Source organism: Macaca fascicularis, chromosome 1 (genome assembly GCF_037993035.2).
Source record: "Macaca fascicularis isolate 582-1 chromosome 1, T2T-MFA8v1.1".
NCBI classification, from domain to species: Eukaryota; Metazoa; Chordata; class Mammalia; order Primates; family Cercopithecidae; genus Macaca; species Macaca fascicularis.
Genome location: NC_088375.1, coordinates 101,163,616 through 101,304,873, shown reverse-complemented (window position 1 = coordinate 101,304,873; position 141,258 = coordinate 101,163,616). Strand labels below are relative to the sequence as shown.

General features: G+C 47.2%; 5 protein-coding genes, 1 long non-coding RNA gene, 1 other non-coding gene and 1 pseudogene across 19 annotated transcripts; 5 read left to right on the top strand and 3 right to left on the bottom strand.

Annotated features, from left to right (window-relative positions):
* The first annotated feature begins 902 nt into the window (after positions 1-902).
* LOC102134271 (large ribosomal subunit protein eL27-like) lies at positions 903-1,308 on the top strand (annotated as a pseudogene).
* A 16,907-nt stretch (positions 1,309-18,215) lies between these two features.
* On the top strand, positions 18,216-19,838 carry DUSP23 (dual specificity phosphatase 23). The gene is made up of 3 exons (XM_005541310.5): positions 18,216-18,263; positions 18,369-18,637; positions 19,450-19,838. Exons 2-3 carry the CDS (start codon positions 18,371-18,373, stop codon positions 19,633-19,635), a joined length of 453 nt encoding a protein of 150 aa, XP_005541367.1. The 5' UTR covers positions 18,216-18,263; positions 18,369-18,370; the 3' UTR covers positions 19,636-19,838.
* Positions 19,839-38,293: 18,455 nt separating this feature from the next.
* Positions 38,294-54,293, top strand: LOC102123835 (Fc receptor-like protein 6). Of its 6 annotated transcripts, none has more exons than XM_045399420.3 (11): positions 38,294-38,395; positions 40,350-40,385; positions 44,913-44,933; positions 46,506-46,772; positions 47,289-47,573; positions 47,729-48,010; positions 48,419-48,544; positions 51,564-51,629; positions 52,309-52,380; positions 53,516-53,547; positions 53,629-54,293. In XM_045399420.3, exons 1-11 carry the CDS (start codon positions 38,380-38,382, stop codon positions 53,668-53,670), a joined length of 1,245 nt encoding a protein of 414 aa, XP_045255355.2. In that variant the 5' UTR covers positions 38,294-38,379; the 3' UTR covers positions 53,671-54,293. The 6 variants fall into 6 exon arrangements, with proteins under 6 accessions (XP_045255355.2, XP_045255354.2, XP_065399946.1 ...); XM_045399419.3 differs by having other exon boundaries at positions 53,624-54,293; XM_065543874.2 differs by having other exon boundaries at positions 40,345-40,385.
* A 9,700-nt stretch (positions 54,294-63,993) lies between these two features.
* SLAMF8 (SLAM family member 8) lies at positions 63,994-74,896 on the top strand. 5 transcript variants are annotated; one of them, XM_005541300.5, is made up of 5 exons: positions 63,994-64,066; positions 67,445-67,642; positions 70,298-70,603; positions 70,684-70,791; positions 72,592-74,896. In XM_005541300.5, exons 1-5 carry the CDS (start codon positions 64,027-64,029, stop codon positions 72,666-72,668), a joined length of 729 nt encoding a protein of 242 aa, XP_005541357.3. In that variant the 5' UTR covers positions 63,994-64,026; the 3' UTR covers positions 72,669-74,896. The 5 variants fall into 5 exon arrangements, with proteins under 5 accessions (XP_005541357.3, XP_045255362.2, XP_005541356.3 ...); XM_045399427.3 differs by having other exon boundaries at positions 67,334-67,642; XM_005541299.5 differs by having other exon boundaries at positions 67,316-67,642.
* On the bottom strand, positions 71,882-100,231 carry VSIG8 (V-set and immunoglobulin domain containing 8). Of its 3 annotated transcripts, none has more exons than XR_006700734.2 (8): positions 100,048-100,231; positions 96,305-96,483; positions 95,657-95,858; positions 95,312-95,533; positions 94,115-94,234; positions 93,475-93,673; positions 92,178-92,580; positions 71,882-73,563 (listed from the first exon to the last, which is right to left on the bottom strand). XR_006700734.2 is itself a non-coding variant. In XM_045399423.2 (8 exons), exons 1-8 carry the CDS (start codon positions 100,094-100,096, stop codon positions 73,539-73,541), a joined length of 1,266 nt encoding a protein of 421 aa, XP_045255358.1. In that variant the 5' UTR covers positions 100,097-100,231; the 3' UTR covers positions 71,882-73,538. The 3 variants fall into 3 exon arrangements, 2 of the variants coding, with proteins under 2 accessions (XP_045255358.1, XP_045255359.1); XM_045399423.2 differs by having other exon boundaries at positions 92,311-92,580; XM_045399424.3 differs by lacking the exon at positions 71,882-73,563 and having other exon boundaries at positions 91,873-92,580.
* On the bottom strand, positions 89,475-89,541 carry LOC123571165 (small nucleolar RNA SNORD64). The gene has a single exon (XR_006695336.2). It is a non-coding gene; the product is annotated as a small nucleolar RNA SNORD64 (small nucleolar RNA).
* LOC123575475 (uncharacterized) lies at positions 98,186-100,089 on the top strand. Its single transcript, XR_006700736.3, has 2 exons — positions 98,186-98,436; positions 98,669-100,089. It is a non-coding gene; the product is annotated as an uncharacterized lncRNA (long non-coding RNA).
* A 9,709-nt stretch (positions 100,232-109,940) lies between the features above and the next one.
* CFAP45 (cilia and flagella associated protein 45) lies at positions 109,941-139,023 on the bottom strand. 2 transcript variants are annotated; one of them, XM_045399418.2, is made up of 12 exons: positions 138,865-139,023; positions 131,404-131,529; positions 128,671-128,813; positions 126,571-126,715; positions 126,064-126,234; positions 124,733-124,911; positions 122,634-122,763; positions 118,433-118,579; positions 115,264-115,377; positions 114,470-114,663; positions 110,523-110,747; positions 109,941-110,143 (listed from the first exon to the last, which is right to left on the bottom strand). In XM_045399418.2, the coding sequence occupies exons 3-12, from the start codon at positions 128,685-128,687 to the stop codon at positions 110,065-110,067; spliced, it is 1,401 nt and encodes a 466-aa protein (XP_045255353.1). In that variant the 5' UTR covers positions 128,688-128,813; positions 131,404-131,529; positions 138,865-139,023; the 3' UTR covers positions 109,941-110,064. The 2 variants fall into 2 exon arrangements, with proteins under 2 accessions (XP_045255353.1, XP_005541355.3); XM_005541298.4 differs by lacking the exon at positions 138,865-139,023 and adding an exon at positions 138,074-138,146.
* Positions 139,024-141,258: the final 2,235 nt, after the last annotated feature.

Sequence of the window (141,258 nt, the reverse complement as noted above, 5' to 3'; positions counted from 1 at the left end):
GCTCAAGTGCTGAGAGGAAGACAGCCAAGCCAACTTTCGCACTTTTTATGGGTTAGCCTCAAAAATCACATAGTATCACTTCTAACACACCCATTTGCTAGAATCAAATCACTAAGACCAACCTGTATTCAAGGGAAGGGTATTTTAGTCTCCATCTTTTGATGGGGGAGTGTCCAAGAATGTGAGAATATGTCTTAAAACCATGATTAAGGAAAACATAGAAATTTGCTATTCAATAAATACTATTCTTTGGAAAGCCAAAGAAGAAATACTTCAGCTTGATTCAGGGATAAAATTTAGAATTACGGAGTTGTGCTGTTCAATATGGAAGCCACTGGCATGAGTGGCTATTTAAACTTCACTAAAATTAAATTAAACATTTTCAGTACCATTATTTTGTTTTAATAGCCACATTCCAAATGCTCAATAGCTACACATGGCTAGTGACTATTAATGATGGATACACAGTTACAGAACATTTCCATCACTGCAGAAAGTTCTATCGAGAAACACTTATCTAGGATGATGAAAGAACAATATATCCTTAATGGAGGCTGAGGTGTAGGGAGCATTACTTGAGCCCACAAATTCAGGGTTCCAGTGAGCTACAATCATGTCACTGCACTCCAGCCTGGTGACGGAGCAAGACCTTGTCTCTAAAAGGAAAAAAAACAAACTATATATCCAGCTGTCAATTAGAGCTGCTAAGTCTTCTAATTAAGCTTTTGGTAGGAATTGGGCAAAAGAGATGTCCAAATTGTAACATTTGACAAGACTATGAACCGCATGAAATCTGTGTTGCTAAAATAAGACAGTCCATATGCCTTTAAAATCAACCAAGTAGAAGGTAGATTCACTTCCTTTAAAGAAAATGAAGGTAGGCCTGGGTGATTGCTGTCAAAATGGGCAAGTTCATAAAACCTGGGAAAGTAGTGTTGGTCTGGGCCAGACACTACACCGGATGCTACTCTGGATGCAAAAACCATCATCGTGAAGAACATTGATGATGGCACCTTAGAATGCCCCTACAGCTGTTCTCTGTTGGCTGGAATTGACTGTTATCCTTGAAACGTGACAGCTGCCATGGGCAAGAAGAGCACCCAGAGGTCAAAGATCAAGTCTTTTGTGAAAGTTTATAACTACGGTCACCTCATGCCCACAAGGCACTCTGTGGATACGCCCTTGGACAAAACTGTCATCAACAAGGATGTCTTCAGAGACCCTCCTCTTAAACACAAGGCCCAAAGGGAAGCCAAAGTCAAATTCAAAGAGAGGTAAAAGAACAAGTGGCTCTTCCAAAAGCTGTGATTTTAGATTTTTTGGGGGGGTCATTAAAAATTTTAAAAATAAAAATAAAAAAAGGAAGAAAAAAAAATGAAGGCTCCTAACCAAGACCCAAATCGCTGGCCACCTTGCCTCCATGTGGAGGTTTTCAGTGAAGGACCTGTCAGTAAGGGCAAGATTTTCCTCCAGACTTTCACACGCTGTTTTCTCAAAACATTTGGAGGAAAGAAAAATAAAATCAAAGCTACAAAGTTCATTCCCTCACTCTTTAATTCAACATTTACTGAGTAGGCAAGGATGCTATGATTTGCATCTGAAAAAAAAGATTGAAATAGATTTTACTAATCTCCCAAGTCTCAGAAATAAACAAACAAATGTCAATAACATGCCCAAGCAATATCCACTTTTAAGTAGCATCATTTTCTACTGAAACCACCAGAGAAAAATGGTTGCAAAACGTACCCCTAAATAGCTGAAAGAGTCGGCCAGCTATATATAATCATTAGATATAAGCCAATTAAATTGCAAATACTATCTGCCAAAAACGATGATTTTGAATATAGAAAAGTTGAATTCAAGCCACTCTATTTTCCAGTAAGATAAAGAGGCCATTTCTTGTTAGTGACAATAAAATTACATCACTAGCATAGACAGTAGTTATTTTTGTACTTTTTATAATAAGGGTACATGCAGTTAGATCACACACAAATTGTTTCAAATCATTAAGATACAAATTAAAAAGAAGAGTTGGAGGAAGCAGAGGCAGAACACAGTTTCATTTTTTAAAGACCAGAATTATCTGATCTGTTAGGAAACCATTCTCAGGAACACTTATTGTGGTATAAAGCTCAGACTGCATATAAGCATCAGTTATCAGATCTTACAGCCCAGCTGCATTACATATCTTCTCCTTCACCCTCCCCACCCTCTCTCCACCCTTTACCCTGCTCTGTGTCTCAGGAGGCTGACTTGTATGGGCTGCATCAATGGGCTCCCTCTCCATACCCCTTCTAAAGGAGTTCGGTCAATGGGAGGTACCCACAAGAGATTAGAGACTGGGAGAATAGGAAGTTAGAGAATTTAATCCCCCAGCTTCCTCCCTACTGGGCCACCATAGGTTGGCTGCATTCCTCACCCAAATGCTGATGTCAAGCAGTCCTCTTCATATGGCTCCACTCTCCAAACCCCCGTAACCCCTCACTTCCTTTGATTTTTCACCTATGAGTTGCAGTGGCTCCCTGCTATTATTGTTGGCCTAAGGAACTATACCCACCTCTCGTAGGTTTTCCTCAACTCTGCCTGCACCTTTGTATCTAGTTCCTTTTTCTTTTCTTTCCTTTTTTTTTTTTTTTTTTTTGAGAAGGAGTCTTGCTCTGTCACCCAGGCTGGAGTGCAGTGGCACAATATTGACTCACTGCAACCTCCGCCTCCCAGGTTCAACTGATTCTCATGCCTCAGCCTCCCGAGGAGCTGGGATTACAGGCATGCACCACCATACGTGGCTAATTTTTGTGTTAATATTTTTAGTGGGGATGGAATTTCACCGTGTTGACCAGGTGGGTCTCGAACCCCTGACCTCAAGTGATCCGCCTGTCTCAGCATCCCAAAGTGCTGGGATTATAAGCATGAGCCACTGCACCTGGCCTGTATACAGTTCCTTTCATTAAAGTCTCCTTAGTTACTCGAATCGTGTGCACTGTTTCCTTACAAGCCCTGATGATACACGAATTCATTACTAGTTTTTAATGCCCAGAGATCAAAGAAAGATCAATTAAATATATAAGCAATCTTAAAGTTATTCCTGAAAGGTTTTTCCAGCACATCAAAAAGAGTATAACATGATTAATAATGGAATATTGTACCTAAATCCAACCTGTTCCTCAGGAAATATCAACGGAAAAAAAAAATGAGAACTATAATTTATGAAAAACATTTAAATGAAAAGTCTGCCAAAATAATGACTCTATGATTTCACACAGCAATATTGTCCTTTTAAAAAAAACAGGGGGCAGGAAAGTTTAACCAGACAAAATTAATAAGAGTAAGCAAATTAGCCCTCAATTAGAGCAGAACTTGAGCAGTTCGGGTGGTAAGAAGTCTTTGTAATCAACAGCACTGTATGAGGAAGTAATATCAGGACGCAATCAACAAATAGACTTGTTATCCCAAAGATAGGTGAAGTTGTCCTGGAGTTAAGTCCCTGAAGCTACCCTGCCCGCTACCTCTACGGTGCAGTGAATGAACAAAATTCTTCAACTCAGGCAAATCTGCTTTCAAAGTAATCCCAGCACTTTGGGAGGCCGAGACGGGCGGATCACGAGGTCAGGAGATCAAGACCATCCTGGCTAACATGGTGAAACCCCGTCTCTACTAAAAAATACAAAACACTAGCCAGGCGAGGTGGCGGGCGCCTGTAGTCGCAGCTACTCGGGAAGCTGAGGCAGGAGGATGGTGTAAACCCAGCAGGCGGAGCTTGCAGTGAGCTGAGATCCGGCCACTGCACTCCAGCCTGGGCGACAGAGCGAGATTCTGTCTAAAAAAAAAAAAAAAAAAAAAAAAAAAAACCACTTATAAAGTGAAAGTGAAGGAAATAATATTTCCAATGTAGAATAGTTGTAAGGATTAAATAGAAAAATACATATGAAATACCTAGCACAGGGCCTGATTTGTTCAAGTCATTAAGAAATGGAAATTCAAAAGGAAATCCAACAGAAGGAAACCAAAGACTTACATTGTGAGACCAGCCTGAAGATCAGCAAGTAGATTAGAAACATATATGAAGGAATAGTTGACAAAGTGTCTCAGCCAGGCTTCTGTGGGTCATGTACATTTCGAGGACCTCTATAGTGGATGAAATCCTTTCTCAAATTCCCTTCTGTAAGAAATAATCACCTAAGAGAATTTTCTCATTCTCTGTCCTGGAAGATCTCCAGCTTTCCTTCTTTTTCTTGCACTTTATGTTTCAGGTTAATTAACACTTTCCCCAACGTACATACTGATCATTTCTTGCTATCACAAATTATCCTAGAGGCCGGCACGGTTCAAATGGGTACTGGACTGAAGTAGGCACACCGTTGGCAAATGGTTGCCCTTCCAGCTGACTGGAAAGTTTTCCGGCACTTTGTTCCAGAAGTGCCCTGAGTGCAGTGCCCAGCCGGGTCCTCCGCTCAGTCCTTTGAGATCATCCCATCTGAGTGACTAAACATTGCCTTTGGGTGGGTGGGCCACATCCAGGACCCAGAAGTAAGATCGTCATTTCCTCACAAAAGGGAATGCTTTTTCCTTCCATTCTATTCTTTGTGTTATGCCAGAGACTCATGACTGACCCTAAAATTCATATTTTAACAGCAATCTCTAAGATATAAAGATTCTTCAGCAGGACCTTAAGGAAGTGGGAGTGAGAACAAAGTATTTAGACATAGGAGAGAGGAAGAGTGTTCCAAAAACTAAGACACTTCACAGTGTGTTGGAAAGTCCCATGAAAGCACATGTGAGAGAACCTTGAAGACAAATCAATTCAGAAATTCCATCCCCTCCCTGGAGTTGGTTTACAGACCTTGCAAACGTAGGCCCAGTTCCCCAAGTTTTCCTGATTCTGGGATTGGTGTTCCGTGGATCCTCACGACGAACTTCCTAGTAGACTCCTCAATAAAATATGCCATGGTGAACAGAAGGAACTCAAATAAAAGGGATCAACATGTAGCAAACTCCTACTATGTGCCAGGCATTGCACAGCACTTTTTACATGTTATCTCAGTCAATCCTGACAGTAACCCCATCAAATAGACAGTGTAATCCCCATTTCACAGGTAAAAATGAAAAGACTCTGAGAAGTTAGGTAACTTACTTAAAATTAACTTGTAGAACAATAATTTGCACCAGATCTTCCTGTTTCGTAGCCCATTCTCATTTCATTCTGCCACACATTCATCAAGGATGTCATCCATTGCTCAGCATCTTTACATGTAGCTATGAAACCCTGTAACGCATTCTGTTTATTCTGGCATAGGCTCTTCATCTTTTACACAAAGTTGCCAAAAGTGTCAATGACTTCTAGAAATCCAGATAACCCAAATGTACAGTATCCCCCACTCTACTATTTTCTACATGTAACTGGGTGCTTGACAATGAACACCTGTATCAGTTGTCTGTCATTGCATAATAAACCAATACAAAGCTAGTTGCTTACAACAACAATTTATTATATATCATGATTCTGTCAGTCATTTGGGCCATTCTTCCACTGGTCTTACATAAGCCTACTCACAAAGCTGCATTTAGCTGGTAGGTCACCTGGGGATAGGTAGAGCTTGAGGCAACAGGGTCTCTACACATGGTCTTTCATAACAAGTTTTTTTACAACATGGTGATCTCAGGGCAGCTTCCAAGATAACAAGCCTCAAAGTGCACGCATTTTACAAGCTTATGTCCCAAGCCTTTGGCCAAACCCCAAATCATTATGGGAGGGAGCTAGGGGCATGAATACCATGAGGCACAATTCACTGAGGATCATTATTGTAACAATGTACCACAGCTGGCCCTCTGATCCCAATGACTGACATCCCTCCCATCTGCAAAATGCATCACTCATCCCAAAACCACCAAAGATCTCATCCAATCATGGCATCGAACTACAAGTCTAGACTCCTTATCTGTCTCAGGTCCAGGTGCAGCTGAGGCTACTTGGGTGCAGTTCCTCATGCAGCTCCACAGGTGTGGCTTCTCATCATTCAGGAACCCATGAATTTAAAAAAAAAAAAAAAAAAAAAAAGTTATTGCCTCCATGCATACTCATCACACAATTGTGAGACTGGTACACTCAATAGATACTCCCATTTAAAAGAGGGAGGAACAGAAAGCCACAAAGCCATCTGGTCCATAGCAATTCTGAGATCCAGTCATGAGTATATTGCAGGACTTTCTATTCTAGGTATAGAAAATGCTACTTGAATACAGCCTGGTTTACCTACTTCTATTCTCTGGAAGTGGTTGCCTCTGCTTTCTCCAAGATGACCTATGTTTTCAATAAAAATAGCCTGTGTGTGCAGCTGAGTAATTTTCTCAGCTTACCTCCTGTTTCTATTTATTTTGAACTCCCTATACATCAGTTAGTCTAAACTAATCCAATACCTTTCTATGTGGGCTTTCTATATGCCAGGTGATAGTCCACTTGATTAGACAAAAGCGGTACCCACAACTATTTTTGAGATAGGACTCTACTTTGGTTCAGTATGTCAAGGTGCTGTGGAAAAAATGCCCTTAAAATTCTTAAAAGCCATTTTGCCTAGCTGAGAGAATCTAGTAGTCACTATTTTAAATCATTCTGTGGTCTTAAGAAAGTCTTGTAGCCACACCCTTGATTTGATTTGTACCCTGAGACCATTTCTAACTTTGAGAATCTTTTGTCAGTAGGAGAGACTGGAAATGTCAGACAGTTTTATTTCCCACCTAGCATATCCTGGGCACTCCATATTTGCTTTAAAGTCTGATTGCAAATGGAGCAAATCTTTTTTTTTTTTTTTTTTTTTTTTTTTTTTTTGGTTCATCTCTCTCTTCCTATATCCTAGTATGTATCACTTTTAAAAAGCTAATTGGCCCCTTCAGCATTCTAAATGGAAACTTCCTTAAGCCAAATCTACAAGTTCATTAAGTACATTTTTTTATCTTCCAAGTTTCTGGAGATGACAGTGTTGCCAGTTATCCTACTACTATATAACGTGATTTGCCCTTTATCAGCCTCCAGTAGTGGTTTCCTCTCAGGTCCTCAGGCTCCACTAATAATCTACTTGCTGTACCTATTGCCTCTGCTAACCACTCAACCCCAAAGCCAATGCCGCATAGTTTAGCTTTTTGTTACAGCAACATACCATTTCTGGGTATAAATTTTTATATTGGGCCAGGCGTGGTGGCTCAAGACCATAATCCCAGAACTTTGGGAGGCCGAGGCAGGCGGATCACCTAAGATCAGGAGTTCGAGACCAGCCTGGCCAACATAGCAAAACCCCGTCTCTAATAAAAATACAAAAATTAGCCAGTCATGGTGGCAGACGCCTGTAATCCCAGCTACTTGGGAGGCTGAGGCAGGATAATCACATGAACCTGGAGGGTGGAGGTTGCAGTGATCTGAGATCATGCCACTGTATTCCAGCCTGGGCCGCAGAGCAAGACTCCATCTCAAAAAATAAAAATAAAAATAAAAATAAAAATAAAAAAAAAAATATATATATATATATATATATATATATATATATATATATCAGTTTTCCATTCCTAGGAAGTAAATGACCCCAAAATTTAGTGGCTTAACAGCAATTTCTATTTCTCATGATTCTGTGAATTAGCTGGGTCACACTTCTGCTGGTCATACCTAGGATCATTCATGCAGCTGCATCTAGCTTGGGGACTGGGCTCAACTGGTCTCTCCTACTATATGGTATATAATCCAGGGCTTCTTTATAGCATAAAGGTCTTAGGGTTCCAAGATGACAAGACCCAACATGCAAATGCTTATCAAACCTCTGCTTCTATCAGATTTGTTTTGTTTTGTTTTATTTTATTTTATTTTATTTTTTGAGACAGAGTTTCACTCTTGTTACCCAGGCTGGAGTGCAGTGGTACCATCTTGGCTCACTGCAACCTCTGCCTCCCGGGTTCAAGCAATTCTCCTGCCTCAGCCTCCCAAGTAGCTGGGATTACAGGCATGTGCCACCACGCCCGGCTAATTTTGTATTTTTAGTAGAGACGGGGTTTCACCATGTTGGTCAGGCTGGTCTCAAACTCCTGATCTCAAGTGATCCACCTGCCTTGGCCTCCCAAAGTGCTGAGATTACAGGCGTGAGCCACCGCACCCAGCCCACATTTGTTTATATCACATTAGCCAAGGCAAGTGCAATGCTGAGTCCAGTACAAATGTAGGAGAGGCATATATAAGGGTGTGGATACTAGGAGGTGTAATCCATTCAGGTCATTGCTATAACAATCTGCTCCAAAACCAAAATGTAAGTTTCATGCTTTTATCTGGATCTTTATTCAAGTATATAGCCCAATATCTTGTTCACTTGGACTTATTTGGCATGTTTGTTTAATTGAATTAAAGAGGTAGAAAGTTTTAGAAACACAAGGACCAGAAAGGCTGAAACTATTATAGTTTTGGAAATCCAAAAAACTATAGAGCAAAGCTAACCATTAGAAAGCATGGTTTTCACCATTTTTCCATATTCTTGTGAATCAAATACGTTTTCTGACCAAAGGGATTTAGGGTATCATAATTTTCAAATAAATGACTGACTCATCAACCTTGTCTCTGTCATGGTCATAGCTATTCTAGAAATAAATTCTATATGAATTTGCAAATTTTCTCATTCTAAATAACTGTTTGAACATCTGAATAATCACGCAATGTAGATTCCTCTGTATTTGCACAAGAGAAAAAGAATTAAATAGAATTACTGGCATTTCAAACCCAGTATTTGAATTTTGCTAAGATTAGTCGCTAGACTTGATTTGTCTTTCCCATCTGAGGATATAGGTATATTTAGTTTTTCACTAAAATAAAGAGAATCATGGCTGTGTTTTAATGGCCTCAAAGGTTCTTTTCCTAACAGTCATTTTCTCCAGAAGAGGTTGAGGTTTTTCATCAACACTAGTGGATAATGATGAGCACATTTTGAAACTGACTCATGATTAATGATATCTTCCTTTCAAGGATTGATAGACCATAAAACTCTGCGCTAAAAGACACATTCTTCCCTTGCTACCAATTGTGAGTCTAAGAATCCAGGTATGTTTGCACTATTTTTTTCCCATGAAGCAGAATATCCCATCAAAGTGTAACAAGGGGATTCACTGAGAACTCAATTTGCATGTGCTGCTTTTTTTTATTTTGTTCTGTTCTATTTTGTCTATTTGCTTGCTTGTAATACAATAACTCCTCTGCCTAAGTTTCCAGTTCTAGCAAATGATGTTCCTACCCCAACGTAGGGAACAACAGGAGGGGTTCCTGAACCTATTTTTGGGGACCAGATGGGGCCAGTAATGCATACTCTATTCGAAACTCCTGCTACCAATTGGTCCTGATAAGTATGTGCAGCCTATTGTGATGCTGATGATAACAATAGCCAGTGTTTATTGATTCCTCACTGTGCCAAGCATTGTTCAAAGCACTTTACAGGATTAACTCATTTAATCCTCACAACTCTCTGAGGTGGGTATTATGATTTATCTCTACTTTATAGAGAAGGGCACTGAGGTGTAAAGCAATTTATTCGGGGTTAAATAGTTTTAAGTGGCGGAGCCAGGATTTGAACCCACCACCAACTCTATTGCTTCAAAGACACTGGTCTCAAGCAGAATTCAGAATTTTTTCCTACATCTGTGGCCTTGGGACTGTATCCTTAGCAGGATGTCACTGATACTCATAGGCTTTGATGTTATTTGACCTATCTGACTTTCTGATGCTTTGCACAAATTGTTAATAGAAAGGTAATTACAGTCACCTAAGGCCAATGACATCTTGGCCTAGATTGTCTCCTTGATTGTTTGGGAGACTATATTCTCCTAGAATCCAAATAGGATTGCTACCCAGGTCACTATCTGTGCTGATGTGTCATGGCCTCCAACCCCACAAAACTGGAACTCTCATGCGCCACGCGCCCTCCCTAGTCACCACCACCATGTCCCACCCTTACACACAGTCAATCCAAATGTGTTTCCTGAGGGTATACTCTATGTCAGGCTCATAGTATACACAGAAGATAGGCCCACATACTGGGGGCTTTCATTCCCAACAGCCCAGACTTCCAATTTGAGAAACATGATTACTTTGGGGAAATACCAACCTGGCAGTAATTCGTGGGGAGAAATGTTTTAGGAAAGATTCAGACTAAACCACCTTTGTGGTCCCTTCCAACCCCACCCCCATCCTCTTAATTTCTCTCTAAGGCAAGCATTTATTAGTTTGATTTCAACACACACACTTGTACCTGTAATTACTATATAATGTCTGTTTACTTTTTTAATGAAAATGAATTTAAATTAATCTTGTTTTGTGAATTTCAAGGCACCTCCTGAGATAAATGAAGACACTCCAGGGTGTCATCAAGCCAGTGCTGGGAATCCTACTCTACAAAGTAGAGAAGAGAGCTCATTAAACCTTGAAGGAGCCAGAGGGGAGAAATGTATATAGATATAGAGAGAGCACACTAAAAAGAGAGTTTTATATGTGCATTATACATGCACGCAAATATATGTGAAAGGTGGTGCACCAAAATGTGGTTATCTTTAGGTGACTTGTTTCTCATAAACTTAATATCAATGCCACTCATGACTAAGCTCTCTGTACCAGAGAGGAGATCCTGGGAGCAACATTTCCAAAATCCTTCCCATGGATCTTGAGTGCCAATGAGAGGCACCTATGTAAGATTTGGAAAGAAAAGAGAGACCATCATTTGCCAGAGACAGGTAAGTGCATAGGCAGACGAAAGGCTGAAAACAGCATTCAGGTGAATTTCTTGAGACCCCCCACATGAGTGCCAGAGACTGAGATAACTGGTGGGAATTTCCCAGAAGTTCCTGAGACTTACAGTGGAATTGCTTCCAGGAAGGATCTTAAAGAGAATCTCATTTAGATGTTACCAGCTCAGATCAGCCCACCTGCCAGGTATGTAAACCCTGAATTCCTTATATTGCTTCTTTTCCTACTAGGAGAGCATAGAATGGTTTCTCTTTTCCTAATTGAACACCACCTAATATAAATAGGTAATAGGTGATCATTTTTAAAATTTTGCATGTGTACGTATTTTAATGCTTTTACAATAAACATATTATTTTATAATATAGCAATAAAAGCTTTAATATGTGTTTAATATATAATGTCATAAATATTCTAATACACACACTGCAGAAGCTCAGAAGAGGGACACAAAACATGAATTGGAGCAGGGAAAGCTTCCTAGAGAAAGTGGTCTGTTTCCAAAGTGAAACTTAAGGAAGCTGAGGTGTTGCTGCAGGCCAAAGGTAAGAGCAGGGCAGGAAAAAAGCACAGCATGGCCACAGGCACATAGGAGAGCTCTGCTTCTCTGACTGACTGCACATTGTTCAGTGTAACGGGAAAAGCACTGCTGCAGACGAATGAGGTAAGGTGAGGCTGAAGGAAAAAGCAAGAGGCCTCATCCTGGAGGGCTTGATATGCCAGTCTGTAAATCTTGGGGGTTTGTTCTTGAAGACAATAAGGAGTTATTGAAGAACTGGAAAAGTAACTTCTGTGCTCTGTAAAAGTCTGCGGATGCACAGAGGGGAAATGTGTAGAGGCCGGAATAGAGTAGGCCAGTCCAGGGATCTACAGAGATGAAGGGTCCTAAGGAGGTTTTGCGGGGATGGGATTTGGGTGGGAAGAAGGCCTGTTACAGAGGGGAAAGGAGGGGCTTGTGTGAAAAAAGGTTGTCCGTGGTGCCTTCTTTCCCCTAAACTACAGGGAGGCTAGAGACATTTAAATTGGAGGATAATGACTGGGGCACTTTTTGCCTTGCCTGGAAAGGAAACTAGTGTAAAGATAGGTAGAGTAGGAAGCAACGTTTCAAGCATTCCTCTAGAAAGGAAATCTGGAAACCAAGCGCTTCCTTGGAACAAAAAACAGGAAAGGTACATGTACATTAAGCATGTTTTTCTTGGACATCTTTCTAACCTGTAGATAAAGCCAATGGGTTGTTCTAATCCAGGATTCTTAGGTGTTTCTAACTGACTTCAAGTTTTCACCCAGGCCAGTTAGGCCCCTTTGAGGCCTCTCTCTCTGCTGACCAGATCCTCCGCCCATAGCCCTGCTCAGCTAAAACTTCTCAGCTCCAGAGAAGAGACACCTGGAGATCTCCAACTCACCACCTCTGTGACCAGACCACTTTCTGGGTGCTACCGACGACCAAAGGAAAAACAGAGCTGCAGGACAGACAAGCCTTACACCAGGGCTTCTTAGTCATAGGTGTGCTTATGAGCCACCTGAGGATCTCATAGTTCAGACGGCCTGAGATTCTGCATTTATCACAGGCTCACAGGTGACATCAACTGTGGATCACACCTTGAGAAGCACTGGTCTAAAGGTGGTGGAGGGAGCAGCCAGGAGTTTCGAAGGTGCCAAAAGGAAACCAGATGCTGACAGTTTGTGAGCTCCACTGGTTCATCATATTTGTTGCATCTGCACTGGAAAATGAACCCATGCGGCCTATAGTTTCAGAGACTGCAAAACTTAAAACAAAGGGGAAAGAAAAAAAGCAATACAGCAGTTTAGAAACTTCAAAGGTTTAGTGCTGTGGTGAGCATATTGAAGACAAGAAAACAAAGTAAATAAAGGCAACTGTATTGGTTTTCTATTGCTGCATAACAAATTGCCACAAACTTAATGGCTAAAGAAACACCATTTATGATGTCAGTTCTGTAGGTTAGAAGTTGGCCACAGGTTAGCTGAACCTCTGCTCAGGGTCTCCTCAGGCTGATATCAAAGTGCCGGCCAGGCTACGGCTCAGCTGAGGCTCAAGGCAGCATGAACAGAAGTGAGAGAGTCCACCAAAATGGTTTTGATCACAGAAGTGCCTCTCCCCTAACTGAGTGCTCCCTCTTGATTCCACTCTCACCTGCCTTTGTTGAATGGCTTTTCAAAAACCAGTCTAGTCCCCACCTCCCACCCCATCTGCAGCTCCCATGATGATAGCATCTGATGCGAGGCAGCATTCCCAACACCCCAACTTAAACTTTCAATGCGCTCCTGGGATGATCTAAGAAAAAAAAAAAAAAATTTTAAGTGCCATAAAGGCAATTGCCTTGTCAAAAGTACAAGAAATCAACTGGTAAATTGGGAGATTTCAGTTATGGTATGTTCTGCAACAGTATACAAATCACAAATTTTTCAACAAGACAAAAAAAAAGAGAAACAAGGAAAAGCTATCAGTGCCATCTTGTGGAAAGACCTATATTAAAATGTCCAAGGTAATCTGGCCACACCCCAGACCATTTCAGAGCCTCTACTCCGAAGGCTGACACACATCCAACTGACATGAGGGTAGCTTCACTGTTTGTTTGCGGGTAATGGTTCTGGTAGAGGCTCCATTCTAATTGCTTGCTTCTTGTGCCGTGACCAATTGTTAAATAATTTGTATATCATCTCTAACCATACAAATACCACAGCAACTTATACCTCCAATACCATACACATACAAAACTCATGCCCAGACTACTCTGGTTGGTTCCCCCACAAAGCATGGTTCTCCAAATATGGAAAATTTGTATTAACCTATCACAACATCCCTGCATACACACAAGACCACAACTGCTTACAGCATAATTCTTCCTTTTTGAATTAACCTTAATTTTATTTTACTTCTTGAGTTTATTGTAAGTTATTTTTCTTCTTTCCTTCAAATTGAATATTTTATCTATATTAGCTACATATTACTGCATAATAAATTACCCAAAATTTGATGGCTTACAAGAATAAATATTTATTATCTCACAGTTTCTATAGGTAAGGAATTCAGGAGAGGCTTAGCTGGGTTGTTCTGGCTCAGGGAATCCATGAGGCTATAATCAAGATGTTGGGTAAGTCATCTAAACTCTTCATGGGCTGGAGAATTCACTGCAACAATAGTGAGCCATTGACTTGATGGTTGGTAGGAGGCTTCAGTTCTTCACCACATGGATCTCTCCACACAGCTGCTTGAGTGTTCTCATAACATGGCAGCTGGCTTCTTCCCAAAGCTTCCCAAAGCTTCCCACGGCAGGTCTTCTTTCCAAAAGAGAACAAGGCAAAAATTAAGTATTTTTGATGCGGCCTAGGAAGTCACACACCACCATTTCCACAATATCTTACTGGTTACAAAAATCAGCCCTATCAATGTGGAAAAGGACTACGCAGGCATGAAAAGGCTCATTGGGTGCCATCTTGGAAGCTAGTTGCCATATGATTTCTTCTTAGGTTCAATCTCCAGATCATTGAATCTTAGGTGTGAAGTGTGTTTAGACATTAAAAACTCAGAACACTGAGGGCACTGAGAATTCTGACTGTAGTCCAAGGGCCACAGGAACCTGGACCCAAGCAATCCTTTGCATTGGTGGAACACAGGGACCTACCTGGAGGAATAAAGTCTCTGATTCCAGTTGCACCCCTAATTGCCACTAGCATCAAGCCAATCAGGGAACTGGGGCTTCAACATGAACAAGAACTAAGTCAAAACATTTTTATCAGCTGGAAAAAGGGAAGCTGGGATACCCTAAAAATGATCTGTTGAGCCTTATTTTTTAAGTTCAGGGGTACATGTGAAGAATGTGCAGGTTTGTTACATATGTAAAAGTGTGCCATGGTGGTTTGCTGCACAGATCATCCCATCCCCTGGGTTTTAGTCCCAGCATCCATTAGCTATTCTTCATGATGTTCTCCCTCCCCCAGTCCCCACCCCAGACAGGCCCCAGTGTTTGTTGTTCCCCATCCCCATGTGTCCATGTGTTCTCATCATTCAGCTCCCACTTATAAGTAAGAACATGCAGTGTTTGGTTTTCTCTTCCTGTGTTAGTTTGTTGAGGATAATGGCTTCCATTTCCATCCATATCCCTGCAAAAGAATGATCTCATTGCTTTTTATGGCTGCATTGTATTCCACGGTGTATATCTACCACATTTTCTTTATCATTGATGGGCATTTAGGTTGATTCCATGTCTTTGCTATTGTGAATATGCTGCAATAAACATACAGTGCATGTATCTTTATAATAGATGATTTATATTCCTTTGGGTATATACCCAGTAATGGGATTGCTGGGTCTGCTGAATGTTTCATTGGACAGTAGACAAAATGGAAAGAAAAATCCCTCTCTTCGTAAGACATTTCTGGTAGTTCCATCTCAAGCTTATCTTCCCCCCACTGACTTCTTTTGCACTTGTTTTTACTGCACAATTGGCTTTTTAATATGTATTATCTGATTGTCTTTGATGAGCAATTTAATACTTTATTATATGTCCTAAGAATAATTACATCAGAGTCTAAATCCCCCCCAAGGATGTTGTAAATTCCTTGAAGTCAGGGAAATTTCTTAAGCTTATTACTCAGCCCACTATCAGTGTCAATAGATTGTTCTCCAGGAACATGGCCCCTCCAACACACTCACATATACATGCCATCACACACATGCACACCACAGGAGCAATGCTCTATAAAGAACAAGCTTTATTTATCCCATTTCACAAAAATACTAATTAGACATAGCCAAGATCATACTGACACAGCCATTCTTTATTTAAAAGCATAGTCAAGTAAAAAATACACTTCAAAGAGATACTATCCAATACTCAACACGGTCCTCAAACTTGTGCATTTAAAAAGAATTACAAACGCACGTTGCCACGTGGTCTGACAGACTCACATTCACTCCTAGAAATGTACCTTCCCAGTCTTGCCAATGCATTCTACTTATTAATTTCCCATTCATTTGTTTATTTAACATTCTGAGCCCTGTGGCTCAGGCTCCATATTAGATGTGTGGAATTCAAAGATGGAACAATGCATTCTTGCCTCCTGTGCAAACAAATATCCTCAATCCAATGAAATTACTATACTGAGAAGACATATTTATACAAGGTGAGATGGGAGTACAAAAAAACAAAAACAAACAAACAAACAAAAAAAGCCTAAATTTTCCTGAGGGTCAGGTAACTCTGTACAGAGGAGAAAATAAAAGAAGGTCAGTATCATGTATGTGGGCAGACAAGGAGGTGGTTAGTTGCAGAAGTCCCGTTAACTGCAGAAGTCCAAGCCACGAAACCATCAGAGAGGGTTTTTCCTTACAGTTTGAGGCCCCCTGGGCCCAAGACAAAACATCAAATGGCACCCGTGACAATGGGACACAGCTTAAGGCAGGGACCCTGGGCCCTTTCCATCTGGGTCTGCTGGAAGGGAAGGGCAGAGCTTCCTAAAAAGGGAGCCAATGGCCTGTCCACAGGGAGGCCCCAGTGGTTTGATGGGTGCACTGCTAGCCCTGCAGAAACCCACAAGAGGGAGAGAATCACTATTAGGGGACTCAGGAAAGAGGAAGATCTAGGTCTCCCAAAAAAATTTTCTCCTTCTGGAGAAGATGGGCTTTGAGCTGGATATCAAGAAGGCAAAGACCGGGCACATAGGAGGGCAGGGAGTGAGTGGAAAGCTCCCTGATGAGTAGGGGAAGCAAAGAAAGGAGAACAAGGCAAAGGGACTAAGAAGAGGTTAACTCACAAGAACAAGTGCGACCAGAAATCCTGAAGAGCAGTTGGATAGGGAAGAGAAGTGGGAGGTCAGGGGGTGGGGGGAAGAGGTGACTGGTGGCTGAGAGACCATGGCTAGGAAACAGAGAAAGGAATAAACTGGGGAGGGCCGGTAAGATTGATAGGAATTTATGTAGGAAATGAGAGTGCAAACAGGAAGGGCTTAATTAGGGCTGTGATTGTCTGGAAGGAACAAAAGGGGAGATTTGGCAGCTCCTGGAACCTGGGGAAAGTAGTTGTCTGGGTAAACGGTAAGTGTATTTCCCACAGGGTCAGAGCAGGCTTTGATCTTTAGGAGAAGACAAATTCCTTTCCATCTTGCTGAAGCCAAAGGCTTAAATGGTCAAACGTGTGTCATAGGTAGGTGCAAAGGGAAGGAAATATAATACACCCTCATGGCCAAGTGCCCTGGGCTTGGATCACTGTGTCCTTGGCCAAGTTAACCAACTTCTTTAAGCTTCCAATGATTCATGTACAAAAAAGATACAAAAATGCCTTTCACATGTGGTTCTTCCAGAAAGCGCTTGGCACAGGGCCTGGCACATAAACAAATTCAGTAAGGGTTAACTATTTTCATAATTACAGTTAGTCTGCATCACTACAAGCACATTACTCAAATGAGGATATGGACTGGTCAGATGACAGCGGAAACGGTGTTCAGATCTAGGACCCCCCACCTTGTAAGAACAACACTAATCAACTCTAGCCTGCTCAGGGGACAGTGACCCAGAGAACTAGCCTTGAAAAATGAAGAAATATGAAATACTAATAAAAATTAAGAAAACCCACAAGCGTTTAACCCAGATAATATTTGGGGACATGAGGGGGTTATGTGAAGAGAAAACAATGTTCCATTTAACTTTAGGAAATGGCGGTGTTATTAAAGATTTTGGAGGCATTAGTCATCATCCTTTGGTCAAGTTTATTAACCTCTCCAGTGCCTCTGTTTTTTCATCCATAAAATGGGATTCATTAGATCACCTACCTTATAACTGTGGCGATTAAATGAGTATGTGTTAAGTGCTTAGAAGACTATCTGGCGCATAATAAATGCTCAATAAGGCCTGAGGAGCAACCGGATTGACAGAAGTGGGGGTTGACTGTTGGTGCTGGTTATTATTACTATAATTATTACCCTAGGTAAGTTTTTAATAGTTCCAGCAATGAAAAAATGAGAATAGCCTCCTGCGCAGCAGTAATTCCCTCTCACTGGAACAGTTCAAAAAGTCGCTGATAACTACCAGTCAGTCATTAGAGAGCAGACTCCTCGTCCTGGGAGAAAGCCGATTTGTCATCTCTTAAACCCCAGGGCATCCAGCATGAAGGAGGTGGAACTAGGCCGGCCCGCGGGGAGCCAGGGGCAGGCGCTAGTGACGCAATGACTGCAACACGCCGCCAGGGCGCAGCAGAGCCCGACCCCGGGTTGCCCCTTCCGCAGCAAACAATTCCTAACTCGCTCCAGGTCTTCCTTCTTAGCTGAGTGGGTTGAACCACGCGGAAGTAACCCCGCCCATTATGATGAGCCAGCCAATCACCGCGTGACCTGCTCGGGCGGGGCGGTATCGCGGCGCTTCCCTCGGTCGCTCAGAGCCTGGGTTCCGCGTTCCAGCCCCGCCCCAGGGTCTGGGCCAATCCCCGCGGCAGGGTAGAGCGTCCCCGAGGAGGGCGCCCCGCAAACCACGTGGCCCGGGAGGCGCCGAGGCCAGGTAGGCGGTGGGTTACCCAGCTCGGAGCGGGCGAGGAGACGGGTGGGCGGAGCGGGGCTGGCCAGCCTCGCCCCCCATGACCCGCTGTTCTGTGCCCTCTCCCAGCGATGGGCGTGCAGCCCCCCAACTTCTCCTGGGTGCTCCCGGGCCGGCTGGCGGGGCTGGCGCTGCCGCGGCTCCCCGCCCACTACCAGTTCCTGTTGGACCTGGGCGTGCGGCACCTGGTGTCCCTGACAGAGCGCGGGCCCCCTCACAGCGACAGCTGCCCCGGCCTCACCCTGCACCGTCTGCGCATCCCCGACTTCTGCCCGCCGGCCCCTGACCAGATCGACCGCTTCGTGCAGATCGTGGACGAGGCCAACGCACGGGGAGAGGTCAGAGGGCGGAGTCAGCGCAGGGAGGGAGGGGCCTGGAAGGTCATCCGGGGACGCGAGCGGAGCTGGGGAGACCCGGCCTGGAATAACTTAACTGGGCTCGGGGAGGTACTAGGGGCAGACAGTAGGGCCGGGAGACTGGCCGGGAGACTGGGAAGCCAGTGCGGGAGAGGGAGGCGCTAAACGGAAGGAACTAAAGAGAGGGCGAAGCAGTGCGAACTGGGCTTGAGGAGAGGCGGTGAAAACCAGCTAATACTGTGAGTTGAGAAAGAGAAGGGTGTGGACAGACACCTGAGAGAGGTAGGGGGTTGAAGTCAGGTGGAGGCTGTTTACCATTTTTTTTTTAGAGTAAAGCTGCCCAAATATAACGGAACGTAAGTGGCTCCATGTAATGTTAATTTTTCTAGCAACCGCATTCTTAAAAAGCAAAGAAGCGATAAAATTAATTTTGGTGATCTTAATGAGATATTTTCATTCTTTTTTCCACTACCTCTTCATACCCTGTTGCGTTTTTCACACTACATCTCAATTTGGACTAGCCACATTTCAAGTACACAGTAGCCACAGTAGCCGTGGCGAGTGGTTTCTGTATTGAACACCACAGGTGGCGGGCTGTGCGGAGGCGGGCAACTCTTGAACCAGCCACTGCAGAGGCCTCCTAGCCACCCAGTGCAGGGACAGCCCTCCCTGACTTTGCTGCAGAGCCCTGGACCTGGCACAGGAGAAGGAGCTGTGGGGAGAACCAAGTGAGGGACAGGAGACAGTTGGGGCTGGGGGAGTTGGGCGGCACCCATCGAGCTCCCTCTTCATAGGCTGTGGGAGTGCACTGTGCCCTGGGCTTTGGCCGCACTGGCACCATGCTGGCCTGTTACCTGGTAAAGGAGCGGGGCTTGGCTGCAGGAGATGCCATTGCTGAAATCCGACGACTGCGACCCGGCTCCATCGAGACCTATGAGCAGGAGAAAGCAGTCTTCCAGTTCTACCAGCGAACGAAATAAGGGGCCTCAGTACCCTTCTACCGGGCCCTCACTCCCCTGCCCCATGTTGTCGATGGGGTCAGAGATGAAGGGAAGTGGACTAAAGTATTAAACCCTCTAGCTCCCAGTGGCTCAAGACACTGAAGTAGCCCGCCCCTGCAGGCAGGTCTTGATTGAAGGGGAGGCTTGTACTTTTTTGTTGAATAAATGAGTTGTACAAACCAGGGCACGTTGCATGGTACTTTATAAAGCATTCCCACACATCAACTAATTTCAGCCTCACTGTAGCCCTGTGATACAGGAAAGGCAGATGGGCCATGTCTCTTCTTTGGATGAGGTGGCCAAAGCTCAGAGAGGCCCATCATCACACTTCTAGAAAGTGGAAGGATGGGCCAAAACAGCAACACACGTCTTCAATCCCTTGAAGATGCTGAAATACTATGTATCTGTTCCCTGACAATATTCGATGTGTTTTCTGGGGGAGCTAGTCAATAAAAAGGATTCAGGTCCAGAGTAGCCTGGCCTCCTGGCATTGCCAGGTCTCTGATGCTCACAGGCCAGGAGGCCCCTCCGTGTAGGCCCACCTGCTGCACACGTGTCACCCTTGTTTCTCTGGGGGTAGAGACAGCCTGGATGTCACACTCACAGATAACCACCGTCTCTACCTCCTCAGGGCTGGGCATCTCTTACCAACCTCAGGTGCTGCTCAGCTCATCTGGGCTGTCTGGCCTATTCTGCTGCCCCACAATCTCAGGCCAAAGGACTCAAGAACAGAGCCAATCTAGGCAGTTACACAGAGCAGATATTTAACAATTAAATGAAGAGTTCTAGGGCTCTAAATCTTGCCCATGTTTCTCAGATGTTATCTCCAGTTATCCCCTATTGGACCCCATTCTGCCCTCCTGTTGGGCCCTATTTTGCCAGCACCACTACACTTTCGACTTACGAGAGATGGGAAGAATGGCATATATCCACCCCATGGACTCTTTGCTGTAGGTCTGCCTGAATCCCTGTGCTCTTTTCTGCAACAGCAGGCTGAATAAGATAGAAATACACCATAAAATGTGTGAATTCCTGTATGTACCTGTATGAGTCCTGTTAGATCTGGAGGCCACACAGTGGAATGAGACATGGTTCCTGCTCTCGGGAGCTCAGGCTGCTGGAGAAGGTGGGCACAGATAGAGTCCACCACAGACAATAGGTGCTATTGTAGACATGCATTCCAGTTCCAGTGGAGACACAGAAGAGGGGGGAGTCAAGGGCTCCCCTGTAGATCTCATCTTTTGTGTCATAGACCAGAGACAGGCCTAGCCACCTGGTCCTTTCTGCTGCTTTCCACCTTCCACTACTAACCACCCAGTTCATCCCTGTCCAACTCAACCTTAACCAAGGGATATCAGCTGAAGTCTTGCCAATCTAAGGCCATAAGATGCCCTCTCCCCAGTTTTCCTTTATTTGTCAAATCTGAGTGATAGTTCCTTCAAGCTTAGTCCCCACCTAGCTTACTCAGGTGAGGATGTCTCCCAAAGAGAAGAAACGCACACATTCCAGGCATTCCAGCTGCAACAGAGGAATGAGAACGCAAATAGAGGATGCACTGAAACCCTTACCCTCCTGTCACCAAAAGTTCTGTCTACCCTGCTCTCCCCCATCCACCCCTCCCCCAACAGTATGGCCCCATTCTGTTTAGAACATCTTCCAAAGGATTGTGTGTGTGTTTTCATGTGAAGGGAGTAGGGCATGAAGGGTGTGAATGGGCCACTTCCTGAACCCCTCCCCTCCAGTCAGGGATTACCAGGATGGATTGAGAGATTGGGGTGTGAGGCACAAAGCTTCCCTGAGTTCCTGTCTCTGCTCTGATCCTCACCTGTTAGGCCATACAACCAATCCTTGCCCTTTCTGCCTCTTTGTTCCTGTGTCACTCCATCCTCCCCACATCTCTGCATTGTGGAAGAGGAATATACCCTTCCCTTCCTCCCAAGGCTCCTTCAAAGGAAAAAAATTTTTCTAACCCCATTAAAGCCCTGTGTACTGCCTCCATCCCCATAATTTAAGCAAGTCTCCTCTGCCTCAAGAGTTCCTTAGGGAAATACACATATAATTAAGTGCTTATGGAAACTGCTTTTTAAGTAAGTAAGAGTTGCCTTGAAATGAAAAACTCTGCCCTTATCCTTCCATCTACCTGGGAGGTTAGCCTGAGGCTTCCTTTAGGCTCATTTCCACTCCCAATTGTTTATCGTCTCACCAAGGCCTCTTATGTCTATGGCTACCAATAAGGGGTAACAGGCTAGCTATATCCCCATTCTACGCCGAGATAGATGAGCTAGATGATCCGTGCCACCATCTAAAAAGAACATTTGCCTCAAACCAGGATTTCTCAACTACTGACGTTGGAAAGTGGGTGATTCTTTGTTGTCGGGGCTGTCTGTGCGTTGTTGGATCTTTAGCAGCTTGCCCAGCCTCTATTTACTAGATGCCAGTAGGATGCCCTTCCTCCCCCCAGATGTGACAACCAAAAATGTCTCTAGACATTGCCAGATGTCACCTGGGGGAGCAAAATCGACCTCAATTGAGAACTACTGCATCAGACCAACAAGCACTGGATGCGGTCATTGGCTTTCATTTCCTCTGGGAGTGGACGTGGGAACATACTTGGTAATGTCTCCTGTGGATGCACACATTTTAATAGGGCAGAAAGGACCAACTCAAACCTCCTACCTTTTCAAGCAATGCCTCGTAGCCATCCCTGGTCCCTCAGCCTTTTTCCTGGCTGGTTTCCCAAGACAGTGATAGACACCACTAACTTCCCATATTCAGGAGACTTTGATTCTCAATGAGCTGCTGATGGGCACAGCTGCAGTAACATCTACTCCCACCCCCATGGTTTTTTACGTTTCATTCATGTTTATTCTCTGGTACATGATCAGAGTTCTCTGCTGAACAGAGGCTTCTCTTATCTGGAAAACATCCCTTCATATCATATCTGCAGTAGTCACCTCTTGGGTTCCTCTTTCAGAAAATTGTCCAGATGCAGAAACAACTGGAAGCAGGTCAGAAGGAGCACCAGCCACACTCTTCTTTGAGAAGATTCCTCCTCATCCTTCCCTGACGGGGGCCCTTTTGCTCTCTGGGTTCTAGATTCCATGACTGCCTCACAAGTCGTGTATCCCAACATAGGCGTCCTACTGCAGAGAGGACTGGAGTGGGGAAATAGGCCACACACTGCATACACTGAGGCTGGCACACACCTCCCTTGGAGCTATACTTGGTCATCACCCTTACATCCTGACCATTCATAACACGTGGGGCTCCTGTCCACAGGAGGCTCATCACCACTCTTCCTCTGGCTGAGGAGGTCCCAACTGCCCCCCATTATCCCCAAGAGCCAGTCTTCCCGGGGCAATGGTGAGCACATTACCTGGGGCAGAGATTTGATCCAAACCACAAACCATTTCCCAGAATGAACTGCACCTGTGTGCCAAGCTTCAAATCAAATGTTCTGCTGTCGGTATCCTGCCATTCTTTCTGAGAATCTGGTCTCACAGGATTGCTTTGTCACAAAACAATGTCAATTACCACAAATGCATTTTGCATTTTGTCATGACCGTACTTGTCTTACTTATAGGATCATAATTGCCATCATTTACAAAGTGCTTACCATGTAGCAGGTGTTTTACACACATTGTGTTATATTATTTTATCCTTACAACTCTGCAATTCATGTATTTCCCCCTTTTTATAGATGAATGGACTGAGATTTAGAGAGATAAGTAACATGCCCAAAGCCACACACTGTTGATGGAGCTGGGATACAAACTCAAGTCATAACTTCAGAGCTCATGTTTCTTTGGCCAGGCATCCCACTTGCCAAGACTTTTCCTGGTTTCAGCCCACAAAGGAGTCTGCCTTCACGATTAGAGCTTGGCCTCATGGGCCGTCTCATCAACATGGCTTCCAATGACCACCCTTTTTATTTTTCTTAGGAAGCCAAAGAACAACGCTGTATCTGACACTGACATCAATAGCACCTGAATTACGTGCTTCTCCTTAAAATGTGACCCAGTGACATTTTGGGCTGGATGATAAAAAATAAATTTAAAATGTGGCCTGAGTATTTAAGAGCAAAATAGTGACACTGATTTATCAGGGTGGTTCTGTCACTTCCACTGTTATCTAATTCAAAGCAAACAGATATCCTTATCTGGCATAACAGTCTTAAGGCATATGTGTCTGGTATCAAGTCCTCAAAAATGTCTTTTTATGTCTGATGATTTACTGAAAACCCTAATACCCTTTCTGTTTTCTTGTTGCTTGAGCCCTTAATGCATGCCAGGCACTATGCCAAATGCTTTACAGACATTATCTCATTCCATCCTCAAAAAAAAAGAAAAAGAAAAAACAAAAACCCTATGAACAAAGTATTACAGTAACCAGTGCACAGATGGATAAACTGATCCAGAGAGTTTAGGTGATCTGCCCACAGTCACCAAGTTGAGCCGGATTCAAACTTAGGGCTATCTAACTGTAAACCGCCTTCCCTCTTGGGAGCAGTGAGAATAGACTTTGTTGTAATTAGAAAATATGTAACAGCATCTCGTGTTCCCCAGAATGGAGTCATCTGGACTCACAGGGCCATCAGTGGAGCTCTCCAATCACACGACTTTCCCAGCCCTGCTGCTCAATGTTCAGTGGCATAACTCTGACTTGGGAGCGTGCAGGCTGCCAGCACAGTCATCATCTCTAACAGGCTTCTGCCTCAAGCCTCCAACGCCATCTAAAATATAATCCCCTGTTGACTTAGAAATGAATTACATAAGCACTTCTTCCATTACTTTAAAATTTTTCTCAGGTTATTATGGATTCGAAGCATGCTCTTGAGAAGTCAGCATGCTTGTCCAAGCAAGCAGAAATTTAAGAAACACTTTGGTGCATGTCCATGCCTGAAGTTGATGACTTATTTGCAACCTTGATAACAGAGTTTCTTGTGCCAATAAATTGCTTAAATTGCTTTGACAACTCTTTCACCCTATTTTTCCACTGACTTACTCTGTCACCATGGATATATAATCATGAAACAAATTAGTGATGTTTTCAATGTGTGGCATTCAGTATGGCAAACAGTTCTGAGATTATTTCCCCACTAGCTTTTGTCAACGAAAAGAGTCAAACTCTAAAATATTTTAAGAGATTTACTCTGAGTCAAATATGAGTGAGCATGGCCCATGACACAGCCCTCAGGAGATCCTGAGAACATGTGCCCAAGGTGGTTGGGGTACAGCTTGGTTTTATACATTTTAGGGAGGCACAAGACATTAATCATCAATCAAATACATTTAAGAAATACATTGATTTGGTTCAGAAAAGTGGGACAACTCAAAGCAGGTGGGGAGGGGGCTTCCAGGCTATAGATAAATTTAAACATTTTCTGACTGACAATTGGTTGAGTTTGTCTAAAGATCTGGGATCAATAGAAGGCAAATGTTCAGGTTAAGATAAAAGATTGTAGACCGGGCACAGTGGCTCAAGCCTGTAATCCCAGCAGTTTGGGAGGCCAAGGTGGGCGGATCACGAGGTCAGGAATTGAAGACCAGCCTGGCCAATATGGCGAAACCCCATCTCTACTAAAAACATAAAAATTAGCTGGGCATGGTGGCATGCGCCTGTTATCGAAGCTACTCAAGAGGCTGAGGCAGGAGAATTGTTTGAACCAGGGAGGTGGAGGTTGCAGTGAGCGGAGATCACACCATTGCACTTCAGCCTGGGCGACAGGGCAAGACTCCATCTCAGAAAAAAAAAAAAGAAAGATAAAAGATTATGGATACTAAAGTTCTTTTGAAATCTTATAGTGGCTGCTGTTAGAAATAATAGATGACAAATATTTCCTATTCAGGCTTTTAAAAGGTGCTAAATTCTTGCTTAATCTCTTCAGGATTAAGGGGGCCTGGAAGAAAAAGACCTAGCTATGTTTCTAGAGATTCTTTACAGATGCACACGTTCCCCCACAAAGGACAGCTTTGCAAGACCATTTCAAAATATGGCAAAGAAACATGCTTTTGGGGTAAAATAATTTGACTTTCTTTTTGGTCAAGTAATGTTATGCCAGAGTCACATTGGAAAGTAAGTCACAATATATAGGGTTAAATATAACCCATCTGATGAGAATTTGTGATTTGGAGGTCATGACTCCCCAGGCCCCTTAGATAGGAATTTGGGCAAGATAAAAAAAAAATTAGAGCTTAGTCCTCACTTTTTAAATTATTATTATTGTTTTTATTTTTCTTTTTTGAGATGAAGTCTCACCCTGTCGCCCAGGCTGGAGTGCAGTGGCACGATCTCAGCTCACTGCAACCTCCGCCTCCTGGGTTCAAGTGATTCTCCTGCTTCAGCCTCCCAAGTAGCTGGGACTAAAGGCACCCGCCACCACGCCCAGCTAATTTTTTTGTATTTTTAGTAGAGATGGGATTTCACTGTGTTAGCCAGGATGGTCTTGATCTCCTGACCTTGTGATCCGCCTGCCTCGGCCTCCCAAAGTGCTGGGATTACAGGCATGAATCACCGTGCCTGGCCAGTCCTCACTTTTACAGTAAACACACCACTGTATCTTCTTTAATAATACACATTGAGCATTAGTGACTCTACTCCAAACTCAAGGGGACCCCATGGGAAATATTCATCCATGCACCATCCCACAGGTGACACCACTTACCTTCTTCACTAGATTTTGTGTGCCCCTGGGCTCCCCCACCCCAGTGAAATTCACTGGTTTGCATGTTTTCCGTAGGTACTCTTCATGAGATCTAACTGGGGCTGGGTGCAGCCTAGAGCCATGGAATAGAATTAAAGTAGCCACACTGGGATCAAGCCTACAGGCAGAACCATGCCATTCTTGACCACGACCTGTAAGGACCCAAAGGATCCAATCATTTTCTTCATCTCCTTCCTCACCTCGCATACTCCTCTCTCCCACAGGCTTTGTTCTCTTCTCTCTGTCTGTGTTGGGGGTCCCCAGAACCACTCTCAGATTGGATATTTTGCTAGAAGGACTCACAAAACTCAGAAAAGCTGTTATACTCTTTTTTTCCTCTCAAAATATTACCCTGCCTTGATATACTCTCGATTATAGTGTATTACAATGAAAGGGAGTGGGTTAAAATCCACAAAAAAGAAAGGTACGGTCCAGGCGCAGTGGCTCACACCTGTAATCCCAACATTTTGGGAGGCCGAGGCAAGTGGATCACGAGGTCAGGAGATTGAGACCATCCTGGCTAACACGGTGAAACCCCATCTCTACTAAAAATACAAAAAATTAGCCAGGGTGGTAGCACATGCCTATAGTCCCAGCTACTCAGGAGGCTGAGGCAGGAGAATCTCTTGAACCCCTGAGGTGGAGGTTGCAATGAGCCAAGATCACACCACTGCCCTCCTGCCCTCCTGCCTGGGTGACAGAGTGAGACTCCGTCTAAAAAAAAAAAGAGAGAGAGAGAGAGAGAAGAAAGAAGAAGGAAGGAAGGAAGGAAGGAAGGAAGGAAGGAAGGAAGGAAGGAAGGGAGGGAGGGAGGGAGGGAGGGAGGGAGGGAGGGAGGGAGGGAGGGAGGGAGGGAGGGAAGGAAGGGAAGGAAGGGCAGAGTTCAGAAGAAACTAGGCACAAGCTTCCAGTTGTCCTTTCCCAGTGAAGTCACATGGACAGTGCTTAATTCTTCCAGCAACAATGTATGACAACACATACAAAATATGGCCAACCAAGGATGTTCACCTGAGCCTTGGTGTTCAGAATTTTGTTTTTAGTTTAGTTTAGTTTTGTTGGGGTAGTGGGGGATCAGTCACATAGGCATGGAGCATTCACATAACTCAGTCTCCAGCCCCAACACAGGTCAGACTGAAACAACAGGGCCCAAAGCAACCTGGGCATATAGAAACAGGTGTTCACCATAAATCACATTGTTGGTAGAAATGATCTGGCCTGGCTCACGGTCTCAGATATACAAAAGACACTCTTACCATTGAGGATATTTCAAGGGTTCAGAGGTCTCAGAAGCTAATCAAGGGCGGTCTCAATGACCCTTGGAATGTGCAGGGTTTGGGCAATCCGGGCCTGCTGAGTTTATCTTTTACTGCACACTACTCCACGCTACTTTTCCTGCACACTCTTTTTGCCCTCTCCACATGACAGTCTGGGTGCGTGGGATGCTTCGCTCTCCAACTCTTTGCCTAGTTCTCAACTCCTACTGACCCCTATTGGTCATCACTTTTTTAAAAAGTTTAAACATCACTTTTTCAGGAAAATGTTTCCAACAGGCTCCCATGTATTCCCAAAGTATCTCTCCTACTTTGAGGCCTTTTGCTCACCAATAATAATTCATTTAGGCATTTAATATTTCTCTGTATGCTACTACAGTCTAAGGGCCATGTGTGTACGTGCAGCACAGTACAATGCCTGGCACATAAATACTCAATAAACAGATGATGACTAACTGACATGCTGTCACTCACCTGGGTATCTGCACATAGGTGAATAAATGGGAAGAAAGTAATAAACCTAGGGAATGGATAATCTAGTGGAGGAATACATGACATATGTACCCTCCTAAGTGTAAATGCAAAGTTGGATACAATTAGCCAATATGCAATGCATAAATACTTAAGCAATGGGATAGTGATTAAAGAGGTAAAAGGAGTGAAATTCGAAAAGTTGAACCTTCAAAGAGATGTGGAGAGTGAGGTTGGATAGCCTAAAGGGATATACAAATGCCGGATGTTATTAAAAATACCAATGTTGTGTTTTGGGTGCAGAGTCCATATGGGAAGACTTAGACAGAGGGACAAATAGGTATCAGTGAGGGGAGGGAAAAATATGGGGAGTCGATTGGCATAGATGAAGTACAAACCTCATCCAGTGGGTAGCAGGAAACGCATGGTTAGGTGAAGATAGTGAAAGGGCAGCAAAACTCATGCCAAAAGGTTTGGATCATATCTGATCAACAGTGTGGAGTCACCACAGTTTTCTGAGTAGAGGACATGTCACTAGGTCCAATTTTTCTTAAGTTACACTCTGGCAGAATGGCTCCGTTACTTAGCCACAATACGGTGCATTATGATTTAACGTTGCCAAAGACAGACAGGGTCTCTCAGCTGCTGATTTTTAAGGCTTTTCAGAAGATAAGAGTTAAGTAAGAACCTGCTTTTCCTGCTTGCTGGAAGTTAATGACTTTAATGCTTTGCAAAAGAAAGTAAAAGGGTTGTTAAGTCAGAGTGCTCACCCTCTGGGCCTGCAGGTTATGATTTTTTAATGCTTTTCAAATGGGAAAGGATCTCAAGTGAGTGTCATCCCTGCATGCTAGAAATATATGTCTTTCAGACGGCAGCTGGCACAGCCTCCTGCACACCCACTGCTCTGCCTGATTCACTGCATTCACATTTTAAATCTTGGAATGTTGCCACATCTCAGTTGACCCAATTCACAGGTCCACAGAGGCAGTGACCCCAGGGGCTGCAACTCAGCCCAGCCTTTCTTCTTATTGCCTCAGGTCTGTCCTGAGCCTTCAAAATTTTTGCCTCAGTTACATCCCTACTCCCTCCCCTTCTCTGTCACTACATCTGTCCACTTACCCTCAAACCTGTCTTCTCTTCTCCAAATAGTGATCAATTTGTCAAGTACTAAAAAGCCACACAAATCAGGTAGTATCTTTTTTCTGTAAGCAGAGGGCATGGTGTGTGCTGAGGAGAGAAGAGCTGGGGACTGCAAAGACAGCTCCCCACAGAGGAACATCCCCGGTCCTGGAAAAGTCAAGGCAGCTGAGTCTGGCAACTCAGGCATCTCCTGGTCAGCACTGTTCACCTGAAGACCTAGAAAATCACAGACCAGCACAGGCACCAGGGAGTCCTCTCCTGTCCCTCACAGGGAACTGCAGAGCCCAAGATGGGACTGGGCGGGGGGACAAGCCTGGGTCTCCACATGGTGTTCTGCAATCCTGTGGTCCCAGATCTGCCCTGGCACCGGTGCTCAAATCCCTCCAGGGATGAAGGACGGCTGGGAAGACATGGAGGGTTCCAGGTCCATGCAGGAGTCAGGCCACACTCTTGAGAGGGACCCTCAACCCACCCCAACCCACCTCTGCTCCTTTAATAACCTGGAGGCCACAAAGGAAGTCAATGGGATCCCCAGGTGAGGCAAATCAGAAAGAAACCAGGACATTACAAATTAAAATAAGAATAACAACAATAAGATATGATTTTATATACAGCAGGATTGGACACACATATACCCACCCCCCACACGCACACACACGCACATCCACACACACACACACACACACACATTCACACACACCAAATCTCAAAATACTAAAGTTGGCAAGGCTAAGGGGAAACGGGAGCTCCTAAACTGCTGAGGATATGTAAATCAGTATAGTAACCTTGGAGAGTGATATGTTGATTAGTTCACCCCAAAATCCAGCCACTTCACTTTATATGTGTGTGTGTATGTATATAATATATACTATATATATTTATATATAATAATATATAATATATATTATACATAATATTATATATATATATTTGCAGACAAATTCTGTATTTGAGTAAGTTAGCCACATGTATGAGGCTCCTCACTTATTCACTAACCCAATGCATATTGTATTGAGCACCTACTATATGCCAGGCACAATTCTAGGGTCTAAAAATTGAGTGTTAACAAAAGCCAAAATGTCTGCCTCCATGGAGTGTATATATAGTCTTGTTTAAATAGCCAAAAACTGAAAACAACCTGAAAATACATTGCTAGGAGAATAGACAAACACTGAACTACAGACACCAGTATCAACACAGATGTATTTTGGAAACAAAGTTGGGTGGGTAGGAAAGAAACTTGCAGATACAAAATACTATTTGTATGAATAAAAGCAAACAATACTGTAAATTGTGTGTTGATACATACATATATTACACAAATAAATGGTTTGGATACCTATCAAACTCAGAATCTTAGCTGCCTCCCGGAAAGGAGAGAAAAGACCAGGAAGGAGAACTTCAAGTTTAACTGAAATGTGCTTTGTTTCCTAAAAGGAAAACATCCTAAGCAAATGTATACATGAAAATGTTAGCCGTGTGTATTTAGGATGTTAAGCATACAGATGTTTGTTGTGGCACGTTGGGTCCTTTTTCATTTTAGTTCAAGGTAGGGAAGCTTTTGTTTTGTATTGCTTTAAAATTTTAGAAAAGAATTAGGGGAGAGGAGGATTAAGACCCCATCTCCCAGTGACTCAGGTGCCGGAGCCTGCTCTAAATGCGCCTCTGGGATCCTGACCTCCAACCACCTGACCATTGGACAGGACGACTGGGAGAGAGAAGAGCAGAGTACCCCTCCTGCTGCTGCTGCCCTAGATCTCAGCAAGCTGCTGGGTGCCTGCTATGTCCCCCTCCCCACCACCAGCTAAGTCAGTGAGAGTGTGGAGCTCCGTAAATTCACCCACACTGCCGTGGGAGTGGAAATTTGCCAACTACTTTGAAGAGCAATCTGGCGCTATCTAGTAAAGTGGAAGAGACACATACTCTATTATTCGGAAATTCTGTTTTTAAGGTTTTACCCTGGAGAAACTCTCAAACATGTGCCCAAGGAGACATGTGCAAATATTCTTTGCAGCATTGGTTATAATGGCCAAAAATTGAAAATGGCACCATTATCCATCATTAGAAGAACAGATAAAATCAGACATGTATATCCAATGAAATACTATGCCACCGTGGAGATGGTGAGAGCCACACGTGTCAGTGTGAATTCATCTCACAAACAAGGCTGAGGAAAAGGGTGAGTTGCAGAGTCCTCCACAGTGAAATACCATTTACATAAAATTGTAACTGTTCCAAACAGTACCATATACTGTTGATCAGTGCAGATGTATGTAGTGAAAGTGTGAAAACACACTTGGAAGGGATGAATACCAGGTTCAGGTGTTACTTATGGGAAGGGAGAAAGAATAGAATTGGGGAGGAGTATATATGGGACTTCAGCTGATACTGTGCTATTTTATTTCTTTAAGAAAAACAAAAACTTGAAGCAAATATGGCAACATTTTCGAATTAAAAAGTGCTGGGTGATGAGTACCCGAATGTTTCTTATGTTCTTTCATATGCTTTTCACTTTTGAATATTTAATAATATTTATTTATTTATTTAGAAAGGGCAGGAAGAGAGGTGGTGGGTAGCGGAAGAGCCCCTGAGACAAAGGGAAGAGCGGCCAGGTGCAGTGGCTCATACCTGTAATCCCAGCACTTTGGGGGGCCAAGGTGGGTGAATCACTTGAGGTCAGGAGTTCAAGACCAGCTTGGCCAACATGGTGAAACCCTGTCTCTACATAAAATACAAAAATTAGCTGGGCATGGTGGCAGGCGCCTGTATTCCCAGCTACTCAGGAGGCTAAGGAAGGAGCTTGAACCCGGGAGGAGGAAGTTGCAGTGAGCCCCAGATCATGCCACTGCACTCCAGCCTGGGCAACATAGTGAGACTCCATCTTAAAAAAAGAGAGAGAGAGAATGACAGAAGAGCACGTAAGAAAGCAAGGTGCTCCCTGTGTTGGCAGATCTGAAACATCAGCCAGAACATAGTAAGAGGGGGGCATAGCCTCAGGGCAGGCCAGAGAGACAGGGCTGGGCATGCAGGGTGCTATAAAAGAGGTGATGATTTATTCTTAGTGGAATGGAGAGATAGGGAGCTAGGGGCTTTAGCCAGAGGAGTATTTACCTTGATCTGTTTACACTGATTAGGTCACTTTTGTCTGCTCTGTGCAAGATGGAAAAAAGGAGGGTAGGAGCAGAGGCCAGGAAAAGAATTAAGAGGCCTTTACAGTAATGTAGGCAAAGGACATTGGGGAACTCCATTGTAATGGTGGCAGAAAAGATGGAGAGAATAAGGTGTATTTGAGATATATTTTGAAGAGGAATCAATAGAACTTGGGAATAGGTTAGATGTGAAGTGTGACTCTGAGGTTTGGATTTGAGTAACTGGTGGTGCTGTTTACCGGCTGAGAAGACTGGTGGGCATGAGAGCAGGAACCATGACAAGAATTGTTTGTGCATCTGTTTACTCGTTCCCAGCAAGGAGGAGAGGGACAGAGTTTTATTTTGGGCATGTCAAGTTCGAGATGATTGTGACCCACCCAAGTGCAGGAGTAGAGCTGGGCAATTGCATATTCAGGTCCAAGATCCTCGGGAGAGGTTGAGTCAGATCAGGAGATATAAAGTTGGGTGTCACCAGCATATTATTTCGAGCCGTGAGAATAGAGAGACAGTGTAAATAGCAAACACTGAACATCCCTACATTTAGTGTCAGGAGAAAGAGGATGATCCGGCAAACAGACTAAGGAGTGGCTGGTGAGGCAGGAGAATTAGGAGAGGGGACGTGATGCATGCCAAGACAGAAAAGCATTTCAGAGTGGAACATGAAATGTCAACGGTTCAAATGCAGAGTGGCCAAGTCAGCAGAGGGCCGAGAATCCCCTGTTGGAGCCAGCAACACAGGAGACTTTGTGTCTTTAGCAAAAGCAATTCAGTGGAGTGGTGGGAGCTAAGGCCAGATCACCCACTATCAGGGAGTGAGTAGGGTTTGCAGAAGAGGAAAGAGTGAGTGTGGGTGAGTCTTCTGGCCCAAATGGAAGGGAGGAGAAAGATGGGGAGGAAGCTGAAAAAGATGAGTGAGGCAAAGGAGAGGTTTAGTTTGCTTTGGATGTTACTGTGCGTGTCCATATACAGATGAAAAAAGTCCAGTGGAGAGACAAATTGATGGTGGGAAAGAGTGGAGGGAATGAATGCAGGAAGGAATACTTTGAGAAGAGGAATGAGTAGGGAATCCAAGCCATGCAGCCTCATTCAGCAAAGTCAGGATTCTAACTCAAGCCTGTCTGATTCACACACCATGCTCATTCCTAGGAGCCTCTTTCCCTCACCCGTGAGTGTCCAACTCCCAGAGTCCAGTGCACTAAATCCTTTTATAGTCTTCCCATTTCCATCTGGGTTCTGCATCTACCCAAGGAACTGGAGGAGAAAATAAGCAAACTGAAGAAAATTAAATATGACCTATTTTATGCATTCTATATAAATGCATGAAATAGATTATGTTTGACAGTGGTAAACAGAGAACCCAAAATAATCCAATTTATCACTTTAATTATATATGCTTTTCTTCCTCAATCTCCAGCCAAAAATGAGCTTCCAGTCATTTTCAGTTCCTTCTGTGGAGCCATTCCCTAATTTCTAAAGCTGTTTTTGATAACCACAGACTTCCAGTCAAGGATGTTTTATCTGAAGCATACTGAAAACATAACATGCTGCCTACGATGGCACATGCGAGGAGGAATGGGGTGGGTACGTAGGAAATTGAAAGTAAGGAAGTAGAGGGAGTGTGGAGTTCCGATTCAAAGGAACAGCATGGATTAAACTGATGTCCCTCCAAAGAAATTGATATTCTCCTACTGCCACGAAGGAAAGTAATAGGTGCTGAGTTATTTGGATACTAAGCTAATTCAGAGTCAACCAACCACCTTTAGTAAAGTAACCTTACCCTAAAATCTACTTATTCATGAATAAGAGAGGGTAAGAGGACCTGAAGGAGGGCAGGTGAGAAGGCAGTTAGCAGCCATCACACTGCAGGGAGAAGGGGACCTCTGCCTTATTGCAGTCTCCATCTCACACATATGTGTCGAACACCTGCTTCCAGGCACTGAGGGTACAGCAAAGAGCAAGACAGAAATGGCCCTTGCCCTCAGAAGCTTGCAGTCTCTTGGGGGAATGCACACAAGAGGCAATCACAGTGCCAGGGAAAAGTGCTAAGTCCTCAGACAGGGGATGTATGTGCACCTAACTCAGCCTGGGTGGGGAATGGTGGTCAGGAAAATGTTTCTGCAGGAACGGTTAAATAAACTGGTTTTTTTTATTTGTTTGTTTTTTGTTGTTTGTTTGTTTGTTTGTTTGTTTGTTTTTTGAGATGGAGTCTCGCTCTGTTGCCCAGGCTGTAGTGCAGTGGCACGATCTCAGCTCACTACAAGCTCTGCCTCCCGAATTCACGCCATTCTCCTGCCTCAGCCTCCTGAGTAGCTGGGACTACAGACACCCACCACCACACCTGGCTAATTTTCCTTCTTTTTTTTTTTTTTTTTTTTTTGTATTTTTAGTAGAGACAAGGTTTCAACATGTTAGCCAGGGTGGTCTCAATCTCCTGACCTCGTGATCCGCCCGCCTCAGCCTCCCAAAGTGCTGGGATTACAGGCGTGAGCCACTGTGCCTGGCATAAACTTTTAAATCAAAGACATGACCGAGCTTTTAGCCAGACTGGCCGTAAGGGCAGGCAGTCAGGAGATAATAAACAAGAAAAACATAAAGCACATGTGTGTGCCCACAAATACACAGTATCTATTATCTTAAAGGGTCATGTGAATGGGAACATTGTTGCTGCTTTATTTTGCACTTTGGGGAAAATCAGAGTCATGACAAGCTGTCTCAGACTCACAATCAGGGTTAGTGGTGCTGTTGGATAATGTAGGAAACAGAAAAGGACCAGGTTGGGAGGTCGAGGCTGGGTTCAGCCTTGACAGGTTGAGTAAAAGGAGCTTCTGAGACCTCCACATGGAGCTCTCAGGTAAGCAGTCAGATACTTATATCTGAAACTCAGGCTTATGGCTTGGGCTAGAAAGATACATTTGGGATTTATTGCATCAGGGGTAGCAAGTTAAACCATGGCACAGCTGAGCATCCTCAGTGAGAGAAATACTCTCACTAAAAGGGAAAGTGAAAAGAGAAAAGGGCATGGGGCCAGGGGATGAAGAACTTCTTCACAGCCACTAGAGGAGGGAGGCTGAGCCTGCGGAGGAACACGGGAAGGTGTTACTGGGAGAGATGGTAGGAAAACCAGGACACAGTTGCTTCACAGTGGTTTAAAATGGAGGGAGTAACCCACAGTAATGACATTAGCATGTACCCAAACAAAATGAGGACAAAACCCATCCATTGGATGGGCCAGACATGTGAAGGAATCACATCTGAAGCCAAATTGGAATGGGTTGAAGATGAGTGAGGAGTAAGCTAACACACACCAGTGCTTGCCAAAATCTACTGCTTTGTGAAACTTATAGAAAATTATATCTCAGTGGACATTGGCCAGTTGCACAAGGCTGCTCCCAGCTGGAAGTGCGGTCCCACACAGATGCTCTGAGGGCTAAGGAAAGCAATATTTTATAACACCTATAGCCATTTGAGATACACCAATGTGTCTCAGAATACCAACTGGTAAGGTCTGCTATAGACCACTTTCTCAACTAGAGTGCCTATGAATTGGGGCTCCCAGGGGGGTGTGGCATCAAGGTGAGCTTGCTGGCTTGGTTTGGTTTCGTTAAGAGTTTTTAAGACCTTAGCATCTTTCAGAAGCATCTATGGCAAAAATCCAGTTGAGATGGGGGGACTGGATTCATGAGAGAGAAAAGGGTAGTATAGCATTGGTGGTATAAGGCTCCTCAGAAGATACAAAAGAATCCAATTTCAGGTGAAGGGTCAAATGTACAAGATATAGTGTGTGCAAAAGTGTAATTCTCCCCACAATACTAGAAATTGAATGTCGTTATTACCATGTTACAAATTTAGAACCTGAAGCTTAGTGAGATTAAGTCACTGCCCCAGGTTCCTTGCCTAGTAAGCTGCATAGCCAGGACTATAACCTGTATTTCTCTGACTCCAAAATTCCTAACAATTATACTTAGGTGCTAGGCCTGGAGACACAAAGATGAGCTAGATTCAGTTCTTGGCTTTGAAGAAGTCATATACTAAAAGTATAGAGAGACACTAAAATAAATATAACACAGTGTGATAAATAGAATAATGGAAACATGGGGGAAAATAGGAGGACCACGAAAACTACACCCAAGTATATGCCCATCACTTCCTGAACTCATGGAGGCAGGGGTGGACTAGACATACAGCAAGGGCTAAAAAGAAATACAAATACCTGGATGGATGGATGGATGGATGGATGGATGGATGGATGGATGGATGGATGGTGATGGATGGATGGATGGATGGTGATGGATGGATGAATGGATAGATAGAGAATAATAGTACGAATAAAGATTCCCTCCTTAGGGCAAGTGTTGTTCATATGGCCACAAGAGGTCGCTGCAGACCTGACACAAAAGAAGGTTTTTTTCCACTGGCGCTGCCATGCTCTCTCCAGTAGCTTTCCAGAAGGAAGGGGTAAGGATGGAGAGAGGAAATGAGGGTGGTGACCAGATGCCCCATAGCATTTTCTGCCCTCTGTAGGACAGGCCCAGAGCTTCATGCCCAGTCTGGCTCCATCTTCACCCGACTCCTGGTCATTTCCACTCCTGTCTTAAGTTCTAGGTTTTGATGTTTCTCCAATGTGTTCTGTCTTTCAGACCTAACTCAGAAATGGTCTCAGGTTTCTCCATAGGCCTGTGGTTCCAGCTATGGATGAGACTCCAATCGCAGCAGACTTTCTGGCTGAGTGCCTTTGCACAAAGTACTTATCTTTCTGGGCTTCACTCAAAATACTAAGGTTGAGAGGAAGGCTCTAGTAGTTAAGGCTTCCTGGTCCACACTTCTTACAATAGCTCACCTTCACCGAGCACTTCCTACTCGCGGGCATTGGTCTAAGTCTGCAGTATCCAAGGAGGCGGACACTTGTCACATGGAGCTGTTTAAATTTTTTAAAATTTCAACTAAAGTAAAAACAATTAAAACTTCAGTTTCTCCATCTCATGAGTCTATTTCAAATGCTTTATAGCTCTACGTGGCCACCAAACTGGACAGCCCAGAAAACATTTCATCATCACTGAAAGTTCTATTAGATCTTGCTGTCCGAGTGCGTCTCATGTTTTTAATCTTGTTTAACCTTCATAACAACCCTATGAAGCAGGTATAATTATTTATCCACTTTAAAGATAAGGACCCTGAGGAACAGACTGGTTAAAAACTTACCCAGGGTCTCTCACCAGATTCGTATCCAGAATGAGGATTCAAGCGCAGATATTGGGCTCCAGGGCCTACCATGCAGAGCTGTCCCCTACCCCAAGCTCTCCTGCTCTCCCCTCTCGCCTCTGGGAGCTGCAATGACTTATCCTATTCCCCAACGGCCATTGTCCCTGACTAATGCCGCCCTGACAACTGACTCTGAGCGATGAGAGCACCTGGGCCTGGAGCCTCTTCTGGCTCCTCTTCTGGATCCTCATCCACACTCTATTTTCCTCCCACCTCCTTTTAGCCCCTGAATTCCCTTAGAGTATTAGTGTTAGTATCATGGGTTTTAATATCTCCGCTAACCCATCCCATTATCAGTTCAAGGTCAGCCTGAGTCCTGAAAGATTCCTAACCTGGCAGCAGCCCTGTTGCTGCTCCCCGAGGGTCACCTTCATCCCCAGGGGAATGACATGCAGCCAGCTCAGCTCAGAGAGCTGGTTTCACCAATACCTCTGAAGGCGCAACAGCATCTTGCTCTGCAAGGGAAGTGTGAAAGGTCAGATGCAGTTCACGCTCTCATGCCACTAGAACCCAGTGAAAGCAGAAGTTGCCAGGGCAGAGGCGTCAACCATTCTGTGTGCAAACCACCGTAGGTGTTTGCAAGCTAGACCACTTGCGGTTATCCCCTCTCTCTCTTGCCCCAGCTGCTGCCCTGCAGGGCCTCCACACAACCACAGGACCTGCAGCTGAACGAAGCTGGAGACAACTCAGGAGATCTGTTGGAAAGAGAACGATAGAGGAAAATGTATGAATGTTGCCATCTTTAGGTGAGTGGACAAGAGATTTACTTCCTACTTTACTTCCTCACTACTTTTACCTCTTTCCTAAACAACTGAGTCACCAAAAAAAAAAAAAAAAAAAAGGCCTGGCAGTGTCAAATTAGTTTCCCACTTCCACTGAATCAGATAATCTAGGGCAAGAAAACTTAGAAAATTCTCTCTCTCCATCCCTGGCCTCAGCAATAAGCACATCAAATTCCATCAAATTCCATGTGTAGAACTTCTCACTTAAAGATTTCCAGGAATAACTTTACCATAAGAAAATGCTTAGCCGGGCGTGGTGGCTCATGCCTGTAATCTCAGCTACTTGGGAGGCAGAGGCAGGAAAATCACTTGAACCCGGGAGGCGGAGGTTGCAGTGAGCCAAGATTACACTCCAGCCTGGGCAACAGAGCGAGACTCCTTCTAAATAATAAAGAGAAAGAAAGAGAGAGAGAGAGAAAGAAAGAGAAAGAAAGGAGAGAGAGAGAGAGAGAGAGAAAGAGAGAAAGAAAGAAAGAAAGAAAGAAAGAAAGAAAGAAAGAAAGAAAGAAAGAAAGAAAGAAAGAAAGAAAGAAAGAAAGAAAGAAAGAAAGAAAGAAAATGCTTCCTAGTATTTTGCCTGACTCCGTGTTTCACCACAAACTCTCATGTTCTGTCCACAGAGGAGATGGGAATGTGGGACCTCTTTCTCTGTTGAGGGAACATTGAATAATTTCCAGTTTGTATCTATTACAAATGATGCTGCTATGAGCACTCGTGTGCATGTTTTTTGATGCCTGTATGTATACATTTCTGTTCAACATCTACCCAAGAGTGAAAATGCTGAACCATCAGGGATCCTTGTGTTTAGTTTTGGTAGATTCTGCCAAGCCATTTTCTAGTGACTGTACCATTTATATTCCCACTGGTGGTGTACAAGAGTTCTAGTTTCTTCACATCCTCACCAATACTCAGGAGAGGATTGCATGGGGCAGGTCACTGGGCTCCCCCAGACCCAGCTCAGTCTCAGCCGGTATCACTCCCTTATTCTTACGGAAGGTGTAGTGGTATCTTACTGTGGTTTAAATTTGCGTTCCCCCAGTGATTTATGATATCAAGCTCCTTGTGCTATGTTGATTTGACACATGGATATCTGCTTCTGTGAAGTACCTATCCAATTATTTTTGCCCATTTTTCTAGTATTTGTCTGTCTTTTTCTTATTGATTTGCAGAAATTCTTATATTTCTTATGTGGGCCCTTTGTCAGCCGCATGTATTTAAACTATCTCATCACACCACAACTCGTTTATTCCCATTCTTAATGGTGTCTTTTAAGGAAGAGTTCTTCTCAAAATAATACCTGACAGTCTTAAAAGCCTCAGATTCCGAAGCTCCATCTGTGTTCTACTCCATACTCATCGATGCTTGATTCCTTCTTGAACTGAGGATCCTGTGAACTGTCCTCAGGGCTCCACTTCTCCATCTCACTGCAGCGTCCACAAACATTTACCGCTGGAGATAGGAGTGCCTCGGAAGCTGGGAGGTCGCTTGGGAGTCAAGGGGTGGGTGATCTTAGTTTTCCAGTGCTGCGCTGCCTCCCAGGCTGAATGATGCTGAGGACAAGCAAATTCGGGCCGTCTCTGGATCTTTCTAGTGGATATGTCCCGTAACCATGTTCCATCCTAGTTCCCTGGCATAGGCTTGTTGAAGCCACAGAAAATGTCAGGGATTTATTAGTGACTTACTGACTCCTTCATGTTTAGTGTTCAAGAAAATTTATTCATGTAATACTTCTTCAGCCAAAGAAGAAATACCAATTAGAGCTTTGTAAGTTTCTTTCCCACTTCCTATTTCAACTATCAAGCTATAGCACCACCCAGCTTAGGTCACTCACCCACCTTCGATCCTGAGGCCTGGCTGCTCTCTGTCAGCTTCGCCCAGCCTGTTTCTGACCTGTGTTCCCTCCTCTGTGCCAGGACAGGCCCCATGCTGCTCTGGATGGCTGTGCTGCTCTTTGGTAAGTCAACCAGCTTGGGCATCCCCTCCTAGAGCACTAAGGACCATAAGTCATCCCTGAGACACCTTTTCCAATTCCAGTGGGTTTGTGGCCGGAGCTCAAGACAGGTGCGTGTACCTGGGCATGCTTGGGAGAGATGGGCACTGGGGTAGGAGAAACTCCTCAGTGTTTCCTATCCCATTGTCCTGGGTCCTTGGCAGGGCAGCCCTTTGATACGTCAGAGATAAATTAGGGAGGCAGAAAATCACATTACAAGGTCACCTAACTTCCCAATGACATTTCTACCTTGTGATATCAGGTTAAAATACTAATAATAGTTGTCTCAAAAGGAAATTGAAGTTACAGAAGGGAAAGAGGCCGCTGGGGGCAACACGGCAGGAGTCAGGGAAATGAGGGATAACAGTCCCAGACGTTTTGCTCAGCAATGGGAGGTGGAATTTTACAGGGTGACATATTTTTATGGAGCCTCAGCATTTTCTTAGAACCACTTAACAATGATCAGACCTCTCACCTGGTTGAAAGGCCTGTGCCCTGAGTAACCAAAGCCCTTTTCAAATTGACCGTCTCTCTTCCACATACATCTTCTCTCTGTTGGAGGCTGTTTCAGACCCATGGGGCTGGTCTGAAGAATCAGCTTCATTATCTGATCCATGCCTCTCTCTCTTCTCTCCATTCCTCCTCATGCAGGTTACTTGTAACTGAGGGAGCTGGTCTAAGGGTGGAGGATTGCACGAGGAGGGTGACTGGGCTCCCCCAGACCCAGCTCAGTCTCAGCCAGTATCACCCCCCTTATACCTAAAAGAAATAATTTGTGCATATATTTTGTTTCACTTTACAGTTTCCAAGTGGACCTACTTTTTAATTCTTGGTCCCAATAGCTTGTTTGCTGTTTGTTTTCATTGAACTGGAAAAGCAAAACTGTTCCTAAATATAACCTCTTCCTGGACAGAGTTTGTGAGAATTTGACCCTGTGAGGAAAATGCCTGTTCCACTCAATGTTCCTTCTCCAGCGTAGCGTGTTACTCTGTGTGTTTTATGAATGGCCATTTGGACAAATGGAAAGGTCTAATGCTCACACTGAGGCAGTGCCTGGATATACTCCAGGCACAAGACTCACAGGAGCAAATGGCACTACCTTGTAAAAGGAACAGCCCTTGGAGTTGTCTAGATACAGTCTGAGAGTGTTCCAGCTTGGAACCCAGGACAAGGATGACAGACAGCAAAGGAGGAGAGGAAGGGAGTCAGTGACGGGCTGACTGGTGCACAGTGTAATGGAGAACCCAGCACCAGCACATCTGGTCCCATGTGATGCTCAGGGACCCCAGAAAAACAGCCTAAATCACAGGCCCTGCGGCTGGGTGTGTAGAAACATGTATCATGTAGAGCTGCTATTTCCTCTCTCAAGAGCAGGGTATGGTCATAATAAATTGGTGGCTATTACTATTATTGGCTGTCAGGACTCCAGCAGGAAAGGAACCCTGACATTGAGCATGCTGGGACCTGGCTGAACGTGAAATATGTACTTAAAGTTTGGGAAATTAAGCTTAATTTTCTTCTGAGCTGAACATTAGCCAACTTCCCTCCTACCACTGGAGCCTGCTCCCTGCATACTCCCACAGCGTCCATAGGAGGTGTCATGGGGTCCCACACAGCGCTCCCAGCAATGTGACTGCTGCGGCTTGGCACAGCACCCTGTTCCACAGTGGTAGAGCTCAGTGGTGACAGAGTTCTTCATGGTGAGCTGAAATCTGCCTCCCTGATCCCTCTAGTCTCCATTTCTGTCCTATAAAGTAACTCAGAATAAGTCGCTCCCTTCTTTTAAGCTTAGCCCACTAAGTATTTTGTGTCTCTCCTCTGTTGTATCTTTCCCAGATAAATATCTCCCGATCCCTCAGAAACTCTAAGAGGAAATTATCCTGCTCCTAGAGTTGGCAGGGGCTGCTGCCTTCATTTTTTGGAACTCTATTATGGAACTTGGTTTGACAGTAGCTCTCGGCCACCTCATTATACTGTCACCTCATCTTTGGCCTATATGGCTGATGGAGGTCCCTGGGCCCTCATTGCAGAAACTGCTGTGAGCAGGTGTCACCCACTGTGTATGTTCCCAGTTGGCTGCTGTTTTGATTGCAGAAAGCAAGTTTGTAATCCCACCTCCAAGATCTTGCAGTACCATGGGCAGCAAGTCATCGGGATTTGGGGGCATGAGCTCATTTTAAGTGCATCTATGCTTCCTGGGTGCCTTCTGTCTTGTTTTTGGCTTCAGTGGCCTCAACCCTGCTTGTTTAGCACTTTGTAGCTGCAAAATTGTTTTCCAGTGAGGAGGGAAAGGGAAGGAAGACATTATTACAGAGTAAGGTCTCTATCACTCTGAGGTCAGGCCGCCTTTCTGCTTTCAGTTAGTGTAGTAACCACTTTCCCAGGCAGTGGGTCAATATAACCTTCACAACTACACTGTAAGAAAAAAAAAATGACTATTATCATTTCTATTATGTGATATGACAGAACGAGATATTGAAGGCTCTTGGAATTTAGACAACTTGTTCAAGGTCATACAGAAAGAGTCACATTCATGACTCAAGTCCAGGTCATCTGATTCCAAATCCTGCATGCTTTCCACTGCACCAAGCTCATAGATGGGGGTTGGGGTGGAACTGGAGGGATGATGAGGAAGAGACTCATTGTTCTGCACACTCTTGAGAACTTATGACTGAGCTGATCCTGAGCTGAATAGAGAATAGAGCTGAAAGATTCCATCTGTGTCCAAAGTATTGTAGAAAACAAAGATGACACCATGTGACAGAGCCAAACATCTGCTCTTAGAGGGTTTTCACCCAGCCCTCCCAAGGCCATTCTTGCATTTTGTTGGTGTTATGCAAAATACCTAGGACATGTCAGCAATGAAGGACACAAATAAATGTATGAGGATTGGCTGGACTGACTGCACTCAGCCCTACATTTATTCATTGTTTCACACCTTGCCCCAAAGTCCGGAAGATTCTTCACTGCTTCATATCCAGCTGTGACCTTCAATTTCGAGTCTTCCATTACTTGGGTTATTCAAACCTACCTAACCATATCTGTCATCATTTTGTGAGTTGGCCTCTCTTCCCAGGTTACCTATTCTCACACCACTCATTTAAAAGGATGAATGCAGCACATCCAAGATGCAAGCATGATGTGGGATGCATCCAGTTTATTTGTAGTTCTCTTATTCATCTGTGCTGCCTGACAATGTCTCACATCCTTTGATGATTACTCTTTCAGGGGACTTGGCCTCCTCAGTCTGATCACTTCTGTACCCTTTTCACCAGAGTTCTGTGGACAGATGGGACCACAAGAATCAGACCCTGCCCTTGCTATATGGGTTCTCTGGCACATTTGTGCAAGAGTCTAGTCCTGTGTTTTCTACTTTTTGCTTCCCACCTCATACAACTGGATGCAAAGGAAAGCATTCGTGCATTTATTCAGCAGATGCTTACTGAACACAGACTGTGTTCCAGGCACAGGTCCTAGGCATAGAAAATATAGCAATGAGTAAGATAGTCAGAGTCCCTACTAATGTGGAGCTTACATTCTAGACAGACAGACAGGTGATAATATGTAAGCAATTTAATGAATAAGATAAATTCAAATAGTGATAAGTGCTTTGATGATAATACAATGGGGCATTGTTTTAGTGACTGGGGAAAATTCTTCTGATTGGAGTCTCAGGGAAGACGTGTTTGAGAAGGCAATATTTGAACTGAGATAGAGCAAAGAGTTCTAGGGAGTAGGTCCACCATAAACATTGAGTAGTCAAGTGGCTGACTGGTTGGGTGGTTGAATAATTGAATGGTTGGGTTGTTGGATGATGGGATGGCTGGGTGGCTGGGTGGTTGGGTGGCTGTGTAGTTGGATGGTTGGATGTCTGATGGCTGGGTTGCTTGAGGTTGAGTGGCTATGTGGCTGGATGGTTGGATGGTTGGGTGGATGGGTGGTTTGGTGGCTGGGTGGTTGGGTGGTTGAATAGTTGGATGGTTGGGTTGTTGGATGATGGGATGGCTGGGTGGCTGGATGGTTGGATGGTTGGGTGGATGGGTGGATGGGTGGTTTGGTGGCTGGGTGGTTGGGTGGTTGAATAGTTGGATGATTGGGTTGTTGGATGATAGGATGGCTGGGTGACTGGATGGTTGGATGGTTGGGTGGATGGGTGGATGGGCGGTTTGGTGGATGGGTGGTTGGATGGTTGAACAGTTGGATGGTTGGGTTGTTGGATGATGGGATGGCTGGGTGGCCGGGTGGTTGGGTGGCTGTGTAGTTGGATGGTTGGATGGCTGATGGCTGGGTTGCTTGGCGGTTGAGTGGCTATGTGGTTGGATGGTTGGATGGTTGGATGGTTGGATGGTTGGGTGGATGGGTGGATGGGCGGTTTGGTGGCTGGGTGGTTGGTTGAATGGGTGTAAGTCCCAATTGCTGAAGTGACAGACCTCCTTGTCAGAAAGCTCTTTTTGCTACTTAACCTAATTATGTTACTTTGTTATCTTGCAGTTCCCTGTGTTGGGAAAACTGGTAAGTTGTGTCCATTTCTCTTCTAATTCAAAGTATGTCTATGGGCCACAACTTACTGGATGGGAACAGGACAGTGCCATGGGATCCCCCAGAAACATCTGCAGAGCAGCACCAGACGAGGCCCCTTCCTCAGGTGTCTTGGCCAGTTCCCAGGAAAAGGAGGAACCTGGAACTCCACTAGTCTAAGGCCGAGGGTAGTCCCAAGGTGACCCAAGCCTCAGCAGTGGGGCTCTAGGCCTCTATCCTATACCCTTAAAAGTGGCTATGGCCTCTATCTTCTCTCCATGTGGTTCTGGAGCTCTTATATTCTCAACTCAACAAGACTGGGACTCCCTTCCTTCCTTTTATGTTCAGAGAAGCAGGTACATTTGTCTGCTGATCAGCCTTCCTTCCTTCCTTCCTCAGATCCCCTTCCCTCCAGCCCATTCAGTGACACTGACCTCCATGGAGCTTTCTGTCAAACAGGAAAAAATTCTGATCTATGAAATCTTGACCTCCAAGGACATACCCTGTGATTCCAGGGGGAGATACTTCAAACCAATACTTAGTGCTGTTAGGAAAAGCAGTAGTGGAAGCAAGGCTTGCCATTCAGTAATGCGGTAAGCATCATTTCTTCCAGGGTGAGGAGAGTGGGTCCTAAGGATCCACAAGATCTAGACAAGAGCAGGATATGCTGAGGCTCCCTAACAGTTACTCTTCATTAGTCTCAAGCCATCAGGATGGCTCAGAAGGCTGTCTGGGAATGGGGGTGTCTGGCTTATCAAAGATATGATACAGCCTGGGGACAGATACAGACTGAGGACAGGCTCAGCCTGCCCTGTAGGCAATGATGCTGCTGCCCTGCAGGTGATAGTGGATCCCTGGGAGCTCTTCTCCTGCTCACATCAGGGCACAGAATACATTTTAGGAATAGAGACAGAGAGAACAAATCCCTTCCATGAGAGTGGTGGAAGATGAAATGCCCTGCTGAGGTAGAGATGGAGGCTGGGCCTGGAGAAGCCCAATGAGGAAGGCAGGAGGGAGAGAGCTCAGGCTGTGGCACCTCCAACACTCCCCACCAACTGCTTTCTGGTGAACACAGATGCTGCTATTAACAGAAGTGAAGGTTGCAGAAAGTGTCACATTAGGTAGCCAGAGGAGGAGAAGCCAATCTAGGCTGGAGGGAATTGAATCAGGAGGAATGAGGCAAGACAATGAACAGAATGAATGCAATTAAGCCAAGCTTGGCAAGGCAGACAGGAAAGTGCAATATAAAGGAAGACAAGGAGGGTGGGGGTGGGAGGAAAGCCAGAGAGAAGACACAGGGAGAGGAGAGAAGGGCAGGGGAAGAGAAAGGAATAAAGAGAAAGAGGGAAGAGGAAGGAGAGAAGAAGGAAAGGAAGGAGAAGGAGTAAAGGAAGTCCAGGTCCTGCCCTTCTCTGGTCGGCATGAAAGACTGAAGACAGTGACACTGCACTGGTGCCATCCAAGGGCCTCCATCCCCAGAGGGAGGCCTTAGGCTGGGGGACAGAGAGAGAGAAGTGACCGATGGGACCTGCAACTCCAGGGCTGCCCTGTTCCTCTGTCTCGCAGCCTGGCTGTACCTCCAAGCCTGGCCAAACCCTGTGTTTGAAGGAGATGCCCTGACTCTGCAATGTCAGGGGAGGAAGAATATACCACTGTCTCAGGTGAAGTTCTACAGAGATGGAAAATTCCTTCATTTCTCTAAGGAGAACCAGACTCTGTCCATGGGGGCAGCAACAGTGCAGAGCCGTGGCCAGTACAGCTGCACTGGGCAGGTGTGGTATATTCCACAGACATTCACACTAACTTCAGAGACTACCATGGTTCAAGTCCAAGGTGAGTCACCAGCTTGGGAGTTTGTGGGGCAGGAGGTGCCACTCAAGGATCCCGTCTCTAGAGGCCAGTAGCTCTCTGGACAGGACCCCTGTCTCTGGCTGCCCCTCGTGCTGGGCCCATGAATGGGGCCCCGAGGTTTCCCAAGATGTTGTCTCAATACCCCCCTCTCCCCACCATGGGGCACATATGGAGCCAGGGGAAGGAGTGGGGAGATTCCTGGAACGGGGGCACTGGGAAGAGCCTGGACCAGTCCAGGTTCACCCTTCCCCTCTGTGGACTAGAGGACCTCGAAGGGCCCCTCTGCCTCTGACTTCTAAGATTCCAGAAGGACCTGGCTGTGTGGAAGTCATTTCAGAGCTTGTAGATGAGGACAAGAGGACAGGTCCTGGGGATCAAACTGCCTCCCATCGGTGTCCCCAGGCTGCAGCCCAGGATGAGTAGAAGCTCAGGCCTCAGCCTCCTGGGGCTTCATCATCCGGGACTACCCTCCTGAGCCCTGGGCCTGCATCTCCCCAGAGCTGTTCCCACCTCCTGTGCTGAGTGCTGCCCCCTCTCCTGAGCCCCGAGAGGGTAGCCTGGTGACCCTGAGATGTCAGACAAAGCTGCATCCCCTGAGGTCAGCCTTGAGGCTCCTTTTCTCCTTCTACAAGGACAGCCACACCTTGCAGGACAGGGGCCCTCACCCAGAACTCTGCATCCCAGGAGTCAAGGAGGGAGACTCTGGGCTTTACTGGTGTGAGGTGGCCACCGAGGGTGGCCAGGTCCAGAAGCAGAGCCCCCAGCTGGAGGTCAGAGTGCAGGGTAAGTGTGCGAGAGAGTGGAGACACCCCCAGGGACCTGGGCATCAGGCAATGGGATCCCCTGGGGGGAAAGGAGTTGGGGAAAGGTCCCCAGGAGAGGAGGGAGCCAGGGTCCTGGGTGGTCAGGCTGAGCCTCCCATCCCACGTGCATCCCAGCTCCTGTGTCCCGTCCTGTGCTCACTCTGCACCACGGACCCACTGACCCTGCTGTGGGGGACATGGTGCAGCTCCTCTGTGAGGCCCAGAGGGGCTCCCCTCCAGTCCTGTACTTGTTCTACCTTGATGAGAAGATTGTGGGGAACCACTCAGCTCCCTGTGGTGGAAACGCCTCCCTCCTCTTCCCACTGAAGTCAGAGCAGGATGCTGGGAACTACTCCTGCGAGGCTGAGAACGGTGTCTCCAGAGAGAGGAGTGAGCCCAAGAAGCTCTCCCTGAAGGGTGCGTTTTGTCCTCCAACAAAGCTTTGAGCCCCAGCAAGCTGACGGGGGTCAGATCTCACCCTCTGTGTACCTCCCACCATGCCTGGCACAGTGCTGGACCCATGGCAGCCACTGCATGACCGAGCACGGACCTTAATTGGTCCATCTGTCCACTGAGCCTGGCAGAGAAATATTGAAGTCCATGGAGTGGGAAGCATTATGGGGGGAGCAGTCACCTGGTCACTCATGTTGTCACCATCATCCTTGCTGCCATCCCCTGAGCCATCCTTCATGCCCATCTACGAGGCTCCCGCAGGCTAGATGCTTCCTCTAATACCAGTCATTCTGCCTCTTCCATGCCAGGCTGAAATGCATTTCTGAATTTTATCCTCAGTGCTCATGGCCAGCTTCTTCTCTCCGTTCCCAGGTTCTCAAGTCTTGTCCACTCCCACCAGCAGCAACTGGCTGGTTCCTTGGCTGCCTGCGAGCCTGCTTGGCATGATGGTCATTGCTGCTGCACTTCTGGTTTATTTGAGACCCTGGAGAAAAGCTGGTCAGTAACTCTTCTTGGCTTTCTTAGCTGCTGAATCCCTGTGCGAGGCCCTGCCCAGCCTTTGGAAAGCCAGAATCTGACAGGGCCAGCCACTCTCTTCTCCTGGGTGTGGCGTGGGAGGGGGGACTTCTCTTCCTGTGTCACACAAAGGGGCACATGGAAGGACAGTTAATGCTTCCAAGACGTATACACACATGCACTTGCTCACACGCTCACAGTCATCCAGAGATGCACACAAACACACAACTGCACACTCAGGCATGAATAGAACATAAACCAAGGAACTATTACAAGCCAAACGTGATGTATGTCAGTATCCTTTACATTTGAAAGACAATCTGTGGCTAGGAATATGACAAAAAAAAAAAAAAAAGACCTCCTTTCTCTCTCATTGAGCTCTGCTAAGCAGAGCTCTGATCTGCTTAGACTGGCACATAGTGGGTGCTCAGTAAATTCTCATTCTAATCTAAGCAGATCGCCCCAGCAGGTTCCCAGGCTGCCCTTTCTCCTCTGTGCATTCTCTAATGCTTCTAATCAAAGTCACTGAAAATAAAAAGGTAGGTTAAAATTCTGATGTAGAGGAAAACAATCAGATAAACGACATTTCAGGTTATCTATTTATTTTGATATTCCAGACTTTCTTCTTCTTCCTGTCTCAGTCGTGATCATAAGAATGAATGTTGGCTTTCAAAGCAATTAGTTTGGGTGGCCACACGTTTATTCCAACTCTAACCTTTGCTCGACTCAGGCCACATGTAAGGAATGGCTACCAGTGCCAAAGCTATCTGGTGTTGGTTCATTCCTAGGGCTTCAAATCTGCCTACAGAGGTTCAACTCAACACCACTTCATCCTCTGCAGGGGCAATGTTTTTACTTTCTGCTTGTCTGGGACAAAAGTGATTGCTCTCATAGACCTCCAAAGACAGATGTACTTATTTAAGCTTGCAGCTCCCTCTGTTGAGAAATTTGGGACGAGTTTTCCAGGAGCTAGGCCATCCTGCTAATTAAGGAAGACCACCCAGTCATACGTTCAAAGCATTCCTTCCTGCATCCACCAGGGTACCTGAAAGGGTCTCTCCCCAGCCCTAGTCCCAATACCCTGCCTCACCAGGCACCTAGTTAGGGCTTGGACCAGACTTCAACTTCCTCTCCCCTTTTGAATTTATAGTCTTTGTCCATACAACTTCCCATCTCCACCCTTCTCACTAGTCTTGAGTTTGGATTCACTACAGGCTAGAGTTGCTTTAAGTATCCCTTCTTAGTGGGGGAAAAGGAGAGGAGACCCAGAGCTACTGGGGAGACAGCTGAAGTAGGGAACCACAAACCAAAGATCTGTGAGTTCTACTGTCATTGTGTCTAATGAAGTCTCCTCCAAATGGCCTAGCCTGGCCTCAGTAATACAGGTGTTTCTGTTTCTGTCCACTCACCTCTGAGTCAAAGCATTAAAGGCAGAGTAATGGCAGAGTAATGTAGCACAACTGCCTCCCTCCCCAGCCCCAAACAAGATGGTGAAACAGTGGCCACTATTGAAAGATCCTCAAGAAGAAGATGCCTTTCACAGAGAACAAAAGAGCATCCTCTTGATGTAGAGGTTATAGACCATCACCACCACACCCACTGCCAACCTTGGAGCAGGTAGGCTTCATTTTACTAAGGAGCCTGTCTCTCATGCAAACAGGACTGCTGGTGGTGATCTTAATATGTCAGAATCTCAGGCGCACAAAATATTCTCTAGAATATTGCTCAGAAAGTCACTTTCAGGACCAATTCCATAGCTACGCAGGAAAAACAGCCAGATCAATAGCCTTATTCTCCAAATCCAGCTCTGGGAGACTCACAACCATTTCCAAATATCATAGCTGTTCTTTAACAAAGAGAAATATGCCACCACCAAACACAGTCAACAGATGTAATGTCCAAAGTCAATTTTTAGAACATTTGACCAATGATGGTGTTACTGGAACAAGGATATGGTCATGCAAGGGGTCCACTTCAAAGTAGCACTCACCTGCATGTACAGGTTCTGCTGCGCTTGTTTAAAAGCATTCCTTTTACTACCTGTTGTCACACATCCCATAAAATAAAGTTCTATCAAACTCATGGAACTCTTCATTGAATGGAGACTCAGAAACTAAGGCTCATTTCTTAGCCCTGACAAATGAGCACTGGAAAATGCTTAATCGCTGGGGATCCGTCTAAGTCTCCATAAATCCCCTCTTGATTTTACAGGAGAAGCCATTTCCACATATCCTACCCGCTGATTCTGATGCTTTCTAGCTGTTAGTGTAATGAGTATTTCTTGGGCACCAGGCATGACCCAAGTGTTCTAAAATCTACATGTGACCCAATTCCTATCCCAAGAGTTACCTTTAAAGATCTGGAAGCACCTGCTGTTCCAGAGGCAGTGTGCTAGTGGAGAAAAGGCATACAAACCTGGGTTAAGATTCTGTCTCCACCACTTACTGTGACCTTATATAAGTCACCTCTCCCAGCACTCGTCACCTCATCTATGAAATGGAGATAAAAATATCAACCTTTGCGAGATGGTTGTGGAAAATATTAGATACCAAAGAATTAGGAAGAGAGGTGTTTTTGAAATCCAACTATGTGCTGGTCACTGGTTAGGTGCTTTACTAGGAAGATTATATTTTATTTGGATTGCCTGGCCCCATGTCTGGCATAGAGTGTATGGTCAAAGTTATTAGCTTTTCTTCCATCTGAAAAGCAGGTTGACTGGTAAGCCTAGGCCCTCTCCTAGGAGGAGAGCAAAAATGTGATCCATTCTTGCTCACCTTACCTTCTCCTAGTTTATGATTCCCATGGAGCCATCTAGGGTATTTTTTCAAAGGAAACATCCCAGAAAAATCAACCATGTCCAGACCTGTGAATTAGCCCTCCTAATCAAACTGGCCTCAAACCTTCAGTGGCCTCCCTGTCATTCTTGTTCACAGCTTTCCTGTCCCCTGTCCCACCTGCCCTCTAAGGGACACCCAGTGAATCATGCCTTTGTATCTCCTAGGGCCCCTTCCATCCCAGATACCTCCCCCAGCTCCAGGTGGAGAGCAGTGCCCACTATATGCCAATGGTAAGGACTTCCAGCAGGACGGTGGTCTGCCCATGTGGGCTAAGAAGAACTTCTTAAGGGAAGTAAGAAGGGAGCTTTCCTGAGCCCTGTGTCTCAGGAATTGGAGGCATCTGGGGAAGGAAAACAAACAGCTTCTAGAAAGGGCATGAGGAGAGAATGCTATGGAGTTGGTGGTGGGAGAGGGAGGTGGGAAGGGAGCCAGGGCTGCAGGAGACGGGGCAGGGAAGGTTTGGACCAAGGGTTGGCAAACCTATGACCCATGGGCCAAACCCAGCACACTGCCTGTTTTTGTAGATAAAGTTTTACTGTAACACAGACATGCTCATTTGTTTATTTTGTTTGAGGGCTTTCATATTACAGAGTTGAATAGTTGTGACAGAGATTATACAGGTCACAAAGCCAAAAATATGTACTACCTTTTTTACAGAAAAAGTTTGTCAACCTCTGGGTTAAACAGTGTCAGGGCTAGGGAAGCTGCAAAAAAAAAAAAAAAAAAAAGTGCTAAGGGGGCCTGACTCCTCTTGCCATGATAGCTATCCCCACATTAGTGACCAACCCCCATTGCCACTTATCACCATAACAGAGCCCCTGATGGGCTTCTCTCCATGTCTTCAGGACACTTATGGCATGAGGTGGTAGAGTCAGGTGGATCCTATTTAAGCCTCATTCCTTCTTTCAGTGCATCACCAGAAAGAGAAAGATGAAGGTGTTGTCTACTCTGTGGTGCATAGAACCTCAAAGAGGAGTGAAGGTGAGTGATCTCAGACCAAACGTGGTACTTTTACGAACAGAAGTTTTGGACCTACAATGAAAGTATCACTACCACGGTCATTACCACTTTTATCATTACTGTGACCACCACCACTATCACCAAGACCATTGTATTTATCTCCATTATTGTCACCACCATCTCCTCTTTCACTACCACCTTCACCTTCACACCATCATCAATGCTACCATGACCACCACCACCTATCTCCTCCACTACCACGCTCACCACAGACACCACCATGACCACTACATTCACCATTCTCAACACCATCTCCTCCACCACTGTTACCATGATAACTGCAGGGAGTTTTTTTCCCTTTCCTGAGCAATGTGAAGGACAAAGAAAAGAGAGAAAAAATGATGTAATCTTCCTTTGCTCCAGAGTCTAAGTCTAAGCAGGACAGCCCTCACTATAAGATGGAGTCAAGAAGACTATGAGCTCCAGCCACAGCTATCAGAGTCAGGTGGCAGAGGTGGGGGAAAGGCTGGTCCTTTAACAGAGAAATAGGCCACGTGGCATCATGGGAAGAGTTTGGGTTTCTGAGTCTCAGAACTGAGTTTGAAACCTGACTCTATGTACTTACTTACTGTGGACTTGGCAAGTCAGGTGTCCTCTCTGAGCCTAATCTATAAAGGGGAGACAATGCCTGCTTTGCAGGATTACTATAAGTTGTTAGGAATGGAACCTAGGTTCTAGAAACAAACCTTAAAAATTGTCTACATGTAATGGATGTTCAAAACAGGGAGTTTTGTTGTTGCTGTCGTTTTAATGTCTTATCTGCTCTGCTAGTTCAATTCCTAGTCTGCAAAAATGGGTTTGAATTGGCATAGGGTTTCTGCTCCTTCCCATAAATGGCAGTAGGGGAAATGAACAATCAAAGAGTCTCTTAACTGAAGGGCAGTTGCCCCAGGACCTGAGGTCACACAGCTGGTGTGTAGTCCAACTGGAACTAGAACCCAGGTCTCCCCATTCCAGATTGAGGAGGAGTGAAAGGAATTTCCCCCGCTGGCTTCCCTGGCTCTCTAGAGGAAGACAACCAGCCAGGAGGGGTGGGAAGGAGATGTACTTGCTGTGAAGCACAGAGACCTGACCTGAACTCACTCTTTCCCCACAGCCAAGCCTGCTGAGTTTGCCGCGGAGAGAAAGGTGAGCTGGGATCCCTGCTCCTTTCTCACCCTCTGTCTTACATCTGCTTCCTCATCCTAAGCCAACTCTTCCACAGGACAGTTCTATCATCTATGCAGAGGTGAGATGCCTGCAGCCCAGTGAGGTTTCATCCAAGGAGGTGAATATAAGAAACACCCTCCAAGAATCCCTTGGCGACTGTGAGGAAGTTCTCTGCTAGTGACGGTGTTCTCCTATCAACACACGCCCACCCCCAGTCTCCAGTGCTCCTCAGGGGGACAGCAGGCTCCTCGACTCTTTCTGGGGCTCCTTCAATTCCCAAACCCAGCATCACAGAGCCCCTGAGCCCTTGTCCTGGTCAGGAGCACCTGAACCCTGGGTTCTCCTCTTAGCAGAAGACCAACCAATGGAATGGGAGGGGAGATACCCCCACCAACACACACACTTAGGGTCAGTCAGTGACACTGGACACAGAAGCCACAGAAATTTTATTTCCATACAAGCATGTTACTTCCCCCCGATATATATATATCTCATCCTTCAGGAAGTATCCAGAAGGAGGCCTTGTTATCATAGGAGATGACAGCTCCATGTGTGTTGTTGTCCCCGAAGACCTTCCAGTGAGACAAGATGATGTGGTGGAAGACAGTAATATTGATGATCCGGACCCTATGTAGACCTAGGTTAATGTGTGTGTTTATTTATGTCTTCGTTTTTAACAAAAAAAGTTTAAAAATTAAAAAAAAAAAATTTAAATAGAAAAAAAATTATATATATATATATATGAAATAGTTATATGCCACATAACAGCATTTCAGTCAGTGATAGACTGCATACACAACAGCGGTCCCAGAAGATTATAATGGAGTTGAAAACTTCCTACTGCCTAGTGATATCATAGCTGCCTTAACATCATAATACAATGCATTTCTCACACGTTTGTGGTGATGCTGGTACAAATAAGCTACAGTGCTGCTAGTTATATAGAAATATAGCACATACAATTATGTACAGTACACTATACTTGATAATGATAACAAACAACTATGTTACTGGTTTATGTATTTACTATTTGCAATGGTGCCATCTCAGGTCACTGCAACCTTTGCCTCCTGGGTTCAAGTGATTCTCCTGCCACAGCCTCCCGAGTAGCTGGGATTACAGGCATGCACCACCACACCCTCCTAATTTTTGTATTTTTGGTAGATACAGGGTTTTGCTATGTTGGCCAGGCTGGTCTCGAACCCCTGACCTCAAGTGATCCACCCACCTCAGCCTCCCAAAGTACTAGGATTACAGCCATGAGCCACTGCGCCCGACCTGAAGAAAATACTTTCATGAATTTAGTGTAGTCTAAGCATACAGTGTTGATAAAGCCTGCAGTAGTTACAGCAATGTTCTAGGCCTTCACGTTCACTCACCACTCACTCACTGACTCACCCAGAGCAACCCCAGCCCTGCAAGCTCCATTCACAGTAAATGTCCTATACAGGTATATTTTTTTTTCATCTTTAATATTGTATTTTTACTGTACCTTTTCTGCGTTTAGATATGTTAACTATGAAAATACCATTGTATCATAGCTGCCTACTATATTCAGGTTTGTAGCCTAGGAGCAATAGGCTATACCAAAAAAAGAAAATGAAAAAAAAAAAAAAAAGAAAAGAATAGGCTATACCATATAACCTAAGTGTGTAATAGGCTATACCATCTGGCTTCGTGTAAGTACACACTATGATGTTTGTACAGTGACGAAATTTCCTGACAACGCATTTCTCAGAATGCATCCCTGTCATTAAGTGACTCATGCGTGACTTGGTACGTGTGTGTGCACATGTGCTTCTATGATGGTCCTCAGTCCCTTTGAATATGCTTACCTTGACCCTGAAAAGAAAGAGCATCTGCTGCCCTTTCAGAGCACCTGGCAAGTCAGAAATGCTTCTAGATGTATTTGCATGCACTTATTTTAAAAAGAAAAAAAAGCCAAATACACTTTCTCACATTGTAATTTTGCCTTACTGTCTCTTATTTCTCGTTGCTGGCCCCTTTCTCAGTCCAAATGCCAATTGGTGGAGAGGGAAAAGAAATGAATGAAAGGGGCACTGTTGTCGAGTGGTTATGCCAGCAGGAAATATCACCAGGTTTACCCTGAAACATTGTTCTCTCAGAGGAATAGGAAAACATTTCGAATCTCTCTCTATTTTGTTCTTAAAGGTCAGTTCTTGGGATATTGACGACTACAGTCTGAGAGATGCTGCGGTGAGATTTTCAGGATTGCGTGGTCTTTGAGGCGGGTGTTTTTTTAAGACAACATTGACCACTGTTCAGTGTCCACATGATCATTGTAAGGTTGCAATGCCACATGCTAGTTGGTTACATAAGACACAATTCCAGTGATTGAAGGTGGTTATACTGTATGGTGGTGTGTTCAAGGTGGCACTGGCATCCTTGAGCGGGGCCTGGCTGTGCAGCACCATTTGATTTTTTTAAACACCCTGGAGGTCTGGTGGTTGTTGCTGTTGTCCTTTCCTGTGAAAGTCACAAGAGAAGTTACAGTCCAGGTGAACCTGGAGTTTACAGAGTTGGTTTTGTTTCTGTTTCATCTTTTGCTTTGTTTTTTAAATTTACCTATAGCTGTTGATACTATTGCCTGCATGCTATTTCTCGTGAGCGCTAAATACAGTGTGGTCCAGTGACAATAACAGCCCGTGGTACTGCCAGGACTGTCCGTGGGCTTATCAGTGAAAGCCCCATGCGGGTGGAAGAAACCTGTCATTTCCTTCTTACATGTGTTTGAAATACTAAACAAATAATTTGTTCTTCTTAGGAAAAAATGATACGACAGTAAAAATTTTTTTAATTAAGGGTTTTATATAATGGATACGCCCCACCTCTCAAACTAAAAAAAACAAAAGGAAGAGCATCACTCCACACCCCAGAGGGCTAAGCCCAGGGCAGCTCTGAATGCATTTCCAGCTTCCAAGCTGCTGCTGAGCCCATGAGTGACCGCAAGGCTGAGGAGCCTCTCAGAGGTTCAGCAAGACCAAGGTCAGCCAGAAAAGCGCCTGGCCCAGACAATGTCATAGAATCCTGACACCAGAGCCAGAGCCTCACAGGCACTGAGAGCTCTGCCTTTCCACACAGCCCCATTCCTGTTCAAATTCCTTCCAGTTTACCAAAGACAGAACTGAGGCTTGCCCAAAGCCCTGGTGTGTGGAGTACATCAGAAAACTCAGTTACCCCTTACTTGTTTAAAAAGGTATATGGTTGTAGCATCTAGTTTTTTGTTAATAGAGGTCTATCAATTGGTTTCATATTGTTCATCAATATCAACGATTTGCAATACCTGATAGTTTGATTTGGTTTGTTCAAGGAGTCCTTACTCCTTGATGACTGAGGGTGGTCAATAAAGGATTGGTTGTACTTGTTCCTATGAGGCCCTGGCTCCAGCTTTATAGGCCCCTGCTCTGGAAGCAGAGAAAGTAAGGTTCAGCTTACAGATGCTGGACTGCATCAGACCCCACCCAGCTGGCTGATGAAGGAGACGTTAGTGTGATCAGGGATCTCCTGGCACCGTGGAAGCTAATACAGGCATCTAGCATCTCCCCTGGACCAGCTGTGTTGACATCACCTTGGAGCTCGTTAGAAATGCAGACGCCCAAACTCAACTCCGACCTGCTGAATCAGAACCTGCATCTCAATAACATCTCCAGGCAATGTATATACCCATTAAAGTTTAAAGTTTAAAAAGCATTGGTCTACCTACAAGATATAAATTTCATCAGAGTACATTCAACCCCTCCCCATCCTCATCTTTCTCTTCCTCATCCTCCTCTTCCTCTCTCTCATAGATGTCCAGTCCATGTCCAGAATACCCCAGGGCCCCTCCCATTTGTCAATAATCAGAGACCCCCCTGGGAGGACTGAGAAGCACAAGCCAGGTAATCTAGAAGCTCAAGGTTCTCACTGGTCAGTCAGGGTGTACCAGCAGAAACCAAGGCCTTGCCACTTCCTCTATAAAATAACGCCCCCTTGTAAAAAGTAAAAACATAGACAAGACAGCTCATGAAGGAAAACTGATGATGGAGACTTGGGAGGAACCAGCCCTTCCAGATGTCCCCATAGTCCACCTCCTTCTTGAGTTTTCCTCTCTCTCCACCTTCCCTGCCCCACACCAGTAATACTCAAATGTGTGGTCCACAGCCTTGTTCCAGTCTGTGAAGTGATTTTTACTAGTCCATGACAAGTTAAGTAGAAAAATTGAAGCAAGAGTTTAGAAGCTTTTAGAGCAACCTGACAAAGTAATTTTATGTTTGTTTAATACAATCATAAAAATCAGGGCTTGTATTTTGTATGTCTTCTTAATTTCATTTTTCTAGTACTTTTATTCTATTGTCTCTACAAAAATATAGGCCTGCAATGAATTGGAAATAAAAAAGAAAAACAGGTCCTTCAAGACAGATAGGTGAGAAGTCCTATCCTACACACAGACACACAGACACACAGACACACACACACACAGACACACACACACACACACACACTATTGGCCTGGCCTCTCAGGCACTTTGCTCTCTGCCTAGAATACCTCTTCTCTCCACCCAGCTCTATTTGCATGGCTGAAAACATCCTTTTCCCTTTGTTTAGAAAAGAATGAGCCAGGATTTTTCCAAATGAACCATTACTAAGAAAATTGAAGAAAAATAAAATCTCAAAAAATAACATAAAGAAGAGATTTCAAAGGAGGCCCTGCCCTTCAGCCCAGATTCACTGGTTTCCCCTGATGTCAGCCCATGGAGTCCCAAAGCCCCATTTCCCGTCCTCAGTTGTCACAGCAGGAACCTGCTTCTGCTCTGCAGGACACTGGTGGGCTGGGCCATCTCCAAGAAAGAACGGGGACTTCCACCGTTCTCTAGAGACAGACCTGCAGACACTGAGGAGGGGTACCCTGGGGAGACCAGAGAGCTGCTTCTCTACTTCCCCTTTTCCATGGCCCTCCTGGCCTGCCACAGCTCCACTGATGCTAGCCATAGGACTCCCCGCCAGTAGCCTCCTCACAGTCTCAAGGGTCTGCCCTGTGAAACATTGCTTCTCGCTTCAAGTCAAAGCTAAATGCAAACACTTATTCAGCCAGAGTGACTTGTCTGTGCCTCCTCTTAGGGACCTGGGTTCTGTGGGGTCACATTACCTACAGGGTAAAAAGAGAGAAAAGAACTCTAGCTGGGTTGAGGGTGGAGAGGCAACCTGCAGCCACTCCTTAAGTGAGAGAGCAGGAAAAAACCTCCATCTGGGAGCCTTGTGGCTGCCCTCTGGTGGCGCTCTCAGGTATTTGAGGTCTTGCGCTGGTTTATACTGATCTGACCCACTCACTGGACCGCTTCAGTGTAAGATGTGATTAGACACCGGTGCTTGTTTTGTATGTGAATACACAATCTAGATACAAGCAATAACAATGAAACATGGCCCTTCTCTAAACCTGGAAGATTGAACACATTGGGATTTCTTTCAGTTCCAGAGTTGTTCTCTTAGATTTGGCTAAGAAGTAAGGCTTTATTTAAATAAGCATCCACCAAATAGCTCTGTGTCCTTCATCTTCATATCGACTGTGATAACAGTGACTACTGACAGGGTGTAAAGATGAGAAAGACCCAGGCTTTTCCGTCCAGTACTGGGATCTTTTGTGTCCTGCCACCTGTTCACATCTCCCTCTGCACTGCTGAAGAGGCTACCGTTGGCAGGACCGGCAGCCGACAGCACGTCTGCTCCTTCAGCATTCATCACTTGCTGTGCCTTTGCTCAGAGGGGCCCTTCTCTCAGGTTCTTTGGAAGAAGAACCCATGTTGAACTTGTTCTGGAATTCTTTCCCACATGAGGCACAGATTCTTATTGTGACTGATCCTCTCAGGAGTATTATGATTACTGGGACCATCAGCTTGAGTTCTTGACCCCATGAGGCTTACACATGCTCGATGCTTTTTAGTGTTTGTTGGATGCATTAGTGTGCACAAGATGGGAACCAGGTGTTCGATGAGTGAGTGAATGCCTGCATGAGCTTCCAGTTTCCCCCTCTCTACCTCAAGAGAGCGCAGTGTGGTCTCGTTTCTGTTTTATGCAGGCTTCCTTCACATCTCTGGGAAGGTGTATCTTTGCCTCAAAATCAGACAGACGTAAGCCAAAGATCCCTTCCATCCAGACTCCTGCAAGCTGTTCCATCCCACTCACTTTCTCCTCTCTCCTCTCTCCTCAGTTTCTCCCTCTCCAGCTGTGTGCACCATGCCTCTAGTTCATGGAAGACTCCACTCCCTCTACTTCTCCCCAGGAGGGCCAGGATCAGGGTGAGACAAGAGAGGCACCTCAGGCACAAAAGTTAAGGAGGCACTTAGGCTCAAAGCGGTGCCAGTGCCATCTCATGAGAAGTAAGGCCATTTTGCATCCATTTCCCATCTCCAGAGGCTCAGCAACAGTGGGCGTTTCTAAGGAGTGACAGAGACAGGCTCCTTCCAGGGTCTTCTCCCTCTAGACCAGACTTCCTGCCATGTCATGGCACTGCTGCCTAAGCTGGCTAGCCAGGGAGGGGTGCACACAGGCTCCGCTGCCCCAGGCAGCCTCTTGGTCTGTGGCTCCTCGTAGCATGGTGCCTGCAGAAAGCAGACACAAAGACAGAGCTTAGGTGGGGTCCTACCTTCCCCTTTCAGTCCCCATCCCACACCACCCCCTCAAAGCAGTGCCCAGAGGCCTCCCCACTCCCTAGTAACACCCTTCCTCTTTGGCTTCCACCTTTGGCTCCCGAAAAGCCTGCTAAATGCCCGCTCCTTCCAGCTGCTTTGCCTCTGCCTCCTTTCCTGCCTGGCTCCCCTTCTCTCTCAGCTCCTCAGGCACCCCACCTTTCTTTCCCTTCTCCACCTCTCCTCCTGGGAGAAGTGTGGCCCCATTCTGCCTGCAGGCACAAAGCTTCACCCAAATTCCACCCTGCCCTGGAACTCCACATCAAGCGGTTCAGGGTTAATGGTCGAGTTCTGGCAGCTTATGTGACCTTGGTCAACACCTGCTCCCTCACCCCCAGCCCGAAGTGAAGGTGGGCTAATGGTGGGTGCAGGCTCTTCCACATGGCAGATGGAGCCACTATGCCTGCCTCGGCGACCAACGCAGCAGATGCAGCTGAGAAAGGCCCCAGGGAGTGGAGTCGCAGCACTGGCTGCCAGCTGCTCTCTTAATTAAGGAATGTGGGGAGTGGCCCCTTTGAACTCACCAGCTAATTTACTCCTGTGCACTCCCCTCTGTGGCTGGGTAATTAATATGGTGTGAACCAGTGATTAGCAAGTAGAGAGAACCTGCCTGCCGCAGACTTAACCCTTCCCTGCTTCTGGAAAGAATCACCGCCTCCTTAGTTTGTCATTCTCCAGTGGTCACATGGGCAGTGAGTTTTTCCCTTTGGGGAGGTGCGATATTTTTCAGTCTTCCCTCCACCTCCTCCTACCACCTTTCTCAGCTTCCCCAAAACTCCCCTCAAGGAAAAGGGCTTCAGGTGGGGGAAGGACTGCAATTCATTCCTTGCTTGGATGGACAACTATGGGTGACCAGCTCTGCTTAGTGGCAATGTAACCGCCCACTGCCTTCTCCAAAGGAATTCAGGATCTGGCTCCACGTTGACTCCATACCTGCATCCCACAGCCCTCCCAGTCCCAGGCTTTCACATTTTAGAATCATTCAATCTAATCCAACAGATGCATGGAGAGCTTTGCCTCATCGAAAGCCTGTCCTTGGCAATATACAGGGTGCAGAAATGAAAGAGATTCCTCCCCTCATGCAGCTCCCAGTCTGGGAGCAGAGAGTCAGAACAGGGGACTGCCCAGCCTGAAACATGCCTTTATCTGATTTACCCAGGTTTCCCTGCTTCCCTCTCCCTGGCCATTTAGTAGCAACAGTTAGTATTTGAGTGCTAACTGCATCCGACCCCAATTTAAACCTTCACATGTGTTCATTGGCAATACTAAGAGGTAGGTATTGTTAGTGATTCCCATTTCACAGGGGAAGATACTGAAGCACAGGGAAGTTACTTTGCTCAAGGTTTCACAGCCAAGATTTGAACTCAAAAAGTCTGAATCATGCTTGAGTTCTGAACTCCTGCCCTCATCTGATTGTGTTAAGTCTCACCTCAAACACCACCCCCTCCACAGAGCCCTCCCCAGCCCCCCACCTGCCCTGGCAGGGTCAAATCTGTCCTCTGGCTCTCACAGCCTCCAGGGCATACATCTGACATTGCTCTTGCTACACTGGTTATAATTATTGGCTTATATATCCCATCTTCTGTGAACTCCTTAAGGTCAGGGGCTAAGCTTTCATCTTTGTGTCCCTAGGTCCTGGCACCTAAGTAGATGCTCAATAAATGCCTGATGAATGAATGATGGAATTGGCAATGGAGTCGTAAATGAGTTCCCTCCCTTGCCCTCTCCACCCCCACGCCAGGCAGCTTCCCAGTTCTGCCCTTTTCTCGGTACTCCAGACATTTCCTTCATATGCAGACCCTTCTCCTTCTCACAGGAGAAAAGGGCAGACAGTAGCTGCTGTTCAGGTTCCCTTGCCCCTTTGTTCTCTCCCAACCTGCCCTGCTGCTGTCCTCCCACTCCCACTTAAAACATGCAACAGCCCCTCCCTTCAAGCAGCGCTTCCGGAGCGTTCCCCCCGTCCACCAGCCACAGACTCACCCTGAGTGGGGTGCTTGTTACAACCACAGATTTCTGGGCCCTAGCTCACCCTGATGGCACCTCTGAGAATCCAAGTGCTGAACACGGTTGAGAGCCACTAGTCTCCAGAATAACTTAACCCAGTTTTCAAGGCCTCCACAATCTGCCCCCAACGTCCTTTTCCATTCTTCCCACCCAGCCCTGAAGGATTCCTGTCTGCTGTCACTTGTCCTCTGTGGAGCCTACTTGGTATTTTCCCATGGCCACATCCCTGTACGCTGTGCTCTCCCCTCCTGCCCAGAGCCCACCCCCAACCTCTGGCTCTATCTTTTCCTCATCCTATCTAAACCATGCCCATCTTCAAGGCACAGCTCAAATTCCACCTTCTCAAGAAGGGTCCCCTGCCCAGATCCACGAAGCCCTCTTTCCCACCCACTTCTGAGGGCTGACTACCTGTTTGCACAAAGTGGTGTCTGTCTGCAGATAAGCCTTCACTTTCCCTGGTGTACCTATCTCTACATTTTGGTTGTGAGTGCCTGGAGGGCAAAAACCTTATCCCAAAATCCTCCTGCTCACCACCACCCCCGCCCCATCCTATATGCCTAGTTCCTGGCTGAGTCCAAAGCTCAGTGTCCAGTCTGATTGACAGGTGAGAGGCTGTGCAGGGCCAGATACAATAAGCCACACTCCAGACTAGCAGGAATTTTCCTCAGGGGCAACACGTCCTCTAAAAACGTTCCCTTACAAGAAACCAGGAAACTTGAAGTGAGAAGAGAAACAGGATGAGGAGAGGGTGACTGTGGCAAAATAGACCACACTTCAAAGGTTGAGGTTTAAGTTCCAGCTCCGCACCTCTGTGACCTCTGCAAGGGGCTTAACCTCACTCTGGTTTTCACATTTTCCCATTTCTAACTGGATAACAAGATGATCCTCTCAGAGAAGAGGTGCAAGGCTTACATAAAGCCAAACGTGTAGCCATGTCTAGAATGTACTCACTCACTTAACAAATACTCAGAAACATCTGTAATGTGCCGAGCACTGAGGGCAACACAGAAAGGAATAAAAGACCGTGCTGGCTAAACAGTCTGTGAAGACCAGAAAACTGCCATCAACAACACATCAAGAGTAAAGAGGGAGGTGTGGGCACAAGGAGAGGGCCTCTCACCTGCCTGTGGTCAGGAAGCCTGGAAGGACATCCTCGCTGACTGCACAGCCACGCTCTGTTTGCAAGGATAAAAGGAGCAGCAGGCCTAGTCGGGGGAAGGGGGGAAGTACCACACAGGGAAGTGTGAAATCAGTAGTTCTGAGAAGGAGGCCTTCTGGCTTGGGATGGCTGGAGGGAAGAATAACTGTGGGTGACCAGCCTGGAGAAGAAGGCCTGACTCAGGAGGGCCTGCATGCAGAACAGAGAGTTAGTCCTCATTCTCAGGGCCACGGGAGGCCACAGAAGGATTTTAAGCTAGATTGATGGGGACAGATCGCAGCAAGGCAGGCTGGGATGCAGGGAGGCCAGTGAGATCCAGCAAGAAGGATGTGGCTTGTGTGGGGGCTCTTGTCGCCATGTGTTAGCCAACCATGTGCATGTGAAAGAGGCTGACTTACAAGAATCTGCTCCCGAAAGCCCAGCGAGGCCCAGGGCCAACTTCCACTTTATTCTGGATGTTTTCACTTTTGGGGCATCCTGTTCTGAGTCAAGATTCCTCCTTCTGAACATGGGACTTCCCAGAAGGACCACAGCTCCTCCCGTGCACCCACTCAGCCCGGGAGGTTCTGGATTTTGGTTGTTGAAGGAGTTTACCTGCCTCACCAGAGAAGGATGGCCATGAGGCCCCTGTGGAGTCTGCTTCTCTGGGAAGGTAAGTGGGGCAGGCAGACAGCCTGTCCTTGGAGAGCTGAAGGCCCCTCCCCAGCTGCCTTCGCCAGACATCTGGGCAGGGCTCCCTCAACCCGAGTGAGAACCCAGGAGCTGAGGGTGGGTAGGGAAGACTAGAACAAGCTCTTGGGCAACATTTTAAGCTAGGCAGATACAAAGAAATGCAGGGTCGTGGGAGGGAGGAGGTGGCAGCTTGAGGGGTATTCTTATCTGTGAGACATGAGCTGTTTTGTGGCCCAGGGCAGTAAAAACGGAGCCAGCGGAAGTCGGCTGTGAGAATGGTGAGGACCCAGCAGTGTTAGCACGCAGAAACTCTACAGAGCTTGAGGAGAGAAGCAGAGAGCAGGGCAGAGCAGGGTTCCCCACAATCAGCAGAGTGTGTTTTCAGCAGCCTGTGGGGGAGCTGAGGTCCCTCCCTGCAGGCCTTCTTAAGGGGAGGCAAGTACTAAGTAGGGATGAGAGAGGCTAAATACGGCCCACGTGGACGTGGGGGTGGCTGATGGTGGTGTGAGGTTGGGATGGCTGACACACGGGGTCTCCTCCACACTGGGCGATCCCTCTATCCATCTGATGCCTGAGTTCCCTTCCTCCGTCAACAAGCAGCCAACGTGACATGGGTCAGCACTGCCAGGCCATGGATGAGGGTTTATGGGGTGCGGCAAAGATTAAGATGCCATTGTTTACATCAGAGGCTCATAGGGACTTTGGGTTGCTTTGTCTCTTCTCCCTGCCTGGGTTCCTGGCCCTGAGAGCTCCAAAGCCTGCAGATTTCTTCAACATTTCTAAACGTGTGCAGGAAATCACACCTTAACCTCAAAAAAGGCCTCGGTCTGTTTGGCTCACAAAATCTTTCAAATCAGCGGACATGTGAGACAAAAATAATTTGCCTTTTTTTTTTTTTTTTTTTTTTTTTTGAGACTGAGTCTTGCTCTGTCACCCAGGTTGGAGTGCAGTGGTGCATCTCGGCTCACTGCAACCTCTGCCTCCTGGGTTCAAGTGTTTCTCCTGTCTCAGCCTCCCGAGTAGCTGGGATTACAGGTCCCTGACACCACACCCGGCTAACTTTTGTGTTTTTAGTAGAGATGGGGTTTTATCATGTTGACCAGGCTGGTCTCAAACTCCTGACCTCAAGTGATCCGCCCTCCTCAGCCTCCCAAAGTGCTAGAATTACAGGCATGAGCCACCACACCCAGCCCAAAAATAATTTTTCTTTTTTTTTTTTGAGACAGAGTCTTGCTCTGTCGCCCAGGCTGGGGTGCAGTGGCCGGATCTCAGCTCACTGCAAGCTCCGCCTCCCGGGTTTAGACCATTCTCCTGCCTCAGCCTCCCGAGTAGCTGGGACTACAGGCGCCCGCCACCTCGCCCGGCTAGTTTTTTGTATTTTTTAGTAGAGACGGGGTTTCACCGTGTTAGCCAGGATGGTCTCGATCTCCTGACCTCGTGATCCGCCCGTCTCGGCCTCCCAAAGTGCTGGGATTACAGGCTTGAGCCACCGCGCCCGGCAAAAATAATTTTTCAAATGGCCCTTAATGATAAAAGATCTGTGTGACTGACCTGGTAAAGACCCCTTATTTTTCAGTGGTACTGAAGCCTGGGCGGTGTGGGGTGATGTGCAGAAGGCCACACAGCTGATCGTGGCAGCACCAGGAGCGGGTAGAAGCTAGGTCTTGGTTGACATCCAGTGCAATGCTCTTTGTGTGTTACATTCCTACTCTGCGTTAACACTGAAGCCTTCTCCAGTGTGAGAGGAGGTTGTTGGGCCTGGAGGACAGTGAGGCGGAGGAGGGACTGGAATTATCATGGCCAACCGAGCAACCATCCAGAACACGGCTCATTGACCAAACCTTCATCACCTCTTATTCTTCCCTACACCCTGTGCCAGTGACAGGCATAGGGTCAGTCCTCAGCAGGGTAGGTGATTTATTCAATACCATTTACTAGGCTTCTCCCACAGTCTGTTCCTAAACGGTGGTGGGCACTGGAAGCACAACCATGGGGAGAAAGAGCTCACAGTCTAGTGGGAGATGCTGACTCATAAACAGGCAATAATAATAGAGGAATAAGGGTAGTCAGCATGGTGACCCCAGGCCACTGTGAGAACACAAGAGAGAATATGTAATCTCTCTTGGTTACATTACCTATGAGGGATAGGGGAGGTCAGAGGAGGCAGTGATGCTACAAGAGTGGGCAGAAGTTAGTCAGCAAAGGAGTCAGAGGGGCATTTCAAGCAGAAGTGTCTCCTATACACCCCTGACTCAAATACAGTCCCCAAAAACAGCATCTTGCCATCTCGCCCCCTGTCTGTTTCTCCTCCTGTTCTGGATCACAGAGAATGATATCCAGTGGATCCCAAGGACCTGGGAGCCATCCTTGACTCCTTTTTCTCCTTCATTCCCCAGAGCTAATCTATTACCAAATCTGACTGATTACACCATCTTCATGTTTCTCAATTCCTCCCACTTCTTTCCATCCCAGTTGCTCCCTTCCTCAATTCAAGTTGCCATCACTTCTCCGTTGGACTAATGTGAACAGCCTCAGTCCTGCCCACCTCCAGTGCATCCTCCACATCTCTGCTGGAGTGATCTTTCTAACCATGCATCTAATCCTGTTACGCTCCTGCTTAAAACCCACCTGAGACCCCCCATTGCTCTACAGATAAAGCTCAAACTCCAGTATTGCTTTCAGGGCCCTGCATGATCTGACTCCCACCGACTCTGCAGTGTAATTTCCTACTCCTCACACAGAGAACTACTCTCAGTTCCCCTCGGCACCAACTCTCCCCCTCCAGGCCTTTGTCAGTACTGTGCCCTCTGCCGGTGACACTTCCCCATCCTGCTCCAGGCCGCCCTCCGCTTGGCCTGGCTGATTCCCATTCCTCTTCAAGGCTCAGCTGAACAATTTGTTTTCTGAGCCCATCAAGGCTGGGTGAGGTCCCCTGTCACTCTACCTGTGTTCTCCCAGGGCATCCCATTTTTCCCTTCATGGTATTTAACAGAATTCATTTTAATTGCTTTGTTGAATGTCTGGCTTCCTCTGTAAGCTCCATGAATGCAGACACTGGGGTTATCTTCCATATGTTTTATCCCCGGTACCTGGCACAGTGTACCCTCAACTTGAGTGAAGGGAGTGTCAGTGGAGGGGCCCCAGTTCACCCCATAGCAGCTCAGATGCATGCAAAAGAAGGATGAGGAGTGTGGGGCAGGCAGAGTGATCAGGGGCTCTGTTCTTTCAGCCCTACTTCCCATTACAGTTACTGGTGCCCAAGTGCTGAGCAAAGTCGGGGGCTCGGTGCTGCTGGTGGCAGCACGCCCTCCCGGCTTCCAAGTCCGTGAGGCTATCTGGCGATCTCTCTGGCCTTCAGAGGAGCTCCTGGCCACATTTTTTCGAGGCTCCCTGGAGACTCTGTACCACTCCCGCTTCCTGGGCCGAGCCCAGCTACACAGCAACCTCAGCCTGGAGCTCGGGCCACTGGAGTCTGGAGACAGCGGCAACTTCTCCGTGTTGATGGTGGACACAAGGGGCCAGACCTGGACCCAGACCCTCCACCTAAAAGTGTACGGTGAGTGTGTCTGACACTGGCTGCCTGACCCTCTTCTCCCACAAAGCACCAGACAAGCATCCTGAGTCATAGCAGCCAGGGAGAGCTGGGTTCCAGAAAGCTCTGGTCTCTGACCATGTTGCTGACTCAGGGAACAGCTGCTCCCTGGTAGTCACGTCTAAGAAAATTCCTCGTGGCTGCAGCAGCCAGGCTTTGCCGTTTCACAGTGCTTGCCTGAACTCTAGCTCAGTCTTTTCTTAGCTCAGTGGCCTTAGACACAATGCTTAGCCTCCCTGGCCTTCACCTTTCTCCTTTGTAAATGGGCATTGTAATACTACCATGTAGAGTACCCACAGGGTGAAATGCAGTGGGATTTGCAGTGGCATCCAGGACAGAGCCTGGCCTGTGCTTCCTCAGTTCTAAAGGATCATCATAGACTGTAAGATGTGCCACTAGTCTATATACCACTATAAAGGAAAAAAAAAAGATGTTACATACTAAACTGTGACATAATGGATTTATTTAAAAATCAAATTATAATGAAACTATGACTGAAAGTATAGAATTTACACATTTCTTAAAAGGGCTTCTTAGAAAGATTTTAACTATATATGATTCATGGGTTCTCTCAGTCATTCATCATTGCAAAACAAACCATCCCAAAACTTACTGACTGAAAACAACGACGATGTTTACTTCTCATAATTCCGTGGGTTGGCAGGCCCAGCTGGGTGCAACTTCTGCTTCACATGGGTCTGCAGAGCCCTTCGCACAGCTACATTCAGCACCTCAGTTGGCTGCATGGACTGGGGGCTGGGTGGACCTTGTTTCCAAACAACTCCACCTCCACCTCCACCACAGCCACCTCCACCACCTTCATCATTTGTCTTCTGGTCAAGAAAAAGGGGCTTTCAGCTCTCATTTATCTACCTAATGGTTTAGAAAAGAGGCATGGGTGACCCTAAATCACTGTTTCAGTAAAACCTTAGAAATTTAGATAGAGTGGAAGAGGGGGGAGTCCAGCTTTAAGAATGGAAAGCAGAGGTAGCAGCTTGGAAGAGGGTAGTCATGAGGGAGATAAAGGCTGTAAGCAAATTGGGGAGGTGTCTTGAATTCCCCCGGGCCAGCTAACTGGCTGTCCTTGGGCGAGCCACGCAGGGTGCCAATGCCATTGCAGGTGTCTTTCTAGATGCACACAGCCCTGAGCCTCATCTTGGCAAGCAGAGTACTGGCTGTATTTCAGCACCCCCACCCCCTGCCACCTGTTACCCTGTGACCCCCTTAGCCCAATGTCCTTGTGCAGTGAATAACCTACCCTACCATACAGTCAGCCCCTGGAGCCCCTCCTCCGGTCTAAGTCTCAGCTGCCGCACATGTGAAATGAGGACATTGAATGTGATAATACATGCGGCACCCACACCACTAAGCTCTAAAATGCCTTGTTCTCAGCATCTGAATTACAGATTTTAAGGAAATTGCTGTTTTATTGCTTCCAAATACATAGCGTGATTAGAACTAATTGCACGAAGCTGCCAAGCAGCCATCCTTAGGAGCTCTGCTTTGACAATAGATAAGAATGATTTGAATTAGCAGATCAGTTACTAGAAATGTCAATGGGTGTTTCTACTGTGCTTGATCGTGTTTGGAAGCAGCTTGTCCTCTTAAGTGATGTAAATATCCCCCCTGTAATCTTTGTTTATACTATTAGTGTGCCCAGCAAATCATTTCTCTTTCATATCACAAATCCCACCAGACTGAACTGGCATTAACGAGGTTTTTCTCTGCTTGACTTTGGAATGCTGTCAGAGACTGAGCCCTCCTGTTGTTACCAGAATGCTCTCCCACTGGCCTCATTTCCACTGAGACTCAGGATTTACTCATCAACCTGTATAGGAAGGGGGATCCGTGGCCTAGGACACCAGGATATCAGTTTGTTCAGTGACCAGGTATCGAGCACCCACTATTTGCCAGCACTAGACAGCTAAGGTTACTGAGCTAACAAGACAGGGACCCCACCTCTGGGCCCCTCCTTCACAGCATTTTGCACCCTCATAATTATTTTATTAATTATTCATAATCATTTGTCAGTATTTGTCTTTCTCACCAAACTGTAAGCTCCAGAAGGCTAGGAATGTGTTTGTTTTCTTGCCTGACTTAACAAATGCTTGTCATCTCTTGTTGACTGGCTGACATATTGTGAGATAAATACTACAGAAAGAGATAGAGTGCTTGGAGAGCTCAGAGCCATGCCTGGGAAGGCTTCACAGTCAAGGCATTAAGCGATGTGTTCAAGCCGGGCCTTGAAGGATGGGTAGGAGTTTTCTGGGAGGACAAGAGGTGAAAGGCATCTATGTGCACAGATGAACCATGTGAAAGCATGAAAGATATTTAAGAGCATGACATATGTGGGAAAACTGCAAATTAATTAGGATGAGCAGGGAGAAGCAGCGGGAGGTACAGCTGGAGAGATGGGCATGAATCATTTCCTGAAAGGTTTTGAATATCAAGCTAAGGAATTCAGCTTCTGTCCTGTGGGCAGTGGAAAGCCAGACAAGATTTTGGAACAAAAGAGGCCTAGTCAGAGGTGGCATCTAACCCTGGTGCATCCCAGAGCCAGAGATATGGGCCCTGCCCAGCATCCCTGGGACCCATACCTGTTGTACTTTTCTTTCCCAGATGCAGTGCCCAGGCCCGTGGTACAAGTGTTCATTGCTGTAGGAGGGGATGCTCAGCCCCCCAAAACCTGCCAGGTTTTCTTGTCCTGTTGGGCCCCCAACATCAGTGAAATAACCTATAGCTGGCGACGGGAGACAACCATGGACTTTGGTATGGAACCACACAGCCTCTTCACAGACGGACAGCTGCTGAGCGTATCCCTGGGACCAGGAGACAGAGGTGTGGCCTATTCCTGCATTGTCTCCAACCCTGTCAGCTGGGACTTGGCCACAGTCACGCCCTGGGACAGCTGCCATCATGAAGCAGGTATGCCAAGGGTCAGCAGTCAATGGTTGAGGGCTTATGAAGCATCAAGTCCACCTCTGACTCCACCCCTCCATGTTCAGCACCAGGGAAGGCCTCCTACAAAGATGTGCTGCTGGTGGTGGTACCTGTCTCGCTGCTCCTGATGCTGGTTACTCTCTTCTCTGCCTGGCACTGGGGCCCCTGCTCAGGTAGGAATCCTGCAGGTGCAGGAGGTAGGTGGAGGAGGTGGAGTTCCTGGGGGGGAGGGGGTCTTGGACCTCCTCCTATTTAGGCTTCAGATGGTCTGCCCCTTCTTACCTCTCCCACCTCATCTCTTGGCCTTCTCTAGCTCATATATTGGTTTCCAACCAGACTCAACTACTTGAAGTTTCTTTTGCGGTTCTCCAAATGAACTGTTCCCTCACATCCATCTGCAGACCTTTGTACATAATATTCCCTCTGCCTGGAACACACTTTCCATGATTTCCCACCCAGCCTCCCCGCTTCATGTGGCTGACTCATACTCAGTCTTCAAGGTGTGCTTGCTCCAGAAAGCCTTCCCTGACCTCCCCCACACTCAGGCTGATTAATGTCCTTTCTTTAATCTCCATTGCTTACCCCGATCAGAGAACTACTTACATTTACTTCCCCATTGAATTCTGAGCCCTTAAAAGGAGGATGCTGGGTCACCACTGGGCATGTCAATGGTTCCTAGAACACAAGGGTTCCTGAAACACAGCTGGCATCGACAAACATTGTTGAGTGGGAGTTTAGACGACTCCCAACCCCTTCTTGCCTGAGAGTTCTACAAAATGTCTCCTTAAGAGAAGCTACTCCCTGGCCAGTGGCTGATAGGGCTGCCTTCTTGAGAAGAGGAAGGAAGAGGAAACTCCGAGATCAGACCAGGTTCTAAGCTCTACATCCAGCTCAGTCCCTTCCTCTGCCCCAGGATGCCCTGCCCCTGAAAGAACTACCCGACTGACCAGGGCTCCGTGGTCATTTCCATCCCAGGCTGTCGGAGCTGGCTTGTCCCAAGGTGGAGAAAGGGGGTCAGCAAGGAGGAGGCACTGAGGCCTCATTATGATGGGTGTATCCTAGAAGGCAGGGTCTGGGTCCAGCCTGTAAGCATGGGGACAGGCAGTGCTGATTCCTGTTCATTCTCTCCAGCAGGGAGGAGGGCAAGAGGGATCAGCTGAGGCTGCACTCCATCTGAAAGCCCCATCTGCTGTGGGAGGGTGTGGCCCTGGCCCCTGCCCCAAGAGTCCCCAGGATTTGTGATAAGAAAATGGAAGCCAGGAATGAGCAGGGGGAAAAATAGCTTTATTGAGATATAATTCACATAGCATACAAGTCACCTATTTAAAGTATGCAATTCAATGCCTTTTAGTGTATTCGCAGAGTTGTGCATCCATCCCCACAACCAATTTTAAAACAGTTCCATTACCTCCCCCAAAACCCCATAACCCCTTAGCCATCACCTCCCAATTCCCCCATTCCTGCCATAGCACTAGTCTACTTTCTGCCTCTATGCTTTTGTCTTTCCTGGACATTTCATATAAATAAAACTATACACTATGTGGCCCTTTGGCCAGGTTTTTTTCACCTAGTGTCATGTCCTCAAGGCTCATAAAATAGCATCTTTGGCCGCTGAGAAGGGACCCAACCACCTAGGATAGCAGAAAGCTCCACGCAGGGAGTCCAGAAGCTGGTTCTGGCTCTGCCTCATGGCTTCTGTCCAGTTATTTAACTGGGTCCACCACAGCCCTAACTTTCCATACCTTCTGCAATTAAACGTACGGCATAGTTGCAGGCCAAGGTTAGACATTAGGAAGAATTTCCTATTCTTGAAGAGCCTCCCTTTCCAGGGTGTTGGAAGACCGGGAGAAGTGTTCCTTTCCCTAAGGTGACCTTGGGCTAACACACTGAGGATTCAGAGGCCTGCGGGCAGGCCAAGGATGCCAAGACTCCAAACATTGGAGGGGTAACTTTCTTTCTGATGTCCTTACCAGGGAAAAAGAAAAAGGATGTCCGTGCTGACAGGGTGGGTCCAGAGACAGAGAACCCCCTTGTGCAGGATCTGCCATAAAGGACAATATGAACTGATGCCTGGACCATCAGTAACCGCACTGCACAGGCACGCGATGTTCGGGGACATAACTGGTGCCTGGAAATCACCATACTCCTTATACCTCCCATGGGAATCCTGTCCTGCCTCGAAGGAGCAACCTGGGCAGCCATCACACCACGAGGACAGAAAGCACCAGCACATTTCGCACCTCCCCCTTCTCTCTCCCATCTTCTCATATCCTGGCTCTTCTCTGGGCAAGATGAGCCAAGCAGCACATTCCCTCCAGGACACTGGAAGTTCTCCAGGATCCAGATCCATGGGGACATTAATAGTTCAAGGCATTCCCTCCCCCACCACTATTCATAAAGTATTAACCAACTGGCACCAAAGAATTGCCTCCAGCCTGAGTCTTAGGCTCTAAAATATATTAGATATTTGAACTGATAGAGGAACTCTGAGTCACCCATGCTAGCATCAGCTTCAGCCCCAGACCCTGCAGTTTGAGATTCTGATGCTTCCTGATGGCCAAAGCATTGCTGTAAGAAAAGGTCTAGAAACAGGTGAAAGTGAGAGGTGGCGGACAGGCGTTTCTCTTTCTGGCTTAAGGACTTTCAGGTAATCAGAGTTCATGGCCCCTCAGAGGTAAATTGCAGTTGTAGACACCAAGGATGTTTGACAACCCATAGTTGAAATGGGCACCGTTTTACAGGAAACACCATATTAATAGACATCCTCACCATCTCCCTCCACTCTCACGCCTCCTGCAGGATCTGGGAGTGAGGGTGGAGAGTCTTTCCTCACGCTCCAGCACAGTGACCAGGAAAAAACTATTGAATTTGCCCCAGCCAGCAGGACGTTCTTGCACAACTTCAAGAAAAGCAGCTCAGCTCAGGATGAGTCTTCTTCCCTGAAACTGAGAGAGTGAAGAGCTATAAAACGCTATGCAGAATTAACATTATGGACAGAAAGGGTACTGAGGCACTCTAGAATCTGCCACATTCACTTTCAATGCAAATGCAGACCTACCTTAGTTCAAGGGGAGGGGACAAAGACCCCACCACCAAACAGGTGGACTGTAGAGGTCACTCTGACTCCATCGAACTTCTTATTGTGGCCATCTTAGGAAAATACATTCTGCCCCTGAGTGATTCTGTCTAGAAGAGCTCTGGAGTATTGATTGCTACTGGAAAAACACTTAATGAGCTAAACTTAGCCTTGGGGATTATTAGCCGTTAAGGTTCACAGTTTCTCTCACCCAGGTGTAACTGGATTTTTTCTGGGGCCTCACTCAAGTCTTGATAACAGAGAGGAAGGAGGTATTGAAGAAACAGGGGTGGGTTTGAAGTACTGTTTTCCCAGGGTGACTTCAATCTCCCCACCTAGGATGTCAGTCCTGTCCAAGGACCTTCCCTCTTCTCCCCAGTTCCCGGGCAATCACTTCACCTTGGACAAAGGACCAGCACAGCTGGCCTCCAGATCCACACCACCACTCCTCCACTCGATTGTTCCCAGATCCTCCCTGCCTGGCCTGCTCAGACGTTCCCTGCTGGTAACCTGGCTTTATCAAAATCTCATCCCTTTCCCACATGCACTTCTCTCCTATCACCTTCCCCCAAGATTACCTGAACAGGGTCCATGGCCACTCAACCTGTCAGCTTGTGCTGTCCCCACCTGCCACCTACAGTCATGCCATACGCCTGGTCACTGAATCATGCAAAACTGGCCTCGGCCCCTAAAAATAAGTGAAAAGGAAAGCCCAGGATCTGACAAGGAGCCCTGGTGGGTTTCTGGGGAAAACACAGCACTCCCCACCTTTCTTCTGTTCATCTCCAGGGCCCCACCTCAGATCAAAGCAGCTCTGGATGAGATGGGACCCACAGCTCTCCCTCCGCAAGGTGACTTTTAGCAACCTCATTTCCACAGTGGTTTGTACTGTGGTGCACCAGGGCCTTGCTGAGCAGATCCACACTGCTCAAATAAAGTTCCCATCCTCAATGACTCACTTGTCAACTAGTGGACTAATGAACCCTCTGCCAAAAAAACACAAAGTGCTTCCGTGAGACCAATCTTGTGCTAATAAGCGTTGAGACTGATGCTTAAAAAGTCACACCACAACAAATACTGATTGAGGGTGCTGCATGTGCTGGGTACATTTCTTGGTACTTGGGAATCAGTAGTGAAGCAAAACCCTTGCCTTTGAGAGTTTATGTTCTGGATAATATAAATAAACAAGTAAGCATATGTCAGATGTTGTTAGTTTCTGTTAAGAAAGATAAGGCAGAGTAAAGGGCTACAGAACAATGTGTTGGGGAGACAGGGTCTGTCTTAGAGAAAGCAATCAATGACACCTTCAGTGGGGTGCCATTTGAACAGAGGCCCAGTGACGTGGAGGAGTGAGCGTGCAGTGGCAGAGTGTTCCAGACAAAGAGACCAGCAAATGCAAAGGCCATAAAGTGACAGCATGGTTGGTGTTTGCAAAGAAGAGAGTGGAGGCCAGAGGGGCTGGATCCACACAAGGGAGAGCAAGAACAAGGACAAGAGTCTAGAGAGACGGCCTGGGGCCACATCATATGTCGGAATGCCCTTTGTTGGAGTGACAATGACAGAAAGAACCCCTCAAGAGTCCAGAGATCAGACTCCCCCCAGAACACCCTCTACTTCACAGCTCCAGGACGCCTGTGGTCCGGCCAGAGCCCTCTCCAGATCTGCTTTTGCTTTTCCTTGTTTTCATTTTATTTTCCTTGAGCAGTAGTTTTTGCATCTGTTCTCCTGTACAAAAGACAAATACAAGAGCTGCTAGGGCAAAGGACTCATGAGACATGATATCAGAGAGAATAGGAAAGGGGCATAGCAAAAGAAAAGGGTTAGAGAGGACATTTTTCTCATCAATGGAGACATGAACATTCAGTGCCTCATTTTTTAAAAAACTGCTGTATGAGCTGAGATTGTGCCACTGCACTTCAGCCTGGGCAACACAGTGAGACTCCGTCTCAATTAAAAAAAAAAAAAGCTGCTGCAAACATTAATGACACCTGTAGCAAATCCTTCTTCCATGTGTATTAAGAACTAGCACTTGTTCAGTTAATCACTCTTGGTTACTTACTGATCTTCAGAGGAAGCACCATCTCCTTCCAGATTTGGCTCCATGGCTACCTGCATCTGTTCTGCATACAGCCTGAAGGAAGGGCCTCTAAAATGGCAACAAATAACTATTGCTAGATCTAGGAAAGTTGTAGTGGCTGCCTCCCCTTGGGCTGTGCCTTAGTCAACATTATCTGCCAGGAGGGGCAGGCTGAGCGCAGGGGCAAGTAGTGGGGAGACTCCCACAGCGTGACCAGCCCGGGTCCAGGTCTCAAAGCCATATTTCCATGCAGACACTGAAAAACTGGAGTGTCCCGAAGAGAATGACCAGAATGGTGAAAAGTCTAAAAACCTTACCATATGAGAAATGATTACAGAAACTGGTTATGTTGAGCCTAGAACAAAACACTCACGGGAGCATAGGTTCTCAAATATTTGAAGGGCTATCACATAAGCCCAGACTGTGTAACTGGGGCCAGTGGAGCATATCACTAAAAGGCAGATATTGACTCATATGAATAATAGGATCTTAAAGCTGGAAGGAAATCTGTAGTTACTCAGTTCAAGTTGTTTTATTTCTCACGTGGAAACCGAAATCCAAAGAGAATGTTACTCCTCTGAAATTACATAATTAGAGGCACAGTCAGAATTACCTTTCGATTATCTAAATCAGTCCAGTCCCTTCCACTGCACTAGATTACCAAGGAAGAATGTTCTGACAGGTGGGAAAATCCAAATATGAAGTAAACTGTTTCAACGAATCTGCTTAAGCAGAAACCATCTCAGAGCAATACTGTAGACTAGAGACTTATAATAATGAATTATAAATGAAAGAAAGAATGGGCAGGCACTGTGGTGTACACCTGTAGTCCCAATTACTAAGGAGGCTAAAGTGGGAGGATCACTCAAGGCCAGAAGTTCAAGACCAGCCTGGGCAGCACAGTGAGACCCCATCTCTAAAAGAAATAAATAATTAAAATTAAGAAATAAAAAGAATGAATGAATGAATGAAGAGATGGTCAAAAGAGGTCAATGAAAGGATTCTGCTAGGGTGTCAGAAAAAAAGCCAAGCTTTCTCTAAAGACAATTTATTCTAGCTTCCCTTCTTGTGCCTTTTTTATAGTATGTTGCTTTGGGAAGGTATCAGAATTGAAAAGAGATGATAGAAAGTAATAATCCCATTACCAGGAAAAAAAAACCCAGCAAATCAGTCAAATAAATGAATATAACATCTATAGTCATTAAAAATTTTATGTTCTTTAGGAGATTTAAAAATAATAGGAAAACACTTACATCAGTCAAGTTTCTTTGGAGGCAAGCAATAGAAACCAACTCTGGTTTTAACTAAAGTAAAAGAGGAAATGTATTAGAAAGTTGTGAGTAACTTAGAGAACCAAGGAAAATGTTGACCAAGCCTCAGAAAAGACAAAGCCAGGTAGCCTTGAGGATGCAGGCCTCAGGGCCTCCGAAAATAGTTCTGTTCTATCTTCCCCAGTTGCTCACTGAAGATTCAACTCCCAACCAACGGAGCCTGATTGGCCTATTTGAGGCCAAGGGCCCTCCTTTTTGATGGGGTGGGGAGGAGTTGTAGGACATCTTGTCAGAAGCATTAACTGGGTTAACAAAATAAAGTACAAAACAAAGTTTGAACAGGTATCTGTAGAACAGGAAATGCACCCATCTGTTCATTCAATAAGCACTTACTATGCACCTACTATGTGTCAGCACCAACTGGGATACAGGAATTACTAAATAGTAGCACCACAAGCCCTGCCCTCAAAGAGCTCACAGACTGGTAAGAAAGCAGTGTGTCAACAAAGGATTCCAGTGAGTTCACAGGGACACAGCCCCTAACATGAGCTCAAAGGCACCTCCTGGCCTGTAAGACCTCAGTTCCCAAAGAGAGCCAGTCAGGGTCCCAGGGGAAATGGTAAAAGGAGAAAGCATTGCCTGGGAATAAAACTTCAGCTGGCAGGAACAGAAGATGGCATGGTATGGTAGTGTCCTGGGGCAGGCCTTCCCACAGCAGCATCACACTTTTGTTTAACTGTGTTGCCTGAACACCAGGACATCTCATGCTGGTAGCTTGTCTTCAGATTTCCCTTGAGATAGTGCAGAAAAGGGAGAGCTGCTCACAAGGGCTGGGGGCTGGTTCCATTCTCCTGGTGGTGGTTGGGGTGGTCCTGGCTGGGACACCTGGATTGAGATGCTGATGCTGTCCTGTCTGCCAGCCCACCCTGTTGGTCTTCAAGCCTGTACCCACTGGCTGGGCCTGCTTAGCCTCCTCAAGAGTCTTCCAAAGTCAGGTAAAGTCATCTGAACTCAGCCTAACCAGAGAGAAAATGAAGAGGTCGGAGCTCTGTCTGCTGGCTGACCCACTCAACCGTATGCCCACCTTCAGTTGGCTTAACTGCAGGAGCTCAGAGTTCCAGCATACTCACTGCAGTCCTGCTCCCAGGCCAGGGAGCCACTACCCCCGTTCCCACCCCCCAGCAAAGCAGATACAACCAGTTGGTAGCCTGGACCTCTCTCTTCCCTGCTCAAAAATACCTTGGGATCCCTCCTGCCCCTCACTGATAAAAACCTGACAGCCTAACAGTCCCAGAAAATCCCTAACAACCCCCACACACACCCAGGGTGCTGGATCCCTCCTGAGCACGGAGCACAGATCCCCACATGTAAGGATGCCTCCGCCTGAGGACGTGAGAGAGGCAGATGGCAGAAGGACTGACCGCAGGCCTGGTCACTCCCAGGAGAAGGACAAGAAGTACAAGGGAAGGACTGAGGCTCTTGGCTTACTTGTTGTCCTGAGGCCTGGGCAGTCAGGAGAAGGTAGAGCTCTCATCTGTGCACTCATCTGAGGGAAGCCTACACCAGAGGCCAGAGTCACCAGCCAGAGCCTCAGCTAGCTCCAGCCAGCTGCTAATGGAGCGTTTATTCTTCTGTAGGCTGCGTCTAGAAAGGACAAGCCTAACAGGATGCCTGTCGGTCCATTCCCTATCCAATTACCCCAGGAAGCCACAAGCACAGACAATATCACCCCTACAGCAAGGCAAGAAGGCTGCTGCCCTGGCCTGTACTGCAGAAGGGCAGCTCTGGCTCTCCTCCATAGGCAAGGAGACAACGGTGCTTTCACCTGTAGCTCCCTCGCCCCCTTTTAGATCACATTTCAGAAATACAGATGGGAATTCTGAAGATGGGCTAAAATGCCTACGTGTACCCTGAGTCTGAGGGTAGCTGAGGGGCAGTTTATGGACAAGGCGTGGAGGAAGCTCGGGATGTGCACAGCTGTGGGCACAAGGCTCTTCGCAGCGTGGGCTGGAGCTGCAGGTGAGAAGAGAAAGGATCTGATTTAGGCAGATCTGATCTGGGCAAGGGAGCCAGTTCTTCCCATGCTGGGAGTTCTGGTATGAAACCCCAAAGAGTCCAAGATTTCTGAATCCAAACCTAGCCTTCCAAGGCATTGTGAAGGTATATTTGTCAAGCTAGGAGGGTAGAACATATTTTACGTAATAATGTGTTCACTCAACTTATAATTACAAATGTTATGGGTGGGCCTCAATATGGGGACCCCTCCCCCTGAACTTTTTCCATCATAATTCCCTCCCACCCCCTGAACCTGACACCTTCCCCATGACTAAAAGGAAACCCCCAGCTCTCACTGCAGCTCAAAATGAGCACAGCAATGTGGGTCTGGAATCACACTCGGGACAGCGGGCTCTGATTTCCTGGAGGACTGATTCACGGGTCCACGGCACTCGTTCTCTCAACACGTCTTTAGTGAGTACACACTCCATGCCAGACACACTAGGAACAGAGCTGTGGGCACGGCAGGCGAGTCTCTGCATTCATGAAGCTTGCCGACTAGTCAGGCAGAGACAGACACTGTACAAATGTACACAAATGTTTAATTAAAACTGTGCTAATCTCTATAGAAGAAAATAGCTGAAAACCAAGAGCCAGAATAACAAGGGAGCAAAATATAGCTGGTGGGTGGACAGAGGGAAGGGCCTCCCTGAGGAAGGAGAGTCAAGCTGAGGCCAGTGGGGAGAGGAGGAGTCAGCAAAGCAAAGAGTGGGGGAGCTGCCATGCTGGGATTGAGCATCCACAAAAGCCCTTCTAGAAAGATCTCTGCCCTTGTAAGCATCTGAGGGAAGGTCCCCAGGGACAGAGGGCAATGAGCAGGAGGGGACTCTGGGAGGAGAGGATGGCAGAGGTCAGATTATGTAGGGTCTGATAGGACATGGAGAAATTTAAAAGTTAATTATAAATGTAAAAGCCGGCCACTGAAGAGCTTTAAGACAGGAAATGACACAATCAGACTTGCATTTTAAAAGATCATGCTGGCAGCTGCGTGGAGAATGGATTGAAGGTTCCGAGAGTGAAGGCAGGAAAATGAAGTTATTGCAGGAATCCTACAAAGAAACCATCATAGCTTGTCATAGCTTGGAATAAAGGTGGGGAGAGAAAGGGAGAGAAGTGGGTGACTTCAGTGCGTGTTTAGGAGGTAGAATAGAATAGACAAGACTTAGTATCCTTGGTTGAGGGAGTGGTCAAGGATGACACTGAGGTCTCCGACATGAGTAAAGAGGCAGATGGAGGTGCCATTTACCAAACCTGGAAATACAGAGTTGGTTTTGGCTGGGCACAGTGGCTCGTGCCTGTAATCCCAGCACTTTGGGAGGCCGAAGCGGGCGTATAACCTGAGGTCAGGAGTTCGAGACCAGCCTGACCAATCTGGAGAAACCCCATCTCTAGTAAAAATACAAAATTAGCCAGGCATGGTGGCACATGCCTGTAATCCCAGCTACTTGGGAAGCTGAGGCAGGAGAATCACTTGAACCCAGGAGGCGGAGGTTGTGTTGAGCCAAGATCACGCCATTGCACTCCAGCCTGGGCAACAAGAGCGAAACTCTGTCTCAAAAAAAAAAAAAAAAGAGTTAGTTTTAGGGTGAAGTCAGAAGTTAATTGGTCCTTAATTATCAGGAAGAGGGGCTTTAAAAGGAACAGATTCTTAGAGGCTGAGCAATATATTGGGTTGAATCATATGAAAATTGTCATTTTTGTACGTTTAAACACAGTCAAATGCAGGTAATTTCATACGATTCAATCTAATAAAGGAAATGTAAGATGACTTGAGGAAGAAAAGTCATCTCTTCTGCTGCTCTGACTCCACCTCCTATAAGGACAACTGGGACATTCCTATAACCTAGTAGATGTTGGCAGAGCTCCTTCAACATGACCCTGGGCATGGAGGGACTACAAGACAAGAGGACCTCCCACAGCACTCTCAGTCCACACTGGTCGGGGGCCATGGTGTCCTGGTCAGCTTCTCTACCACCTGGACTGAATCCTGCCTGCCCAGCTCCAGAAAGTCCTGAAACATTCAGGAACCAAGGTTCAGAATGGCAGGGAGTGATGGAACTGCCTCAGTAGCCATGGAGAACTGTCCTTGATCCCAACCCCTCTGAATCTAATCCACCTCATGCCTTGTCCTGCAGCATTCACAGCCCCATATAGATTGTGGAGGTGGAGCCCCTGATGCTGTCTGAGGAGCCTTTCCAAGCAACAGGGGCAGTGACTTGGACAGGCAGGCATGGTCAGACACAGAAGGGCAGTGCATCAGTCACTCCAAAGTTGCTGGCTTCATAGATACCGTGATTGTCCCTCAGCCCACCCCTGCTGGGGAGCACAGCAGCTGGAAGACTTCCTTCCCTTTCAGCCAACCTGAGACCTCAGAGACCTTAAGATGGAGATGACTCAGCTATTGGCAGCCCCAATTCAGCACCCTCGATTCCAGACAGACTCGGCTCTTGTCTGTCCCCTGCCCCAACATACTCATGCACTCTGCCCCTTTAACCAGGCTTTTCCCCCTGCCTCCCAGCTGAGAATATCCTTCTTTATCCATCTTGGTCTCCAACCAACACTTCCAGGCCCAGCCCCAGGCACTCCTCCTCTCAGAAGCCTTTCCCTCAAGTGGTCTCTTAGCATCAACTCTCCCAGCTTTGCATGAGCCTGAATCAACAGTTGTGTCCATTGTTCTTTAATTTGTCTAAATGAGATTAATCATCTCAGTTGGAAGGCTCCATGTTCCTAGACAGATCAGGTTTAACACCCAGTCCTACCGGTGACACTCAGTAAGCACATCGCCAAAACACACTTTGTAACGAAGTGGTTAACTCAAGGTTAGGGAACATGCAGGTGGACAAAATGGGCATTCTCCAGATATCCCCTCCACTGAGGAAGGCGAAACTCTCAGGCCAAGAGATTCCATGTCTGCATCTCCCCTTCCAGGCAGTATAATCAGTCGGCTGGGTTCAGACAAACTTCTACACCTCTTAGGGACCTCTTGGCCACACAGGAGGAGATAGGCAGCTCCTTACTAAAGTCTCACCTCCTGGGGATGGGGGTTAGCTCTTCCTGCTGCAGTTGGTCTGTCTCCTCCATCCCTTTTCTTTCTTGGAAACAATATTTATTGAGTGTATGCCATATGCCTGGCACTTTTTAGGAGCTTAAGTACATTAGCGAATAAAACAGACAAAGATCCCTACCTTGTGTCCCTCCTTGTGGAGCTTACAGAAAGGCGGGGACAAGTCAATTAGCAATCACCGTAACAAATAAATGTTATAGCATGTTGGAGGAGGATACGTGCTACAGATTAAAGGAAAAAAAGCAGAGTAGGAGGTGGATAAGTGTGATGACGAGCACAGGCAGGAGGGTACTGCAATCTTAAACAAGGTGGCCATGGTAGGCATTACTGAGAGGGAGAAAACTGAGCAAAGATTTGAAGGAGGTGAGAATTAAGCCATTGGGAAATCCAGAGGAGAGCCATTCTGGGCAAAGAGAACAGCCAGAACAAGGACCCTAAGGTGTTCAAGAAACAATGAGGGGCCAGTGATGCTCCGGGGAGACAGCCAGGAAGAAGAATGATCGATTAGGTCAGAGAAGTGACATGGATGGCCTGAAGCACGAGTGTAAGGAATTTGATCTTAAGAAGTCATTTCAGGGGTTTGAGCAGAAGAATGATTTAACTATCCCTCTGGCTTCTCTGCTGAGAATGAACTGAAGGTGGGAGGGAGGAAGCAGGGAAATCAGTCGGGATGCTGCTGCTGTAACACAGGCAAGAGATGAGGGTGGCTGTGAGCTGGGAGGTAACAGGAGAGAAGGGTTTGCTTCTGGATTTGCAATGAAGGCAAAGCCGATAGATACAATCATGGTATCTATGAAGCCAGCAACTTTGGAGTGACTGATGCACTGCCCTTCTGTGTCTGACCATGCCTGCCTGTCCAAGTCACTGCCCCTGTTGCTTGGAAAGGCTCCTCAGACAGCATCAGGGGCTCTATCTCCACAATCTATATGGGGCTGTGAATGCTGCAGGACAAGGCATGAGGTGGGTTAGATTCAGAGGGGTTGGGATCAAGGACAGTTCTCCATGGCTACTGAGGCAGTTCCATCACTCCCTGCCATTCTGAACCTTGGTTCCTGAATGTTTCAGGACTTTCTGGAGCTGGGCAGGCAGGATTCAGTCCAGGTGGTAGAGAAGCTGACCAGGACACCATGGCCCCCGACCAGTGTGGACTGAGAGTGCTGTGGGAGGTCCTCTTGTCTTGTAGTCCCTCCATGCCCAGGGTCATGTTGAAGGAGCTCTGCCAACATCTACTAGGTTATAGGAATGTCCCAGTTGTCCTTATAGGAGGTGGAGTCAGAGCAGCAGAAGAGATGACTTTTCTTCCTCAAGTCATCTTACATTTCCTTTATTAGATTGAATCGTATGAAATTACCTGCATTTGACTGTGTTTAAACGTACAAAAATGACAATTTTCATATGATTCAACCCAATATATTGCTCAGCCTCCTGACCCAGTGGATGTGGCGGGGGAATGGTGACATAGAGAAAGGAATGAAACAAGGACGGAGTCTCCATCAGCTGAGACAGGGAAGACAGTAGGTGGGGTAGAGGCAGTGTCTGGGACATGCTACGTTTGAGACATCTGTTAAACATCTAAGCAGGTATGTGAGTGTGGAGTGCAGGAGAGAGGGCTGGCCTGGGTATATAAATTTTGGTATTATTGGCATGCAGGTTTTAGGTGAATAGGTAGAGAGGTGGTGGGGGGCTGGGGAGGAGATTATTCCCATCCTCATTCCTCACTTTCTCAGACTGTGTGCTGCAGTCTCGGGAAGGCTAATGTTTATTGAAAAGACACAAGCAGATTTCCCCACAGGAACAACATTGTAATAGCAGGTTAGGCTCCTGACCAAGGATCTGTTGCTCAATGTTTTTATGGCAGTGATCACAAACATGGCCTACCTTTAAGTCCTTAGTAAACTGTGAGTGAGAAGCCTGCATGCGGGACAGGAAAGAGCTTCCAACAGAGTCTGTTAAACCATGACCTGTCCTATAGAGCTGAGCCTGGCATGGCCCACGCCCTACCCCTGGGAGGCCCAGACCACCAGTGAGGCTGTTCCCCAGGCCCTTGCTGGCTCTGCTCACCAGGTGATGAACACGCTTGGGGAGGGCAATGTTCACATGCACCTCTGAGAAGGATCTGGGCGGATATATGTGGCATTTTCCACATCATGTCCTTGAGGCAACCGCAGGCATTAACTATTGTCATTAGACTCCTAAGCTGAGGGAGGAGTCTCTAATACAAACTTCCTCCACCACACTAATTTTAGGACAGGTCAGCGCAGAGAGGCATTCTGAGCCCTCAAGAAAGTAGATGTTGAGAAGGGAAGAGACATGGACCCTGCTCTCAGGGGAACTCTAGTCTGATGGAGATGGGAGGACAACAGGACACTCCCAAGACAGGGTGAGGATAACAAACACTGTATGGGAGCAGGCAAGAGACTGGGATAAGAGGACAGGGTAAGGCCAGTCTGCCTTTCTGAAGAAAGAGGACAAGAAGAGAAAGGTACGGGAGTTTCACGGACCAGCCTTGGCAAAGGGCTGAGGTGAGGTGGGGACGGGGCTGAGGCAGGGACTTGGAGCCACAACCCCAACGTTTGGGGAGACACAGGAGCCAGTTCAGGTGAGCGACTGCAGGGAAGAGTCACGAGGCTGCAGATGGCATCCAGGCAGAAGAGGGGCGTAGACCAGGGGCGTCTGAGGGGACTGACAGGAGGAGGCTTCCCAGGCCGGAGGCAAGCCGGAAGTGGGGTCTGGACTGGGCTGAAGAAATTCACTTCCAAGGCTGAATGAATTCTCCCCAAAACGGTGAAGAAAATCTATGTGCCCCCCAACTCCCACCTGCCAGGAAGGTCCCTCCTCAGCTCTGGGAAAGTTGTGTGGCAACCCTTCAGGAGGGACCCTCCACCTGGGAGGGGTTGTCAAAGTCAGGGCTACAGAGGGCACCACAGTGAGCCCTGGGCCCAGAGGGAGGCCATAGGGGACCTGAGTGCCAGGAACTGAGGGCAGGCAGATGGGAAAGGGCACGGGAGGGTACACCCTGGCCCAGGGGGCCACCCTGAGGATTCTGGCAGCTTATCCCCAGACTGACTCTGTGACCCTGCCGAGCTTGTGTTTCAGGTGCTTCCTGTTATCATTAGGATTATTATTACTAATGAGGATTCCTGTCAATATTCACACCTGCATGTGGATTCCAGGACTCAGAGGCAAGTCCTGGTTTTCCTCCTTCTCTACTGGTGGTTTCCTGGACTCCTTGCCTCTTCCCCAAGATGGTGAGCCATCTCCAAGTTCAATCCCAAGGCTTCATTCTTCATTCTCTATTCTCCTCCCGGTGGACCTCCCACTCCCCCAGCCTCTGCCCTTGACCTCTGTGTGGTTAGATCCGTACCTCCAGGCCTGTCCTCTTGTAGGAGATGAAATTACATTCTAGGGGGAGATGAAATTACATTCTAGGGATGTGGAGGGTTGAGGATCAACCATTTGCTGAGCCGTATGTTCCAGGCTCTGTAATATGCCTGTCACACAAAACAGCCCTATTACTATTCCACTTTACAGACAAAGAAACTGAGGCTTTGAAAGTTTATTAAATAACTATAAACTCACATCTGTCTAGCTCCAAAACTGAGGCTTTTTTTCTTCGCAGATGGGAACATGGCTAACTTACTAACATGTACTACAAGTTTTCTTCCTCCTCCTTTCTTTAATTCCTCAAGAAACCTACACAGGAGTCCGCTATCACCTCAAACTCAGCCTCTGTGACAATGTGATCAGCAGTTTCACCCCATCCTCCTCTGCTCGATGTCCTGCCTTTGTCAAGGCTTCAGTCTCCTCCTTGGCGCTCAGTGTCCCATCCTGCCCATCCTGCTAAAATGCATCTAAGAAGACTGGGGAGGGCAATGGCCACAGACGGGTGGCAGAAGGCCATCCTGTCCACTCCCCACCAGCAACCACAATGATCACACTCAGCTCCTCCAGATTCCCTAAAGCAGCCACTATCCCCACCTTGTCTGCAAGTTCCCACATCCCCCATGCACCCCTCTGCTGCACATTCTTCCCAACCTAACTACAAAGAACTGAATGGAATTGGTTTTGTTTCCATACACCAGGAATCAATAAAATTGTTACCCCAGATGGGCTGAATGAATGTTTGAGTTAACTCCAGAGTGTTAACTGTTAACTCCAGAGCAGGGGTTTCCCAGGTTCCCACCAAATCAGGGAAACGAGCCATGAGGAGACTCCCTGGGCAGCTTAGGGGACAGGGCTACAGATTCAGTCCCCTGCCTCCAGGCAGGCCCCAACCTAAACCCATAGGAGTGAAGTAGTTTTTCTAACTCTGGAAGGATTATGATTGGGTAATTCCCAAAACTCCTTTGTTTCCAGTGAGGCAAAATAATAATTATTATTATTATTAACCCCTCCCCAGAGTCACCACAGTTTGACTGGGCCTAGAGTAGGTGAAATGTAATTGAGCAGCACGCGTGGTAATAGTCAAAGAGGAGCACACAGAAGAAAATTCCTTGGGACTCCATATGACTCATGGTCTTGAGAATTAGGGGCTTAAGAGAAGACGACTAAAGGATGACTTCCTAGAGCCTGGGGAGAGAGTCAGAGAAGGAACTGAGACAATGAGGACGCACAAGCATTTCTTGAATAGATTTCCTATGGCTGGATGCCCTGGGAGACAAATGTATGCAAATTCTTTGGATGCCAACGCAGGTTTCTGATGGCTACCGAAAGAGAAACCCGGAACCAAGGGGATATAAATTCTCTCAGTAATTTTTCAGTGACCTGAGGAACCAGAATTCAGCTCCAGCAAGGTGGGGGAGAGATGGAAAAGGTGGAACTAGGAAGTAGGATGAGGACAATTTAGGTAGTATTTAATAGAAGTAGCATAACTTTGTGCTGTTTGCATTTCTCTAGAAAAATAGAGAAAAATCAAGATGTACTTGAGATTTCCATGCTTGAGGCAACACTTGTGTACCCAGCCTTCTGCTTGCCTGGGATGACACGGTCCACCTAACTTTTCCAAGCCAGTTGTTAAATGCAGCCATTATTAAAAAGTAAATTACATACATTTATAACTAAATGATATTAAAACAAAGTTGATAAGTACTCAAAATTCATCACTTCCTGATGACTTTACTACAGTGCACTATTACCTAAGCTCTTAAAGTTATTTACTTCCTCCATTGTATCTGTATCATGGAAATACCATACAATCATGTGCTACCAAACATTTCTCCCAATTCCATGCCAGTCACATCGTGTTGGTAGCTTGAATTCAGCCATAGTGGAAGCATTGACATCATGGAAATCAGCAAAGGCTATAAATCAGGGCTTCCCAGCCCCTACCCCACCCTACACCCTACTCCCAAAGCCACTGTTGAACATATGTCACCACAAGTGCTCTCTTCCAGCACTGAACAAGGTTTCATGCAGGAGAAATGAATAAAAAACACCAAGGTGTCCCTGAAGCAAAATTGTTGAAACAGAAACTTCCCTCCCTTATTCTCCTGGGGTGGTAGGTACAGTGACTGTCACAAGTACAGTGACTTACTTACAGTCACAAGTACAGTTACTGTAAGTAAGTACTGTGATCTCAGCATTGGATTTAGGAACTCTCTACCTTCCCTGTTGACTCACCCTAACAGCAAGTTGTTCTCAGAGTCTCTCTAAAATCTCTCTTGCTGCTTTTTAGTGAGCCTTTCTTGCCAGAGCCTCACTGGTCCCACCCCCTAAATGGAGGCTAAGTCTGATCATGGCTGCCTTGCTCCTGGAATGGGGAAGATGATATCATTCAACAACCTGCACAGCCAGCTGGCTGCCTCTGTCCCTCAGCACCTTGCAGGAAGCTGAGCTGGAAGCTCCTCAGACTGGGAGCACCCTCTCCACATCGTCCTATATCATCCCCTGCCTTAGGGCAAAAGTATGCCAGGCACAGTGCCCTGCTGAAGATCTCTTCATCTATGACAAGTCATCTTATAGGTGCTCATAAATATGACCAAATAAATGAAGGGATGAATGGTTCCTGGAGTTCCCTGCTCTTCTCCTTATTTAATGTCCTTTCCTTCCCATTTCCAAGAACTCCCCACCTTCCCACCCCCAGGACAGTTGTCTCTAGTTCCTTTTGCCTCATTACTGTCTCTCATCTCTCCCAGCAAGCTCTATAAAAGCAGAATTGGCAATGCCATCACCCCTTTGCAAATACCCAAGGCATCTTGAGGGTTTCCTAGTTATGTGTTACTAACAAGGGTTTGGGGGCTTCCTAAAGACACTTTGAGGCCCATGCACACCCCACACCTCCTGTGACCCTAGAATAGGAGCAGGAAAAATGAGGAAGACTAGCTTCTCCTCAAAAGAAAAGAGACAAAGAGAGAAGAAAGAGGCTGGGCTCTCAACAAGCAGGCAGCTGGGGAAAGGAAAGCAGAATGAAGCAACCTTGAAGTACTGTGCTCTTCTGAACACCTCCCACCAACTAGACCAGACAAGTGTCCAGTTGTGTCCCTGTTGCAGCCATCCCGTATGGAGTGCAACCACTTTGTCCACTAGAGGCAGCTGAATTAGAAATACAATGCTCTGGGGTCCCTAAGAGTAGAACTTGGATCAAGGGATAAAAGCTATATGGGGACAAAAACCGGGTTCCAGAGAAATGTTCTGTTGAATATTGACAGTGAGAGGCCAAGTGGCCTGCCTTGGAAGGTAGTGAGCTGCCACTGGAGGTTGTCAAGAAGAGGTTGAATACCCTTTGTCAGGAATGCTATAGAAGGAATTCAAATACCAGAGAAACAGCCTGCTGTCCTGGAACCAAACATGCCTAGATCAAATCCTGAATTATCTTTATTATCTTTGTTGCCTTGGTCAAGATACCTAATCCCTCTGAGGCTCAGTTTATTCATCTGTATAATGGGGATAATACACAACCTCATAGGACTAAAGTAAGGAATAAATAAGACAAAAAATCGAAAAGCACCTAACACTTAATAGGTGCTCAATAAATGCCAATCCCCTTCCCACCAAAAGGGGGAGCTGGGCTAGCTGGCCTTGAAGGTCTTTCTACACCAGAGAGTATGACTCTGAATCCCTTCCTGGCTATTATGAAAGAAGGCATACCTCTGAAAGAGATAAAAGAAGTCAGGAATAGATCAATGAGGGGAAGAGAAAGAAGGATGCTAAGAACCATCAGGGAACATTTAGAGGTCATCCATGACAGAGCTCTGTTTCCTCTCATCTGACCTTCTAGAATAAAATGAAAAAGTAGAATTGGGGATTTAAAGTCCAGCCTGAGGGGCCTCAGTTTCCCTATCTGTATAGTGAAGGAGTAGGATTTTTTTTAGGTCAGACTTCAGAGTAATAATATTGAACTTTGCTTCATCATGCTCAGTAAACACAGATCATTATAAATCCAGCCAAGGCCTTTCCCAGCAACTCATGCAGCTAAGTAAAATCACTAATACCTGCAGACTGCACATCCCTTCCCAAGGACAGGGGGCCTGGGAGAATGAGATGACTGGTTTTATGTGACAATGGATGTGAAACAGTGACAGTATTGACTGACACCGAATTAAGGGGAAAATATGAAGGAAAAAAATCAAAGACAGACAGACAGACAGACACACACACACACACACACAGAGCAACCTGCCAGAAGAATAATATTGAGATCCTGGTTTTGGTAGAACTAAATATAACATCTTATATTTTCACGAGCAAATTGCCCAACAAATTGAAATGGAAATATACTAATGTTACTACAGTCAGATATAATGTCAACAACTTGCTATTCTCCTCAATAATTCATTACAAACCAATTTAAAGACCTAGAGTACATTGAAAACAACCACCAAAATATTCCAGAGTTAAGTGTAAACAAATAGTATGAAAGAATCAAGAAGGATGACCAAATAAAAACAAGGCAGGCCAAACAAATGAAGCCCAAAGTCCAAAAGGATTCTGAGGGAGGTCTAAGCTAAGTTCTAACATCCTTGAAACAAGGGACCAAAGTGGTAAGGTAACACCATCCAAGTTTTAGCATGGAAATAATAGAACCCACACTACTTTTCCTGATACATGTCTCATAGCAGACATGAAACTGCTGACTTCAAGAACTTACCCTTTCAAATGTATTTTTGCTACCAAAGCACAAATAATCTAACTAAAATGAACTCTACAAATAGGTATACAAATAAATTACATATACAATGAGAAACAGACAGCCCAGAAAATTCAGATATACAAACACCTACCCCCCTGCATCACTATGTTGTCCTCATGAGCTCATCAAATACAAAATCATTCACATTCATCAAATACCAGTTGAACTATGAGGTTCCTTCTTAAATCTTGGGCATTTAGGATGGACCTAACTAGTTTTTTAAGTTTAATCTTGCTCAGCACAGGAAATTAATCCAGCCAAGCTTCTCCTATTAATCATTTCTATTCCATATTAAAAATTCTTAAGTCATAGGCAAGTGGGAATTGCATTAGGAAAGTAGATTCCAATGCCCAACAGAGATGATGTCGAACAAAGAAGGATTAGTAGAGCTTGTCTACTTGTCTGCATCCCCCTCCTTGCTGTGTGACCACCTGGTACCTTTATCAACAAAGGAACATCTATAACATTGCCCACTTTACTTACTGTTTGCTTAGCAAATATATCCTTGGAACTTTATCTCAAACATTACTCTTCGATTAAGCACTCCCCACCTCACTAAACAAGAGAGGACGTCTCATGCCTATTAACAAAAACAGTGCTTATTGATTTCCACTTTTGGACCAAAAATGACTAAAACATCCCCCAAAATACATTGTAAATATCACGACAAGGTGTTTAACAAAACAAGTGCTGGTAAATACTGAATAGCTCAATTAATCCCTATTTAGGAGTGGCTGACCACTTCAGGGTGTAAGAGTGTGGAGCTGGATCTCAGAAAGGCCTAGATTCTAACCACAGAATATTCTATTATAAGGTAGTAACTGTAAAATATCTAAAAACTTTTTTTTGCTAGCATAAAGTAATGCTGCCACATTTATTCACTTGGTATTTCTCAAACATCTCCTGTGGATGGGCTCTGCACAAGTTGACCAACTGTAGACAAGTGAAAAAAAAAAACACACAAAAAAAATTGTTCTAAAACACCAGCAGCATCTAGGTGAAGGGACTTACCATACTATCCGAGTTCCATAATATTCGCTATATAAATATTATTCCCCCTCCTTCCTGCACTTCACCCAGCACCCTACAACTGTGGCACTTAGTTTTTTAATATAACAGGTGGTAGTCTTATTTTCACATGTCCTTGTTTCTGTTTCACCGGGTGCCTGTGCCTTCTGTGATCCAAGAACTAGTTTCCTTTTAGCTTTCAACAACATACAAAGACTCCCTAGACCTTCAGAGCACATTATTCTCAACAGAAAATCTTGACATGTGTAAAACTTTGAATATTTAGAAATGGCAAGTGTATTGCACCTTGCCAGTTCCTCAAATAGTTTATTTTACGGTCATAGAGATTCTGAGCTAATTCTTTTTGTCTTTGTTTTCCGTTTACCTGCACTTTGTATGTTGTTGAAAGGAGTAGCATTGGATGGCCCCTTCCAGCTCTGACTGCCAGGTATCTAAGCAGGAGGGAGGAGAGGGGCGGGGTCGAGGTGGAGCGACAGAAGCAACCCTCCCGGGCCCTGGGCAGGGCTAGCCACCCCATGCCCAACCTCCGTGGAACGCGGACAGCCACTTCGGACTCCCGTCTCAATGTTTCTTTATTGTGCTAAGACTGCTGCCTCAGAGTTCAGACCTCACACACACAACAATTCGTCCAGACAGACCCCCACCCACCCGGCCCCCGGGGCCCTCTGCTTAGGCTGGGGACTCCGGGCCTCCGGCCTCAGCCGCTCTAGGACACTCAGTCTCCTCCCTCCCTCTCCCCCGAACCTTCGGTCCCGGGGGTGAGGAGAAGGCTCGGGATCGCCTTCCTCCGCCCTCGCCCGCCCCCTCCCACTTTTGGGGAGGAAGCTCTGCCTCCCTACGCATTTCCTTATGGAAATACCTTCACCCTCAGCCGCCTGGCAGCCTGGGGCGAGCGAGGTCGGCCCCAGCCCCGACGTGTCCCCAGCTGCGGACAGAGAGCCCCGCGCCCTCCTCCCGGCAGGGGCGCAGCCCGGCCCGGCGCGCGCGCTCACACCAGGAGGCCGTTCTTGCACTGCACCGGCCCCTCGGCGCAGTCGGCCGGCTCCGCGCTCTTGACCTTGACGTAGACCGGGGAGGGGCCCGCTTCGCAGGCTGCGGCGGCGGTGCAGGGCGCCAAGGCCACGTTCTCGGGGCCACCGCAGGGCGGAGGCGCGTACTTGCGGCGCAGGGAGCGGCTGACGTTCTGCGTCGGGTACCCCAGGAGGTGGGTGACGCGGCTGCCGCGCCCGCTGGCCTTGCACCCGGGCGCCACGGCGTCCTCTCTGTGGAAAACAACAGGCGGGCGAGTGAGCTGGCTGCTCCGCGGCGCGGCGTGGGCACGGCCTGGGCAGAGCCGAGGGCTCTTGGCAACCTCTCGTCTCCCGCGCCTCCCTCCACCTGCCCTCGCCTCTCTCCACCTGCCCTCCTCTCTCCCTCGGCCTGGACCTACTCTCCTTTGTGCCCCTTCCTGGGTCGGCGACCCTGCAGCGGTCCGGGGGCCAGCATCCCCATCCTCCAGACAGGGCTTGTCCACGCGTATCTGGACAGCCCCGCAGGCAGCCCCCTCCAGGCCCCTCCAATCCCTTTCTGATGTTTCGCCGGCCGACCGCTTCAAATAGAGATCCAGAAGGAGCTGCTTTTCCTCTTCGTCTTTCCTTAGCTAACCCTGACCTTGTACGAGCAATCTCTCTCTTTCTCACATCCTGCCCCTCAGTCTTCTCCGTCTTTCCCTCCATCCCCGAGGCATTGCAATCATTAGCACTACTAGACTTGTTCTATTTTTATTTCTAGTTTGCTTCTAATATAAGTTATTAGCACTATTCTTATTATTAGTTCATCTTAAATAATCATGTCAGAGTTCTCACCGGCGCAGTACAGGGGAAACGTGAAAAAACATAGGCCCTGCCCTCCAGGAGCTTACAGTCTAGACAAGACAGACAGGTGCGTAGATAGGAGGGAAATGGAAGGCAGGGAGCAGAGGTGAAGACTAGGGTGGGAAAGGGAGGGAAAAGCCATGCGTTGGGTGGCAGGTCGACATGCCGCAGTCCCAGCACTCCGTGGCGATGGCGGGCAGGGTTGGGGTGGGGGGCCCAGCCGGCCGGTGGCAGGCAGGAGTGAGGTGGGCAGGGCGCCGGTTCCCTGCCGCACAGCAGCATGCAGCATGCATCAGGTTTTACCTGATCTCACTAGCCAAGTCGCCGCAGGCCCCTCCGCCGACCCCGCCGCCGTTGCCGTAGCCGAAGGCACCGCGGGCGCCGCCAGCCCCGGAGCCCCCGCAGCAGCAGCAGACGAGCCCCCAAATGCCTACGGCCAGGCAGCCCAGCGCGAGCAGAGAGCCCAGGATGGCGCCGATGATCACGCCTATACGCCGGGAGTCTGTGGAGAGAAGTGGAGGCAGGTCAGGCTTTCTCACAGCCTGGCAGGAGCCTGAGGGACCAGCACCAGGAGATGCCAGGGCAGGGGTTAGTGGGAAAGAGGGAGAGGGACCCAGGGGGACTCTTAGCCCTGGGACACCCAGTGGGGAAGATATGGGGAGATGCAAGTTAACCCCTTGTGTCAGAATGCTTCTCCCAGGGCTTCCAGCCGCTCTGGGCTCTAGAGCACAGAGTGAAAGCTGTGCTGGGAGAGGTAAGACCCAACTCGGTAGGGGTAATTGTACCCACTGACCTTGGCCCACTTGTAGGAGAGGGGCTGGGAGCCCCCACTGGCAAATGGATGGCAGTGGAAAGGCAGAAGCAGCTAAGGCTCCAAACTAGAGCCCAGCCTCCTCCAGTTCAACCCTCCCAACCACCCAGCCCTCTAGACTGCTGCACCTACCTGAGACCTTTACCTCCACCACACAAACACTGTAGCCCACGTTGTTGGCCACTGTGCACTGATATAGCCCATCGTCTGCTCTGGAGATATCCTTCAACACCAGGTCCCCGTTGTTCAGGCCTGAAAGTGAAGTGCAGAAATACCTGGTCTCAGAGCTCACACCCCAACCTCAGTCCCTGTGGGGTGGGGGATGGGACACCCACTCCGGAAGAAGGGAAGACTTATGCATGTGTGTACGCCCACACACACACACACACACACACACTCCACTCTCCAGGTGAGTCACCTTTCCCCTGCTGTGAAAGAGATGCAAGAAAGGACCTCTCTCCCAGCAGCAACAGAGACAACATTAATTCACTCTGACCTTAGGGAAATATATCCTCTCTCTGAGCCTTGGTCTCCTTTATACAGTGAGGACAGGGGAAGCCAGGGGAAGAGGAACTCTAAGGTTCCTCCTAGCTCTATTATTCTTTGTTTGACTGAATATTGTCAGCTTCTCTATGTACTGGGAGCTTTACACACCTCCCCCATTTAATGCTTTCATGACCATGAAAGGTATATATTAGTATTCCCTTTCCATATATGAAGAAATTAAGGCACAGGGAGGGTAAGCCACTTGCCTTAGACTTGGAGCCAGTCAGTGTCCCAGCCAGGATTCAAGCCCAGCTCTGTCTGAGACCATGCTCCCTCCAAATTCACCATAGTACTTTTGACTGACTCTCCACATTTGCCTTATCATCTCCTCTCAATAGCAGCTGCTGGGCCAGGCATGGTGGCTCACACCTGTAATCTTAGCACTTTGGGAGGCTGAGGTGGGCGGATCACCTGAGGTCAGGAGTTTGAGACCAGCCTGGCTAAAATGGTGAAACCCCATTTCTACTAAAAATAAAAAAAATTAGCTGGTTATGATGGCACGTACCCATAATCCCAGCTACTCGGGAGGCTGAGGCAGAAGAATCACTTGAACCTGGGAGGCAGAGGTCGGAGTGAGCCAAGATCACACCATTGCACTCCAGTTTGGGCAACAAGAGCGAAACTCCATCCCAAAAAAAAAATAGCAGCTGCTGGGGTAGGCCCAGAGGGAGGGTCGCCCACAGGGGATTTGATGGCACTGATAACCCAAGGAAACTCCAACAGATCCCAGAGTCCCCGATCTTCCATTCATCCCCACACTACCCTCGCCCAGTGCCCTCTCACCTTGGTTTATGGAACTGTGGAAGGACTCCTGGTAGGACAACTCAGAGTGGTAGCTGTGCTGGGAGGTGTAAGACCCAGCTCGATAGGGGTAATGGTGCCCACTGATCTTGGCCCACTTGTAGGAGAGGGGCTGGGAGCCCCCATTGGCATAGCACTTCAGTACCACATCGTTGCCACGTGTCATGTGGCCCTCAGTCCAGCACATGGGCACTGCAGGTCGTGCTGCAAGGAGGCAGACAATGGTAAGCCAGGGCCCAGCCAAGAGACAGAGCCAGGCTCAAGGTGGCCAAGCTGCCCTTGGCTCTGAAGCCAGGGAAAGAGGAGCTCAGAGGAGTCTGGCCATACCTTGGACAGTAACAATGACCTTCCGGGTGGCCATGGTGGTCTTCTTCACCCGGCACTCATAGGTGGCTGTATCAGATACCTGCAGGTTCATGAGGTTGATGGAGGCATCGTACTGGCTTGGGTCTGAGGCTGCAAAGCGGACCCTCTGCTGCAGATGGGGAAGGTTGCCATGGTTGATCCTCTTGTCCTGATAACTAAGGAACTGTGAAAAGAAGAGGAAAACAGGTGGTGAAACAGGCAGGGCCAAGGAGGGCCATGTGGGTTGGCTGCTTTGGGCAATTCACTGAACTTCTCTGAGACTCTGTTTTCTCAGCTGAAAAAAAATGAGAATAATGATGCCTGAGCCACTGACCTCTTACAGAACTGGTGAGATCAGGTGAGATCAAGCACTTGGAAAAATATATGGTCAGACTGGGAACTTTTTGAAGGCAGAGACTACACCTTATCTTCCCTTTAGAATGGGATGGGAGGACATAGACTGACTGGCTAGCTTAAATCACAATTGCAGAGCTCTCATCCCCATTGCCTCATTCCCTGAGAGGCCTTGGGGGAGGTTCAAAGTCAGTCTTCTCCCCTTGGGATGTTGGCTGTCCAACAGGTAGACATCATGAAGCACAGAGGAAGGAGATCCCTGTGCCCAGCACTCACCACGTTCTCTCGGTGGTGGGCGGGGTCTGAGTTGACCTGCATCCACTCGATGTCCAGCCCATTGGGACCATAGTCCTCAGGGTCCAGGACGTAGGGGCAGCCCAGCCTCACATTATCACCTTCTGCCAGGTACAGGACCTCCTGTCCATCCCCGTTGATCCGCACAGCAGACAGCAGTGCTAGGGGGAGGGCAGAGAAGATGGGGTGGTAGGAGCAGAACCAGGGCTTCAGGAGGAGTCAATGTCAGCCCTTCCCTTCATATTCTCTGTTCACTGCACCCAGAGGTGAGGGGTGCTTTCATATAAAAGGAGGGCTGCTCTTAGTGGGTGTGTATGTGTGTGTGCATGAATTGTCTTAGGCATATAGCAGCTATACATATAGCTGTTATATATGTAGCTGTTAGGTATGCTTGTATGTATATATGATTATATGCATGTATGAATATGTACACATATGTACATTGTATGCTTATGAGTATTTGTGATTGCTTATGTATACTATGAGGATATTCATGTACGTGACCTTCTAGCGTGTCTGATTATATATTTATACGATAGTGTGGATGTGTTTGTGTGTGTGTGAAGGCATGGAGTACACACAGAGTTGTTAAATGCTCTGATGGAAGAGCCCGGCTGATTAAATGTCACCTATCTGGGCTCTGTCTGGGCTGAGTGAACTCCTCGTGTCCAGAGACAGCAGGGTGGTTACAATGGCTTCTGCGACTCCTCTTCAGCCTGAGAAGCCAAAGACTAAGTGTGTCTATGTGTATCTGTGCATGACAGCGTGTGTCTGTGGCTGTATGCCTCTGTGTGGTTTTGTACAGTGACGTGTGACCATGTGAGGCTATGTAAGTGCTTGAATGTGACAGTGTGTGCTTGTGCATGACAGTGGACAGCTGTGACCAGGAGCCGGACTGTGTCCATGTGTGATAGTGAGTGATGGTGTGCACCTGGGACTATGGCCACAGCTATCTGTAGGACATTGTGAGCCTTTCTTGACTACACAGCATTGTGGACTGTGTGTGTTTCCTCTTATGTGATTGTGTGGCTCACATGCAGCCGCCCCCACAAGCTGGCTCCCAGTGAGGCCCCTCCTGCCACTGAGTCAGTGGCAGGCAATCCTGGGTGAGGAGCTGGGATCCCAGGACCCAGGAGCTCGGGACTGAGCTCTTGTCCCTCCCTACCCTGAAGCCCCAGGCAGGCCTATCCCCAACCGGTTGGACCTAGAGAAGGATAAGACCGGGGGGAGGGGGGGGGCGGCGGGCGTAGCCAGGGCCCCACCCTGGACACTCTGCACTCCACCTCCCAGTCTCCAGCAACCCTGCCTCTGCAGGCCCCTCACCAGACCTCACACACTCTCTGTCTGCGTTCTTTTTTGAGTCAATATGTCTTCTGGAGTCACAGCCCCAGATCTCAGCAGTCATTCTGTTCTGTCATTCTGTGGCTCAGGACCACATTTACACATAGAGATCTCACACGTACACACACACAATTACACCGTCACGGGCAAACAAATTGATACATGGCCCACTGTTACAAGCCTTCAAAATGCAGATACATACCTATGTGACCCCATCTTCCTACACACACAGACACTATTAGATTCATACAGACACAGACACAATCTGCACACAAACGCAGAACATATTAATTCAAAAGACACACCCACCGTGTGTTCATATAGTCCTTGTGTGTGTTCATTCAAGACCAGACATATCCATGGAAACCCTGCCAGGAAGGCTTAGCCTGGCTCCAGAGAGGCCAGCAAGGGCCCTCTCGACACATCAACACCTCAGGGATCCCTGAACTTCCCCGCTAGGAACACTGGCTGGGTCATCAGCTCTGTCCTAACCCAGCTAGACTCCAAGGTGACCCAGAGCAGGCAGGCAGGCTGACTGCTGGGGCTGTAACGGGACCTGGTGATGCCTCTACAAGCTCCAGGCCAAGAGAACAACAGCTCATTCCTGAGATAAGGATCCTGCTGCCATCTGCCAGATCCTGAGGCGGCTCAAGACAAGCCAGGGATGAACCAGAACTCGGCTGAGAGCAGAGGCTCCACCCTGGAGAAGCACCGCTGGAAGCACCCACGCAGGGAAGGACTCTCCATGCCATAGGAGCCTGCCAGGCAGAAGGGTAAGCATTCTGGGAGAGGGGCTTGGGAGGGAGCGACAGTGCAAGAAAAGCACCTCCACCCTGCACCAGGCTGAGAGCTTCTTCAATTGTCCCAGGTCAGGGAGCCTCTCCGGGCTTTTCTATCTCCTTAGAAGTCTTCTCAACCTCCTCCCAAGGGTTCCAGCCTTTTCTCACCCCTCCCTCTCCTTGGGACGTTGTTCCTAATGTCTCACCTTGATTCCTTTTGCTGCAGCACTAAGGAAGTACTATAGGGAATGAGAGAGGAGAGCCCGGAGAGAGGGAAGAAAGGCAAAGTGGAAGAGAGAGCTGGATGGGAGACTTGTGGAGAGACAGGAATGGAGGAATCACAATGGACTCTCCAAGGAAGAGGACAGTGGTGACTTCTTGCCCCCACAAAAGCTGGCCATGCTTTATGGGGTGTCATCTCAAGAGTGGTGCCTACTCTCTGCTTGTAAATTTTTCCGAATCTTCAAGGTGCTTCCAGAACTCCTGACCCTCCCTCTGGAGGTAAGGGAGGGGAGAAAAGGCGGCTCCAGCTGAGGGTATTGATGTGTTAATGCAGCCAGCGTTGAGTTGTCCTCACACACCCACTGACACACCATACAGGGGGAAGTCCAGGTCCCCACAGCACAGCTGGAGCCTCCGAGTGGACTTTGCCAGCCCTGTTCTCACCAGACAGAGAGGGGCTGCAGCTATCCTGCCAGAAATGTCCTCATTCCCACACAGGCACACACACCCACACACTCACATACACATTCACGCTCACACAAAGGCTGAAAATGTCGCCCTGTCTTCCCACATTCCTCCTTCATGCCCCTTCACCCCAAATCCAGACCGCAGGAGGGACTCAGCCATTTCCAGCCATGTCAGCATAGAATGTCCCTTGGTGGAACTTGCCCCAACCTGAGCAGGAAGCCACAATGTCCAAACTTGAGCTCTGCCCTGTGGACCTGTCCCGGTGGGGTGAGAAGTCTCTGGAGTTGCCATCCCCGCCACCCTCAGGCCTCATCCTGGAGTGGGGCAAGGCCCTCCCGTAGCACAGGGTGCCCAGGGCTGTGGTCTCAGGCCTGAGCTCTCACTGGCCATGATGGAAGCAAGCACTCAGACTTACATCAGCCTTAGTCTCTTGCCCTTTCAAGGCAAGCGACTCCCCTGCCCCTTGGCCCTGGCCTTAGGAGAGAAGGAGTAGTGCTGGGAATAGCACACAGTCTGATGAAAATTGATCCTTCCCAAGCTCCTCCTGAGCCCTCACCCAATGCCCGTGCTCACCTCCCTCCTACCCCACCTCCAGCTCCTGCAGAGCAATCCATCCCTCTCCTCCTATTCACAGCACAAGTTTGCAGGGCACCTGCACACATGTGTGAGCCCAACAGGGGACACATAAAGATCCACTCAAAGACCTCCACACCACAGACACCCACCCTGAACCTCAGGCACAGGGTCTCCTGGGGATACCTGGCAATACCCACACCCGGCTGCAGCAGGGCAAGGGTGGACAGCACTCTGCCAGGCATCTCAGGCAGCCCCAGGCTCTGCTGTGAGCCCTCACTGCCCCTTTCCTGTCCACTTGGCTTCATGCTGGCTATCCCTGCCCCCTGCCCAGCCCCGTACCTGGGCTCAGGCACACGAGTAGAAGGTGGAATGCTCCTCCAACTCCCATGTTTCTAGACTCGGTGTTTCCTCCTCCTGGGCTGGATATCCCGTGGGGTCGTGGTGGTGGGTGTGAGGGGGTGGGTGGAGGGGGGGGAGCTGAGGGCCCAGACACGGCCCGGGGTGGCAGGAAGGTGCAATGAGTGCCCAGCTGGGGAGCAGCCGGAGTTATTTCTATGGGAGGGAGGAGGCCTGGTCCCCGCCTTGGGGAGGAGTCCCAGGAACCCTAATTAGCGGGGTGACAGGGTGGCCTAGCTGGGCATTACTGAGTCCTCACCCAAGCTCTTCCCTGTCCTAAGAGTGGCACAGGATAGCCAGCGGGACTTGTAATTAGGCACCTGTTAAACTTCACTTCCTCCTGGCCACATCCTCAGGGTGACAACAGTCACCTCATTTACAGCTTCCAAGGGCTCCCCTCACCACTCATTTGCTGCCTCCTTCCCTGGGGGAAGTGGGGAAGAGGAAGGAGAAGCCAGGCTTGGGAGGAAGAGTGGCCAGGCTCTGAAGAGTTAATCCTGATCCCAAGGCATAGGGTTCCCCAGGAATGTCCAGCCCACCTTCCCCCGAGGCTTCAGGCCTTTCAAATGGAGTCAGGCCTCCTGAGCTGAAAGAGGAGAGAAGGGGTATGTGCAGGAACAGAGTCTCCTCCTAGCTGTCCCCTCTGGAAATGTCCTCCGCACCCATACCTGACTCAAGGCCATCCCCAAGTGTAGGGGACCCCTGGGAGCAGGGGTGCTATGGGGGATTCAGGGTGTGTGGTAGGAGTAAGGTGACTGATGAGCTAGTGAGGGAGTGTTGGAGAGAACAGTGCCAAGAGGACCGGGGAAGGGGGTGCCAGTGTAGGCGTGTGCACCCCTCAGCAATGTGTCTGTGGGAGGGAGGCAGGATGTCTGTGCCAGGGTGTCTCTGTGAGCATGGCTAAGCCCCTCTGAGTGAACTTCTTGAGGGATCGCTTGGTGTCTTGGCTTCTCTGCCCAGAAAGAGTGGCCAGGTCTTGAGGGTTAATGCAATCCTAGTATTAACTGGGTCCTTGAGACCAAGGACCCTCACAACCTGGACTGGTCATCGGGCTGACTAAACCAGCACAGTTCTGGGTAAGTTGGCGCTGGGGTGGGGAGGGTCCTGGTAGGCATGGGGAGCAAGGGGAGGGCCGCCCTTGTTGGCTTGTCTGAGGGGGACAGGATGGGCCTGTGCCTCACTGGACTCCATGGTAGGAGTCAGGACATGAGTGATCCCATTCAATAGCTTGACTCCCTCAAAGGAGTCAGGGACTGCCCCCATCCCTACCATGGGGCACAGAAAGGGCAGAGGAGGAAGAGTGTTGGGGAGAGTTATGGGGCTCAGGGATGCTGCCAGGGCCCACCCCTCTGAGGAAAAATAAGACAGAACATTAAGGAAACACAAGGAGTCCACGCGTCTCTGCATTCCAAGCCCTTGCACCTGAACTCCCAACAATAACAGGGCACTCTGAGACCTACCAGATGTACGCAATGAATATCTTCATTTCCTTATTTATTTTTAGGTTTATGGGATTGTCCTCCTCCCTTTGAAGAGCAGGGATCATTATCCCCATTTTACAGATAGGGAAACAGAGGCCTGAGAAACATGGGATTCAGCCAATGCGGCTGGTGCCTAAGCTGGGATACCCAGGTACCCAGGGTGTCAGTCCAGAGTGTCCAAAAAATGGTCTTGGTGATCCTGTGGATTACTAGACCCACTCACGAACAAGAACCATGGAAGGTCAGGGTGAGTGGGAGGGAAAACAGGTGAGACCACGAACAGAGAGATTGAGGAGAAAGCAGTAAGGTTGTGGTTCCACTAAACTACAGTGCAGGCTTGGGATTTAATTGGGTTCTGGATGTGGGCTAATGTTAGAATTGGGGTTAAGTTTGGGGTTAGTTGAATTATGAATGAGGTTGAGGTCAGATTTGAGGTTGGGATTAGAGTTAAGGTTGGGATTAAGGTTAGAAATACAGCTAGAATTGAGGCTCGGGTTTATGGCTGGGGTTGTGTTACGATAAGGAATAGAGTTTTAGTTTCATTTAGAGCTCTGCCTGGGAATACAGTTAGGGCTACATCAAAGGCTGGGTTTAGATTTATTTAGGATTGGGGTTATAATTGGGTTAGAACTGAGTTTGAGATTCATGTTGAAATAGGCTGTGGTTAGGATTGGAATATGGTTCAAAGACACGTAAGCAGCGGGAGTTGGTAGGGATCAAAGATGAGGTTTTATTTCTAATATAGAAAGACTTCAGCCTCCATCTGCTAAATCCAGGTTTGGCTAGAATTTTCAACCCTTAGTGCAGGGAGACTACTAGTAGCACATGTTGATTAGGGTCCCAAGACTTGGAGGAGGAAGCCAAACATACACAAGCCCATCTAAGGGGCATGAGACAACTAAATCCCATACAGAATGGACGCCCTGAAGTCCTGCTCCACGACTAAAGCTCACCACCTGGCCAAGCTCCAGGAAAAGCATTTGGGGAGGAGACATGGGAAGCTATTGACAATGAGTGGGGCTCTGACGCCAAACCAAACTAGAAGATGGGGTCCATCAGAGGGAGTCTTACTGACTGGGGAGGAAGGGTGGTCTGGATTTGGAGTCCTCAGGAGATGGGACTTGGGAGAAACTGAGGGTCTACATGCTCCTAGAACAGCCACTTTACGGGGCACCACATGGGGATCTTTCAAAGCCTGAAAGGGCCGAGTGCCATTGTTGTTCCCCCTTGACTCTCTGAGGCTTAATTGCTACCTCCTTGCAATTTGAGTCCTGTAAAAGAAGCTGTCAGCCTTCTAGCCCTATACCCTGAGCCCTGCAGGGTTTTCGGGGAGGGCAGTGGTGGGGAGGCTGTGGATGGGGTGAAGGCACTGGGATGTCAGCATGGTTTCCAAAGCATATGTCGCAGCCCCACAGTCCTCTCCCTCTGTGAGAACACCAGCTCGCAGTCCGTGTTTCTCTCTGGGCCGTATCCTCAGCAGTGGAAGAGGGCCCCACTCCTAGGAAGATCCCTATCCCAACTCCTCCCTCTCATTTTTCCCCAGCCAGTCTCCACCCCAAACCTCTCATTTCCCCACCCACTTCCTTTTCAAGTTTTATAAAGGTCTGGTCGAGGAGACTACTGGGGTTCCCCCTGTGACCCCAGAGAGAGAGAAGAAAGAGATTGGGAGAGATAGTGATGAGTTAAGGGGCAAAGACAGAGACTGGGACAGAGACAGACAGAAAGACACATGGTCTAAATGGCCCCTCCGGAGACTCAGAGGGAGACAGAGGAGGCAGAGCGCCCAGGCCACGAGCTGGGAACCAACACAAATTTCCGAAAGGGCCCCTTGCTTTTTCCTGAGAAATCCGTGACTCTCCAGGGAAGAATGGCCCTGGTTTGACTGGTATTTGCTTCTATTCTAAGACAATAACAGAAAATCAAAGACGGGCCTAGAAAGGAGTAAACAGGGAGATACAGGAGGTAGGAAGAGGCTGGACAAAGTCTCAGAGAAGGCCACAGACTGCTTCCAGTATGAAGTGCAGCCCAGCCCCAGAACCTTTCAGGGAAGGACAGGCAGAGGGCTTGGGCTGCCTACTCTTCCTCCAAAGCCTATTCTTCCTCCAAAGTCCCTTTCACAGCAACTCCACCCCAGCCCTCTAAGCCCTGCCCTTCCCTGCCTGGACTTGCCCACCCCAACCCCTCTCACTAGCCGCCAGACTCCCTGGGCTCAGGCTCAATCAAGCTCCCCACAACCCCTTCCTTGGCTGGCACTGCAATTTGACTCTTTCTAAACTCCTCCCTACACAGTCAGCAAGCTCCTCAGCCCCCTCTCTCAAGTCCCCATGTAGCGCAGGGCTCACCCTGCAGCACCCAGGGAGGAGTTGTCCTGCAGAGGAAACCTCTGAGGTAAGACTCTGGGAGCAGAAGCTGTGAGTGACAATGGATAGGCAAAGAGTCACAGAGAAGCCAAGGAGCCTTGCAGCTGCTGTCTGTCCACCCAGCTTTCAGTGACGATTTGGAGGTGGAGGTCTGCCAGGTGAGGCCATGGTTGCATGAGAAGGGCAGGGGGCTCAGAGGTTGCATGGGTGGTGATGGGACAACATCAAGTTCTGGTTACAGAGAGGGATGAGATCAACATGTGGGGTTAAGTTTGAGGGTGTGGGTTGGGTTCGAGACTAAGGCTCAGATCAAAGCTGGCAGGGAAGAGCTGTGAACACAGGTGACACAGGGACACCCCAAGCCCCTTCTCAGTTTTCCCAAACCTCAATGGTTCTGACTGGTACACTTCAAAAGAAGTAGGATTCTAGGAGGAGCCTGGATATGCCCACATCTCTCCCATCAAGCAATGTCCTGAAGCTGACAGACTCAGAAAAGCAAGCAGCACACACATAGTCCCCATCAATTAAAGGAGTGGCCGGAGCTGTCACTACATCAACAAAGCACAAGAGCAAAGGGAGGCAATTGAATGCCACCAACTGACCTGTTAGCAAGAGAATGAGTGGAGGCAAGAAGAAATCGCTTTTAAAGGGTATGTGATTTCCTGATGACAGATCTGAGGAAGAATGAAGAGACTTTGCAGATAAAGGTATCTTCACCTCGCCAAGATCAACCACATCCTGCAGAACCTTCATTCATTCAGCAAACAGCTGGGCTTTATGCTAGGCCCTGGGGAAATGGCAATTAAGGAGACTCAGTCTCTATCCTCACAGAGCATCCCATCTGATAGGGAACTAGCTCCTGGCCTGCAATGTGGTAAGCTGCAGTAATACGTGCAAGGACCCTGACCTAGTGGCAATGATGTTTGAGCCGAGATCTGAAGGATAACTAACAACAGCGTGCCAGAGAAAGGAGTAGGGGGTGGAGAGAAGTGGCCAGGGGAATATTTCTGGGCTTGGTAAGTAAGCCAGGTCCCTGCTAGACATGGCCTGAGAAGAGCAAAGCCAGGAGTGATAGCTGATGATTATTTTTTAACTGAGGAAGGAAGATCCTTGAGAACAGAACCCCTTGGGACCTTCTACCCAGAACACCAGAGCACCTCACAGGGATCAGAGCCAGGCCCTCAGGTGGATTAAGCAACTAAAATTGATTGTCCTGAACCATGAGTCTGTCTGTTTATGGGGAAAGAAACTTTGTGATGAATTAATCCACAGGTCCAATGGGACTTTGACCTTTTAATTTGTAGAAATAAAACTTGCCTTTGATTTTGCCATCTGGATTCCCCAAATACATATCCACAGAGGGGAACTGTGGTACCCCTTGACCTGCAGGGTGGCCCCAGGCCTGCCTTGCTCCACTGGCAGTTGCCCAGGAAGGTGTGTGGGAGTTGGCAGGCGTCAGTACGAAGCTGCAGCTGGTGTGTGTCTTGTTCAGAGCCTTTCTCACAAAGCTCGTCCTGACCAATCCTTGCTCTGCCCTCTGTGTTTGTTTCCTGTTGCCTAGACACTAGGATAGAAGGAGTCAAGGGGAAGGTGGTGCCACAGGGGTGGGGCTCAGAGGCAACAGAGCTCTGCTAGGGCTGCAGGGACAGCGGAAGTATTACCTGGCAGGAGAGTAGCAGGCCCAGCCCAAGGGATAAACTTGAAGATTCCCCATTCTCCCAGTTTCCTCCTCTCCCTGAAATGCTCAGGAGAGTCCTGTGTTTCTAGAATGACAGGCATTTCCCCTCAGAGTCAGGATGCATAGCAGCCAGGGTAGGAGATAGCTGAAGAAATATCATGTAAAAGGAGTCTGGCCCTGCCTTGTGTGGTCCCAAAGAGCAGAGCTCGGTCCACACGTTGGATACACAGGAAGACACATTGACTCAATATTAAGAACCTTCTGGGCATCAGGGCTTATCTGAGATGGTTTGGGTTGCCTTTTGAGGTAGTGAGTGCCCTGTCTCTCAGGATGTACAAGCTCAGATTGTCCAACCACTTGACTAGAGTTTGCAAAGGATATTCAAGCATCAGAGGGTCTTTGGGGTCCCTTTCTGCTTTGAGATTCTAAGATTTGGTGCCCATCTCCACTACACAGGGACTGTCTTTCCCAGGGACCATGCAGGAAAGCTCATTGGCTCTGGACAGTTTCTTCCAGGCCCCGCTCTTCTGCTCCCCACTTCCATTCACCCGCTTCTGACTCTTCTTTCTGGGAGTCTCCTGAGAAAACCCTCTAAAATCTCAACCCTACTCTTGCCCAGCCTCAAAGTTATCAAAAAGTATTGAGATGATGACTACCCCTTTCTTAAGAGGACATGGGTGAGAATTCAAAAAGAAACATGGAGCTTGCACCTCAAGGAGAATTTCCCAACTGGGAGGGGACAGGTTTGGGGGACAGGACTGTGGAAAGGTCTGAGCTATTTAAGCCAGACAAATCAAGAATAACTCTACGGTGTCAGAAATGAGGACCTTCCAGGTAACCTTGGCATGATTTCCCCTGACATATCTCAGAATCTGGTAAGGGAGGCAGGTTGCCGTAGGCAGCAGCCCAGGAGGGGAAGAGACCTATGGTCTGCAGTGAGCCATCTGCTTCTTCCACAGTTCTCCACCAGGCTCCCACTCTTTGCAGAAGCAGCAGTTAGGAGGAGAGAGAGTGAGAAACAGAGTGAGGAGCTCACTGTCCCCGAGTCTCCACAGCCTACAAATCCAGACTTCTTGTCTGAGGCTCCAGCGTCTCCTTCCACCATCACCTAAACCACGGTCACTCTTCCTCACCCTGAAAGCCCTGTCTGTCTTTGAACTCTCTCAGCCCCTTTCATCTGAGCCTAATCCAAATGCTTTTACTGAGACCAAGTCATGTCCAGCTGTGACTTGAGTCTTTCAGGGGTAGTAAAGGACATCCCAGCACCCCACTGAGGAAGGGACAGCATGGCTTAGCCACCAGGGCAGCTGCTGAGTCACATCCAGCTAGAGCCGCTTCTGCAGCAGATACGAAAGTACTGAGATGCCTCCAACCCACAACAGGATGTGGTGTGGGCAACAGGCACATGTGGGTGGGTGGGACATAGAGCCCAGCCAGGAGCCAGGAGGCACATGCCTGGGAGGCAGCTGCCTGCAAATCTGACTCAGTGCCCCAGCAGGGAGCCCAACCCCTGGATTCTCTAGAGTGGACTAGTTCAGTCTGACATCATAAGGGCTGGAAGACCCCCAAGGCAGAAGACAGGGGGCTGGGAAGTCCACGGGAAGTTAATATGTACCTTTATACATAAAATAATGTAAAAAGTAGATGTGAAAAGATCAGATGCCCATATAACAATGTCAATAATCGTGTTGGCAATTAAGAAAAAAGGCTTTATGTTAACAAAGACAATGCAGCAAACTGCATTTCCTACTTATCTCTTACAGCCTCTCACACAGCCCTGTGTTGGTTCAGTGGCTTAGGGAGTACACAGAGCTCACCATCTACCCCTTTGAGGATGAGAAGGAGAAAACTGAAACCTCCTCAGCAGAAAGCACCCCACTGAAGGTCCAACCTCTAGTAGCAAGACTGAACCTAGGAACCCACTAGAGTCCTCAAAAGAATGCCCATTTTCTCTTTGTCTCCAGGCCCTAGCCTCACTCTGCAGGCTAAGCTCACACAGTGTCCTGCTGGATCTGCCACTACTATCATGCAGCCTAACCCCACCAGCCCCCACTTGACGCCAGGAAATTTCTCTGTAATTATCCCCACTGCCATTCCTGAATGAGATTGGTAGAGGGTTTATAAAAGATTGCCCAGATGTAGTTGACTGGCCTCAGATCCCAACTGCCTGCCCAGCTCTCAAGAGTGTCAGGCATCTTAGAACTAGTTTCTTACTGGTTCAGACTAGCTCTGGAGCCCATGAAAGCCTGGGTGTGACTTCTTAGGAATCCCAAGAGAAGAAATTGAACCTCTCTTCCACTTCATGGGCCAATTCCAAGATGGAGAACTCCTGATGAGAGTGGAAGGGTCAACCCTGGGGCAAAGCCCTGAGATTCTCTCCCAAACCATCTTCGCTTGCTCAGAAGTGGCTATATTCTCTCTTCTCCAAAGCCAGCCTTTATTTACGTAACCTATAACTGCCCCTGTGTCCAGGCCCAGTCAAGACAGTCTCATTCACTTTTAGTAAAGCTTTGGGATCTTCCAGGACCCAAAGACCTATATTTTCACCAGCAGCAGCTCTGGTCAAATGCTGGCCTTACTTTCAACCTGTGGTGTTGGCCCATTTTTGTCTAAGTGGGCTCAGAAGTTAGCAGTGGGTATGGAATCCCCTTTCTCCTCAATCCTTTCTCCACAGTGGCCCATTTTTTCCAGCTCTGAGATAGATGACTTAGGTGTGAGACTAAGCAAACTCTAAGCACCCAGGATTTTTCTGGCTTTCCTGGGAAAGAATATCTCCTGAACTAGGCAAAACCTTGTTCCCTGGTCCCTGCAGCATCAGCTAAGCAACAGGTGATGCTCAGAACCTTTGCCAGTGTGCCAACTGCAGACGAGTCCCGGAATCCTCAGCGGCATTGCCATGTCTTCTCTCCCATCCGAGGCTGGGTACCACATCTTCCCAAGACCCCTAGGGAGGAAGGCCTCAGCTTCTCTAGGAAGGAGGGTTGCAGTTAGGGGTGCCAAGCAGGGACGGTGAGCAAACCTCTTTCCCAAACATTTGGTGGGGCGGGGCAACAATCTTTCCTAGTGGGAAAGGTGGAGAGGACGCTGGGGAAGCTGTGGCTGTCCAGAGGAAAAGGAAGCACAGGAAACAGCTTACCGACTCTCCCTGGGCCCCATGAAAAGAGGACTCTTGCCTGAGGCTCTCGTAACCTGGAGTTGTAAACACCAGGACGCACCCAGCAGCTTCCTTGACCCCTCTGGTGCAGGGCCCATCAAGGAAGGCAAGACTGGGCTCTGGATTTGAGAGATGAAACCGTCCCCAGGGGTAGAGAGGTACCTCATCATTACAGCAGCTGGAGGAAAGCCCTTTCCCCTAGGCATACAAAAACAGGGACATGGCTCCATCCCTAGAAGCTAGCAGTCCAGCCCCAAAGGAGCACCTGACAACCAAGTGAGAGGCCAAAAAGGCAGAGATGATGCCAAAGGTACAAGAAATTTGGTGGAGGCAGCTCAGGGGAGAAAACAGGAGCAGACTGACATAAATGAGAGGCTTCTGAGGGGGCAGCGAGGTCTGTTGTGCTCAGTGCGTGCCTGGAATGTACCTGGCATGTAGTAGGCACTCAGTAAGTATCTGAATAAGTGAATGAATGATGAAAGTATAGTTTGCGATAAAGTGAGAGAAGTTAAAAACAGATGAAAATTGTTTGGGAGCCCCACCTATGGGAGTGAGGTCGACTGAGGAGAGCCCAGCCACAGGAGCGGCTGAGTTCGGGTGAGGGGACTGGACTGGCAGGGTGGGGAGTGCAGGGCTCTCGGTGTGCCCTAGTAGGGGATGGGCCAGTGTCTGTGTTGCAGCATTGCCTGGAATTGAAAGGGTTCTGGTGGGAGAGAGCTGAGACGGGCACAGTGAGCCCCAGGTTCAAACATCACTCCCTCCACAGATGTGATCTGAGTCATGGGTGTGATCCTAGTAAGAGCCCTGCCTCACCCGGCCCTGGTGCCTCCTTCACCAGCTCCACCTGGCCAAGCCTTGCCCCAGCCCCTCCCTGAGAGGCATCTGTAGCTGTGCCTCAATGCCCTGAAATGCTTCTGAACTGGGCGTCAGGGTGGAGCAGAGACAAGATTGTGCTGAAGGTTCACATCCCAGGGAATCACAAAAAGGCCAGGAGATACCAGGACAAAGGGACCTCCTGGCTTAGGAGAAACCATCATAGAAGCATCTTCCCATTCCCTTACCCTCAGCACCACGCCACCCACACTCGGGTCCCCTACAACCTATTTTACTCCACTTCAGTACCCTGTAGCAGCCACATTCCCACAAGAAAGCCAAGCTGCTCCTTAGAGAAGTCAAATAGATTTAATCTGTAACTATGAAATGTCTAGGTTAGCAGCAATTACAGACACCCAGAAACTGGGCAGAATCTGTCCCCCGAAGGCATCCTGAAGGCCACGAAGGCTCCCCTTAGTTCACAGAGGTAGCTGGCAGGATGTTAGCTTTGCGCTCAGCTTCAATGCAGTACTTCTCGGGAAGGCCAGTGGCTCTGCCGGGGAAATGCAGGCAGGTATAAGGAAAGATGCTGGACCAGACAGGAGGCGGGAGGAAGCAGGCTCTGGGTGGGGTTTACAGAACCTGGAGGACTGCATCCCCCAACACTGCTCTCATAATCCACCACCGAAACATACATTCATGCCAAGGCTCTAGCATCCTGCCAAGGAGTTCCCAGAGAGCCAGAAAGACCCCATCCCAGGACTTTCTGCTGGAGCCCCCTTCTGAGGGATGAGGCCTGGGTGGGGAGAAGGGCCTCTCCCTGAGCATCTCTGCCATGGCCTTTCACCACCAAATCCCATGCTTTCCAGCCTGTGGTGCCATCTCTTTGGGGGAGGGAGGAGGATCTGGGGAAGGAGGAGATTACAGCGCACCTCAGCTCTTCAAGCTTTTTCCTCTTGATGTCATCGATGCGCTCACGGCGTTTCTGGGCCTCCTCTTTGAGGCGCCGGCCCTCCTCAAAGGTGGCAATCCGGTTCTGCACCTGCTTCTGCTGGTTCTCTCGCACCTGGCGCCGGAGCTCGTTGGCATGCTGTAAGCGCCCTGTGGCCTTTTTCTCCTCCTCCAGCCGCTCCTTCTCAATCTGTTCTCTCTGAGCCCTGGGGGAAGGAAACAGGAATGCAATGAACTCAGCTGAGCTGACCCAGGCCAGGAAAAGTGGTGGGGGAGCCTCCTGGGTGGGCTCCTCCAGTAGACATGCCTCAGAGACTGCAGCCCTCTGTGCTCCAGCCCCATTTGGTAACTCAAAGATCAGCCCCAGAAGCTGCTGCCCATGCATCCCCCCTTCTCCCACCCAGCGAGAACTAGCTCCAGGGTCGCATGACTGGATGTCATGGGCATGCTTAGAAAGGCCCCCAGTTTGGTTTGATGCTCTGCTTTCACTGTTTTGAAATTCTTAAAAATTTTTGAACAAGGGAGTCCACACTCTCTTGCTCTGTCACCCAGGCTGGAACACAGTGGTGCTATCATAGCTCACCGCAGCCTCAACCACCTGGGCTCAAGTGATTCTCCTACCTCAGCCTCCCAAGTAGCTGGGACCACAAGAGAGTGCCACCACACCCAGCTAATTTGTTGTTTATTATTTGTAGAGATGAAGTCTCATTATGTTGCCCAAGCTACACATTCTTAATTTTCACCAGGCCCTGAAAATTATGTAGCCAGTCTTACACCCAGGGTTTCACCCACTGGGAGCTATTGTTCCTACTTCTCCCTGATAACAATGCGTAACTCCTCTCCAGCATATCCTGAGATTTCTTCTCTCTCCTTCCTTCCTTCCTTCCTTCCTGCCTGCCTGCCTTCTTCCTTGCTTCCTTCCTTCCTTTCCTGCCTCCCTCCCTCCGTCCCTCGATGCTTGGAAACGTAAAAGATGCGGTAAAGTGTCATGCTAACTCCACCCTGGTTAGTGGAAGAAGGAAGGAGCTCATCCTGATACCTCTCAGTTCTCTTCCTGATCCACCTCTCCAAATTTCCCTTAGAAACCTCTTCCACAAAAATACTTCATGGACCGTGACATCAGGGAGAAAATCACTAATGGCAACAGGAAAGGCTTAGAAAACACTCAAATGAAATGCATTCACATCTCAGAAAAATAATGCATTTATAGGCCTTCTTAAGCTAACATCTAATTTTGTTCTCAACATAATTTTAAAAATGAAATGTAAAATCATCTTAGGCAGGAATTTCTCACCTGCTCTCCTCCCCTAGAGTCACTGATACCCCAACAAAAGGTACCTACAACACTGCTTCATTTCCTCATTTCCCTCTAGCTTTCTTCCAAGATCCACCACACACGCGGCATCCTCTCTACTCCCAGCAACTCTTTCCATCATGCAAACATCTCCTAAAATTCTATACCTTCTACAGAGACCTCCCAGTTTACCTGAAGAGAACTGCTGGCTTCCTCAGCCCTCTGTATTTAGACACCAAATCCTGACTGCCCAGACACATCTCTGATAGCAGGAAGTCTCTCTCCTCTTTGCCTTGCCATTGTTTTCCTGTATTTAGAACAGTTTTCTATTCTTTCACCCTCTTCTGAGTGAAGGGGTAAGTGTGGAAAAGGGGGACTTGTATGTGTCACTAGAGAGCCCCGGTGGTGCCAGGCAGTTGAAAATCCAAGTGAGGACGAACCTGGTTGTTCCATTGGGTTAGGGCAGTGCTCACAGAGCCTAGCTACGTTTTTGAATCACCTGGGAGCTTTTGAAACATATTCACGCATGGGCCTCATCCCAGACCATTTAAATCACAATCCAGGAAGTGGAGCCTGGTCATCATATTTTTCAAAAGCTCCCAGACATTTCTAAAAACCACTCGGTAGGGGAAGTCAGCTATCTCTGCTTAGTCAACAGGCTGAGAAGTATGGACATCCCTCTGTCCAGAAACAAAAGTCCACATATAGGCTGGGCGCGGTGGCTCACGCTTGTAATCCCAGCACTTTGGGAGGCCGAGGTGGGCGGATCACGAGGCCAGGAGATCGAGACCATCCTGGCTAACACGGTGAAACCCCGTCTCTACTAAAAATACAAAAAATTAGCTGAGCATGGTGGTGGGGGCCTGTCGTCCCAGCTACTCGGGAGGCTGAGGCAGGAGAATAGCGTGAATCCGGGCGGTGAAGGTTGCAGTGAGCCGAGACCGTGCCACTGCACTCCAGCCTGGGCGACAGAGCAAGACTCCATCTCAAAAAAAAAAAAAAAAATCCACAAATAGGCCATACAGGAGGCCATGCTTCTGAAGCAGAGAAAGTTGGATTTGGGCAGCGGCAGGGAAGCTTTTGAGTGAAAACATCCACCACGATGGTCACATGGCCCTGGAGACACTAGGCCTGGATACTAACCTACAGCAACAGGTAAAGTTGAACTTCTCCAAAAAGGCTGGTCTAGCTTTAATAACTGGCTAGTGCATATGCTCCAGGCAAATGATGCAAAGGAAAGACAAATGGGTCGGTAGCAAAAGTAGGACTTAAATTTCTTTTCATTAATATTTATTAGTGCCTGTTAACAGCAACACAGATGTCCAAGGGCATAGAGGCCAAGGAGGAGAGGGGAGACATCTGGAAGGCAGTCTGTAGCCCAAGGGCAGAATCTTTGGGGACATTTAGGAAGCTACTTTCTTCACTAGGTGTCCAGTGACCATGGCACAACCCTGGGGGCAGAGAAAGTTACAGACCCAAAGGGCATCACAGCAGGGGGGACATGCTGGGGCCTGCAGCCCAATAAAAGGCCAAAAATCTGGCTCTGGTAAGGACAGAGGTTCCTGAAGACCTGCTCTGCCTTTAGCTAGCGGTCTGGGTAGCCTGGTCTGGCATGCAACTAACTACCCATTACCAAGAGGAAGGACCTAGAGCATATGAACCAAGAAAGTGATGCCATACTGTTTAATCTCTACTTATCTGAGCATAATGTCTGTAATTTTGTATCTCCTCAATTCAAATATTTTGCTTGGCTTGTTTCCTTTTGAAATATCCTGATGTTGTAGGGTCTGAACCAGAGCAAGAAGACAGTCATTCCCAGTTAGACCAGGAGAACACTCCCAGGGACCAGGTCTGGGGGTGGCAGATCTGATTGGTGGAAAATAGAGCAGAGAGGGAAACCAATGGCAGCTGTGACTGTTGACTGCTTTGGGGGAGGGAGCAGAACAGTGAGAGATGTGAACATTTAGCTTCCACTTATGTGTTGAAATTATCATTGAGCCAAAAGGGAAAACAAAAGTAAAAGGATAAAGAGCTACCAAGGAAGAAAGATGGATTGATGTAGGTACGGTCCATCCAAACACAAATCTCTAATACCTTTCCTGTGGAATGGGCAAGAGCAGTGTCTTATTAATTTCTAATGTCCTCCATGGCATCCAGCACAGAGCCCTGCATTTCTGTGCTTTATATTTGTCAAATGAATGGCAAAAGGCTCCCTTAAAGTCCTGCTCCAATGACTCACAACCCTTAGTGTCTGAAGTTCTTATCTCTATCTTTCCTAAACCACTCCTCTTGCAGTTTCATCCCTAATTTGCAGGGGGACATGAGTCAGAGGGCAGCAGAAGGGACCAGATTTTACCTTTATTTATACTTTTACTGCTCCAGGGTAAATAATCCCAGTCATCGCCAATTCCTTAAGCAATTCCAGGTGCTATCTCCCAATTCTCTAATCACAAAATTCTTGGCTCAAGTGATTTTTTAAAAGTTTCAATCGTCCATCTAGTTATAATGATCCCACCAACCCAGACAAGATGGACGAGCATCTGTTAACATGCCAGAAAGCTTCTCTCTATCCATTATGGACCATCCCCGCTACAGTACAAGGAAAGGAATCCAAGGTTCCCAGGCCCCTCCTACCGAAGAATCCTCTCGAACTCATCTCGATCCCGTTGCACCTGAACAGCCAGAGCATGCTCCTTGAAAGCCACCTGTTCGAGCCGACTTTTCCGCAGCTCGGCCTCTGTTTCCATCTTCTTCTGCGCATTTTCCTTTTCCTTTCTGCGCCACTCTCTGTCTGCAACCTCCTGGTTGCGCTTGGCCCGCAAGGCATCCTGGGAAAGTTGGCAGGGGACCGGTGAGGGCACAATATAGCTGGAAGTACAGACCAAGTGCCTTTAAGAAGACACCTACTTACAGACTCTGACAGTCTGCTTTGAAAAGCACCATGAATTTCTCTGGCAGCTAGTTATTCTAGGAAAGGATAAGTGGAATCCTGTCATCAAACTTTTGAGTTAGAAGATAACCTGAGGGGTCATCTTGTCCTTCCAACCCACTCATCCCAGTTCTTTCCCTGTACCTCAGACATCTCCAGGCAGTCTTGAAATCACTTCTAATTTTAAAAACTGCTAATGATGGAGATACCACAGTTTCCCCTGGTGACACATTTCATTGGTTGGTTAAGGTAGAAAGTTCTTCTTTATGGAGCAGTGAAAAACTTTCTCTTGAACCTTAAGCACATGCTGCACTGCCCAATCCCTGCTGACACAGGCTTTGGGAGCAGACCCACCCTTTCCTTCTCAGACTACTGAAGTCTAAGTAACTTGCATCCTTTCCTCCACATCTCCACCCTCGAGGCCATTCTACAGGCTATCAAAGGGATGGACAGGCAAGGGAGTGGGAAAAGTAGAGGGAAGTCGAGACTAAGCAGGTACCTGTTCTGCCTGGTAATCCTGGGCCTTCTCCTGCATGGCCCTCAGGCGGGCGATCTCCTTCTCTTTCTCCCTCCGGATTCTCTCCTGCTCAGCCTCAAACTCTGCTTCTCGAGCCTGCCGGAAGGAAAGACCTTGTAGAACAATTGCCATTGCCCCAGCCTTGCAGAGTGAAACAAAACCCCTACAACAGACTTTCCAATATCCCCCCTACCACTTCCTGACTCCTTTTAAAATAGGACAAAATGAGGCCAGGCACCATGACTCATGCCTATAATCCCAGCACTTTGGGAGGCTGAGGCAGGAGGACTGCTTGAGCCCAGGAGTTCAAGACCAGCCTAGGCCACAGAGAAAAACTCTGTCTGTACTAGAAATCTAAAAATTAGCCAGGCATGGTGGCATGTGCCTATAGTCCCAGCTACTCGGGAAGCTGAGGTAGGAGGATTTTTGAACCTAGGAAGTCGAGGATGCAGTGAATCATGATTGCATTACTGCATTCCCCTGGGCAACAGAGCAAGACCTTGTCTCAAAATAAATAAATAAATAAATAAATAAGGTAAAATGAATTTAGCAATGCATGAACATAAAAACAATTAACATTTATAAAATGCTTTATTGTTTACAAAACACTGTCCTATGTGTTATCCTGGAGAGGCCTCACAACATTTCATGAGACAGATATTATAGACGAGGAAACTGATGCTCAGAAAGATCAAGGGTCTTGCCCAAGATTGCACAGGAAGTAAACTACCTAACAGGATTTGAACACAGGTACCCTGACCCTGGCTTTCACACTCCTTCCACTATGTCATAGACAATTTTCAAGTTGCAAGGCTACTGGGCCAAGAAACAACTGTGGTTCTTTGCCTGTCTTGTAAAGTACAGCAGGTGGAGATTATCTCATTAGTGCCTGGGCAAAGAGCCAACCATGCTTTGGGCAGTCCCACAGTGGTTACCAGATACTTAAAGAATGAACCATCAAAATTAGCTCCCTTTCCACCTCTCTGAAAAAACACACATATCCTTAAAAGCTTCCCAAGCCCAGCTTCCCAACGGCCATCCTTAAGCCATCATAAGATGAATGGTGCAGGTTGGAGGGAAATGTGACCTTAATAAAGAATCCTCCCAGCCCAGCATGGTGGCTCACACCTGTAAGTAATCCCAGCACTTTGGGAGGCTGAGGCAGGCAGATCACGAGGTAAAGAGATCAAACCAGTTGGGGCCAACATGGTGAAACTGCGTCTCTACTAAAAATACAAAAATTAGCTGAGCATGGTGGCGCATGTCTGTAGTCCCAGCTACTCCAGAGACTGAGGCAGGAGAATCACTTGAGGTGGGAAGCAGCGGTTACAGGGAGCGGAGATGGCACCACTGCACTCCAGCCTAGTGACAGAGCAAGACTCCATCTAAAAAAAATAAATAAATAAAACTTCCTTGGCCCTCATTTTACCTGACCAGATTTCTGTGAAGCCAGTGAGTTGTCCCTGTAAGTTGTACAGGGCTGTTGCCAAGCTGCTTCCTCTGTCCACCCTGCCCTAGATAGCAGGACAGGGAACTCTGGGTGTTTCTACAACCAATCTCTGCTTTTAGCTCTGCAGGGGCAGCCCTGGCTGCAAGAATAAATACCACCATGAGGTCGGTAAGGGCTTGTGATATATGTAGATACTTACGGTGGACTGTGGACATGCCCAAGTGCCTGATCCTGTGGCCAGTCTCCTGCCTCTCCCAGCTACACCTTTCCATGATAAAGATAAGATATACTCCTCTCTTGCTTAGAAATTCATGGCGACTCCTTAACATTCCACCCTTCCAGTTCCACTCAAGGTCCAAGACACCCCAACAACTGCTCTTAGCTCTCCATCTCACCACCCTCATTTCTTATTATGTCCACTACAAACTCTCTGCTGCAGCCAGAAAATATGTGCACTAACTCCTACACAGAATTAGCTCATTATCCCCACCTTCATCCACTTGGGAAAATAGTGGTTGAGTTCCAATGGTATAGCATTATTCTAGGTATTTTCAGCCTAGTCTGACTGGACACATATTGAAGGATCCAGTATATTTTGAATCATCAATGACTATTTCACAGGATTATTGTAAAGATTAAAAGAGATAATACATGTTAGCACAGAGCCCATGCACAGACTAGGTGCTCACTAAATGATAGTTATGTGGTTGTTATTATGTAGGAATCATCTACGTCCCCAACCCTGCATTCTCACTCTGTTGCTTGCATAGAGTGTCCCCAGCATCCAATAAGAATACTAAAGCCAATAAGTGAGCTTAGCTGAGCTTCATTTTCTGTGGTTTGTATTCAGAACATATAGGTGTACCAAATATGCCATTCAAATTATACTCATGCCCTCCTCTTGGCCTTCTTTAAAAATCACTACTATAGAGGAGCATAGAGAAGTATAATGTGCTTCTGTCATGGAATTTCAAAACTAGCAGGGCAGACAAGACCAACACATGAAGAATTTAATAACTTTCCTGCCACTTTGAGTACTTCCTCCTCTTTTTCTATAAATCCACGTTCACTTTATCTAAACTACTCTTAAAAGCCGCCTTCTACTCTCCAAACCCCATAGATCCCAATCATTTTATTACTCAACTTTTCCCCAGAATGAACTGACACATTCATGAGCTACAATAATCTGCAACTGTCTGTTGGTATGGTTCTCTCCTCCACTGTGCATTTGCTCTGTCTTATAGGTTCTTTGGTGGGAGACAGGGGAAGACTATTTTCTGAGTCTAGCACCCAATACAGGATGCCCAATATAGGCATTTGCACAAGAAATTTATGTAACCTCTGACTCGTGATTACCGGGGGTATAATTATGCAAGTAGTGACAAATCCACAAAAAAACCTACTTTCACCAATGGTTTTAGTTTTCTTTTCTGCCTGCACATGGGCCTCATCCCAACTTCTAATCAAAGGTGTTAATGAGGATAAAGCTAATTTGGGTGTCCTTTCTAGGCTGTCTCTGTTAATAAACAAGTGGCCTGGCTAAGATGAAGAGACAAAGAAGCCAGGCCCTTGAACTAAGGATGTGCATCGTAGAATGAAGGTGCGGCTGCCTTCCACTGAAGTTCTCTCAGTTCTCGGCCCTCCTCTCCCTGTGACAGACATTCCATTCCTAGCCAAAGGTCCCAGAAACCTAGTCCCTACCATCTTCTTCTTGGTGAACTCCATCACCATCTGGTCCGCCAGCTTCTCCTGAGCCAGCAACTCTGCTTTCTGTTTCTGGTTTTCATCATTGATGCGCTTAATCTCAGCTTGCATCTTCAGTTTTTGCTGCTGCCTTTGTTCCATGTCCTGCCCGCAAAAAAAAGAAAGCCTCAGAGTACAAAGAGGTAAGACGAGAAGCCACTGGCATCCAGAGATAGAGAGACACAGATGGCGGGGGCGGGGACGGGGGACAAATGCATTGCCTGCAGTCTAGCGTCCACAACTATCCTTTGTTAAAGCTGTTTTTTCAAGGGTCATCAATGCTCTCTTCAACCAAATGGCCTCTTTACAGTCTTCATCCAACTTGACTTTGTGGCAGCCCCTGATGCTATTGATCTCTATATTTTCAGGAAGCAGAAGCTCTTAAAGTTCCATGGAATTGCCTCTCACATGTTTTGCTAAATCCCACCCCTGTGGCTTTGCTCACGGTGCTTCCTCCTGCCTTCAATTTCCCTCTCCCATTTAAACCCAACTTTCACTCTCCAGTCAATAGTGACGACTGAAATAATACCTATTGCCCTAACTGAGTACTCTCTATTTCTTGAGCATTGTACACAGACTATCTCTAATACCTAAATATGTGCAAAAATCCTAAAAGGTAGGCCTCATTATCTCTCTTGCTCCAATAAAGAAAGTGCAGCCCAGCATTGAAGTGACTTCCCCACCGGCCACACAGCTTATAATCTCCAGAGCTAAAATTTTGAAACCTGTTCTGTGTAAATTAAAGTATCAACCTTCTCTGGAAATCTTGCTTGATTGCCTCAACTTTCAGTTCTCTCTCCATTTCTAAATTCCCTCTGCACTTCAGGTGGCGCCACACCTCTTGTAAGGTGATCATACACTGCCTTGCAGGTCCCCACTCATTTCATATGTGTTCGCTCTGCCCCAGTTACAGGACAAGGGACCTTGTGTCACACATCCTCTCTTCCCCAAAAACATGTAGCCCAATGCAAGGAAAATAGCAAATATTCGATAACCCATTGCTAAATGAGGCAGAGAAGGTAGGACCAAAGTGAGAGGCATGTGAGAAAGAAAAGAAAAAAAGTTCTTAGACGCAGAGAAACATTTGACGGAGATCAGAGTACTAATGTGAACAAGGTCCTTTTTAAGGAAGGATCCCCCTGCCTTTCCCAGCCTTGAGCCTTCAATGTCTCTCAATGATCAGACCACTTCTGAGCCAAGCACATTCTCAGGTGCAGAGGTGCATTGGAATTAGGGGAACAGCTGGCCCCTCAATCCCCTCCAATCAATCTCAGACTCCTTAAGTTCTTCTATTGATTACCTCACCCCACCTCCCACACTGTTTCCAGCTCCCTCTGTTTCTCCAAAGACTAAATCCCTCCCTGGCCTTCCAGCTCTTCCTCAGCCCAGCTGCTGCCCTGATAAGTCCAACCAAGGTAACTCTCCCTGTGTGTCTTCCTCTAGAGCTGGCTCTCTGCCAGCTTGGCTCACTGCCCAGTTCAGGGCTCCTTCCTTCAGGAAGCCTTCCGAACCGGAGCGGTACGGCAACTGTCTGCCTCTGAGGTCCATGTGGTGCATGAGTCACAGACATTCCCTCTCTCTCTCACTATACTCATTTCTTTGCACACTCCACTTTTCCCTTTCTGCTCCTCCAACTCTCACACTCCCTTTCCCCCTTCTCCCCTTCTTCCTTTCCTTTCTAACTGCTTCTCACTGATTTTACGCATGCTATTTGTATCCCAGACATCATTTAATCTCACTGGCCCTCAAAGCTAAAGATGCTGTTGATATCTGATGTATGACATACATGCAATTATGTATTTACTTCTTTCCCTATTTATTTACTTTTTGGATTGTTGTTTTTGTTGGTTCATTTCATTTCCAAGACACCAGAGGACTTTCCCTATTTCTTTTGAAGCCTTTCCAAAGCAACCCCAGATAAACTCCCTTCACTCTTTTCCCGTTTGCTAGCAAGGTGGGAAACGTTGCCCTTAGTACCACCATGAGATGATACGGTAGGTCTAAAGCTGGGAAGGCACAGGTTTCTACGCTAAAATTGCCCAATAATACTTCCTGGAGACTCAAGGAGTGCCTGTTGGAAGGACATTAAAAGGATAATGACACAACATCAACGTAATGGTGCTGACTCATGGACTCCTAGAACTTCCTCAGTGAGTCCACCAATTCCCACTCCCCACATCTAGTTGGATTTTCCCGCCCTCACTTCTTGCTCTCTACCCTGCATATTTGCCCCATAACTTTCCTTCTTGGCCCTTTCCCATTCTCTCTCCCCTGAGCCAGGAAATGGAGTAACTTGGGCAGGTCTCTCATTGTCTTCACTCTGCTATTCTCCTTCTCATGCAGTTCACAGGGCTGTGTGCCCCTTCAGTTTCCCCAGCTACTCAGGTGATCTTCATTCCTCTTCTCTAGCAGCTCCTCACACTGCAGGTGTGGTGAGAAGGCTTCATAATTACAAGTCTGCCCACCTGCAGGACTCTTCACGTCCCCCTGTCACTCACCACCACCAAATGCACTAGCTGATGACAACTTGACAATTCATAAACACAGGGGAGGGAGAGAATCGTAAAAGAATATGTGTTCCACGAGTTAAATGGCACCATGAGGAGGCAATCAAACAAATTCAGAATGTGAGATATTCTTAAAGGCAACTGGCCTAGCTGCTTCAAAATATCAGTGTTATAAAAATGAATGAAGAGGGCCGGGCGCGGTGGCTCAAGCCTGTAATCCCAGCACTTTGGGAGGCCGAGACGGGCAGATCACGAGGTCGGGAGATCGAGACCATCCTGGCTAACCCGGTGAAACCCTGTCTCTACTAAAAAATACAAAAAACTAGCCGGGTGAGGTGGCGGGCGCCTGTAGTCCCAGTACTCGGGAGGCTGAGGCAGGAGAATGGCGTGAACCCGGGAGGCGGAGCTTGCAGTGAGCTGAGATCTGGCCACTGCACTCCAGCCTGGGAGACAGAGCGAGACTCTGTCTCAAAAAAAAAAAAAAAAAAAAAAGAATGAAGAAATGAATGAATGAATGAATGGGGGAACTCTTCTAGATCAAAACAAACTAAAGAGACTCAACAATTTGCAAGGTTTGCAATGTGCAAACCTTGATTAACGTCTAGTTTGGAAACAAGAAAGCCAGAAAAACGTATTTGGAACAATTGGGGAATATGAATGTGCATTAACTATTAAATGACATTATGGAATCACTGAATTCAAGTTTTTTATGGAGGAGGTGATAATGGTATTGTCATGTAAGAGAGTGTCCGTGTTCTTTAGAGCTGCAGGCTGAAGCGTTTAGTGGCAGAGTGTCAAGATATCTGCAACTTACTTTCAAATAGTTTAACAATAAAAAAATAAATATATATATATACACACACACACACACACACACACCCCTAGAAAGAAACAAGCAACTAAGATAAATGATTAACAATCATTAAATCTAGGTGAAGAGTTTATGGGTGTGATACATTTTTTTCAACTTTTCTGTCTGTGTGTGCAAAATTTTCAAAATAAAAAATTGAGGAAAAAAAAATTATCCAAGTGCCTGCCATGTCCCTCACTGTGCTAGAGGGTTTTATACATTGTTACATCCCAGAAAAGGCACATAGAAGAGGACATTTTAAGTCTTCTTAGTTTGGGCAGGTATGTCATCATTTCTTTTGCAATAAATACGCCTACTAATTTTATTTGGACTAACAGGAAGAAAAGGTTTGGCTTCACCACACAATTAATGACAATGGGATGCTATGTACTTTGAGTGAAGTAACAGCAGGGAGACTGGAACTCAGATATTGCTACTGTTCATCTACAAAGTATATAATATCCCTAGGTGATTGAGGGAAGACCATAAAACATCCCTATTTACTTATGCAAGGCATGCAGCCATATATTTCCTTTATGTGTCTATTCACAATGATTTGTCAGCCTCGGATCCCAAGTCCCTGGAAGGGAGGGACAATATCTATCCAAATCACTGCTCATCCCCCAGCATGACACCATGGTGAAATAAATATTTAACATGGCAATAAAAAGTTGATGGTGATGATGTTGTGAAATGAGCATGTGCCTGGCAGAAAATCATTCAACACCCTGAAACCCCAGAGTCTTGAAGGGTTTTGATGCTGCTGGTGGTGAAACGTGGCATTGTCTGTCTGGCCTGTTACCTTTAGATCTTCCTCTTGGAGCTGTTCCATATACTCCAGCATCTGCTCCTTCTCCTGCTCCCGCTGCTCAGCAAGCAGTGATCGCTCCTCCTGGTTCTTTTCCATCTGTTCCACAATTTGCCGCCTTCCTCTTGGAGAGAACAGTGCCACAGTGTCTTAGAAACCCAGGATCCACATCTCCCAGAGTCCAACCTCCATCTAAACAACCCCCAAGGTGGGTGGGGTCACAGAAACAATTGGCAAGTGCCCCTTAAACATGGATATGCTTCATGAGCCCAGACCAAAGTCCTTAAACCAGGAAGGACCTCAAGGGTTAGCCTCCTTTCTCCTGAGCTCCTGGTTCCAGGGCTCACTTTTCCTGAGATTCTCCTTCTTTATTTGTTTGCCCAAGAGGGGCACCCCACTTGATAAAACACTTTCTACCTTCCAGTATAGAGTTTCTGAAATCCTACCACCTCCCAAATCTTCCCAGAGTAATCATAGGAAGCTAGCTGAATAGTAAAAAGCCAAACAAACAAACAAACAAAAAACAAACAACAACAACAACCAAAAAACCCAGGGTCTATAAGCAGTGTTGCCAGTGATTCCCTATGTGTTAATGGGGTGTCAACAAACTTGGAAGCATAGACCCCATGACATATGAGTAAAGGCTGGAAGAATGGGAGAAGACACAGATTGGGATAAGGATCGAGGGAAAAGAGTATGAGAGCCACATTCAGATGGAGTGCTCGAATGGCTTCATGACTCCAGATGAAGTAAACCGGAGTAAAGAGTAAAGGGTTACATGAAAACAAGTTTGGCCTCAATATAAGGACCAGCTCAAATCATTACTGTTGCCTAATGAGACAGATTTTTCCTTTACTGGAGCTGTTTATGCAGAAGATGGACAGCCACTTAGCCACTAAATAACCTTTTACTGGGAACCTACTATAGTACACCAGGTACCTACCAGAAGTACAGAGGTGAATGTACCAGGTATAGTATACCAGGTACAGAGATGAATGGTTCCAGAGAATAGGATACAGCTGGGGAGATAAAACTGCCATTCAGTGTGGTACAAGGATTATTTATAGAGGTAATTCATGTATTGAATGGTTGGCGTTCTAAATCTAGGACACTATTATTCTATAATTTACTTGCTCTGGGACTTGTCCTTTTCAGCACAAAATGAAGGGGAGACTGAATTGATTCATCCTAACATGAATTAAGCACCTATTACAGGCCAAACACTCTACTAGGCTCAGAAGCTACAGAAATTGAAACGATAGGACCTGTCCCCAATGAGCGTAGCATCTAGGAGGGTCAGAGAGCCACAGCACAAGAGCACAAGAGTAGGGTGCTGGAGTATAAACACAGAGTGATGGGCGCAGAGAAGGGAGCCACTAAGCCTGCCTGGTGACATGAGGGAGGTGACAGCAAAGCTATGTATAAAGGGAAGGAGACAGCATTTTCCAGGAGGAAAAGGAGAGGAGGGTATTCAAAAAAAGAGAAAACAACAAAAAATTAAGAACTTGTGACATGGCCTGGCATGTTGGGGTCCTGGGAAAAAGCAGAAAGTAGATGGCAGGTAGGGGTAAGAAACGAGATTGCAGCCAGACTGTGAAGTGTCTCCCAAGATTTGGGAAATAAGCTTTTAAAAGTTCTGTGATTCCGGCCAGGCTCACGCCTGTAATGCCAGCACTTTGGGAGGCTGAGGCCGGCTGATCACTTGAGGTCAGAAGTTTGAGATCAGCCTGGGTAACATGGTGAAACCCCATCTCTACTAAATACAAAAATTAGCCGGGTGTTGTTGTGCGTGCCTGTAATCCCAGCTACTTGGGAGGCTGAAGTAGAAGAATCACTTGAACCCAGGAGGTGGAGATTACAGTGAGCCAAGATTATGCCACTACACTCCAGCCTGGGTGACAGAGTGAGACTCCCTCTCAAAAAAAAAAAAAAAAAAAAAGGTTCTGTGATTCTGTGTATCACTTAGTGAAGTTTTAAGATAAGTAGATGACAATAATGACCATTTTGCATTTTTTCCCTCTTTGCTAGGCTACATGGACCTAAAGATACATGGAAATAGCTTAGAGAGGGAGATGCCAAAACCATATCTTTACCTAATTCTTTCCTCCCTCCTCTTCCTGTCCAGTTCCTCCTGCCTTTGAATGGATTTCTGCCGCTCCACTTCCATCATCTGATCCAACCGCTTCTCCTCTGTGTCCAGTTCTTTTTGGATCTGCTGCTTCTCCAGGATTTGGGCATCCCGAATGGCATGGCACTTAGCATTGAGGATAATCTGGAGAGTGGGGATTAAACTGTGTCACTAGGCCTAGGGATATGTAAGTTTAAGGGGAAGAAATGGGAACACAATGCTATACTGCTGAGCATGCCGGAGGTGTGCATGACTGCTCACAAGTCCGGGGAAATAAGAATGTTCTTATATTTACCTTTCCCCTGAATACAGTTGAGCTCAAAGATTTACTGGCCTCCTGCTAGGTGCCATGGTCTGTGCAAGGAGGGGCCTGGAATAGCATCTTTCAGGGAGCTACATCGTAGGGTTTTGGTGGTAATGGGTCACCCTTTGGAAATATGATGAAAGCAGTAGGCCCTCTCCTCCATCAAATTCACTTACAGATATACACACAAAATTTCTATAAAACTTCAGAGGTCCATTGTTCCACTTAGAGACCCATGAACTCCAGGTTGGACCCCTTGTTCTCCTCAGGGGAGCTAAGACACTCTTGCAGAGGCCAGGCCACAAGATTTTTAAGCTGGAAGAGCCCAACATGACACAAAAGGGATGAAAAGCCATGGGCCCATCCATAAGAACCCAAAAGTAAAACTTTAGAAAATTAAAGGAGGCAAACGTAGAGAAGATTTACCTGAGAGACAGAAATCAGAGGTGCAGGGATTGGGGAATCAGCACTTTTCGTTTGGTAAGGAAATGAACCACGTGCAAATGAGTTACAACAGAATTCAAATGAGCCTCTGGTCTTTATGCTCTCAGCCAAATGAAGAGCTTTAGGTACTCCAAAAGCATCCAATTGCCTCGACCACCATACGTGGCCAGAACTGAACTAACAGGATGAAAATAAAAGTAACACTTCACATTTAATTTACCAATCCACAGCCCACAAAGCCTCTCCCATCTATTAGCTTATTTCATCCTGCCAATGATTCCACAAAGCAGTTTTACCACCCTCAAGTTACAAATGAAGAAAGTGAGGCTCAGGGAGGGCAAGTGACTTGCCCAAGATCACACAGCAAGCAGGTGGCAGAGCCAGTCCTCACTGTGATCACTGCAACTACCACAGCAGGTGCAGCTCTCCTGCTGCCCCTCCCCTGCCCACACCCCCACCAGTCCCTGACCTTGTCCAGTGTGGGAATAAGAGGAGGGAGGCAGGATGGCAGTGAGCGCTCAGAGGGAAGGGAGAGATGAAGAGCCCACCTTGCTCATGTCCTTGAGCTCCTCCTCCTGCTCCATCCGCAGCTTGTTGGCTCTCTGCAGGAGGTTCTGGGCCCGTTCCTTGGCTACCTCCTCCAGATCACTGAGCTTCTTGTTGTTGTTCCACACCATCTCCTTCTGTTTCATGATCTTCTTTCGTGTCATCACTGCATCCTAAGGGAGACCAGTCTGGATCAGTGGGGGATTATTTCATGCGCTCTGTGCCCTGGGTGCTAGCCTGGCTATCACAGGTGACCCAGTACAATTTTGCCTCGGCTAGTGATGACATCAGAACCAAGAAGTTCCACAGCCTGGCTTCATTCTCAGCCCTCCCCTTGGCCCCAGTTGCTCCCACCTCTCATCTCAGGTGTTGCTCTTTGGTCTCCTTTCTGCAATATTTCTTAAGTACGTAATTTGTGCCTCATTTCAGGGACCCCTAATGAGAGTTCCTCAGTACATTTTGATTCTGCCACCCATCTGCAGAGGCAAAGGCTTAGGGAGGTTAACTACCATGATGGCTTCCTTCTCCTTCTTGAAGGCCTGGTCCCTGGCCTCAAGTTCTTCTCTGGTCAGGACATGGGATGCCCATTTGATTCGCTGAAACTCCTCAGGGCTGATGATTAGGGATTCCCCGGAGGGATCCTCTGTGGGAACACTGACACAAGAATGAACAGATTTAGGGAGGTGAGAGGGAAAGTTCTCGGCACCACACTTTAGGCTTCTCTGCTCTTTTCCCCTCTCTCCATCATGCCAGTGGACTTCTCCAGTGGCAGAAGAGACGGCAAGTGTGCCATGGGTCCATGGGGAGTAGAGGTTCCAAGGTGGGGGTCAGGTAGCACTGCAGGCTAAAAAGAGACATTTTAAGTCCTTTTTCTATAAGGTCCAACTCATATGTTACCTTCTCTGTGCAGCTGAGACCCACCCCCCATCATGTCCACATGTGCCCACTCTGCCCCTCCACCCACCAAGACCCAATAGATCACCTCCTCCTCTGAGCCCCCACTGCACTCTGTTCTTACTGCCTGTATCACAGCCAATCATGCAGGCTCTGTTTCCTTTATGAGCTCCTTCAGGACACAAACTCTGTCTTAACCACATTGGTAGCCTAGTCTCTGGCATAGCGCTTGCCACAGAGTGAGAATTCAAAACAAAGCTGTTGAATTAAACTTTAAAAACAGATTATTCCTCAAGGATGACATAAAAAGGGCAAGAGGACGCCAGACAAGGTTGATGTAGATGCTAGTTAGAAACCTAAGCTTCCCTGCCTATCCAGCCTAGAGAGAAGCTTTGAACCCTAAATATTAATTAAAATCTATGATCAACAATAGCCAGAGACGTCTATAGACCTCTCCTTTCTAGCTATCCAACGCATTCAACAAACCAATCGCTAATTATAATGATTACAAGCAAATGACATACATTAAAGATGGGGGAGGGAGTAGCTGGGGAGGTGAGAAGAAAGCTGCTTCTGGGTGAGGCAGGTACATGCCAATAAGACAGATGGTCTGAGACAGGAAGTGAAACCTCATCTAATAAAACTAGTGTGTGTGTGTTGGGGGAGGGTGGTCCAGGAGATGGACAGAATGAGTGAGTGGATTTGCAGCTTAGCCAAGATCTTGTGTTTCACGAAGCAGTGTGGCCCTAAACAGCCTAGGATCTGGAGTGACCAGCAGTGATCTGAATCTAAGACAGCAGTTCATACTACTTTCAGCAGCCCTGAAAAATAACCAGCCACTTGTCCTCTGACGTGTTTTCAGGACCAGATGGCTCCAAGAAGGAGCCCTTCCTCCAGCTCCAGGAGTGGCTGCAGGGCTCTAGCCACATCTGGCCACTTGATGCCAGGGCTGACCAGACATGGTCAGTAAGGGACCGCAGTCCAACACAGCTCCCAGGGTGTGTCCCAGATGTGCTTCCCCAGCTGTGACACAGGTAGCATTTTCTGGGAATTAGGGTTTTTAGTGAGTGGAGCCAGGGCAGGGAGAACGGTTGTAAAGGGTGAAGCACTAACACAAGAGCTAAACCACCGAGCAGTGTTGGCTCATGACACATGGTTGAGCTAGGCCTAAGCCCCACAGGAGGGGCTCAAGCCTGGGGGCAGCTCTAGTCAGGAAGCGGGGCTGAGCTAATCCCAAAGGAAACCAAGGAGCCCCTGTGAATTTCCTCTTACGGCTTTAGAGTCTGGGAGGAAGCCAGGGGTCTAATGAGGCATCTGGTCAGTTTCCCTTTGCTTCAGATTCTTAATGCAGCCGAAAGGAAGTGACTCATCTGGATCACTTCTCTTTAGGGAGGGCACTAATGGGGACTTAGAGAGGACTCACTAAGCACCTCCCCTCTACCAGTCCCTTAGCTCACACAGCCAGCCAGAAGTAAGGAAGGAGAATGAAGCTGAGAATAAAGGACAGTGGCAATAATAGATACAATGGGAGAAACAAGAGAGGCCAGGACGGAGAAGAAAGAATGAACTATCAAACAAAAAGGGGAAAATGAATAGGAAAGAAGTGGGGATTGGACAGACAGAATGAAACCAGGTGGGTTTATCCATCTCCTTGCAAAGATCCTTAGCAAAAGGATAGGGACTGGGCAAAGAAGGACAGGGGACTGTGTACTTACATGAGCTCTCGGACCATGTCCCGGGTGATGAGCTGGATGGTCTCTGGCTTTCGATCCAAGCCCAAAGCAGTGAGAGTTTTTTGAAGGGTATGCTTATCTCGGAGCAGCACAATGGGGCTGTCACTCTGGCCCTGGGCTGGGGACTATGAGTTCAGAAAGAATAGCTTAGAAGCTTGTCACCCCCACTTCCTGCTGGTCAGTCCTAACTTCAAGGATAGACCAGCGTGATGCCCTATATCTGAGCATGGCTGGATGTGTTCTATACTGACCAGCTTTTCTTTTCTTTTCTTTTCTTTTTTTTTCTTTTCTTTTTTTCTTTTGAGATGGAGTCTTGCTCTGTCACTCAGGCTAGAGTGTAGTGGCACAATCTTGGCTCACTACAACCACTGCCTCCCGAGTTCAAGCAATTCTCCTGCCTCAGTCTCCCGAGTAGCTGGGATTACAGACAACCACTACCACACCTGGCTAATTTTTGTGTTTTTAGAAGAGATGGGGTTTCTCCATGTTGGCCAGGCTGGTCTCAATCTCCTGACCTCAGGTGATCCGTCCACCTGGGCCTCCCAAAGTGCTGGGATTACAGGCGTGAGCCACCGTGCTGGGTCCTGACCAGCTTTTCAGAGAACAAGTCTCTTGTTCTTGCACAGATATTCCTTGCAGAACGGTAGGGATAGTAAAGAGTGGCGGTCACTAGTGTGTGTCTATACCTAGTCTAAAGTCATCAGGAATGAAAGCAAATTTCTGGTCTCTAGGTTTTCCTCTCTCCATGAAAGATTTTCCTTTACGAAAGAAGAAATAATTATCTCTCTAGGACCACACAGTGGGTTTGAAGCAATATAATTTGTTACAGACTCTTACAGTCTTTGACCTTGGTCATTTTAAATTCTTTCTTACAATTAAATTACTTTAACCCCCGCAAAAAGCCATATTGAGGGAGATAGAAATTGCTAAATGACCTGCAGAGGCCTACCCTTAAGATCTATGGGTAGTTCTCTACCAGCTCATTGAGTTGGTGCTGAGGTCAGTGAGTTAGAATTCAGCAAGAACACAGACTGTGTTTTTTTTGTTTTGTTTTTGTTTTTCAAAATTCTCCAACCTGAAGGAGTTAGATAACAAGAAAATGAAATCACCTGTTTCAGAAAATGTCTAAACACAGGAAAGGATGTGTCATTAATGCAGCCACTGTGATCCTGACCAGAGGCAGGGGGATGGCCCCGCTTGTCCTACCTCACTTTGCACTCACAGTCCCCTGTGTGCTGCTGCCACCTGGTGCCCATCTCTGCTTTCACGTGGGCACAACTCAGTCATGCCACAGGCCACCTCTGCCCTCTACTGCCTGTTGAGAGACTTCCTGAACTCTTACCCACCAATGAGGCCAAAGAAACTGGGCAAGGGACAAGCATTTTTCTGATAACCACCTTTTGCCAGCCAGCGTGACTGCTCCTGGAGAACTCAGCCAATTCCAAATCTCTCTTTGCTTTGACTAGAAAACTCCACATGTACCCACAACAACAGCAACAACAACACAAATGTCTGTAAGTGAAATTGCATTTCGGCCAGGTGGGGTGACTCACACCTGTAATGCCAGCACTTTGGGAGGTCAAGGCAGGCAGATTGCTTGAGCTTAGGAGTTCAATACCAGTGTGGGGAACACCATGAAACCCTGTCTTTACAAAAAATACAAAAATTAGCCAGGCATGGTGGTGTGCACCTGTAGTCCCAACTACTTGGGAGGCTGAGGCAGGAGAATCACTTGAGCCTGGGAAGCGGAGGTGGCAGTGAGCCAAGATTGTACCATTGCACTGCAGCCTGGGTGACAGGAGTGAAACCCTGTCTTAAAAATAAATAAATAAATAAATAAATAAATAAATAAATAAATAAATGCATCTGTTGATCCTTTCCCTTACCAACAGGAAAACTGCTGCAGAGTGAGAGTCTTCTAAATGGATTAAGAAGCCTATCTTGATCCCTCTGGAGAGTCCTCTTCAATTCACAATGAAGATGTTGAAGAGCAACACCAACTCTCCTCTCCCCACCTTCCCCACTGGCAGAGGGATTCAGATCACTATTGGTGTCTCTCTTTCCCTTTTCCCCTTCTCTTAAACTCTCACTGCCCTTATCTCCATGTCTCATTCTCTTTTTCTCCTTCCCTCTCTTCCTTCTCACCTACTAAACTCCATGTGTACCAAAATCAGTCAAAGCTCTATTATCTAGCTCTCTTTATCCAGACTAAAGGAGTTGTCAACCTCCTGGTCTAGACAACACTTGCAAATAAAGACCTGCTCATTTCCCAAAGCTAAATAATTGTTTTAGTTGAGCAACTGAGAAAGGAGGATGGTTTTGTGTTGTACTCTGATGCTATTATCCTTGGATGGAGGGGGAAGATGTTGCTCTTGTCTGCAAGCTTAGCCCATCAGCCCTCCAGCGGTTCCATCATGGAGCTCAACTGCAACTATTGCACTCTCTGCAGCTGAGCCTCCCTTTTGACATTACAACAGATTTTAAACACTGTGAAGACATGAGAGACTCTGGGGTGGAAGAAGCCGGGTGTCCCTGTTGAAATAGGCCCCACTAGATCCCAAAGCTCTGCAACTCAGGTCTCAGAATTCCCCTTTGTCTTCAGTCTGAGAGCTACCTATGAGAGCAAGGTTACTCAGCAGAAGCTTTGCCCTGAGCTACATTTTTGGGCTTCTGCCTGCAGGTGGCATTGACTTGAAGGGACTTGTTGAAGATTACCTTGATATCTCCAAAGAGGCTCTCATCCACTTCAGAGCTCACGGCTTTGGTCCGATAGCGAGCCTTATTCCTTGACCTGTTGGAAGCGGCAGAAGAGGAGCTCAGGATGCCAGCTGTGCTTAGTGGCTGCAGGAAGAGGCAGAAAGTTTGGGTCATCAGTACTGAGTGGCATCCAGGTCCTGAGCAGTCAACAATTCACCAGCCCATGCTGGGGGAGTGGGTGGGCATGTGAAAAAGAAACAGTTAGGGAAAGCGGCTGTGTAAACTCTGAACCGTAGGGGACAAAGAGTAACAGATGGAGAGCATCCCTACAGAGCAGGGGGGTCTCTGCAAAAAGAGAGCTCTGCACAAAGGAGCATTTCTGTAAAACAGTTGATCTCATAGAAGTAGAGAGTAGAATGGTGGTTACCAGAGGCTGAAGAGAGGAAGGGGAGGGGCATGGGGAGAGGTTGATCAATGAGTGCACAGTTACCGTTAGATAGAAGGAATAAGTTCTGGTGCTCTATTGCACAGAAAGGCCACTATAGTTGATAATAATGTACTGTATATCTCAAAAGAGATACACAATATCTAGAGGAGAGGATTTTGAGAAATATAAATGTTATAAGATTAAATGAGATGGTAAGATCTAGTATTTGATAGCACAATAGAATGACTAGAGTTAATAATGTATATTACTATATATAAATGTATATTAATATACATGTATATAATAATATATAACTATATATAAATGTATATTATATACATGTATATAATATATATTACTATATATACATGTATATTAATATACATGTATACAATAATATATATTAATATACATGTATACAATAATGTATATTATTTATATTGTATATTTCAAACTATCTAGAAGAGAGAATTTTGAGTGTTCTCACCGCAAAGAAATGACAAGTGTTTTAGGTAATGGATATGCTAATTACCCTGATTTGATCATTATACAATGTACATACATGTATCAAAACATCACACTGTACCCCATAAATGTGTACAATAATTATGTGTCAATTAAAAACAAAACTGCTTTGTTTTTTGCGGTTTTTTAAAAAGCAATTCCATAGTCCCCGAAGCTGAAGGCCAAGTCAGCCACATAGGATGGAAGTAAAGATAAAAGAAGCAGGAATGGCAGGAGGAGAGAAGCAACAGTTTCTCATTATCAGACTAGTACCAGTTTCCCAAGAGGACAACCTCTCGTGGGGCAATTTGGACTTGCCTCTCCAGACATGCACAGTGTCCCCTTTGCCTCCAGTCTTTTCAGCTTGTGCTTCAAGTCTTTCTCACAAATGATACCACTGTTTGACCTCCTTCATATCTCCACAATCTTACAAGGTTATGGTGGGAGCACAGGATATGGAAAAGCGCCTCACCCACTGCTTGGCATGTGGCTGATGCCCAATAAACTTGAGGCAGTGGTGAATGATAAATGATTACTAGCTACAATCAAGCAAACCAGTTCATAATATCCACTATTTGGCTGTTTCTCTCCCAAGACCCTTTTAGTGTGCCTTAGTCATTTTTTAGCCCCCTACTAACTTCCTATTTTGGCAAATTCCCCATCTAATGAGTTGTGGGAGATAGTGCTCATCTCCAACTACAGAAGCTGAAAACATCAAATATTCACCTTCTCAGCCTGCCCAAGGGACCTAGGCTTACCCAGTGAGATGGCCCTGGACTGACAATGACTAGGGAACTAGTGAACCAAAAGGCAGAACAAGGAAAACCTTTCTGACCCAAACAGAACTGGCAGTCAGACCCAGTGTCTGGACAACACTGATAACGATGCCAGCAGCAGCACCCTATGTACAGAGTTGGAAGTTTTGGGGATACAACAGTGCATCAGGGTCCTTGCCAGATCAGTTCTAGATTTTGATCGTGGTCTTGATTCCAGCTGCAGAACCTTCCTTTGTTCCTATTTTTGAGCTCTCCAAAACCCTCTTAACACATTCTCTTTTACTTAAATTGGAATTCTGGTTCTGTCGCTTGTAACTAAGAATCTGATTAACACAACCTCCATTCCCAAAGGACAGGCAGCTTCAGCTCAGTCCCAAGAGTAGACGTCTATCTTGAAAAGGTAGTATCTACAAGGACTACTGGATGACTCCAGGCTTATGATAAAGCTGACTCAAACCTCACTTTGGAGAAGCCCATATGCCCCACATCTCTCTAAACTGGGTTACCTTGAAGGAATGGGCCAGACACATTCCCAAGACTGGGAATCAGCAGCTGTCAAGGGAACAGGGTAGACAGGGAAATATACCATGCATTCCAGGTCACTAAGCCCTGGACAGTGTTCTGAAAGCTCTCTCTGATCTGTCATTACCAACCAGACATCCCAGTGCCTGTTACACCTGTATCAGGTTTTCACACTCAATTGCACAATTATTTTCCAGCTGTCTCTGTGCTGTACATTGAACACTGCTATATGTGCATTTCCCTCACTGCCTGGCACAGCCAGCAAAAGGCTAACACAGGGAGTCTCCCTCTACAGCCTCAGCCAGCCCCAATACAGTAGAGCAGAGAAGCTTGGATTTATTAAAAGGTAAAAATAGCAGCCCCAAGGATGCCTAATAACAGCCTCTAAAGGGTTATTATATGGTAGGTGGTGAGCTACAGCTCCCCTTTCCACCAAAAATAGAATAAGAGGAAATGAATAGAAACTTCAGTAGGTGGGATTGAGGCTAAGCATTTGGAATAACTGGAAAAGGTGGAAGGCTTTGGATCATGAGTTTTGCATGTAATTAAGGGAAAAGGCGCAGTGCCTGGCACATACTAGGAACAATATAGCAACGTGCATTTGATGAAGAAAGATGACCTCTCAAGGACAGGACTGCAGACCAGATTGAGATGGATACTTTTCTGGAATATGCCTGCCTGACTCCAAGTCACTCCGCCATTCCATGTTTTCCAGATCACGTATGTGGTCTCCACTGTGGATAATAACGTATGCGAAAGGGCTTTGGAATACAGATGGAAAGTATTATTGTTTTCCATTTGTTTTCCTGTCTCTTTTCAAGGACTCCAACAGGTTTTCCCTTGTGCTGAAGTGTCCGCCAGACTGCAGGTTCCTCCAGGGCTGAGCCTGCATCTCCTGTTTCCTATGCCCTTGGTACCCATGTCAAGAGGAAGTCACAGCAAGGACTGCCTGAGCCAGAACAGAGGAAGAAAAACAGATGACCACAGAAAAGTGGCCACTGAGCAGGACAGAGGGAAGCTCTGAACTCTAGGGTTGGGTGGTTGAGAAAACCTCATTTGGAAAATGCTGACTTTGAAGCCACAGCCTTACACCAGCGTTAGAATAAACAGTTTTGCCAAGGGTAACAAGGATTACAGAGGTCACTGTGTAAACATACTAGAAAAAAATGGAGAACCAAGCATAAACGTAAAGTTGGATCTCTCTGGGCCAGAGGCAATAGTGAAGAAGTTCTTTTAGGAGGTGACGGGCTGGTTTTCTTCTTTGCATGACCAAATAAATATTGCCAAGAAGCTGAACTGTGCATAAGGAGAAGCATATCCAGTCCTGCTTGTGGGGAGACAGCTCTTGAAGGGAAGGCAGCTGAGAAGGCAGGGGGTCTGGGGAAAATGAGGACTGGGGACAGATAAAGATGCCAGCCCTGCTTTGATATTTTCGTCTTGGTGACTCAGCTGACTCCCCCTCTCTTCATAAGCCTTCCAACTCCTGGAGCACAAGAATTCAGCCACAGCTAGGAGCTCTATGAGAGACTCTGATGCAGAAAGATTTGCTGATCAAACAAATAATGATTTTGATTTGCAGACATTGATACAGGATGATCTCCATAACACGTTAAGTTGTAAAGAAAACAGACTGTAAGAAACACATAAGGCTGGGTGCCATGGCTCATACCTATAATCTCAGCATTTGGGGAAGATAAGGCGGGTGGATCGAATGAACTCAGGAGTTCAAGACCAGCCTGGGCAACATGGCAAAACCCCATCTCTATAAAAGTATGAAAATTAGCCAGGTGTGGTGGCGTATACCTGTAGTCCCAGCTACTTGGGAGGCTGAGGCAGAAGGATAGCTTGATCCCGGGAGGCAGAGGTTGCAGTGAGCCAAGGTTGAGCCACTGCACTCCAGCCTGGGTGACAGAGCAAGATATTATCTCAAAAAAATAATAATAATAAAGAAAGAAAAAGAAATATAAGTATTCTTGGCCAGGCATGGTGGCTCATGCCTGTAATCCCAGTACTTTGGGAGGCCAAGGTGGGTGGATCACCTGAGGTCAGGAGTTCGAGACCAGCCTGTCCAACATAGTGAAGCCCCCGTCTCTACAAAAAAATACAAAAATTAGCCAGGCATAGTGGCATGTGCCTGTAATCCCAGCTACTCGGGAGGCTGAAATCCCAGCTACTTGGGAGGCTGAGGCAGGAGAATCGCTTGAACCCGGGAGGCAGAGGTTGCAGTGAGCCAAGATCGCGCCACTGCCCTCCAGCCTAAGTGACTCCATCTCAAAAAGAAAAACAAATGTAGAAGTATTCTTGTAAAGATGTTTGAATGGCAGGTATGTGCCCAGAATGTATTACTGAAAGCATGTTCAAAAAAATGTTTAACAGTATGTCAGGTAAGCTTTACCATCTTAAATGTTTCTTTATTGAATAATTTCCTACAATGAGTAGACAGCTATTTTTATGACCAGAAAAAAAAAAAAACTATTTTTTACTTGAAAACAAAGCATAGCAACGGGCCTGGTGCCCCCACTCTGAAAGCAAGAGAGTACAACCCTTTAAAAAAAAAATAGCATTATATATTCCGGGATCCGGGATGTTTCACTCAAATCCAGCAAGACGAAGCTGGAATGGGGCTAGAATAGGTCAGTATGGAGTTTCCCTGATGTAACTTCAACACCCATCAACTGAACGAGTTGATATGTTCAGGAAAGATATGTCTTTTCCTAGATGTCTTACCCATTCTGAGATCTAGTTCTTTTTTTGCACAGAGTCACCGCAGGCTGGCAAATTCAGGCTTCAAACCCTTGGCCTGGTTCTACTTCCCTTTCTGAAGACTTTAGTTACCAAGTAAGGGAGAGTCCCATGAACCAGACCCCTTGCCTTTTACTCTGAGTGATCCACGCAATTATCCTCTTTCTTCAAGTGGGACCAAGTTGGCCATCTGTAGGATGCTACCAGAAGATAACATCCTAGTCAGTACTGAGGTCCCCATCTCTCCTTCTGGAGGATTTTAATCATTATTTTTATAAGAGTTCTGGAAGTCTGCCTAATTGTGAGCTTCACCACCCTTACTATCTCTTCTCACACCTTTAAATATTCTCCAAACCTATTGAGTAGCACCAAATGTACACAAACACACATACCTGGCCTACCAGAGATCACTAACTTAGACCCACTGCTTCTCAAAAGTGTCCATATGCCCAGTCCTGTCCCAGGAATTTCAAAGGGGCTCAGTCAGTGAGTCAAACCCCTGCCCTGAGTGGCTCCTGGATGGGGAATCCCCGATCTGGGTGCTCTGAAGTCCCCGAGTCTTGCCCAGGTGCAACTTATGACCTGTGAGAGCTTGGAAATAGGAAATTTTTAAAAGAGGACAAAAGGGGAACTAACATTTACCATATGCCCTTAGACACCAGGCATGACAGTAGGTGCTCACGTACATACATACGCTACTGGGTTTGTAAGGTGCTGAGAGAAGATGGGACACTGAATCAAATAGAATACATAAGTGAAAAGGGATCCCCCCCACCCCAATTACAACACTGCAGGGAGTCCTCGAAAGTCAGGAACTGCTCTTTGTTGAAGGTTTGTTTAATAATTAACAAAACTCTTCTGAGGTCCACTGAGCCCCAGAAAAGCAATGCAGCCTCTGGGCCTGAAGTTTGTCCACAAGTATACCCAAGTAGCAACCTTTGCCACCTGTTGTGCCCCAGACATTCTAGGTCAGTTCCAATAACCCAAGACTCCAACACTTATCCTCTGCCCTTCTTCTCCCTTCTGGGACCAACACACTGAAGCCCAGGCATCCCCTTCATGGTTCCTCCCAGGCCTTGCTGGCCTTCTCAACCTTCAGGACCCTGACGGTCCTCCCCATTCCAGTGAAACCCAGGCTGACAGGCCTGTCCCAGTCTCTCTCCCGGGCCTTGCAAACCTGAGACACTCCTCACTCACTCACCCATTCATTCATTCATTCATTCAGTCACTCATTCATTCACTGCCAAATATTTATTGACTATCTACTGAGGGACAGGAAGCCCTGCTAACAGGAGAAAAACCTGAGGCTCGGGCACATTAGATGACTTATCCACAGTCATCTTGCTAGTTAGTGGCAAAACAGGTACCACTACCCATTATCTGGCCTCCTCACCCGTGTTTTTTCCCACACCACATCCACAGTCTTTGGTCCACTGAGGCTCCGGTCTGATGGCATCGGGGAGAGGGTTGGGACATCCCTTTCTCTCCAACTGCTCCGCTCAGCGCGCTCCACATTTCCAAACACTATCGACGCTATCCCTAATTCCCCTTCTGACCCCACCTCATGATCTTCCTTGCTTCTTCTAGAGGTGTTCTTACTCCTGGGCCTTCCCGACCCTTAGACCCAACTCTGCCCTCCCCTAGGCCCCCACTTTCCCCACTCAGAGCCCCCACACAATTCAGGACACAAGAGGCCCCATCTGAGGTTCTCCCTCACCATGTCCTCAGCCACACGCCCTGACTCCGGACCTCTGTCGCCGCCCGGGCGCCTCCAAGGCCTTGGTGTTGACGCGTTACCGTGGCAACCACTAGCCCGCGTTCCTCGGCTCAGGCCCCGCCCCCGGCCCCGCCCCTCCCACCTCCAGTGGGCAGTTGCCTTGTGCTGGAGGCGTAGGAACCCGAGCCGGTCGCTCCAACCGTTGCAGCCCCGCGCTCCAGCCCAACCGCGGCTCTGAAGGATTGACCCGCCCTAGCGTGCCCTGCTCTGCACTTTGGCTTTGGCCAAACTTTTAGGTCAGAACCCGAACTTAAAGAGCTTACCATGGGCCGAGGGAGTTCTAACTGTCAGCGGCCCACGGTCACAGTTTTCCCCAGGGACTTCACCTAGGTTACTATGATTACCCTTGCCCCACTGCCCAGGAGGCGCCAAGCCAACCCCTGATGAGTGTAATCTGCAGAGAAGCCAGCAGAATCAGACCAAACTAGTTTCACAGCAGAAGACAGTCTGGTCGGGTCAAGAAAGAACTTCCAGCCCTGAGGATGTCTCTGCAGTCTCAGAAGCAGTTTCTTAAATTGCGGGCCTCAAATCTCCGGCTAAGAATCACCTGGCGAGTTTATTAAAAATGGAGGCCCTACATTAGAATAAGTCAAAAGCTAAGGAACTGACCTTGGGGTACTACTTCCTAGCTGGTATGTACTGTTCTAGAAAGTACATAGGGGTTTTGTCATTTTTTCCAATTTGGTTTGGCCTCTCTACCTCCCAGCTTGCAGGGCTGGCATTGAACTCACCTCGGTAGGCTGCGTGCTCCAAGCCTCACAAAGCTGTCCCACCAGACCAAGGACATTTGTCTTCCTCCGGTGCTGATTAGCTAAGCTCTTGGTGTGACTCTGTGAGTCTCTGAGCTGCTTTCTCAAACCTCTCTCCAAACCCTCACAGCCAGTCTTTCTGAAGCTCTTACTCCAACTTGCATACTGAAGGCTGTTCACAAGCCCCAGGGGAATGGAAGAAGGGAGACAAGGTCACTTCTTGCTGCTTTTAAAAGGACTTTTTCCAACAGGCTTCACATTCCTTCCCTAGATTTCCCAGCCTTTATCTCCTTTGGGATTAAGAGTACGAAATTGTGTCCCTGCGCAGAGTCCCACCAAGTGTTGAAGGCTTAATCAGAGGGAGAAGGGAAGGCCTGAAGAGAAGGAGCACAGTCCATGGGAGGCTTGGGACTGAGAGAGGGGGTTGTTCTGTTCCTGGGAACCTTCCTTACTAAGCCTTGGCATTAGAACCCCCTTCCCTGCAGCTCAGAAAGAAGGAAAAACAAGTAACCGGCCCACTGTAGACAAGGTGCTTCCTGTATTCTTTTCACCCCATTCTCCCAGGCACATCTGCATGACGTAGTTACTATCCCTGTAACCAAAGAGGAAACTGAGGCCAAGAAAAATAATTGTCCAAACTGAAAGTCTGTATCTTAGCCCAGGGTGACTCGCTGAAGAAAAGGTGCAAAGTTGAGGCAGAAAGGGCTGGGCACGGTGGCTCATGCCCATAATCCCAGCACTTTGGGAGGCCGAGGTGGGCAGATCACGAGGTAGGAGTTGGAGACCAGCCTGGCCAACATAGTGAAACCCCATCTCTACTAAAAATACAAAAAATTAGCCAGGGGTGGTGGCGGGCACCTGTAATCCCAGCTACTCAGGAGGCTGAGGCAGAAGAATGGTTTGAACCCGGGAGGGGAAAATCGCAGTGAGCCAAGATCACTCCAGTCCAGGCGACAATGCAAGACTCTGTCTCAAGGAAAAACAAAAAAAGATTGAGGCAGGAAGGAGGGAATGACAGAGCGCAGTGTAAGGGACTTGCCTCCCAGCAGGCAATTACACGCCTATAATCCCAATACTTTGGGAGCCTAAGGCAGAAGGATTGCTTGCATCCAGGAGTTTGAGAACACCCTGGGCAACATAGGGAGATCTCATCACTACAAAAAATCAAAAATTAGCCAGGCATAGTGGTACATGCGGGTGGTCCCAGCTACTTGGGAGGCTGCACTAGGAGGGTCACTTGAGCCTGGGAGGTTGAGGCTGCTCTGAGCCATGATTGTGCCAATGCACCCAGCCTGGGTGACAGAGTGAGACTCTGTCTTGAAAAATAAAGTAAATAAAATACAATAAAAATTTATCTCAAAGCTAACAATGCTTAAGCTTCAGGCCTCTCATTTACGTAAGCACATGTCAAGGCTCAGAGAAGAACCCCTGGCAATGTGTCTACAGGCATACCTTGGAGATATTGCAGATCAGGCTTCAGAGCACTGCAATAAAACTAATATCACAATACAGTGTGAGCAACACAAATTATTTGGTTTCCCAGTGCATATGAAAGTTACATTTGCACTATACTGTAGTCTATCAGGTGTGCAATAGCATTATGTCTTTAAAAAATGTGCAGACTTTAATTTAAATATACTTCATTGCTAAAAAGTGCTAACAATCATCTGAGACTTCAGCGACAGTCATCATCTTTTTGTGGGTGGAGGGTCTTGCCTCGTGTTAATGGCTGCTAACTGATGAGGATAGCACTTGCTGAAGGCAGAGATGGCTGCAGCAATTTCTTACAATGAGACAACAGTGAAGTTTGCCACATCAGTTGGCTCTTCGTTTCTTTTTTTTTTTTTCAAATGGAGTTTCACTCTTGTTGCCCAAGCTGAAGTTCAATGACGCGATCTCAGCTCCCTGCAACCTCTGCCTCCCGGGTTCAAGATATTCTTCTGCCTCAGCCTCCAGAGTAGCTGGGATTACATGCGCCACCACACCCAGTTAATTTTGTGTTTGTTTGTTTGCTTGTTTGTTTTTAAGACAGAGTTTTGCTCTTGTTGCCCAGGCTGGAGTGCAATGGCGCGATCTCCGCTCACCACAACCTCCACCTCCCGGATTCAAGCGATTTTCCTGCCTAGGCCTCCCGAGTAACTGGGATTCGAGGCATGCAGCACCATACCCGGCTAATTTTGTATTTTTAGTAGAGACAGGGTTTCTCCATGTTGCTCAGGCTGGTCTCAAACTCCCGACCTCAGGTGATCCGCCCGCCTGGACTTCCCAGAGTGTTGGGATTACAAGCGTGAGCCACCGCGCCCAGCTGACTCTTTCATGAAAGATTTCTCTGTAGGATGTAATGCTGTTTCATAGCATTTTACCCACAGTAGAACT

Bases quoted from the DNA above. Each gene is read 5' to 3' on its own strand.
- DUSP23 (XM_005541310.5), top strand. From the start codon at position 18,371: ATGGGCGTGCAGCCCCCCAACTTCTCCTGGGTGCTCCCGGGCCGGCTG. The intron at 18,638-19,449 runs GTCAGAGGGCGG...CCCTCTTCATAG, and splicing joins AGGCCAACGCACGGGGAGAG to GCTGTGGGAGTGCACTGTGC.
- LOC102123835 (XM_005541304.5), top strand. From the start codon at position 38,376: ATGAATGTTGCCATCTTTAG. The intron at 46,773-47,288 runs GTGAGTCACCAG...GCATCTCCCCAG, and splicing joins TACCATGGTTCAAGTCCAAG to AGCTGTTCCCACCTCCTGTG. The intron at 48,545-51,563 runs GTCAGTAACTCT...TGTATCTCCTAG, and splicing joins GAGACCCTGGAGAAAAGCTG to GGCCCCTTCCATCCCAGATA.
- SLAMF8 (XM_074039767.1), top strand. From the start codon at position 67,255: ATGCAAAAGAAGGATGAGGAGTGTGGGGCAGGCAGAGTGATCAGGGGC. The intron at 67,643-70,297 runs GTGAGTGTGTCT...TTTCTTTCCCAG, and splicing joins CCTCCACCTAAAAGTGTACG to ATGCAGTGCCCAGGCCCGTG. The intron at 70,604-70,683 runs GTATGCCAAGGG...CTCCATGTTCAG, and splicing joins CAGCTGCCATCATGAAGCAG to CACCAGGGAAGGCCTCCTAC.
- VSIG8 (XM_045399423.2), bottom strand. From the start codon at position 100,096: ATGGGAGTTGGAGGAGCATTCCACCTTCTACTCGTGTGCCTGAGCCCA. The intron at 95,859-96,304 runs GTGAGTGCTGGG...TTCTTTTCACAG, and splicing joins CCCACCACCGAGAGAACGTG to TTCCTTAGTTATCAGGACAA. The intron at 73,564-92,310 runs GTGAGCGCGCGC...TCACTCTCTCAG, and splicing joins TGCAAGAACGGCCTCCTGGT to TTTCAGGGAAGAAGACTCAT.
- CFAP45 (XM_005541298.4), bottom strand. The intron at 126,235-126,570 runs GTAGTTAACCTC...GGTCTCCCTTAG, and splicing joins AGGAGAAGGAAGCCATCATG to GATGCAGTGATGACACGAAA. The intron at 122,764-124,732 runs GTAAAGATATGG...GTTCTCTCCAAG, and splicing joins AGGAGGGAGGAAAGAATTAG to AGGAAGGCGGCAAATTGTGG.